The sequence below is a fragment of the Papaver somniferum genome, chromosome 9 (genome assembly GCF_003573695.1).
Source record: "Papaver somniferum cultivar HN1 chromosome 9, ASM357369v1, whole genome shotgun sequence".
In the NCBI taxonomy this organism is placed as follows: Eukaryota; Viridiplantae; Streptophyta; class Magnoliopsida; order Ranunculales; family Papaveraceae; genus Papaver; species Papaver somniferum.
In genome coordinates this window covers 9,636,641-9,780,819 of record NC_039366.1, presented here as the reverse complement: position 1 = coordinate 9,780,819, position 144,179 = coordinate 9,636,641, and the positions used below count along the sequence as shown (strand labels likewise).

Genomic DNA, 144,179 nt, shown 5'->3' with positions numbered 1-144,179 from the left:
TTGATGAATTCCATTTCATTAATACTATACTGTTTCCACCGTGGAGCTTCCGGTGAAGTCATGGCTTCTCTATAAGTCTGAAGATCAGACTCTGCTAGTGTTACGAAGTCAGGTCCAAAGGAGGTTTTGGTTCTAGCCCTTTTACTTCTCCTAGGATCAGTTTCTACTTCATCTTCCTCTAAAGGTAAAGTCTGACTGGTTGAAGGGACGTATAGGGGATCAAAACCTCTCTTACGAGAGTCGGATTTTAATGGGAAAATTTTTTCAAAAAACAGTGCATCTCTAGACTCCATAATAGTATTCACACCAATTTCAGAAATATCAGAACTCACAACCATAAATCTATATGCAGGAGTACTCTCAGGATACCATATGAAGACACAGTCAACAGTTTTGGGTCCTATCTTGGTTGCTTTAGGTTTAGGGATCTGAACCTTAGCCAAACACCCCCACACTTTGAAGTATGCAAAAGAAGGTTGTCTACCTTTCCACAATTCATATGGAGTTTTATCTGATCCTTTAAAGGGTACTCTATTCAGGATATAGCAGGATGAGAGGACAGCTTTCCCCCACAAGTTCGAAGGTAATCCTGAACTAATTAACATGGCATTCATCATCTCCTTAAGGGTACGGTTTTTACGTTCAGCTACACCATTCGATTGAGGTGAATAAGGAGGGGTAACCTCGTGTATTATGCCATGTTCTACATAGAAATTTCCTATCGGAACTATGTACTCACCACCACGGTCAGACCTAATGGTTTTAATGGTATTATTCATTTGGTTTTCAACTTCTTGTTTAAATCTCTTAAAGGCTTCTAAGTTATCATCCTTACCTCTAAGCAAATATATATGACAATACCTCGTACAGTCGTCTATAAAAGTAATAAACCATTTCTTACCACCTCTAGTTTGAACCGACTTCATGTCAACTAGGTCTGAGTGAATTATTCTAAGGGTTTAGAATTTCTATGAACATTTTTGCTAAAAGGTTTTCTAGCATACTTTGATTCTACGCATATTTCACATTTGTGTTCCTTTTCCAAACTGAATTTGGGTATGCAGCCTACATCGGCTAATTTATGCATTAACTTATAATTAACATGTCCAAGTATACCATACGAACCATCCAAAGACTCACAAACATAAGCAGAAGAATCATTTTTATTCATAACAGCAGAGTTTACATTAAGCTTATACAGACCCTCAGTCTTATAACCCTGCCCCACATAATCCTTACCCTTAGTTACAACACATTTCCCAAATTCTATTACAATTTTAAAAGCCTTATCATCTAAAACAGTACAAGAAACAAGATTTTTGCAGATGTCTTGAACATGAAGAACTTCATTCAATGTGAGAGTCTTGCCAGAAAAGATTTTGAGCCCAACTTTGCCTTTTCCTACAACCGCAGCTGCAGATGAGTAACCCATATAGAGTTTTTCTCCTTCCCCTACCTTATTATAGGAGGTGAACATATCTCTATTTCCACAGACATGTTTGGTAGAACCAGAGTCTACCCACCAGTCTCTCACATTTGTTACCAGATTGACTTCAGATAACGTGCCAGAAAATTCATCTTTGTTGTTTTCAACCAAATTAGCATTATTTTTCTTTTTAAGGTCCTTCCGTTTTCTACAGTGAACCGCCATATGGCAGGGATCTTCGCAAGCATAACAATCACCCTTAATTTTATTAATGCTAGATTTAGGTTTCTGAAACATACCTTTCTTTCCTGGAGGTTTCTTGGAGTTGTTTCGGTTCTTTTTAGCATTTGAACCTTTGTGTTCAGTCACATGAGCTTTGTTAGACATGTCCCTTGCAGAAGATACGTTTTTTTCTTTGGAGCACAGTAATTCTTCAACTTGAATCTTCTTACCGAAATCAACCATAACAAATTCAGCAGTTTCATGTCTCAGTTTCTTCTTGTACTCGGACCAGGAAGTAGGCAATTTCTCGATAACATTAGACACTTGAAAAGTTTCATCAATCACCATACCTTCCGCAAGAATTTCATTCATAATTTGCTGGAGTTCAAGGAATTGATCAACCACAGATTTGTCATTCACCATTTTATACTTCCGGAAGTTTCAGCTTGGTATTTTGCCTCCAAAGCAGCCCATAAATCAAAAGCATTAAAGTTCTCTTTTGCAATGTAAAAGTCATACAGAGCATCTTCTAAACAGTTCAGAATATGATTTTTGGCCATATAGTTCTGCCTAACCCAATCTTCCAATTCAAGTTCACGTCCCATATCCTTAAAACCCTCATCAAAAGGAACCAAAACATAATCATCTAACTCATGATAACTCAGAAAAAATAACATCTTCGACTGCCATCTTTTGAAATCTTTCCCAGAAAATTTTGCTGGCTTTTCAACATCGTTCTTACCCATTGTTACAGACAGAAATAAACATTATGTTAAGATTGTTGCAACTGTAACAATAAAACTCAAAGAAAATGTTAGAACTGATTTTCTGAAAAGATTAAATAAACACTCAAAATGTCGACAGCAAACAGAGGACAGAGTAACGTGTTCAACACGCTGTCCTTAACACAGTAGTTGACCGGTACGCCTCAATAATGAGTGATGCCTATACCCTGTGGTCAAGTTGTATCCAGGATAAAACTGCCCGATGCAAGCACTGTTAGCACTACAGTACTTGCCCACTCCTACGAACTCAACAACAACGGCACAAAGAAAGAAAAAACCACACAGAGGGAGAGAGACGAAAAGAAGAGGATAATAGCTCTTCTGGACACAAATTGAAATGAAGAACTCGAGTGTTTTATATAGGGGAGAAGAGAGAGGTCGAATTGATTGTGCATTAAGAGCGAATGAATGAGAGAATAAATCAGAATTAAAGATAAAAATAAAATCGAAATAATTCAAGATTTTTTCAAAATGGTAATAAAACAGCCATACACATAAATGAAAATATTCTCGCCATAACTTCCATGCACATAATGCCGACATAAGGAAAAAACGAAAAGAAAATAATGTCGACATTAAAAAAATATTCTCGCCATAACTTCCATGCACATAATTAATGGCAAAATTTAATTTAATTTAGATTCTTTTAGGAAATAATTCAAAGGAAATTTTTTTTCAAAAAAGGAATGTCTTGGTTGACCTGGCCACGGCGGTGGCACGAGCCCGAGACTTGAGCCCAAGCCTTAGTGGAAATAAAAATATTTCGCCCCACCCGTTCCAACCACATTGTTTTACTACCTATCCATAAAGGATTAGCTATATAGTGGATCTCCTCTCTAATTATACCAATGTGGGACTAAAGGACCTGTTTCATTCACTCGTAAAAAACGAGTAAGAGCTCTTAGAGACCCAAGGGTTCCAATTTCCATTCCCACCAAGACTATAAAATCAAAACATTAAAAGCTCATTTTCTCCAAAAGTTTTACATTTAAGTTTTGAAAAGGATAAAGATTTTGGAAGTTTCGAAAGGGATAAAATTTTTGGATTTAAGAACTGGAATTTGGTTTGTTGTTTATTCTCAGTCTTAGAACATATGGTTTCAATTTCTAATTTAATTGCACTTGTGATGATTAATCTTATTAAGTTCATATTTGCTACGATCCAACTTCACCGATATAATTTTACATGGCCTACAGCGTTTCCAATTTCTGGAAGCCTGGTGGTAGTGAAAATTTTTGTCCGTGATTCAGTCATATTGTAATGCTTCTTCACCCAAACTTGAATATTAAAATCACGGCACCGTTGTGTAGGGCTTATTTAGCGATAGAAACAAAGATCCCAAGAAATTCCTGGCACGAGAGATTCCCAATGATGAGATATACTAATAGGATTAACATGATCTTTAGCAGGCATCTATATCCTCTCAATACTCCTGATCAACATTTAATACCCTATTATCTAACTTGCATACAAATTTGAAAAAGTTTTTTTCTACAGTGGTTAAAAAAGAAGCATTAGACAAAAGCTGAAAGTATTTCTGATATGGAGTATTATTTTCCAATTCTTGATCAAGGTTTATCGTTAGGCACTATTAAGTATTGCACGATGGCTCGACTACATCCGTTGCCTTCGATATTCTTTATTAGTCGACGATGGCTCGACTACATCATCTGCAAAACGGACTTTCTTCTTTTGTTGAACTTTCGAACACCCGTATTTCTTAAGAATGCTATGTGTCGATTGGATTTCAGAGTGTGAACAAGCGTAAGTGATCCTTCCAACTCCTGTTAAAAGTATTAAGAACTTCAACATCTAATTTCACATTCTAAAGGAAACACAAAATTTATTGGACAGAAACTTACCAGCAGTTGCAGTTCCTAACTGTAATTCAATTTTTTTAATGAAATCAGAGAGAAGACACTTATGAGCTTGTATAGCAACATGAACCATGCTTTCAGCAAAAACGGTCATCAATCCTACAGAATTTTCCATTGTGTTTATATCTCCCTGGAAGACTCGGAATCGTGAGGAAGAAAAAAATCAATAGCGGAAATCAAAGAAGAGGTAGTATTAATTGTTATGATGATGGGTTGGTGCTGTTGCTCTTTTATAGGAAGGATAGATGAAACCCATATCGGTCTAGATCTCAAGGATACAGAGGCACAGATCCTGTTCAAGTAAGGTCGTATTGTCCATATCAGTCTAGAACAATGAAAAAAGAAAAGAAAAGGGTAAGGAACTATAATGCTAGTGGGATTACTAGTATTGCTTACGTTCCTAATAGAAACCTATTAGGAATGGTGGCATCAGTTACATAGTAATTCTAATTGTTATCTAACTCGGATCATGTTTTATCACTATAAATACACCCCCAAACCCATCCTCTGACCATATCATCTTTAGTCGTTTTGATTTTTCTTGTCTTTTCTCTAGCAATTCTCTTATTATTCAGTAATCTTAGAATAAACATGTCGAAGTCATCATCAGAGATTGTGTGTTTTGGTGAGATGTTAATTGATTTCGTGCCAAACGAATCGGGTGTATCACTAGCTGAATCAGCTGGCTTTCTCAAGGCTCCCGGTGGTGCTCCTGCTAATGTAGCTTGCGCCATTACTAAGCTTGGCGGTTCTTCTGCATTCATCGGAAAGTTTGGAGAAGATGAATTTGGACATATGTTGGTTGATGTGTTGAAAGAGAATGGAGTGAACAGCGAAGGTGTTTGCTTTGATAAGGACGCAAGAACAGCACTTGCTTTTGTAACGTTGAAGAAAGATGGTGAAAGGGAGTTTATGTTTTACAGAAACCCGAGTGCTGACATGATGTTGGAAGAATCCGATCTTAACATGGGTTTGATCAAACAGGCTAAAATTTTTCATTATGGCTCTATTAGCTTGATCACCGAACCTTGTCGTTCGGCTCACATGGCTGCCATGAAAGCTGCTAGGGAGGCTGGCGCTTTACTTTCTTATGATCCTAACGTAAGGGAACCACTCTGGCCTTCTGCTGAAGCTTGCCGTGAAGGTATCAAGAGCATATGGAATAGCGCTGATATTATCAAGGTAAGCGACGACGAGGTAAAAATTTTAACCCAAGGAGATGCGGAAGATGAGAAGAACGTTTTGTCACTCTGGTATGACGGTTTAAAGTTGCTGTTAGTAACTGATGGGGAGAAAGGGTGCAGATACTTCACCAAGAACTTCAGAGGAGCTGTGGGAGGATTCTCGGTGAACACAGTGGATACTACAGGAGCTGGTGATGCTTTTGTTGGTTCAGTACTTTGCTCTGCTGCCAAAGATTCATCAATTCTGGAAGACGAAAGCAGACTGAGAGAAGCTCTTAAGATGGCTAATGCTTGCGGCGCAATTTGTACAACTAGGAAAGGAGCTATTCCAGCACTCCCAGACAATGCTGCTGCACAGAAGCTCATCTCGGATTCCCACTAGATGATGAATTCGCTTTAGCTTTACTTTTAATAGCCCAGCTCTTTCTTTATACTTATGTTGTTTTTAACATTCAGTTATACCATACAATTAATTTTTATAGTTCGTTTAATTCGGAGAATGTCTATAAATTTGGTTTTATGAGCCATAATTATTATATGCACTATTTTAAGTTTCCATTCTTCTTCCAGGTAAAAATCTAGACGCCATAGTATTTGGGTTTTCTTTTCCTGTTGGCTTAGCCACAAGTCTCTACTATTATAGCCAAAAAAAAAAAAAAAACACTTAAAGTGCCTGCTCTTAGACATAACATTACTAAAGATAAAAGATCACTGCAATCTGTTTCAAATGTCCCTATTACGATTATAGTTTAGCCGCATAGATAACGAAAAAGCAAACCAAACTGTTCTGACAAAATTCACAACCAGATAAAACCCATAAACATTTGGGCTCAAATCAGAAACGACCCGGACGGATTAAAATATTGTTAGCCCTCTCCTAAGCCCGTATAAGAAGAGTTATTTATAAACTAAGCTTTAATAAATGTGTACCCTAATAAATGTCGTCTTCTAGGTAACCCTAAGTCCCTAATAGTTGTATATTAAGAAAAACAAAATAAAAAATAAATGTCGTCTTCTAGGTAACCCTAAGTCCCTAATAGTTGTATATTAAGAAAAAAAAGAATCTTAGATCGGTCTATCCCATCTTTTATAAAATATGGTAGAAAATATTGCAGAGCTTTCTTCATCTATAAGATTCAATTGGAGGATTGAAAACTTTTCGAAGTTGAGCGCTCAAGATGTAATTCGCTCTGATGTTTTCTCTGTTGGTTGTTTCAAATGGTACGTACAATGTTCTATACGAGTTACAGTACTTATTTAATTTATTTTCATATGTTTTTTAATAAAACCTAATCAAATTTTAACAAATAGGAAAGCAATGATCTATCCAAAGGGATCACATGACCACATATCATTGTTCCTAGCCCCTCTCGACTTCACAAAATCAGTGGATACGGAGTTTAGTTATGCAGTTATCAGTCAAACTGATCCCAACAACACAGTGAAAAGGGGTAAATTCTGGACTATCTTAAACTATCAGGACTATCTTGGACTATTAATTAATCACACTTTGTTAATTTTATCTTATTGTTAATCGTTGGTTGCTGCAGAAGCAACAAAAGAATTCACTGGTAAAGATTTTAATAGCTGGGGTTGGGGAAAGTTTATGAGTCTTACTGAACTTCATGACCCTGGCAAAGGATATATAGTGGATGATACATGTATAATATCAGTTGAGGTTACTTGTATGACAAACAAGAATGATCAGGGATGCCAAAACAAGAATTCAAAGACGGAAAAAACTGAGAAAAAAACAAATCAAGGTTACAATGACATGATGCTGTTCGATTTTTCGTTGTCTAGTAAATACAATTTGACGATTGAAAACTTTTCAAAGCCAACAATGCCGCATGTGCCAATGGCATGTCGTGCCAGCCACACCACCGCGTCCAGGCATGCTAACCATGCCGCGTTTGCCAATGGAATGTCGTGCCAGCCACACCACCATGCCCAGGAATGCCAACCATGCCGCATGTGCCAATGGCATGTCGTGCCAGCCGCATCTGCGCGCCAAGGCATGCCATGCCAGCCGCATCTGCGCGCCAAGGCATGCCATGCCACATGTTCCAATGGCATGCCGTGCCAGCCACATCACCGCGCCAAGGCATGCCAACCATGCCGCATGTGCCAATGGCATGCAGTGCCAACCACATCTCTCCGCCAAAGCATGTCAACCATGCCAGCATTTCCATCACGCCGTTGGCTGCCAAAACGAGGGGTTGCAACAATCAACGGCCGCCCTGCCATCTAAGATGCAGATCTTAGCCGTCTAAAGTCACCAGCTAACGCGTGCAAACCTTTGGCCCAACTCCAAGCCCTAATTTTGGCTGCGCTCAAACTATGCCAAAATCCTAGCTTGACCACGCCTAAACTATGCCAAAATCCTAGCTTGACCACGCCTAACCATGTCAAAGCCATGCCGACCATGCTTTCATGCCGCTGGCTACCAAACAAAAGGTTGCAATAATCAACGGCTACCCTTCTTCTCAAGATGCAAAATCTTGACCGTCGAGGGTCACCACTGAGCTGGAAAGTCTCCCAAGCTCAACTTTCCAAACAACAACAACATGCTACATGTTTTCCACAAAAACACTCGAGACATCAACACATGTCACAAACTGGGGTATGCTCATTAGGGTATTGGTTTGGCGGTTTACAGCGTGCTCGTACACTACGCCCGTTACAAGAAGGTGTCATAAGAGTGAGGCGGTTAGTAAATACAAGGAGTAATGGTGAAACACTTTCCTTCATTATGGAAGATCAATTCCAGGCGTTACCGGTTACCACCTCCTCCCATTTACTCATATGTTTCTATTTCTTTCGAGACCAGATTATGTTTCACGTCGACTTATATAAATAAGTCTTACCTATTTCCACCAAACAACAAGTTTTGGGTCAGGAGCATACAACACTCAGAAATCACTTGTTAGCTTTTCCATCTGTTAGATTTCACTTTCTGATACAAGTCAAACAACTACTCTTCCAGAATCAACTATTCTGGTCTCAACATTCTCTTTGCTTTCCTCCCTAAAACCAACCCTTCTCCTTCACTTTGTGAACGAAGCAAGTCCGGAACGGCCATTTCTTGGTTTAGGCCGGATTTGTACAGATTGATCTCTCGAATCTAAAGTACTCCCTTGCAGTACATTGTTTAGGGTTTAGACTCATTTCTCACCAACAACACACGAAATGACTGAAACCAGCAGAAACTGTTTTCACCATGAAACACCTATCTAAGGGTTAAAACGTGCGTGAAAACAGTTATAACGGGTCTAGTAACGTTGTTATAACGTTTTCTATATATTCTTATTTTATTCTTTTATTTTTTAAATATTAGTTATAATTTTTTAATCTTTAATTTAAAATATTTAATCTTTAATTTTTTAATTTTTTTAATATTTAATTTGTCTTCGGCTCTTGGTGTTCAACAAGGAGATCCTCTGGTCCACTATTATTTCTCTTGACGCTTCATTCCCTTGTGAAATCCATTGCTGCTCGGTGTAACCTGGATCTGCATGCTTGGTACCTTGATGATGGTACAATCACTGGTTACACGCTTGAGGTGGCTAAAGCTTTGAGCATAATAGAATCTGAAGGGACGGCCATGGGATGACACCTCAATATAAAGAAATCAGAGATATTTTGGCCCTCTGTTGATCCTAGAAGTACTGCAGAAGGTGTTTTCCCTCGAGATATTAATAGACCCACTTTAGGTGTTAAATTCTTTGGGGGACCAGTGTGTCAGGATCTGGATTTTATTAGTGACATGATGCTGAGTAGAGTTAATAAGACTATTTAGTTAATTTTCGCCATCAAGAAACTCAAGGATCCCCAGAGCGAGATGCTACTACTTCGCAACTGCACCGGTGTATCAAGATTATATTTTGCGATGCGAACTACCAACCCCGCAGCTCTGCAGCAAGCCGTTGAACTGTTTGATGGCCATTTGTTTTAATATTTGAGACTTTTGGTCACAGGAGATCGTGCTGGTTTTGGACCTCTACAACGGCCAACCCCGCAGCTCTGCAGCAAGCCATCTCTTACTGTTATCTTGCTTTCAAAAGACGATTCTTGGTGGCTTATTCCCGTCGAATAAAGGATCTTCCTATCAGTTGGATCTTCAGAACTTTAGTGATAGGTACTCGACTTCCAAATTGAATTTGGATTTCCATGAAGTGTCGTCCCGTGGAAATGCATTTTTGATTCGAATCCTATTGAATTTGGACTTAAATGGTTTTTCTTGTTCTTTTTTCCCTTTTATATTGGCACAAAAATGTGAAGGAAGTATAAAAATCGCTCATATTTAACCAATTATTGATTTAAGCAATATTAAGGGTGGGTAGTGTTCACGTTGAATGCTCGGGAGGGTTTTCCCATTCAATGTGAGGGCAATATTGAGTTAGTTTAGATTCTGGTTGTGCTACGCGCTGGGCTTTTTATTCATTTCGTTACCGGTGTGTTTGGATGCACAATTTTTAAAGCTGTAGTCACAGCACCATGGTGGTTTTCCAAAAGTTGTTGTAGTTGTGGTAAATACTGGGTTCTTTTCAGACTTGTGAAGGAAATAATTTTTAGACTTAATAAAAATAACGATAAAACAAATTAAATTCAAAGGTGATGTAAATATTATGGAAACACCAGGGTTCAGGATTTCACCATACACCAAAATTCATGTGATTCAATGATAATTCTTATCATGCAATTCTAGACATTATAATTCCAATCAAAAGTTATTGTGATTCTAATCATTGCCTAAATCAGATTTTCAAAACATCCATTGTTAATCGCAAGCATGAAATATCAAAAGCAATAAACCAAGCATATTTCATCAATAGAAAACACAATTAATTAATAAAAATCATTTATTCAATTTTCATTCGGTGCAATTAATCATAAAAGGATCGCATAAATAAATTTAAATGAATTTTTCCACATAACTTTTGGAAGAATGACTTCCTCCATCACCCCTGGGATTGGGTTTAGCTCCCCATCCCATAAACACACTCACAAGATAAATTCATGGCTAAAATAGGTGTTTTTATTGATGTATATAAGATGAAACAGGAATTAACAACGCTGTAGAAGTGTTACAGCGTCACTGTTACAAAGGGGAAAGTGCTATTGAAGACTGTTGTAAACGATAAGCCTTTACTGTTGTAAAAGAACGACACTGGTATTGTTATTTAAGACTGCTGAAGAAGGACTGACTATGTGAGTCTGTTCTTCGTGTTCTTGAAGCTCTTCAATGGCAGCAGCAGCAGCACTGTCTTCTCTGTAATCGCTTCTCCTCGGCTCTCCTGGACTCTAAACTCTCTCCTAAGGTTTTCTAACCCTTCTATGATGAAAACACAGCTATTTATAGCTATCCAACTCCCTAGAAACTCGATCAAATCCGAGAATAATCTTATTATTCTTGTCGGGCAGTTTGGAGAAAAATCACTTTCCTGTTGATTCACGTGGTTCTGTTGGCTATTCTCTCGTATCCAAACTATTCTCTGACTTGGAATGAACTGAATTGGTATATATCCACGCAAGAATATCCCATAAATCTCTTTGACCAATCCCAAACCCTAAACAGGGAATCTGTATCCTGTTGGGACTTTGATCAATTATTCCGACTTATCCAGCCCAATTGGATGGGTCTAGACGATTGCATTAGGCCTGTTATGTCTTCTAGAGTCCGTAGGTACCAAATACACCCGTTTAATCTCCTCAGAACTCGCTAAGAATTCAACTCCAAAACTGTTGTCGCTGCAGCCAATTTTCCCGCCAATTTTTGTTTTGAATTTTGAAGATGACCTCCCCCTATCCAGTTCTGGTGTCCCTTTAATACATGCCCTGAAATGGGGTTCCCCTTATCCTAATTAGGGGTGCCTTTAGCAATTCATCTGGGATGTTTTCCGCACTTTTTCAGGGTTCCTCTGGGGTATTTCCGGTACACTTCTGGGGCATTTCCGGTACACTATCAACGGCAATCCAAGGGCCACATTTTTAGCCAATTTTGCCACAAAGCCTTATTTATCCAAAAACACCTACAAAAGCATAAAAGACCATAATAAGTACAAAATCGAGCACTAATAATATATACAAATGAGATATATTAGACACATAAAGTTTTCACACTAAACGGTGATGAAATCCTCGCTTTCTATTGGCCTAGAAAGGCCTTTTCTAATGCTGAAGTTATGGTGAGGACACTTGACATAACTCTATTGGTTGTAATAATTAAAATTTGATTACAATTTGATACATCAAATACTTAACTGTCCGTTAGTAACGGCGTTGGAAAAAAAATAGGTGGACAATACTTATGTTAGAATTTAAACTTGAATTATTTAGTTACACCGTGTTTACAGCTATACTTAACTGTACTATAATAAGGGTGAATAAAACTTATGTCCAAACCGTTAAATAATAAATAAATAAATAACCTCAAGGCTGAAACTCTAAAAGGAATCGGTGTAAAAAAGGAAATCCTTCACACAAAAATATAAAGTGTATGAAAGCTGCAACAAAGACGAAATATAGGCTACTTGAAACAGTCGAGCTTCAAATCGTAAGTAATGACTTATGCAGAAATTAAGAAATTCTTTTGATTTTAAGATTTTTGTTTTATTTTTATTTTGAATTTTATTGTGAGCACCGGGTAGGAAGAGGGAGCTTAAGAGAAGTCTCGCACTACAGAAAACCTAATTAACCAGGTGTGTTGGTTGCGCTACGTCCAAACTCAGAATACATGACTTAGGGTAAATAATTCCTATTGGTGTTTGATTTCTTTGGTACATATCTGTTTTTCTACCAATATTGGTCTTCACTGAATACTTGAGTTTTCGCTCATGTTATGTACCGAAAAGCTAATGAAGAAGGTTGGCATGCTCCAAACGCTTTTCTTCAGATTGATGAAGAGTCCAACCTATTTGAATTTTTTTTCCCCTCTTAGTTTGTAATGGTACTTGATATTATTGTTTGGTTGTAGGCATCAAAAGTGTTGTAGTTATGTATTTTAGTATCAACCTTTGTTATTGACTTGGTTAGACAAAGACAGATTTGTATAATCGGATGATATTGTTTTTTGATAGGATTAATTGGTCTGGGTCTCTGGGGTGTTCTCTACAAGTCTACACATCAACCTAGCTATTTGGATTTCTTCAAGGGAAATAAAAACAAACTGGAATCGACAAATTATGTTAATCATGCTGAATTTGGCTGGGGTAATAAGGAAGCTGGCACCAACATACTCACTGCTATTATAAGTATATGATCATCTCAAGATATCTTATTAAGGTTTGAATCGTTTGATTTCATCTCAAAAATTGATCACTCCTCGGCAAAGGTTTACAATATTTCAAATCGTTCGTAGTTGAGTTAATGAACTCACTTAGATCCTAACTCAAGCGCCACAACCTAAGTGCTACTCAAATTATAATTTTTATGTACAGGGAATCAGAGACAAAGCTGAAACTGAAACTATAATTTTTATAGCATTGACGGCTTGACCATCTTTGGTAGGTGATGCAGAATGGGGTTTTTATAGCTGAACTGTAATTATAATTTTAATGCATGGGGTGATGATGTCGCGTTGTTACCGGATGAGTAGTAATGCCAGCCTTTAAATCTAAGTAAGTTTTTCTGTCAGAGTTAATTGGTTGGAAATTATCGCGGCTACAATCTTTTCTCTGTTCTTTTAGGATGTTTTTAAGCAAATACCAATTAAATGTCATACCAATGATGTGTTCGTTCAGAATGGGATTAATTTTACGTAATATCTCATCATTAGCACTTATAGAGTAGTTAAGCGAAGTGTATATGACTTATGTTCATTAATATCTAAGCGCAGAAAAGCTCCAGTGTCTGCTCTAGGAACTTGGAGAGCCTACATAGTTCCAAAACTCTGCAAGACTTTATGAAGCCCTTGATTCTCGGTAAGTTACCCATGTATTTTTTTGAAACACATGCGCTTTTATCCAGGGCTTACAACTGCTTTTAATGACAGGTTGTTCTTGGCTAAATGACCTATTCTACTAAAATAAATTTATGACACAACAAGTTGAAGCAGATAAAAGTTCCGACAACTCGACATACTTGAGACACAATTTAAATATTTGGAAAATTTAGACATGAAGAAAAGTTCTCTTGATTATTCAGTTTTGGCATATGTTGGGTTATTTAAGTGCACAATGACTAGGGTACCGGTAGAAAATTGAACCTAAAAAGTGGAAGTGCAGGAAAAAAGACTACTGCAACTGAGACCTCAGACACTGAGCTTAATCTGATATGTGGTGTAGAATTATACTTCATTGATATACCGTGGAAAGAAGGCGTTCCTTTTTACATCAGTGGATTACTAATTACGCTTTGCACCATATGTGATACTCTTAGATTCTAATGTTTAATGGGCTTAATGGTTCACATATATCCACTCGATATCAGGCACATCCTAAAATAATAATAAAATTAGGTGCAGTAGATAGGTAAGTTCAAGATATATGGCTCAGGGTTTTATTCTTTATGGTAGCAGAGAAAGTGGGGGATCTCATTATCTACACTACCCACTTTGATACTCTGACTGCACCGTTTGTGGTTCAACGCTCTCTGAAGTGGAAAGCAACACACTAGGGTGAATTAGGATCTTACTCTTTGGTTCCAGCAATTAACTCAAATATCTCAGCACAATATATATTATTTGTTAAGAGTTATTATTCCCATAGGGATTGAACTGGATAGAGCAACCAAGAACTCCATGGATAAAAGGGGGCATCTTGAGTACTAGACTTGCAGTTAAATTTTTTTGAATTCCTTGAAAACTATGTCTACATTTCCGCTATCTTAGGAGTTCGAAGCAGATGAAGCAGAAGGAATATTGCTGAGAAAATCACATGAGAAAGCAAAGTTGAAGACTACTATGAGCGTGTGTTGGAGAAGAAACAATATAGAAGGCACCCTAGGATGAAGAAAATGAACCAAAGGAGCCTAAGAAGGGAGAATAAGTTTGTTATTCCTGGTGCGTAGCACGGGCACAAATTTAGTGTATGTTTGGAAAAGTTTTGTAGGATGACATGGCATGGCATGGATTTGATGATGACGTGTGAAACAGGTTATGACGTGGATCACAGTGCATTTGTTTGCGACAAATCAGCCTAACTATGCTCCTTTATATAAAGAAATTATTGATAGAATCTCCAAGTCGATGCTAATTTACTAAGTAGCTTCTTCGAGATACATCACACTAATAATACATATTCATCAAGACACACACATATTAAGTTAGATCTCTAAGGCTTGAGATTATCGGTCGTAGTGGTAGTTTCAGCAGCAAAGGCTTTGGCTTGAGCAGCAGAAAAGCAACAATTGTAGCAATCGCCTTTATAGTACCCACCACGGTAACAACAACCATGTCGGCATCTGTAAGCACCTCCTCTACCTCCACCACCACGCCCACCACCAATACAGTACCCACCTCCATTACGTCCACCACCGCCTTGGTATCCACCTCCATTACGGTACCCTCCTCCATTACCTGGGTATCCACCACCACCTTGATACCCTCCATTACCTGGATATCCACCGCCACCTTGATACCCTCCATTTCCTGGATATCCGCCGCCACCTTGATACCCTCCGTTACCTGGGTATCCACCACCATTAAATCCTCCGAACTTGGCATCCTGCAGACCATTTTTCTTAGTTGTCTTTTCTTTTGCTGCTATACACGACAACAATATAGAGTTAGTATTGGAAATGGATTAACAAAATATTATCCTAATAAGATTTCGTAATTGATGATACTCACTGGTTTTCTCCGGTAAATCCGTAGCAGATAAACCGAATCAAAATAAAGTGCCTTACTCTTAGACATAACATTATTAAAGATGAAAGATCACTGCAATCTGTTTTCAATGTCCCTATTACGATTATTGTTTAACCTATTACGATTATAGTTTAACCACATAGATAATGAAAAAGCAAACCAAATTGTTCTGAAAAAATTCACAACCATATAAAACCCAAAAACATTTTGGGCTTAAATCAGAAACGACCGACAGCGACGGATTAAAGTATTGTTAGTCCTCTCCTAAACCCGCATAAGAAGTGTTATTTATAAACTAAGCTTCAAATAAATGTGTACCTGTTGCAGGGCCTAAAGGCCCATGGATGTGCGGTCCATCTAGATTTTTGGGTGGGATATAAAGGAAACTATGTAATGGTTCTATTCTAATTTCTCTCTCTAGTATGATATCTTTATTCTTGCCTCTCCATATTCTTGTTCATCTCTAACTCTCCTCAAACACGTTATCGGCACGAGCTCTTCCGTGAGCGAAGATTATTTATTATTATATTTTTTTTTATTATTTTTTTTTGATTGGGAAGGGATAAACAAGAAAGGTTTCGTGCCATGCGTACTAAATAAGTGCATATCATATAAACGGTCAACTTAATCTATGACTGTTTATCTTGATCATTAAAAGTTTTGGTTTTAGTGTTCTTTCATTCTCTTGAATATGATATATTGGCTATAGTTGAATGGTGTCTTTTGTTTAATTGGTTGTACCAACTCAATTTCAATGTATTTATTTGGGATTTAGAAGGACTTGAGCACCATTGTTGTGTACTTGATATTCTCTTCCCAAATTTGAAATGCTCTGTGGGATGCAATCCACTGGCTCGACTATTAAGAGTCGGTATTTTTTTAAAATGATACATTGCAATTAAAATCATATGTATTCCATTTATGGAAGAACTCACAAAAGGTGATATGAGTCAGAAAATTTCCATTTCTCTACTTCATCGATGATATTAACGAAACTGTTTATGTTGAAGTATGACAACAAGAGAACTACCTTTTCTACTCGACCTAAAGTAATTGGTTGACATGTGTAGTGAGATTCTCTTGGCCTATTGAGATAAAAAAAATTCTCGCTAAATGTAGCAAAATTGAAAATGGAAAAAACCCCGAAGTAATAAGGGTTACACGTAATGACTCATATAAAGCATGAGAAAAGGAACATATATATCATGGGATGAAGCTAAAATGTAATTCTAACTTCCATCGTAAATGAAAGAGTTGGAAATGCACCTGGTCATAGGTATTGGTATATACAATGTAATGTGTGTATCATAGTAGCAACCAATGTTCACATCAACTTTAATGGCAACAAGAACTTTGTCGGGCCAATCGACTATCTTATTGAGTTGAACGAGCTCCAATGTCTGCACTAATGGAATGAAAACACGAGACATAAATTCTCTAAAGCACTTGAGATATATTTGGTGACACGTAATATATATTCACTCTAAAGTACTTGAGTTTGAATCCCACTTTTATTATGTAATAAGGCCACACCACTTATTAAAACTCTCAAGACCCAAGTGTCTAACTCATAGTTCTTTTTTCTTCCACTAGCTTAAGGAATTTAAACTAGTTGTTGAACTATTTCCTTATAATGTGACTACGAGGATTGGATCATCGACCGCAACATTGCTCAAAATTTGTTTTCAAGATAGAATAAAGACGTCACAAAATCTCTACATGTACCGAGAGATAATCACCTTGTTAAATTCTAAAGAGACCCATGCAAGTGGATATTATATGGAAACTCACAATGATAAGAATGTAATTGATTGAATTTTTTATAGTCTCTAATATATTTGGAAGGAAATATATATTAGAGAAACTAATGAGTCAATCTAGTGAAACGTAAATCACTATAATATTTGGATTATTGAATCCATATTGATTCCGACGATGAAATATTGAGAATTGACTCATACCGGATTTGACATAACCATAAAGGCATTTTGGTTGTGACATGATGTTTCGTTTTGAAAGGAATCATACGTACATCATTGTGTTTGATTGGAAAAAGATTGACAGAATGTGAAGTAGCGACATATCTCTCGATAAGTGCTTTCTAAAGTACTAGATACACAACTCCCCTCCCTCCCATTATGCTTTTAAGTAAGAAAGCATATCATTCATTTCACAAAGTCTTCAGTAAAACAGGATTGAGACCATCCTAAGATGAAAATGGTAAATAGTCCATATTACAATGAAAACAAGGTGAAATTTAGAAAAATATTCATGCAGAATGCGGACCATTAAAATGACTTATGGGATCTGGTGAATGTTTTGACATTTTGGACTAGTTATAGTTCCCAAGAAATTTGCGTTTGAAAACTCCTAGCACATATTACAGAATACAAAATGCAAAGGCTCACCACCCTTATTAATGCTAGAGAATTTACATCAAAAGGACTTGATGGATATTGCATGTTTAATAGGATCAATATAGAGCATCTTATACCCAATGGTCTCGCAGAGGCTACCATCAAAGGTTACAAATGGTGCCTAAGGAATAGGTTATGCGTACCAACCTATCTTTTATTTCTTTTGGGATGTGCAATATTACACGCATCTAACTTAATTCGTTTTTAGAACCTGACATTCGTGTTGTTACGCATTTTTTGTTGCACTATGCATGTCCCATTACGACTCCACATCGTACTATGATGGGTCTTCAAAACTGTTGAGTAGTTATGTTGGAAATGAGTTCCCAACAATTATCCGCATTTTAAAACTTTTTGCAGGAGATCTCATACCGCTAGATTTGCGGGTTATCACTTTAATAAGACAGTCTTCCCGTCGTTAGGGGGAGATAAGAAAAAAGTATTTTCTAAGGGAACGACAGGAATTGTCGTAGTGTGTTCCCACTGTGTATCATATTGGTTCTTGTACTCCACAAATGTAAATGTGAAGTGATAAAGAATATTCCATTTTCAGAATGTACACTGATGTTGCTAAAGTGATGAGATCACACATACCAGCTGCAAACCTACCTGCAAAGTTACAAATCCTCAATACGGGATATACATCATTGTTGCAACTATACTCGGTGGAAGTGTGGTTGAGGTCGTGGCTCCACAAAGCAAGTTAGAGAGACCACTTGGTTCGATCAATCCTCACCTAGAAAGGAAGTAGGTGAGTAAAGCACAACTTATTTATATCATCAAAAATCATCTCATAAGATTGTCTCTGAATATGTCCATGAATCAAACTGGAGGACGCTCCAAAGTTTTAAATGATTCTAGAGAACAATGAAATCCCGACGGATTATGAGAATGCACATGAGTCAATTAAAGAATCATGCGTGCACAATGATGATATAATCCATAAATAGTTTCTCTAGAAGTAGAGCACAATGAGATCGAACGATGCTTTATTTTGATTAATTTCAAATAAATAACATATTTGACCTACACAATCCAGGTAGAACTTAGTTCTTTGGCAAATATACGGGTATTTGGTGTGGTAGTGCTAACCAACCAAGTGTAAAGCCTATTGGACATATATAATTAATTTGTCATAAAGCATATGAAAAGAAAGTAGTCTTAAAGTACAAAGACTCGCCTTGTGGCGCGAGGTTTCTCACAAAGCCCTGGAACTGTTCTCTTGTAATGAACGTTATAGAGTTCCGCTACTTAGTTGGCTTGGTAATTTCAAAAGGACTTGAAATGCAGCATATGTATGTGGTTGTTACGTATCTCTGAAATAATCAAGAGATAGAAGATATTTAAAAAAGTACTTGATAGACTTTTGTTTCCCAAATCAAATGACTCTAAACCACAAAGTGCGTTTACATTTAGATAGTACGCTCACTTATAGATTCAAGCAATCAAGAGGATGTGGTATACCCGTCTAAGTGGCTATTTGATTTGGAGGGGATAGACAAGTAAGTTATTTTTCCTTGCGTATTCATAAGAAAGTTCCTGATTTGGAATTGTAGCTATTTATGTTGATGGTACATACATGATGTGTACCCTTGATGTAATAAGAGACCTTAAATTCTATTTAAAATCCGAATTTGAGATGAAAAATCTAGGGAAAGCTCGATTAAATACTGAGATTGTGGTATATTATTCCACCAGTTTGCATATGTCTAAAGTTGTCAGGCAATTTAACAAAGACATGCATCCTGATAGCACTCCCATGATTTTTCGAGGTTCAAATGTAAGTAAGTAACCATTACGTCCAAAGAAATATGACGAAGATGTGTTGGGAGATGAAATTACCATATCTAAGTACAATAGATGCATTTTTGTACTTAGTATAATAATGTACTCGATTAAATTTTACATCCTCGGGGAACTTGTTAGTTAGATATAGCTCCGCGCCAACACAACGTCATTGGAAAGGTATAGTGAATGTAATCATGTACTTAAAAATAATCATTCACATAAATTTGATTTATCCCTACAAAGACATAAAAAGGAATTCCAATGAAAGTACAATCCAAAAGTTGTTGATTATGAAGGTACAATAATCTCTTCTCCAACAAAAGTAATCAGGGGAGATATGGTAGACTATTTTCTAAGTCATTACCAATATTCAATTTAGAAAAATACATGACTAACAGAACTATCTAGAACAACTGTGAAAGTAATCAAGGGGAGATGCCGACATCAGGGGGAGGATCCAAGGATATGATGTCGACATATTTTACTTCGAAATTGAAGCTGTGTTGTACTCTTTTTCCCTTCGATCGAGAATAGTTTTTCCCAAAGGGTTTTGTTACTCGACAAGGTTTTTAGCGAGACAACACTAAAAAAAACATCAAGTATGCTGAACGCTGAAGACATAAAGATCGCGTTGATATTACTGAAAATATCTGAATCAAAGAAATGAAACACGATAGTCTGTTAAGCAACGTAACTTCCAGAATCAACAACATGGTCTTATGAGAAGAGGCAAGATGTAGGATCAGAACCTCGCAACAATTATGCCTCAGCGAAATTATCAATGGTACAGCACAGTAGCGTCGCAGAATAGTTTCAGAAATGGTAGAATAAATGACGTCATCTAAAGTCATGAGAAAGATGTGACAGTCTTGCGAAAATTAGAGAGATTGCGAAATTAATATTTGTAAGGTTGCGAGAATGTCGCAAACCATATCCGAAAATAAAGGACAGATTAGTTGTCATCCACTATGTATTTCCTTATAAATAGTCATTCGAGTTGTAAAGGAGAGAGATCTTTTTTGAGTAAGAGATAAGTAAATAGGAGAGAGAAATTTCAGAGCCGAGATCATTCTTGATTTCTTTATTTTCCTTGTAAGAACATTCAGAAATTAATCAATAAAGTTAAGAGTGTAAACGTAAAAATGAGCTGATCAACAATGAAATCATATGAGGGGTGTGTTGTAGGATTTCCTGCAACTACAAACTAGATGACTCGAGCATAGAAGAGGTAAACATGATAGGAACATTATTCGAGGAGTCATTACCAAACACTTTGTTAGAAGATCCGTTAGAGAAATGCCTAGCTCACTTTGGGATTGATTTCGATGATGATAATGTGATTAATGAGGTGAATGTTTTTTTATATTCAACCCCTTTGTTAGACACTAGTAACGGATGGAAACCTAAGTTCGAACCACTACCAGTTTCTAAGTCTACCCTCATTCCTTCGTTAGAAGAGCCTCCTAAGTTGGACCTAAAACCATTGCCAGATACCCTGAAGTATGTGTTTTAGGCCCGTCTTAGACTTTACCTGTGATTGTTGCTTCCGACTTGGATAGTGATCAGGAAAGTAGGCTAGTGACCGTCCTTCAAAACAACAAGGAAGCTTTAGGGTGGACCATAGCAGACATTAAGGGTATAAGTCCTACTGTTTGTATGCATCATATATATTTTGAGGAAGATACCAAACCTTCTAGGGAGATGCAACGAAGACTAAACCCTAATATGAAAGAAGTAGTTCGAACCGAGGTTCTTAAGCTGTTAGATGCAGACATTATCTACCCCATTTCAGACAGTAAGTGGGTCAGCCCCATTCAGGTTGTTCCCAAGAAATCCGGTATTACTGTAGTCCAGAATGATAACAATAAGTTAATCCCGACCCGAGTGACCACGGGTTGGCGTGTTTGTATTGACTATAGGAAATTGAACAAGGTCACTAGGAAGGACCACTTTCCCCTTCCCTTTATCGACCAAATGCTAGAGAGATTAGCTAGACATAGTCATTACTGTTTTCTAGATGGCTACTCAGGCTACAATCAGATCGTTATTGCCCCAGAAGACCAAGAAAAAACTACTTTTACATGTCCCTTTGGTACCTTTGCGTATAGACGCATGCCTTTCGGGCTATGTAACGCCTCTGCGACTTTTCAGCGTTGCATGATGAGCATATTTTCCGATATGGTGGAAAAGTTTTTAGAGGTCTTTATGGATGATTTTTCAGTGTTTGGTTTGTCTTTCGATGAGTGCTTGCATCATTTGTCATTAGTGTTGACTAGGTGTAAGGAAAAGAATCTAGTGCTTAATTGGGAGAAATGTCACTTCATGGTTCGTTCAAGAATTGTTCTACGGCATATCGTATCTTCGAAGCGTATAGAGGTAGATAGATCCAAAGTTGACCTTATTAAAACTTGACCTTATTAAAACTTTTCTTGCAAAAGATGTTAAGTTTGTCTTTGATGATGCTTGTTTAGAGGCTTTTGAGAAGCTTAAGACTTTACTCACTACCACCCCCATAGTCCAGGCACCCAACTGGAACTTACCCTTTGAGATCATGTGTGATGCTTTAGATTATGATATTGATGTTGTGCTAGGTCAGCGATAAAACAAATTACTTCATGTGATTTACTATGCTAGCAAAACTCTGAATGATGCCCAGTTGAACTATACCACTACCGAGAAGGAACTGTTAGCCATTGTGTTTGCCTTAGACAAGTTTAGACCCTATCTCTTAGGTTCTAAGATCGTCATATATACTGATCATGCTTCTTTGAAATATCTTCTGTCTAAGAAGGATACGAAACCTAGATTGGTTTGGTGGATCCTTTTGTTGCAAGAGTTTTATCCAGACATTAGAATCAAAAAGGGTGCCGAAAATGTTGTAGCAGACCATTTGTCTAGGCTATTTGTTAGTTCTCCTGATGATTCCCTTCCTATAAGAGATAGCTTTCCTGATGAACAATTGTTCTTTGTTACCCAACTACCTTGGTATACGAATATAGTGAACTATCTTGTTACTGGTCGAATGCCCCAACATTGGGGTAAACAAGATCGTTCTAGGTTTTTAGCCGAGGTTAAACACTTCTTTTGGGATGATCCTTATTTGTTTAAGTATTGTCCAGACCAGATTATTAGGAGATGTATACCTGAGAGTGACCAGTCCAGTATTATTTCCTTTTGTCATGATCATGCTTGTGGGGGTCACTTTAGTGCTAAGAAGACTGCTACTAAGATATTGCAGTGTGGATTCTATTGGCCTTCGTTGTTTAAGGACTCCCATAGTTACTGTGTTACTTGTGAAGGTTGCCAGAAATTAGGAACCATTTCCCGTAGGAACATGATTCCCTTGAACCCGATTCTAATTGTTGAGGTCTTTGATGTGTGGGGTATTGACTTTATGGGTCTGTTTCCTAATTCTTTTGGTAACCTATACATCCTTGTCGTTGTAGACTATGTCTTTAAGTGGATTGAGGCGGTGGCGTGTAAAACCAACGACCATAGGGTTGTGATTGAGTTCTTGAAAAATAATATACTTACACGTTTTGGTACACCGCGAGCTATAATTAGTGATGGAGGGTCGCACTTTTTTAATGGGCCTTTTAGGCTTCTGATGAAGAAATATGGTATTACACATAAGGTAGCTACCCCGTATCATCCTCAGACTAGTGGTCAGGTTGAGGTTTCCAATAGGGAGATAAAACGCATATTAGAGAAAACAGTTAATCCTAATCGGAAAGACTGGTCGTCTAGGCTTACTTATGCCTTATGGGCTTACCGTACTGCGTTTAAGACCCCCATTGGAATGTCGCCTTATCGGCTTGTGTATGGCAAGGCATGTCATTTACCTGTTGAGTTAGAACATAGAGCTTATTGGGTTGTTATTTTTCACTTGACAAGGCAGGAGCCCATAGGAAACTCTAGCTCAATGAGTTGGACGAGATTCGTATAGATGCTTACGATAGTGCGAAGGAGTATAAGAAAAAAAATGAAACTTGTGCATGATAGAAATATTTTACGGAAGTCATTTTCTCCAGGTCAAAAAGTTCTTCTGTATGATACCCGCTTGCATCTTTTCCCTGGGAAATTACGTTCTCGGTGGACGGGTCCTTTTATTGTTCGCACTGTCTTTCCTCATGGATCTGTTGAAATTGAGACACCGGATGGTAGTAGTTCTTCGAAGGTTAACGGTCAGAGATTGAAACCCTTTTTAGAGCCCTTTCCTACAGGTGATGTTGAGGAGGTCCCTCTGGAGGACCCTGTTTACCCTTGATTGACCATCGAGGCGATTGTATGTTGTATATTAGATTTTGATTTCTCTCTTCACCCAGGTATTATCTTTCCGACTTCTATCTTTACTGATTCCTCGTGTTACTTTAATTTTTGGTATTTCTCTTTCATTAGAAACATTGAGGACAATTTTAGATTCAAGACCAGACCATCAGACCAACTGGAATAAATTCAATAAAGTCGACCACTGGTGCCCTTGTATATGCCAGTTGTGTTGACCTAGAGTTAGGTTTATCGACCACTGGTCCCCTTGTAGATGCCAGTTGTGTTGATATTAGTCAGACCGGTATCTCAGTCCATTAAGATATGTTCATCTTGGCAGAGGCCTTCAGACAGATATGGGAAACACCGTTCACTTTAAACCATCGATTTTTTCTCTTTATCCATCTTCTTAATCTTTCCATGTGATTGGTTGACTCCGGTTTATGATGTCCAGAAACTACCTGAGTAGAGCTCTGTTACTTTATATGAATTTTGGTATGCTTGGGTGCAAACTCGTGTACAGCAATTGGAATTTCGCATCAGGATACTTCCTCCTGTAGTTAGTGATTGTATGCCAACCAAGGAGATTCTTTAGTGCCTTCCAAGGTTCTGCGTAGATAGCTAGGGTCTGGAGTAATGGTTTTATGGGTACACCTCTAGTAAACCCTCCCGAGATTAACTCGGTTTTATTTTTTATTAGTTTTGCTCGAGGACTAGCAAATAATAAGTTTGGGGTATTTGATAGACGCATTTTTGTGTCTACTTTGTCCTTAATGTTTCGTATTGTTAGTACTCGTTTTTGTCCTTATTATGGTATTTTGTGTGTTTGTAGGTATTTTTTAGAAATAAATATTGTTGGAAAATTCGGCTCGAAAAGTTACTCGAAGCACCCCGGAGGACATTTGCTATACAGACCCCCACTTTTGCTATGTGTCACCCACGGCTATGTGTAGCCCATTTGTCCACAACACCCATTTGTTACTCGGCACCCAGGACGTTGGATAAGGGCACCTCACCTTCTTCATTTGAAAAATAAAAATTGGCGGGAAAATGGAGCATTGAACTAGTATAATTAGGGTTCACCATTTGGACGTGATTTCTTGAGATTCAATGGCTGAAATTTGTTGATATAACGTGACTTGTCCTAACAGGCTTGGTATGGGATTTGGAATCAATTAAAAGTGGCTAGATAATCCGTTGGGAGCAAGACAGAGGAGTGTATATTCACGGGATTTTTGGTCGGATTCTGCATGATAATCTGGCCGGATTTGTTGTTTGGTTTGGTTATATACCAGCCTGTTATATCAAAGCAGGATTGGTAAAGTGTTTTCAATTCGATAAAAAAGGAAGAAATCGTGTCAACATGCAAATCAGAGGAGGGAGATATTCACGAGTGAGTGGGAGATATTCTTGGGATTTCCTGTGCATATTTAAGGATAGCGTGTGTCCTAACAGAGTTTTACTCTAGCTGGGATGTGAGATATTGTGTTGATTGTGTAGATATCGAAAAAATCATCGTGACAGAGAAACAATCCAGTGTAAAAGGAAAGAAAATATTCTCCTTATGGCAGCGTGTGAAGGAGGGCGATTAATGAAGATTTCTTGGAGATTTCGGAACCTGTCGAGTATAAATAGGTTGCTGGGTTTATATAGAAGGTGGATGGAGAGTTTGGGGAGAGGAATAGAGCACCACAGAGTCGAAAAATCAAGCTGCAGAAACTCCATTTTTTCTGTTGCAAAGCTGAAGAACACGAAGAACAGACTTACCAGGACAGTCGTTTTCCAACAGTGACAACGACTCTTAGCCGTGGGTCGTATAGATACAGTGACAGCGACACAAGGACGACAAACTTATTTGCTACAGCGTTTGCGACACAGAGCCGTGGGTCCTGGAGCAACAGTAACAGTCACATCCTCTGTATCGTTTTTGGTTTGTAACAAATATAATTGTTACAAACCCGATTTTTATAATAATTCTCCCATTTTCATCATTTGTAAACACCCTTTGAGAAATAATATTCCCACATGATGATTTTTGAGCGTGTTTCCAACATGATGAGAGGCTAATTTTCCCACAACCAAGGCAATGAGGAAGCTATTTATGCATGAATAATTGGTAACTATTTTATTTTCTCTAATATTTAATTATAATTCACTCAATCACTGCTTTTGCAGAGCTTTAAATTGTTTGCGTAATTTTCCTAATCAGTTGTGATTCAATTTGATAGGTTATGCTTTGTTTAGATAATCTATGCTTAAGGGATACAATTGATGTTTGAGAATTTGTTTGATTATTAGTGAGTTAAGATATAAAGGACTTAAAAGATAATTAGAGCTTTGGATTATTTACCATCATTAATTCATGTGTAATAGTGGAATCGGTGTCTTGGTTATTTTCTCATATCTTGAAGTCAATTTTGTAATAAGTTTTCTTTATTTTTAAGTTTTATAAGTCTAAAAATCCATTGCTTTCACAAGCCTCAACGAACCTTATTACTACAACTCAATTGAAAAACAAACCACCTGTAAAGGTAAACCACGTATATCTTATATTGTGGTTGTGTGTTTATTTATCTTCTGTCTCTATCTCTTATTATTTCTCTCACGTTTGGCTTCAAATCACCAATTACCCTTTGTGATCTTGTGTTCCGCTGCGCTCGGGGTACCAAGTTTCCCAAAAAATACTACTAATGATTTCTCAAGACAGGAGACGTTGGTGTCACCAACTCACCGGTGCCAGGTTTGATTGATGATGATAATTAAACCCGCAGTCAGATACCCTTTCTCTCTCCATTATCATGTCACGTGTAACATCAGAACAACATAAACTAGCTACATCACTTGCCACATTGGAGTGCGAGTAAGTGGCTAGTAACTCGAGCGAGTTTTCTAGCATTTTCATATTCTTATAGTAGTTTTGACTCGGTATCTTTTGTACTCAGGCATTTGGCCTTCCTTTTATTTTAATATAACCCTTTTCTTTCGGAAAAAAAAAGATCTTTGGATATTTAAAATGCGGCCCAATTTTGGTTATATTATCTGATTAGTATCTTACTTAAAAAGAATTCAATTGTGATGAAAATGTGTTACAAGACTTTAAAATCTAATTGTACCGGAAACATGCCACCGAACTTTACACCGACTGTCCGTCCGGAAAAATGGTCCACATTTGCAGACTACACCTTAGATACATGTACTTTCTGAAATTTCCATCGAGGATAAAATGAAACACTCCTCATTGGAAGACAAAATAGAATACTCCTTCATCTACCTCAAGTCTTTGTAAATAAATGAGATAATGACTCTAAACAAACTATATCATGATTATTAGGATTCCCATTCCAGTCTAGCAAATAAAAGAGGTGTGCGCACCTCTACAAAGAAGCTCCTTTTCTAGGCAATACTGCAGAATTTACACTGGTTATTAATGTTGAAGTCTAGTAAAATGTAACAACCCTATTTTTCCCCACATAATCCTGGTCGGTAATTTCCTTAAAAGTATATTGTTAGATAAAACGTAACCTCTAAAAATCTTGAAGCGCATCACTGGTATACAATAGTATAAGAAAATGATCCAACCTTATTATAAATTTTGACAACACAACACGAATAAGTTCGACTAATTAATTTGTTGTATCTTGAGGTTTACAATTCACATTTAAATATTTGTTAGAACCAACCAAAGTAAATTGCTCTCCACTTCCTCACAACTATAGTCCGGAAGAAATAAAAAAAAAAAGATCCACTCCAAATATTCATCCAAAAATGAACTCAATCGAGGGCCTTCTCGATTTCCTATTAATGCCTGAAAAATAATCAACGGTAATTAAACTCCGAGTAAGTCCTCCCAGTCACCGAGTTAAGGAAAAACATAAAGAAAAACGCATAAATCATAATTTAAAAATATTATGCAAAAGTTTTCATTAAACAGTAGTTAGAGTTGAAGTAAATGGACTAACTCTACGGCTCTTCATGGTGTAAGAATCACCCTCTAATAGCTTAATGCAACTACTCAAAACTATTTTTTCAAAATTAAAAGAAGAAAACACTACAAAGAAAATAATAGGTGTCGTCATTCCAACAACTCCGTGAGAGTGGAAACACAGACGTAAAATGAACGTGTTTCCCACCAAGAATTGGAACCATTCTAGTTCAGTGTCATACTGACCTCTATTAGACACAAATGGTGGAAAATGCATAAAAAATTGCGACTATACTATACTACCACACTAGGCATCACCGCGAAATCAACTATTTCACGATAAATAAGTTATGCCAACAAAAGATCTACCCAAGATACTTTTATACTTAACCTACCAAGTCACTCGATGTTCTTAATAACGAACACATCCATTAATTTAATAATTGCATGTTCGCTAAACCTCTTGGAAACTCGTCCCGAATTAAATGATACCTCTAGAGGACACTTTCATATCAAAGTGTACACAACTAGAGATCACATCCAAGTATCCCGTTATTCTATTTATGATGGATTACATAATGCTTACATTCAGATGCGGAACTAGGTCCCGAAATCAACTTACATAGTAGAAGTATCACTGCATGAAAAAGAACATATAACCCAAAAGCCCACACTAACAAGTGATGCAAGAAAGATTAACTCCAGGAGCCAGAACATTTTATCTCAACAATTAAGGGGCCTAGACTACCCAGACCATCCTGAAACTCAAACTGTCGACATAGAAATGTAGAACATTTCGTTGACTTATCCCATGACGACTTCTATTCACGTGCCAAAAAAAATAATCGACATGTTCCATGCTATGCCGTGGAACCCCAACGTAACGGAGTCTAACTTGTTTAATGTTCATATTTTCTACCAAATGAACCATCACCAAAACAACACATTCACACAGCAATGACTTGTAATATGGAGTCTAACTTGTTTTTTTTCTTGAATTCGAGAAAAGGCCTCAAGCGGGATCAACTATTTAGGTACAACTGTAATATAACATATAATTCTTCAACCTACTTCAAATGATTCTAACCAACCAAAAAGTAGTGACCTATGAAATTCCAGTATACGATCAAATTGTTAATCACTTGCACAAGGTTCACCACGATTCACACCATAATGAACAAACATTTAAAGAATACACAATCAAACAAGCCAAACAAATGTACAACAATCATTAAAAATATTTCAAGTTAGGTTTGGTTTCATAGGGTTTGATAATGATTATGTCTTACTAGTTTAAATCCTTTATATTCACCCTAAACTAAGAGTCCGTAGAGAAACTTGCCTTAATCTGCCGATAAGCCAGCCAATCGAAAACCTCTTAAGCAGAAACCACTTCATGTATCAAACCCTATTTGCCTAGTTTTTCCTCCGTCGCTGCTAATTCTGCTATCGCCGATTTTCTTTTCCTCTCATTTTTTTTTCATAGAAATGAAATTCTCAGATATTCTAGAGTTGCACAGTTATAGTGCATAAGGGAATTTTGGTAGGCTATTGCTTACAAATTAAAATCATATCTTAGTATGTCCTTGCACTTTCAAATGGATATGGTCACTGGAGGGAGAAGATTAGGTATTGCAATATATTGTTCGTGCATATGTGATGCACCTCCAAGGTAATTAAAATAAATGCCTAATACTTATGATTTTTCTTGTACTGATAACATACTAGTCATAGGATTGGTATGGTTGGTATGGATCAACGTGTACATTAATGTTATTCCACGACCCAACTGCTCTCTCTCTCTATATAATGCTGACCATCGAGTAACAATAAATCCTCCAAGAGTATTCTATCTACGGAAGGTGTATAGACAAAGCTTTTATAGAATGGATTATAAGCAGATATAGGTCTAGTTTTATACCCGATAGACAATCATAGGTCCGTTTTTTTCCACTTTGCAAATCTAAGTCTCCATCCATTTTTCCATCCAAATCCGTTACTTTTGTCAATTTCTCGGTCCATTCAGTCAATTTCTCCTCAGATGAGATGAGATAATGATGCGCAGATTACCCATTCACCCTCCATACACATGTACTCATTTTGGTGTTTGATCTAATACTTGTGTGAATCTCGGAAATAATCAACGGGTTAGATTGGATAGCATAGAAAGTTTCCATATGTCAGAAACACAATTAATCAAATTATTTGTCGATGCTCATCTCGAAAATAATCAACGGGCACCAATAAACCGATCTTCAAGTTCACTATCTTCTTCTTCACAAAGCCTTTCACTGAGTCTTGTATGCATATCTAATCAGAGGATTCCGATTTATTGAGTTTGATAGAGAAATCCAGGTTTTTTATCTTCTTCTACTTCTTTTCCATGTTATCAACTTTAATAATTTCTTCAGGTACCCTCAATTTAGTCCATCAGCGAAGGTCAATTCACATAAGTTAACCTAAACTCGATTCAATCTTCATCCAAACCTAAATTTGGATACCAGTTAGCACTTGCAGCAAGATTGAACATGGAAACCTAAAATCGACATCAACTACATCTGTTCTTGAAGAAGATTTAATAAGGTTCAATATCAGCAAATCAATTCATTCGAAAGATAAGTTTATTCTTCTATTGTACATTCAATCCATTCGAAAACCTTGATTAATCGAGTTTGAATTGGTTTGCAACTTATGATCATGGTTTCTTAAGGTTCTGGATAACATAAAAACCCATTCATTTGATTTGATTTGGGTACCACTTAAATTCAATTAGTGAGAAGAAATGGAAGAAAGTAGATGCTCCAATTATTCGGTGAGTTGGGCACGAATTGATTTCAGTATGAAGATGGAGTTAGTTGTGGAATTGAAGCTAAAGTGGTGTAGATGCCTTCCTTGTTGAATTAGTTAATCAAAAACATTTCAGAGCTGAAGGCTCATGCACTTTCCTCTGATGATTTCTCTGTTGGAAGTTCCAAATGGTGCCCCATATATATGTTTATTGTACTTGTACATACTTTATACTTCAATAATTTTGTTTCATATGTTTTTGATTAACTAATCCTCGAGGTTTTACAATAGGAAAGCAATGATCTATCCAACGGGAGACTGCAAAGCGTATGATCTTTACTTATCACTGTTCCTACACCCGGTCGACTGGACAGAATCGCTGGATACGGGGTATAGTTTTACAGTTACTAGTCAGACTGATCCCAGTATGAGATTGAAACGAGGTATAATTAGGATTATCTTATCGGTATATTTTTGGTTTTTTAATCACATTTTTTTACCTTTTCAATTCTTTGCAGAGCTGAAATACAACAACTTTCCAGGAAAATGGCCGGGAGACGGTTGGTCAAGGTTCATGCTTCTTAGTGAACTTCATGACCCTGACAAAGGATATATCGTGAATCACACTTGTGTCATAACAGTTGAGGTTACTTGTATGATGAACAAGGAGACAAAAGATGACGATGACTTGAATGAGGGCAGCCCAAACAAGGTTGAAAAGACAGAAAATGAGACGCAAGCCAAAGGAAAGGAAGAGAAGAGTAGTTCAGAAGCAGAGGAGTATTTAGGCGCCGGACAACCCTTTGCTGAGGGTAACAACAAAGTTGGTTTTGGCGAGGAGAAGGAATTTGAAGATGTTGGAGGCTTCAGTATTCTTAAAACGCAAGCGCCTCTATATAGGCAGATCTGGTTGAAATATGGTCATATTCCTTCTACCAAGGTTATGCCAATCTCGTTGTATCCTGTCCTAGTTATGGTGGTCAAAGACTTGATGAATTGTATCATAGATATGCAGCAGTGCCGTTATGTAGAATTGACTTCTGATATGATCAAGGATTGAGAAGAGACGATAAGTATGGCTGAAACAAATAAATTTAACCTTAGCTGGCTTCGTGAAAGATTAGAGAACGCAAGAAAGGTATCAGTGGGATGCAGAAAGTTAAAACTGGATTGTTGGATCTTGGCCATCCTTTACGTGCTGCAAAATTAAAGATGAAGGCAGCAGGGGATGAGTTGAAAAAGGCTGAAGTTCAGATGATGGCAGCAAAGGATTACTTGAGAGATAGTATATCTGGTTTGCTCTCAGAATCAGATTTGGAATTGTATCTAGATAACAGTCACATATTCATTTCCTTAAGAGATCTTCTATTGGAATATCCTTGTGCAATATTTGCCAGTTGACCTCATCCAGTACCCAAATACTCATGTTCATTTCCCTTCCTGTCCATTTAGTTTTAGTGTAACAAACCCTGCCTTCTGATTTCCCAACACGATTATTGGGGTGTCGTATACCACCATCATCAAACTCCTCATCCGGCAAATCAATCAAACTACATTGATGCCCATCACTTCCATTGTTCTGATTGAGATTGTAAACTAACATTTTCTTCCCCTCTTGAATCCAAAACAAAACGCCATTAAGGATAACAAAATTATCATAATTAATCCAGTCGAACACAACATTTTCATCACAAGAAACTTGAAAACTTCCCCATACCCCCAAATCAGAAGAAAAAATATGAACATTAAATTTCTTCAAAGGCGTCTGAAATTTAGGGATAAGTAGAGCCTTATAACAACTGGTACATGGATACTCAAAAAATATACCATTAATGTCAAGTGAACTAACCTGCGGTGGTGAAGGAAGTGAAACCCATTTCTGAGTAAGTGGATTACAGACATGATACCTCCTCTGATTATCTGAATGTAATGTATAACAGAGTACCAAACCACTACTAGAACCTAATAGGAATAACTTAGTTCCAAATGGTTGTGCATTCATAAGGAACCTAAAAGAGAATAGATGTTCATTTCTAGACATAAACTGTGAATATAAATTAGGATATGCCATCTTAGGGTTTTCATCAGAATCGTGATCAGTATTTGGATGATATTGTATCCATGGGAGAGATTTGCAATTGATTTGAAACCATTTCGTAATGAAATTAGGGTGTGAGAGGTTAGATAACCATACCTTGGATAGACATTTGAATTTATAGATTGAGTTTAGAGGAAGATAAGTAAAGATCTCAATCAAGATATCATCCGTTAACCCAGTTGAAGAAATCATCGCCAAACCGCTGAGACCAGCAAAAACCCTAGAAAATGAAAAATCCCCAAATTTCTTTGTGACTGTTTATAACAGGGACAGAGGTGTTGGTAGCCCAATATCTTTCACTGTGGCCCAACAACTTTAGTAGCGAAGATGTTACAGGCCCCCAAAAGTTTTCTCCGGTTTACATGTCTCTTCCCCCACTGGTTCACGAGTCATTCAGCCGGGATCCACTTCTTTCCAAAACATTCCTAGAGCTAGAGCCTACATGGGTGCCACATAGGGGGGAAAAGGTAGGGTAGAGAAGCGGGTGCGTCGCAAAGTCGATTTAGAGCATCTCCAATGATAAGGAAGTAAAGAAGAATTCAAAAAATCTTGGGAAAGATGGATTTAGATATATGAATGGGTCTACAGGTGATCTCCTTCATAATAATCCAAAAGTAAAACACAAGAATTAATTGGTAGAAGAAGAAACGAAATAAGCCAAAAACTATAGATGGTGAAAAATCCATAGATGCGGAAAAGTTTGTTTCAATCACTTGTGGTGAGCAAGACATTGTTCACCACAATACAACTTGATTTTTTTGAAAGTGCATCCTCACCAAGAAATACCATGTTATGAATACGGTGAGGGAAGCAACAGAATTGGGACACACATATTACGTTAGGTAAGATATTGAATTTTTGGTAAAGCCATAGGATTCATGAGCGGATTCATCTAAAAGGTATGTCTATAAACTTGAGAAAGTTTTATGATTTCGTTATTATATGCTTGATGTTATGATCTATTGATATCAAAAATATTTTTGTTTTTGTACTCTTTTTTTTCCCCATTAGCTAAGAGTTAATAATTCGTAGGTGAAATATTAGTTATAGACAAACCAATGCGGCTAATGATTCATGTACCTTGTGTACCGTTCATGTTTACGTAACTTGATTCGTGTTTAAGATTCTTAAATGATCGGATTTGAAGAAACAAACAATGTTGATGACTTGATGTTTTTGGTGATTGCGAAGAAGAAATTCTGAGTTCAAGCTTATCTTGTTTAAACTCCCGAAATATAAGCAATTATTGTTCATATTCTAGACAAATATGGTGAAGAACAATTTATTGTTTATAAACTAGGTTTTGAGTCAAGATTAATCATTTGAAAATAGCGCGAGCAATGATATTCATCATGGATGCCATTTGGGAATGTTTCAAATCGATTAAATTAAGAGGGTCTATGAACTATTACTGAAATACTGGAACAGGGACAGTATACGTACCAGTATGCATACCATCCCTGCCGAAAAACACTATGTTTCATAGTGTTTGGCATTAGATAAACACTCTCAAACATTTTTAAGACAACTTTGATCATTAAATCACTTGTGGCTATGTTTCATAGTTCAAGTCTTGAGTGTTATTGAACACGGTTATTGCTTGAATGATGCACGATTCTTTATGGGTTATATATTTTTATATATATGTGCATCTTCTTTTTTGTCATTAAAATCTTTTTATACACTTTTGGTAGCCAATCTTGGTGTAAATCCTAGCGAAAAGATTGGTTCTTACTTCTAAGAGTGAATCAAATCTTGTATGTTTTACAAGTATGTATCTTAGATAAGATGATTACAACACTTGATCTTCATGGATATTGTGTATTGCTTGACTCCTTATAGCTGATGTTTTTAGCAATGAAGGAAATCCAATATATTTTCTAAAAATCGAGTGGGCTATTAAAAATCTACCCCTTATTGATTGAGCAAATAGAATAGTATCCCATCTTTTCGCTCGCCGGTCATTTTGCTCCTCATTCTTCTTCCTTTTTGGTACTTTTCTTTTGTCGTTTCCTCAAAAATGGAATTTTAAATTCCATACTTTTTATCATCCAATTCTTAAAAAGAAGATTCCAAATTTGGAAGGTGTCAGGAGCAAAAAAAAACCTTTTAGTAGATTATGTCCAAAAAAAGTGGGGCAGAAAATAGAACAAACTGAAATCTCATAAAAAACTATATATATGTTCTTTACTTTATGTAAATTGAACTAATATCGCATACATGATCTAAAGTTAAATCGATTATGTTTTCTATAAACTAAAAATAGAGCAAACTTTTTGAGAAACTATCTCGCAGTATGGATCTACCTTGTGATCACACTTTCGCGTTATTACTGCACTATATACTCAGTAAGATTTTTTTATGTTGAGTCAATTCGATTAAAATTGTCTCCTTATTCGTAACTAGCGCTGAGATTAACTTATGTTGATCTTTAGGATACAAATTCATGTGATTTGTTAATGTCCGACAAAATCCTTTTTCATTAAAGTAAGGTCACTCTATGTTGTTCTCCTAAGAATGACATGTACATCCAATGGGCGAGAGTTCTTAAATGAACTTGCGCTTAATCATATATCTCTGTGGGGAGCGTGGATGTGGAATTTACAGGGGATGCTTGTATCTTAAATCTCCTAGATGAAACGCTAAGTATTTTATACTCCGTGTTTTCGTCTAAATTAAAGTTAATATGTATTCATTTTCCTCTTTTGGTTGTATTCATTACGATCCCACGATTTTCGTACCTTTTCCAATTTTTATTGAAAAAAATAGGGAGAACTAATTAGTATCGTATTAACACTACACCAAATTTAACGTTTAGCAACAGCTTAAACCTGTGGCTGACTGGTCTTGCAACAGATTTTCGCCGTCGCTAAACACCCTGTCGCAGTTTTTCGTAACAGCTCTATCTCTGTTGCTAGAAATGAGCTGTTGCGAAACAAAAGTTTAGCAACACGGGAAAGTTGTTGCTACTCTGTTGCTAGTTTAGAGTTATTCCGGGATAATTTTATTCGAATGGGATATAGTTGTTCTGTTTCAGATTTAACAACATGTTATAGCCGTTGCTAAATGTTTGCAACAAGAAGAAAAAATGTCAAGTCTTCTTTGACCTAGTCAAAATCGATCTCCCTCCCAATTTATCCTGCAATTACCCTGATTCTTCCCTATTCTGATGATTCAATTCCTCTCATTCACCATTCAACGATAAATGATTCATCATTTGTAATGATGCAATTTAATAACCCACAGATTCATCAAAAGGATTTCATCAAAAAAAAAAAAGATTCATCAATGTGAACTTGAAGTATATCACAGTTAGAAATATTAATGTGTGTATCACAAGTAACTACTGAGATGATGAAGAAGAATAAATTTTGTAATTGACATATAAAGTTCTATGTTGAGATTCATACATGGAAGGGTGACCTAATTTATCATAACCAAAAGTATAATCATACAAAAGTTAACCTGAATCTGTTTTAGAAGACGAAGTTCATCAAAGGCCGGAACTTAATAGACTACTTCTCATCACTGGTAGGACAAGCATCATCTTATGTTGTTCATCGACAAACTACAAATTACACAAACATGAAAAATTTATAAACCCACATAAAGTTGAAGCTTGTTCTGGGTGCCATTTTCCTTAGCAATAATGGAGAACTATATATAAATGGAGTGATGTAGTCTAAACTATAGAAGACAAGGAACTGTTGTGATTGTTGATTGTAGCCATTGACGATCTAAAATGAAATGCCAGACTAGGTTACCTGGTTCAATATCCAACTTCCCTTCTTGAATTTGGCAGTCTGAAAGAAAAAAAATGTATTTTGCATGGGTAAGAACCATTTCAAGATATATCAAATGCCTAAGCTCAACTTTGTAAGACAATTATTTGAAGTGAAAACAGAAGAAAGTGCCAACTGTATAAGCTTAGATTCTTAAGTATTATAGAAAGCAACACAACTTCAAAAGTTTAAAAGTAACCGAAGTATCACCACATGGTGAACAGTCCTGTTGACATATAATGCAATGCTACTGAGTTGGACAGCTCCAACTAGCCATTAAACTTCAATGTCTGTACAAGTTAGATATAGCTGATTGTGATCATGTGATCATATTGTATCTACAAATGATGCCATATGCTTGCATAAATCCTTGCTATGTTCTATAATTGCTAATGTCACTAACATTATAAGAGAAACTGCAACCTGTGAATCCTAGTCCCAGTCTACAACTACCATATTTCTACTTTTGGTGTTGATGTTAACGAGTCTTTTGTAAAATTACTCAAATGCAAAACTATCTTAATATCTAGTTTCAGCATTCAAATTCATGCAAAAGAAAGGTAACTAAAGCAGGACAGGAGAGGTTTTCTATGTATCTTACCTTTATAGTGAGAAACATGAGATTATTGTCATAGCCTTGAAGGTACCTAAAACAACACAATAACAAGAAGGGAAATACTATCGTGATTACATGGCATGGCAATAATTCACAAAAGTTTTTATAATGGATACATGGAGTATTTACTAAAGAAATATATATAAATTGTAAGCACATTGTTACAGAACGGCAGATGTAACTTACCCAGCAACTCGATTATTGAAATACCTGAAAGTTATCATTACGTACAGATTAAAGAAAACTAAACCTGATGTTGTTGCTTCTGTTGTGGGTTCCCAGCTCTCCTTGCACTCATTCTTTATCCAGGATGCCATTGTCGCTGGAGCGGGTATGGCATCATAAAGTTTGGGGAAACGCTTGGCCTCATCCCAGGCAATAGTTAGGGTTGCAAACGATAAGCTGCAGGTTGTCAAACAAATCCAAGACCACCTTAATTAAAATACACCTGTTGAGGATGAGGAGGTCAAGGTCCTCCAAGATGATATGCATCAATACCTGGGGTAGAGGTGTCACCCCAACAGGTGTTCGAACTGGAGAAAATTGAGTCTGCAACACCATTTTTTCCCTTAAACACATAAGAAACAAAAAAAAATAGAAGTCAGTTTGTGAAACATGAGCAGGAAAGAAAATGTTTCAAGAGAAGTGTGGGCTCAAACAATGGAAGTGGCTAGTTTTCATATTAATATTAGGGAACAAACAATTTCTACACAAATTAAGGGGATATAATCTTAAAATGATATACACTTGAAGCACCCTCAGCAAAGCATGAATTAGGTACTCCTAAAGGGATACAAATTGTGAACTGAGGCCATGCAATAAAGGGATTTCCTATACCTACGTTTAGCTTGTACAAACATGAGGCCGTGAAAGTATGATTTGTAAATCAGACACAACAAGACTCGGGGTAAAGACCAAACACATGAACGCTGACAAATAAAAAAATAACAACAAAATACGCAAGAATAACTTACCCAACATGAAGCAGTTCTCATTGATGATTGGCAAGGCCTTGTGCAAACTTAGAATTTCCTTGTTGTTGTTGTATCTGAAGAAGAAGAACTGCAGTAAATTGTGGTGTTGATTGATATCTTTGCATCTTAGTGTATTCCAATTGTTAAAAGATCCGTAATGTAGGCCTGGAGTTTAAGTATAAGAAAATAACTTCTGCAATCTATGTTTTTATTAAAAAAAAACTTTTAGCCTTAAATCGAAATGTCATTTTTCTGAATTATTACAAGCTAAACTAGGAAAACTCAGGGCAGATGACGCTTAAGAAAAATGGGCTCTTCAGTCAGATTTCATTTTGCAACATGAGTTATCTGCAGAACATCGTTGCACGCAACAACAGACCCATCTGCAAAGTATCACGGGTTGCAATTATTTCATGATTCTATTCTGAAAAAAGCAAAAGATAGACAAAAGAAGAAGATAGTCATAATTTACGAAACTAATTCTTACCTTTATCTACAACAGGAAGATGTAAAAACTTGCCATCATGCATTATATGCAATACTAAGTACTACGAGCATTAGTACCTTTTCCACTAGAGTCAATTTAGCGGAAAGATTCTGAGCCATGAATTGCATAAGCACATCCTTCGAACTGCATCAGTGCAACAAACGAACCATCAAAATTGAGATTTGCAAGGAATACAAATTAATAAAAGAAAAACTGCTTTAGTTACAGGATTTAAAATGAAAATAATAAAAAAATAGTGGATTGAGACAAGGACAATACTTGAGTATTCCCTGTGGCTTGTTTCCTGTTGTGATTATCACTGGAAGGACTCTAAGATCTCGCATCTTTTTGAACTAGTATTCAGAATTACACTGGTAAATACAACCTCTACTTCATATTTGAACTAATAATCAAATTAATAACCATTTCCCTTGATCTATAAGCAATTAAGCATACAACACCAGTACTAAGACATCCTGATATTTATTTGAGTTATTATGTTCGGGGTTTAGCCTTTTCTCACCTTCCTTCACTTGTTTCCTGATCTCATTTATTAGTCAATTTTATTGATTAAGTTTAAGTGAGTTCCATGCAATTCATATCATCTGACTCAACTTCACTTTTTTGAAATTTTTATTACCTAATTCACCTGACCCGTATTGCATATCATCTGACTCACAGGAAGCAGATTCACCATCATCACCACCATAACTTTCATAAATATGATTAAAATTAAATATACCCACGCTTTAAAATTAAAATCACAAATGTACTAAAAATGTAACAATTCAACTAAGCAAACACAGAAATCGCAAAAATAAAACTCAAATCAAGATTTAAAACCAAAAACAAAAAATAGAGTTATGGCTTATGAGATGACTTTGTTTTTAGACTTCATCACTTAAGAATGTCATAGGAAATATATCCACCAGTCATAGAGAAAAATCATCAAACAACTTGAGTAAAGCTAAAAAATTAAAAAAATCAACAAAATCACTTCATAAATTTGAAATCAGGCACATACTGCATGAATCAACTAACCAAACACAGCTTGCAAAAACAAAAAATAGAAATTATTTTCGATCTTCTTCTTTTGCGATTTCTAGAAAAATCAGAAAACAATTTCTAGGGTTTATGAAATCGAAGTATAAAAAATTTGTAAAATGGGTTATCTTACCTGAGATTAGGTTGCCCAAACTCAGTATATGGTTACAGATTTCTTGTCATAGGTTAGTTTTGATTTCTGGTTTTGATTTATGGTATATTAGGGTTCATACATGAACTCTGTGAAGGAAAAAGGTGAATGAACGAGTTCAAGAGATAGAAATCATAGATGAGATTCATGAGATGAAGAGAGGGATTCTTCATGATACCGATTTGCTGTGAGAGAGATTTTTAATGATGCGGATTTCTTATGAGATTGAAAAGGTTTCTGAGATATGGGTCTTGCGATAAGGAAAGAGGCGCGATACTGGGAGATCTGAGAAAACAAATGAAGTAAAACTAAGTGAAGAAATATCTCTATTTTAGTGAGTACGTGTAATCAGGTCAAAAGGTCAAGGGGTGGACTTAATCCCAATACACTTTTAAGCAGGTCAAAATATGGGCGGGATAAGAGCCACAAGTGTTACCAGGCTCACATGTGCCTCGCATGCCTAAACTACCCGTTGTTCCTAGTAGCAACAGTACCATAGCAGTTGCGAGTTTAGCGACAGAAAATAGTTGTGGCTATACTTTAGCAACATACGTTTTTTGTTGTTAATTAGTAACAGTTCTAGCTCTGTTGCTAATCTGGGTTGCTAAATCCTGAATTTTGTGTACTGTAAATGCATATGGTTTATAGATCATTTTGTAAGGGGGAGTGAATCGATAATCTATAGGTTTCACCTATTATGCAAAATATGTAAGTATTGATTAAGGGGGAGAAACATATCATTGTAGTATTACTTCAAAGTTGTGATACAATTCAACTATGGAGAAGATAATAATACTATGTTTCTGTATACCGACAATTGAGAATGTTTGCTTTCAAAAGTTGTTATCGCTATGGATACGGTTCTTGAACAACAACGATGCTGAGTTGAACACGTTCATAATCATTGCAACTTGAAGTAAAGAAGAATTCAAGGAGTTGAAAAAACCAAGGAAATCAAGCATGATAGATTCGAGGAGTTTTTTTTTTTTATTTTCTTTTATCCATATGTATTGATAGTTTCGTCAATCATAGTAGATACATCCAACTTTTCTTGTTGGATACGACTTGATTGATTCTTGGACATTGATATTTCGTACCATCCAAGTAATCCCACAATAATTAGGTTCACGAACTTGGTTCCGTAAAGGTTCTAACTGTGTGAGTTAAAGAGATAAATCCTTATATAATTCATTGATTGAGATTCATCAAGTTTAACTCTCGGAATTATATTGAGTGTTGTCCATACAAGTTTCTAAGAAAAAGTTGGTGGTGTATTTTGGTACTCCAAGTATTTTCAGTATTCTAGATGATTAGTATGTTAAGGTTAATTACAAAAGCATATATCAATGCACATACATATGGTTTATTTGAAAATAGTATAACATATCTTGAGTAATCAATAGTTTAGATGTTAAATGCATAAGAGAAAAGAAAAGGCACTCACAAAAATAAAATAATATTAACACTAGTTTCAAAGTATTTTAGATTGTAACTCGTCACGGGTATACCAACCTCCATATTCTCTTTCTCAAAGCTCAATATTCGTAGTCGAAATTGGAGTTGACCATTAACCACTGAACTGGAGTCAAAAAATCATTAACCTCACAAATTAGACAACATTGTGCGGTTAACATTGTTTAATTTTACCTGCACTTTTTTTTAGCTTTTTTTTTTTTTGACGAATTAATATGACACCCCACTTACGTATGTGTCTCTGAGGTTGCTTTTTTCTTGTGAAATCTTTTTGTTTAAGTATATGACTTAACAAGAACAATCATCCCGAATCCCACTTTATATGAAAAGAAGACTTAAGAGTATTATAGGAGCGAATAACATATATCAAATATAATAAGAGGAGGGAAGATAAGAGGTGAAAGAGTGGTCTAGAAGTGAAGAACATATATTTAAAACAGAGACTGAAGAACATATATCAAATAAAAGAAGAGAAGAAGATGGAATTTAAAACTTGAGAATTGTTCGAGATTTGAGATTATACTTGTGTGAAGATTACGATCTAAGACTGAGATATTCTGAGAATATATTTAAGAACTTGGTTGCACCTATAACCAAATAAGCACTCAATAATCCATCATCGAAAAATATTAAACAAAAATCAAAGAATAAACGAAATCGATTACCTGTGAATCGAATGTAGAATTTTGAAAAGTATCGATGTTGTTAACTGGGATCGTTACCAATTCAGCAGTGCCTACGAATTTAAAGTTCCCGTTAAATCGGACCTTAGAAAGATAACAATCATTAAACCCTAAATACTGAAAGAAGAAACTACCTCTTTTCTTCTTTAAAGATCTCTAGAAACCGGCAATTCTAATTTTGTTTGCTTCTATTTATAAGCATAATTGGAAACCGGATAACATACACCGGATATAAAAAGGAAAAAAAATTGAAAAAGCAGGGTCTAACAACACCACCCAATATTTTGCTTAGCAATCTGTATGGACTAACTCCGAAAAACTTTGCTAGAGAATCAACTAGACAGTCAGACTCAATCTAGATAAAAGTATCTAAAGGAGTTAATATCTCTCTCTTCATTTGATTTTTACTCAAGCTAAAAACAATAGCGAGTCTTTATCAAATACAAGGAATAATTTGGACGGCACCAAAGACCAATGTCCAATGATCAATCAATATCAATCAACAACCAAAGGTTGGATTTCCAATTGATGATCACGAACGCACAACCTGTATTATTTCAATTATATAAAATATAATGCGGAAAAGAAATAACACAGACACCAGAAGTTTTGATAACGAGAAAACCGCAAATGCAGAAAAACCTCGAGACTTAGTCCAGATTGAATACACGTTGTATTAAGACTCTACAGACACTATCCTACTCCAAGCTAACTTCGGACTGGACTATAGTTGAACCCCAATCAGTCTCACACCGATCCAAGGTACAGTTCTACTCCTACGCCTCTGATCCCAGCAGGATACTGCGCACTTGATTCCCTTAGCTGATCTCACCCACAACCAAGAGTTGTTGCAACCCAAAATCGCAGACTTGATAATAAACAAAACTGTCTCGCACAGAAAAGTCTATCAAAGGATAAATTTGTCTCCTACAGACAAACCTTAGGTTTTTTTCCCTCTTAAGATATGAAATCAAGGTGAACAAGAACCAATTGATAATCCCGTCTTATATTCCCGAAGAACAGCCTAGATTAATCAATCACCTCTCTACAATCCTTCCTGACTACACGGGAGGTTTGTCGAGGAATCACAAACAGTGAGACGAAGATGTTTGTGACTTCTTTATCTTGCCTATCGGAGAACTCTCACGATCTCAAGTAAATCAAAGATTGTACTCGTACGATAGAAGATGCAAAATCAGATCACACAACTACGATAATAGTAGTATCGGTCTGGCTTCACAATCCCAATGAAGTATTTAAGTCGTTAACCTGGTTTTAGAGAAGAAAACCAAAGGTTAAAGGAGAATCGACTCTAACGAGCGCACTAGTATCACAAAGACGTGTGGGGATTAGTTTTGCACAATGCTAGATGTCTCCTTTATATAGGCTTCAAATCAGGGTTTTTCCTTAGTTACAAAGCAATCCATATTCACCGTTAGATGAAAACCTGATTTAGATTCAAGCTAATATTTCTCAAACGTTAGATCAAAAACTTAGCTTGTCACACAAACTTGGGTAGACGTTACTGGGTTTGTGAAAACCATGCCCAAACGTGTACGTGTATGTTGGTTCAACATAGTAACCCAAAAGGTTAACCATATGAGCATTTCATATTAACCTTGTTCTTCTTCACCATAACTAGTTCAATTGACTCAAATGAACTAGTTAAAGAGTTATTCAATTTCTATGATATCTTATGTAACTACACAAGACACAATTGAAACAAAGATGATTCGATTCGATTGAATCGGCTCATGAACCTTATAGCCACGGTTTGCATAAAGCATTCCTTATTAATTTAAGTTTCATGTTCAGGGCACATCTTTAGATCATAACCACTTAAGCTCACAAACGAGTTCGCGGACTTAAGACACCCGGTGGAGTTTCCCAAACTCAGCAGAAAATCTCGGAAAGGAGACTTTCGCCAGTTCGCGGACTTACACGCAAACGAGTTGTTGGAAAATCCCAGCAGAAATTCTCGGTCGAGAACTTCCGTCAGTTCGCAAACTGAGTTCGCGGACTGGGTTGGCGGACTTCGCAAAGCCAATTCCTCCGGTTTCTCTCAATCAACAAAGTTCGAAAACTTCGGATTAAGGAATACATGGTTATATGTTTATGATCCAGAGGACGTTATATACCCTTATTCACAGACCGTTTCACGTCAGAGCAATTCTCAAAGTAATTGAAACTTTTCATGACTTTCGTCACTAGGTGAAGATAAACTTGATCAAAGCGAAACGCTTTACCAACACATGATTTCAAGATATAGATAGGCGAGATATACTCGGCTCGAAATATCAAATGTGTATGATCCAGTCTATATAGCATACGACTTTTGTCTCATAAAAAGTAGGAGATAAAAGAGATAGACTTTTGAGTGATAGATAAGTTCAAGTCTCCACATACCTTTTTGTTGATGAAGTTCCACGCTTCCTTGAGTAGATCTTCGTCGTTGTATGATGAATCGCCATGAAGTCCTTGAGCTCAACTACACTTTTCTATCCTAGTCCGAGACTTAGCTATGTAGGCTAGAAATCAAGACTCATAGTTTTGATCACTACCATTGACAAACATGCTTGAGATAGCAACGCATGCGAGGTCGACCGAGCTATGCTCTAACAAAATGCAGAACCGGGACTAACATTAACCAAACCGAATGCTGAGAGGACCGAATATGGAACTGAGCGGAAACGGATCTAACTCAAATAAGCACTCAAATAAAAGAAGAGGTGAATGATTGGTCTCTAAGTGAAATAACATATATCAAAAACAGAGAACCCTTAATTTCAAGTGCTCATGTCAAGAAATTTCAATGAACAACAATAACAGTACTATGAGATTAAGGTACGAAGTCTTATCGATCTATTCAGGGACGCTCCCGAGAATCCCTTGACTCGAAGCGAAAAATAAAATAGTTGCCCCATAGTTTGTTTAGTTTTGCACAAACTTTAACAATTATAATTTGAGGGAGCATGTGTTTATCCATATTACATATTGTTATCCCTTTTTACAAGTTAAACTTGTTTTTAAATAGATATCAGAATACTTTAATAAACATTGGAACTTGAATAAACATCAGAATATTTTGAATAAGTTAACACAATATGTCTGAAATATTGCAACAATCCGGAGTACTTTACTAAGGGGAGAACAAGGGATAAAACACAAATAAAACGGATGGTGTCATCTTCAAAAAAAAAATGTATGCCATATTATCTGGACAAGACCCATCACACCTCCAAGGCATGCAACAAAGACAAACATAATGATCAACATTTAGTTTTAAAATAACCATTTAACAAACAGAAAAGGTAACTACATGCAGGAGTTTAGAAAGACTAAGCGGTTGAATATGCCAGAGTTAAAAGCCTGATTATACAACGCAATTTATGAAACTTACATGTTTTTCTATGTAAGATCCTTTTGCCTTAATTTAATATTCAGAAACGTATTAATATTCCAGAAACATATACCAATTTTTAATTTAGGATTCACAAAACCTAATATTCCACATTTACATAAACATATATCAATTTTGAATTTAGGATTCACAAAACCCCGAATTTGTTTATATATTTAGAGACTTTTTCACTTTTAAACTTTTGAAGGATACACTTAAATTTTAGCTTGTATACGCAAAATATGATGTACGATCTTTTTAATCTTTTCACATATTAATATTTCCAAATAATATATATCTGCTGGTTTATTTGGAAATACTATGCAGCCCACAATTTGTCTAGTAAGTTATAATTTATCCCGTCGGAAAAAAATGTGTTATGTTATTAAAACTCTTCATGTAAACCAAAATTTGTTCGAATGTTTATTTTTTCTCCATAGCCAAAATCCATGTTAAGCAATCCACAGCAAGTCATCCTGAAGACTAGCTAACTGAGTTAGTCAGATGAAGACCACAACACGTTGGTGGTGCTCTAATTCAGCTTCGAACTTCCCTTTACCAGTTTTGGATTTGGGATTACTAACAACACGTTAATTGTGAACTTGTGTATAGCAGGTGTAATAAAAAGAAAAAATAAAAAGATGTATGGCTTCGCCCAGGTTTGAACTGGAGACCTTCAGTGTGTTAGACTGACGTGATAACCAACTACACCACGAAACCGTTGTTGGCAAATTCTCAAAAACAACGAATATAAATAAAGCTTGAGATACGTTTTTCCTTGTCTATATAAACTCAACAGATCTGTCGTCCCCCTCTGGTTTTTGTTTTTCTCCTTAAACCCTAACAAAAAATTTACAGCGACAATGTCGACTTCACTAGATATGTCTTTAGATGATCTAATCAAGAACAACAAGACATCTGAAGGTGGAGGAAGAGGCGGTTCTTCTTCTTTCAGAGGTAGAGGTAGAGCCAGAGGTGGTGGTGGTTTTGGTTACGGTGGTGGCAGAACCACCAGAGGCGGTGGTAGTTTCGGTTTAGGTCCTACTCGTCGTTTTCAAAACCGTGGAATCCGTCGTGCTATGCCTTACGCTATTTCAAATGTATGATTTCTGTTTTAATCAGGGTTTTAGGTTTTTGATTTTGAATTTTTGTTCGAGGGAATTAGGGTTTTGATTGATGAGTTTTGGTTTGCAGGTGGTAGGGATGTATGATATGTATGCTGCTGCTGCTGTGGATACTGGGAGTAACAAGCTTTATATCTCTAATCTGGATTATGGTGTTTCAAATGAAGATATCAAGGTAATTTTTGAGATTTCTAGGTCAATTGGTTTTCTTAATGGTGATTGGTTGTGTGAATGTTTCGTTGTTGGGGTTTTTGTTTTTGTAGGTAACAACAGATTTAGAGTATAATGGATTTTATAATAGATCTTGATTAGGTTTCGTCAATGGAGGAAGTGGTAGATTTTGGAAATACTTGTAGAATTGTAGTTGTCGTGGATGGTGTTTCGGAATAAGATCAAATTACTTGAGGGATCTTTGAAATTAACATGTTTCTCTTAAGATTTATCAGTTTCATCATCGACATATACATTGCACGGCATGTTTGTTAGGGGATGAAGTGAAGTTTAGTAGCTTATAACAGGAAGAAATACTTGCATCATTGTAGTCGTGAATCCGTGGATTGTTTCATTGTTAAGATCAACTTACTTGAGAGATCTTTTGAAATTAACATGGTGCGGTTAGACGATATCATTTTATCATAATATACATTATATTCCATGTTTGTAACTTAGAAAATTACGATATGAAAAGTCTGTTGAAACAGGATGAAATATTTGGATACCCATTTTACCTCATATCCCAAATTCATGGAAAATTTTGAAGTGCGAATAAATTAATCATCTGTAAGATAGGGATCAAGAATCAGACAGGAATACCAATTGTCCCCCTTGGCTAATTAGTGAGCCTTGAATTCGTACGTTGCAGTCCTATTATCATACTATACATTACACGAGATGTTTTCTGGGAAAAGAAAACATTTGGAATCGAGAATGATGAGTTGCTTTAAAAGGAATGATACTCTGTGCCGAATTCAGATGGCATGTTCGGTGTTAGGGATCAAGAATCAGGATGGAACGGTAAAATCTTCTTTAGCCGTTTATTGAGAGAGACTTGAAATAATATGTTGCTGTTCAACATTGCGGTTTTATCATCCTTTGCATTACATGGCATGTTCTTTACTTTTCTTGGACGAGAAAACATCACGCTACAACTCATAAACATTTGGAGGAGTTGAGAGTGAGGGTTGATCTGAAAGGAATGAATATCTGTGCAGGAACTCTTCTCAGAGGTTGGTGAAATTCAGCGGTATTCAGTCAATTACGATAGGAGCGGAAGATCAAAGGTAGATATTCAGTCAAGTTTGGACTTCTGAGGAATTCTTTGTGTACTTCTGTCTTCAGACATAGTTAAGAAACAATGATTCTTTCTCTTAGGGCACGGCAGAAGTGGTCTTTGCTCAGCGTTCAGATGCTGCAGCAGCTGTCAAGCGGTACAACAATGTTCAACTTGATGGAAAGCCAATGAAGATAGAGATTGTGGGAGCAAGTATCGCGCCTCCCGTATTCCCCGCAGTAAACACTGCTATATTTGCAAATCCAGTTAGCTTTCCTCAACGGTAAACATTTTTCCCATTGCAACTTTTCTTAGTCTTCATAGATTCTTGTTTAATTTTAGTTTTCAGTCTACTCGAGAAGTTCACAGAGTAACACTTGCAACTTTTCGTCGTTTTTATACATGTTTGTTGAGAGATTGAAAATCTATTTGCCATTTTGCGACTTGTTCATACAGTGGAATACGAAGGGGTGGAGCTATGGGACGACTCAGAGGTGGCAGGGGTAGTGGAGGTCGCATTTCCCAGAGGGGGGGAGGTCGTGGCAGGGGAAGAGGCCGTGGTGAAAAGGTGTCTGCAACTGATCTGGATGCCGATTTGGATAAGTACCACACAGAAGCCATGCAAATAAACTAAGAAGATCTCTTACTTTCTGATCTCTCTTCAGTTGTCTGCGCTTTCTTGTGTATGCCATATATTTCGATTTAGCATGCTGCGGTTCGTAGGAAAATTAGCTAGTTCTGGCTTTTACTTTTGATTTGATTTGGAGTTATTTCGTATCAAATCATTCGAGTTGTTCACCTAAAATTGAGAAGTAGAACAGTGTAGTAGTGTTAATATTACTAAGAAGGTTGCTTACTCCATTTCATTAAGTTTACCTTTCTTATAACAAGGATGTTTGAAACACTTGAAGTCATCCATCTATAAGTGTGTTATTTCTCTATTTGGGGGAACAAAATTCTTGTCAGAACTAAAATATCTGGGAATTACTTTTGCTGTCTTAGTTTTGTAAGAGTCCTGCAATCCTGCTTGTTAGGCAAATTCGGCTACAGCTGTTGCAGCTAGACTCTGATAAACCATCTCTGGCATGGTACCACAATCTGTGTATTGACCCAGCACTGAGATTGTACAGCAAGTGTCGATTACAAGCTCGCTGAAGTAAATCATCGTAGAATGCTTCCAGAATGGAAGAATCGGATCCTCTTCGAGAGAATTTTGATTCAAGAGGAAATTTAAATAAGCATGGGCAAAAATTTGTAAGAGTCCTGCAGTCCTGCTTGTTAGGCAAATTCGGCTACAGCTGTTGCAGCTAGACTCTGATAAACCATCTCTGGCATGGTACCACAATCTGTGTATTGACCCAGCACTGAGATTGTACAGCAAGTGTCGATTACAAGCTCGCTGAAGTAAATCATCGTAGAATGCTTCCAGAATGGAAGAATCGGATCCTCTTCGAGAGAATTTTGATTCAAGAGGAAATTTAAATAAGCATGGGCAAAAATTTATATTATTTTTACATGTTGAAAGAAAGAATCATCTGCATCTTTCATTTAAGAGAAAGATCTACATACTGAGGTATAAGCTTCACAAAAAAGCCCCCTGGATCATTTTTTTCATTTTTTCCAAGGAGGATCTTAAAAGCTTAGTATACAAATTAGTGAATTACATAAAAAATATATATATATATATATATATATATAATGATAAAAAGAAATATAAACTCAGGCCCCCAAAGCAAGACTTATGTCTTGGTTCAGGGCTCGCTCTGATGTGAAGTTAGTTCTTGCTTGACGGGACCAACCCCCCAAATTGCCGTACAGACAAGTTCTCTGCAACGCATACAAAATAAATGTTTCTCCATTAGAGAACAAGAGAATGAAAGATGATTGAGAAGATAATTCGAACTGAAGAAAGAAATTAGCACTGGTTTTCATACCTGAAGATCGAAGATAAAAAGAACTCGATCTTCGAACAGAACCAGCTTACTGGCAGATGAAAAATTAAATTAATCAAAAGATTACAAGTTACTCCACTCTCCTGTACATGCCATGTCCCAGCTATCGTTCTACTGCTTGCTACCCTGTATTCAAATCTTCATAAATATCACAAAGATGCTGTCATCCCCCACAGTGAAATATCAACACCATATGCTCTGAATGTATGGGAGGCACAAGCCTGGAATAAGAGATGCTTCTAGAAATTTCCCAAGAATCTTGATGCAGACTTGTGGAAGTTGTTATATACTTGGTTGTATTCATTAGAGAACTTATAAACGCTAAAGCGGGGCACAAACTCTTTATCCGGTATTTCAAGCGAGGATATCAGAAGCTATACTTCAATAAGGCTGAGACTGTTGAATATGAAGGTTACATTAAATGCCAACTCAGAAGCAGTACCCACTGTTAGACAACCAAGAAGGTCAGATTATAACCTTGTTCCAAGATCACTCGAAAGTTGAATAATGCCGCGGATCTGGAGGTATGGATTTTCCAACAGCTTTTCATTGTTGCTCTGGTTTACAGAAACAGATACCACCAGTTAGCCTTGCAACATTCATTCAACAGTTCAACTAGGAATATAACTAAAGGTAGTTCCTATATTTCGTAGTAAGGATTGACTGCATTGAGTACAAGCGGCAATGGATGATCTAGGTCTCACCTGTTGTGCTCTAAAAATCAGACTCTGTAGTATACGCTGGTACTTTTCAGGTTCTTCCGTCATCATCCTCTGTCATAGTCAGATTGATATCAAAAAAAAAATTAGCCCAAAGTACGATAAATAAAATTCGCAAACAAATTCCAAGCCACCAATATGAGAGAAAAGATAGTTGTGCGCATGCCTTCAAAAGGAAAGCTGAAGAGTAATATGCAACTCTGGAGTCTGTATCATCCAATAGTTCCCTGTCGAAGGCCAAACCACAAAGATATCAGCCTTTTCCCTCAAAGAAATTATTGATGGGATGCAGGTAGTGGGACATATTATATTTATACCTGAAGAACTCTTCTCCTCCGACCTCTTGAAAAGCAGCAGCATCATTAGTGCATTTACCAATAAGAAGTAAAAGAAGAGCAGCTCGGATATCTGATGTGGCGCCAGGTAGGTTTCCCCTTCCTTTGCTACCCACGGCAACTCCCAGTGCGATATCGTCCGTTGCTGCACTCGCAAGTTGAATCAATGGCCAGTAAAGTAGAGGAGTAGGAACACGTGAAACAAGTTGCATTGGAACAATAGCCTGTGCTCTAAGAAGCAATGCCGCCAAAGATGCCGTCTTCCAGAAAATTGAAGGATTCTGATCGGAGCTCGTTTTGCTAATGGTTTCTTCTGGAAACTCATCCACAAGTTGTTTCTTCTCTTGCAGAGTAGGGGAAAATGCATCTGTGGCATGTTTTAGACTCTCTGCGCTACCAAATACTTTACCGAGTGATGTCAGATCCTCAAGAGGCATTACGGGAGCAGAAAGAACTCTTAGGCATAATTGAGAGAATAACATGTCACACATCTGTTTCGGAGAGTCATTGGACGCATCAGAGATAGATCAAACGTAAGTGCTATATAAACAATGTTTATCTTATCAAGAAACTAAAACAAATCATGCATTATTATTTTTGGATACATCTTAAGTTTTAGAATCTCGGTAACCAAGGGATCAGCAGAAGCATAAGTAACCATTAATTGAAAACCGTAAGGACTAGAGTTGAAAACGAATGAAAAGTCCGGATTCTTGATGAGCAGATCAGACACTCTCAGCCTAAAATGCGCAAGTAATCTACCCAAATCAGATATTCTTAACTGCAACTAATCTACCAAAATTAGTTGGATCCTTTTCTATATAAAAACAACCCCAATAGTTAAGCTGTGCTACTGGCTCAATTAGCCACTGATGGAGAAGGGTAGGGGCAAGTTAAGCAGAGTTAGGGTCCATTGTGACAGATCTCCTAAAAGCATATGTATCTCTATGTTCTCAAAATATAATTAGTGCAAGGCTCAAACAGTTACTTAGGCTGGAAAAAAGAAAATACCTTCAAAATATTAATTCGATCGGTTTCATTTATCTGAACTACCAGGGATAAAGCACTGCTCATTATATCAATCACTGCATTGGCTTTCTCTAAACGGATATCACCATCATGAGAACCGTCACCAATTTCACTGCTGCTTGATTTTTGCAGCTCGTTTTCGTCCAGCAACAATTTCAATCGCAGAAGGAGCTTCTCTATGACAAAAAGAAAACCTCGTCTAATGAAATTGTGCTTTGACTTCAGAAGACCACGCAGGGTCCAAATGGTTAAAGTAACTTCTGAATCACCAACTGATGCTTCTCGACTACCAGCGAGTCCAATTTGCTGCAGAAAATTCCTAATATTTGACCATATACTTTGATCTCGTTCCTCACTAATCTCTGCGAGCAGTAACTCAACTAACCAAATATACCCATTTTGACGATACGCAGATCTTTCAGAATGAAGAAGAGAATGCAAAGTGGTCCATGACAGTTTCCCTTTCATACTTAGCCCATATTCAAGGGTTACGTCCTCGATACTTTCCAAAGACTTGTAAGATTTTGTGACGCGTATCATGTCCGAGAATTCCCCATCTAAACGACCAAATGAGCTCATAACAATATCAAGTTTTCTTGTTATTTTCTCCAAGAGCTAGAAGGTAAAACATAAAAAATAAAAAAGGCAATTTAGAGGCAGCAGAAGTCAAAACTAAAATGTGAAAACTCATAAACAATTGGTGATATTCAAAGAAGAACAAAAAACTTACCACATTTAACCGTTCAGCGTTGGGATATCTAGACAAGGCTAAGGAAATCGATCCTCGCAATACCTCTCCTATGCCCTCCACTCCGTGCTTAACAGCAATGTAAAAGGCTTCAGCAGCATCTGCAAGAGTAAGCATTGAAGCGAGCGGTTGAATCTCCTCAAAGCTGTATTCAGAGTCTCCAATAGCGACACATGTTTCATTTATTTGATGTAAAACATAGTCTAAAAGCACAAGGAAGAGATTTCTCTTTTCTTCTCTTGAGTTTGCCTGTGAATACTGCAAAAAATAGTTGATTACAATTAAAATATGTCACCTGCTTTAAATACTCTACGAGTTTCTAAGAGATCCTTGATAATTGTGCTGGATAAGGTATACGTAGATCGACATATATCCGGAACGGAGTCATATACATAGATTATAGGAAGTCCTAATATCTGCTGGAATAAATTTACATCTCCAGGGATATGAATATAATGCAATACTATATGAGGATTCAGAAAAAGGAAAACAAACCATTAACACATCTTGAACTGATTAGGAAAATTGAAATACCATATGGTCCATATCACACTAGCTGATTCGATATCACGCTACATACCTCAAGGCAAATGAATTCAATTCCACCAAGTAGATCAACCTGTTCAGCCATAAAAGTAGGAGCAATTGGAACAGCATTTGTAGCTCCATCGGAAACTTGATAAAACATATTCGTCAACATGCAAATCAGTTTTCCATGAACTAACTCTGCCCATGAATGTTCCCTGCTGATCTCCAGAAGCCCCTTAATCACCTGCAAACATTGGATTGATTAAAGATCCCGAAGGAAGGGTATTTATGTAAAGCATGTAAGTTAAGCAGGAAATGAAAGGAAGCTTTGACAGCCTTGTGCTGGTACATAACGAAGTAGGGAGGACGAGTTGATTAGACCCCATAGCCTACTCTCTCAAGAAGAAAAATAAAAGCTTCAGGCCCAGAAATGATTAAATGATAAACTTCTCTTCAGCTCAAAGACATTTTACATGATCCAACATCCAAGACAAACAATCGTAGCTGCTACAAGTGAAATGCTTGGAGAAGAATCAGAAGTACTAACCCTTATGTCAAGGCCTTCCAATTTGTTCCTCCAAATCTTGCCCCTGTCGCATATAAAGTACAGTAAACAACTCAAAGCAGATGCCCACACCGATTCTTCCTTTTCTTCCAGCTGTAGAATAATACATTGCTATCTACTGAGATGCCAAAAGTAACAAGATAACATTCAAAAATATTTAACATCATACACGTGATATAAATCAGGGTGCGTTTGAACATTAACTATTTAGATGGTCAAAATTGTCAAGCACGAGCCCCATAAATATCAACCTGTACCTGAACAAGAAGAAGGAGAATCTCATGCAGAATGCTCAATATCCAAGACTCAAACTTGTCAACAGCTGAGACAGTTCCATTTTTCTTACTTGAATCAGTCTTTCCTTCGACTTCAGCACCAAGGGTTCCTTCATTATTAGGGTACGATTCTTGAGCGGGCTCTTCTTCGATGGTGGGAGGATCATCAGGTAACATAGGTTCCAACAAATGAGCATGAACCCCAAGGTTTAGAATTAAGTCAAATGCACGCACCCTGGATGCTAGTCTTGGAGAACGGAGCATCTCCTGAAATATGAAGACGTTAGAATGAGCTGGGGAAATCACAGGTTAATCGAGGTGATTTGTATGCGCAATTGATAAGCACCTCTAGCATCGAAAGAGTGAGAGGAGCAGCAGTCCGAGAATCCATCACATACCTAAAAAATAAAAAAGGTTTGTCATATTTCCATCTCCAATCTAAGCAAGACATACAATGGAAGCATTTCAATTTCACTGGTCATTGCTTAAGGAGGACATACATGTCAATGACAAGTTTAATGAGGACACTGACTGCCACATCCATTGAAGGCTTTCCACTGTTATTACTCAATTTCGATGAAACTGTCATAAGATTTGTTTTTGGGGAAGATGCCTCGGAGGAAGCTGCATTTATAACCTCGAACACTTCAGCAGGATTTAAACGCAATGGTTGTTGCTCACTGATCCAGTTAAAAGAAATATATAGTAAGAGATAGACATTTAAACCATGGCACTGAACATAACAAACACACAATATGATCAGCAGACTCAAAGCAGGGGAAATCTCTCACCTGTAGTGACGATACTGGAAAAGGGGCCGAGAGCGTGGGCGGAATGTATTAACTTGTGAATCCTCCCTGGAATGAATTAATAGTTATTACGTGATAAAGGAGGGCGTCACACAATCGAGTGAACCAGTAAAAAAACTGGATAAAAATGCAAAAACGAAACAAGCCAACAAAAGAAATTCCGTATGAGAATGAGAATTAAGAGAAAAAGAACATGCCAAATTTGGTTGGGTCCTGGCTTTGTACGTTTAGCAGCAGTTATTGCTCTCAAGTGGGATCGAGCAGAGGCAAAATTAGTGGCAGTTGTGACTGTAGAAGGCTGCAACAGTTGATCAGGATCAGGTATATCTTGATTTCCAGAGTGTCTCCAAGGCTGCCCTTCCATCTCCCCTACGAGAAGAGCAGCAGCTCCAACTTCCAGGAAGCTATGTGTGCTAACTTCTTGGGGCCTAATAACACCATTACTGTAATCGAGCCGACGATGTTAGGACACGCTTTATAGTATTAGCAATCGAACTTCAACTTTGCAACAGTCATACCAAACTCTAGCAATCCAAAAAAGTAGCCATCAGTTACCTGTCAGCAGTTAGCGAGGATGACTGTTTATCTCCTAGCCACCGCCATTTAAGAACATCGATGGATATGTAGTCAGCACCTTCTTTCCCTTCAACGACTTCAACAATTGCTGAGTTAGGAACAGATACTATTGAAGCCTCTTTCCTCTCAGGTGAATCTCTAACTGAAACAGCTGCAGGGCTTAACTGGGTATTAAAAGATTTACTCAGGAATGATGACAATGATGGGAGGGACTGTTTCGAGGCTGTAGAGGCCAATGAAAAGGCTGCTGGTTGGAATGATCTTTTCGGAATATGCCGAGCTAATAAAGAACGAATATAATTTAACGACTTAATAAGAGCTCCAGATGCAAAACTGGAAGCTGGCAAAGATGAAGGAAAAGCATTGGTAGATGCATTGGGTGCTCCAGACTGTTGTTGGCCTAATGATTTTGACCAAGGTGATACTCTCCTAGTTGTGCTAGAATCACACTCTAAAATTGAATTAACACAAAACTGATCAATTAGCTGTAATGTCTGTTCACTGGGTACATATCTGCAGAAAGAAAAAGAAGAAAATAAACACAAGGGTCTTATACTATCAGTGTTTTTAATCTACAAAATGCAATGGTCTAACATGAACTTGATAGAATACTGGTGGGTATTTATATCTTAAAGTAATTAGATTGTACTTACAAATTGGGTTTGGTTTTATATGGTGCAAGCCGGAGAGCACTATCTGACCCATACGATAAGCCAATAAGACTAACAAAGGTTAGAGCCAAACTGTTGGCTCAACATTGATTCATGACTTATTCAATCAAAAGCCATGTCCAACCCTCTAAAGGCACATACAATTCCGCTCAGGGAAATCATTCTGTTTTCTACATCAAGATGGTCACTAACTCCGTTATTTATATCTAAGCATTCAGACATCTCCTATTCTATGTGAGTACGTGTATCAAGTTCCTAAACATATACAACTAGCAAAAACTTGTAAGTTACAAACATACCGCAATAGATATCTCTTCAAAAGCGCCACACACCTTGCAACAACTGCAGGACTGGTACAAGTAAGTGTCAGCACTAAGAGAAAATGACAGTATCACTATAGTAATTGCATTTCTGAATCTAAATCTACTCATACGAAGTACCTGCGTTCACGCTCTGCTAGTGCATGCTCTATGATCACACTATATGCTAAGTCAATCGTTGAAGTGGCTGCAATATAATCCTGCCACAAAAATCCAAATTTTACCAAAATTAGATTCCTAAACTCAGAGTAAAACCCCCAAATTTGAAATCTACAACTCACTAAATTACTGTTTAAATAACCTAATTCTCCAAATTCCAATCAGATCAAAACAAATCCCAAATTGTAACACAATCATAAACCCAAAACACATCAAATTAGGCAAAATTTAACAAAAACCCAGACACAAAAAAACCCTAAATTTTAGTAAATTGAACAAACCCTTAAAGTTCGAGTAGCTTCAGAAGCAACAGTAGAAGAGTTTCCATGATGAGACGAAGAAGAAGATGATGAAAACGATGAAGAAGATGAAGATAAACAATCAGCAACAGCTCTTCTTAATGGTTCAGGTGGTTTCTTAAATGATGAAGATCTTAATCTCTGAGACACTCCTCCACCACCACCACCACCAAACTGCAATCTTGCACTTCCTGGACTACTTCTCGATGGACTGAAACTTTTCTCCATCACTCTGCAAAATTCGAAACCCTAATTTTTCAAAATTCTCTCAACATTTTTTTTGAAAATTTGAAGACCCCCAAATTTGAGAGACAAAGATTTTTAAGTGTTTGAGATTTGGAAATAAATTTGGGTTTTTTCTTTTTATTTCTGTTGGTTTATAATTTTATTTATTAATCTGAGCTGTTAATTTAAAAGTATATACTAGCCTAGTTAGTAATTCGGGATTCGGCAAACGTACGGAACGGCAAACGTACGAGTATTATACGGTTTTGTAAAATCCAGATTCGGTCCAAAATTCGGTCAACGGGACGTGATTCGTCAGTAATTCGGAACGGCATACGTATGTGTATAATTCGATTTATAAATGTGAGTTCGGCTCTGAAAATTCGGTATCTATATATAACAAATAGTTTGTATTTATAAGGTCATAGACCAATTTTTATGCATATGTGTGAGTTATTTAAAGAAAAAATAAACTTAATATGATGATATTAATAATATATACAACATTAGTTATCCAAGAGGACGTCGTATGGTGGTTTAGATGCTTGGTTAGTGAGTTTGAGATCTCTCTCACCTTCACCTTCAAATCTCTTCAGTCGTTTTTGTTTCATAAAAATTACAACACTTTTAATATTCGGTCGTGTATGTTCGGGAGGCAGTAAAGCCCAAAAAGTGGAGTCTTTGAAAAGAAAAAGCTAAAGAATTTATGGCGAATTAAGCGGACGTATCATTCGGGATACGTAAAATTCGTGAACGGTTCGCGAATAATCCGGGAATGCCACATAATACGCGACTTGGGTTCGGAGTTGCAAACGTACGCGAATAAGACGGTAAAATTCGTGATACGGAAAAATTCGCTAATGATTCGCGAATCATTCGCGAACTTACTAACTAGGTATACTAGTGAGTCAAGCTGGCATTGGGGTGGAAAAATTTCTTTCATTTCTTAAATGTTTGGAGGGTATTGTGGTCTTTCGATGTTTTATATTACTTTTTTAGGTGGTTTTTTTTGCGAAATTGATATACAGCAAAGTAACAGCTCTATGAGTCCAAATCTGTTCACACTCCTCTAACGAGTGTATATTTCACATATTCTTTTGATTGGTTGATTATTTAACTGATGGTCTCATTATTCTCCATGTTTAGAATCACGACCCTCATTACATAACTCCCTAAATTTAATCAAGAATAGAGATTGAAATGTGAAATACACACTCGTTAAGGAGTGTGCACGAATTCACACTCCTCTTTGACAACTGATCATACGTGGCATCCATGTGGCCGGAAGACGTGTCTTTTCCCTTCAACCACGTCATACGTAACTGGTTCTACTCTACCATTTTATCTCTCTAGTTCAAAACACAACACCGCGAAAAACTCTACGAATCGCATGTCCGCAAAATCCTTTTTTCCTCAAATAGTATAAGTCTCTTCACTTTCTTCTTCTGGGTTTTTTCAGACCCTAAATATAGATAGTTCCTTGATCAATTTGAAGTGGAAATGTTTGACAATATATCATTCTCCTTAACCTTAAGGGTGTTTAATCCATGAAATCAGATAAGGCACTGTAAAGATTATCTTCCCTTTCCAAACCTTCTATTGTATGTTGGTCAATTGTTTTCTGTACATGGATATCTATTATTCTTTCGTGAATTAAAATGGAATTGAGAGATTATATTAACAATTAAACCTAGGTCAATTAATTGGCAGTTATAATTTTTAGTTTAAAGATCGTAAAAAAAACGTAAAGAGAGGATCTGGGTTGAATAAATTCAGAGAAATTTAGAGATCCATTCTTTATAATCATCACAATTAATAATCTAAACTACACCTGTAATTTAGAAGATTTTTCCACATTATGGCTTTATTAATTTAGAAGATTTGAAGATCTTCTGATTGTCAATCAGAAATATATATAGGATTCAAAATTCGGTAGGGAAGATGATTTTCTTCAGAGGCGTAACATTTTGTTGCAGGAGAAGAAGCGGAGACACACAAAGTAATTTCAAACTTAGCAGTAAGATAACATCTTTTCTTTAATGGCGTGGAATTAGAGAACAAACACTTCATCCCAACTGTACCATCCACGTAGGATCAGCTGTCAAAGAGCTGTTAACTAGCTGGTCAAGTAGCAAGATTGTTTTTTTTTATAAGTAATTGATTTTTACTTGAATTTTTAGTCGGGTAAAACCATTGGCAAGAGATGCTTAGTGCTTACCATGAAATTACACAACGTCGTAAAATGAAAAATTTCAGAAACCAAATTCATTGAATGACAAATGACTTGAGTTTGAAACTGTTCAGTATCAAGATACAAGGATGGAAATTCTTGAAAATGTGATTAGGATGGAGGTTAATAGTGTTCTTCGCATCCAAGTTAAATATTGTTATTGCGATTCAAAAATAATCAAAAGTATAAGTTTGATTTAAATTCTGTTGTTGCGATTTATATGTTGTTTACACATTTGGTTCTTTTAATTGAAAATTAATTTCAATATTTGTATGTCCTTTCTTTGCAGATTATTATGTTGTCATGCCTCAAAATTTCCCTAATGAATTTTGGAATGATAGTTGATAAGATTTATTGCCTGGAAAATCTCTATTATTGCACTAGTGAATAATGGTTATAGTGATAAACACAAGAACTACTCCATCCTTTGTATCATTTACAAACTTAAAGATAATTCCTTGGAAATGAAAACTTAAACAAAATCTGTACATCTCAATCTCCTCCACTATTTCAACTCTTAATATGAGCATACACAAATATTACAGGAATGATTGTATGTATACATATATTATAAAAACATCGTAAGTAATTTCATATACATATATATAGCTAGGTATTCAACAAGACATGTAACACTCTGCAAGTTTGTGTCAAATGTATGTCATTCTCGACATGTAATTCTATCACAATTAAATACAAACTAGTCTCTACTCTATGATCGATAGTGCATTTGATTGTTTTGATAGTGTTCCATCTCATTCCCATCATTACCACCTCGTTAAATTAACAAGAAAGTAATACTCCATCCTGTGAACCATCAAATTTTCCAATCTTCCGAACTTTCAAAACTGTTATTGCAAGGTTTTGTTGATTATTTTGGCTTTTTTGTAACCACAAAAAGGCATTCGACACATAAAATAGACACTAGTCGTCTATGTCGTAACCTATAAATTGCATGAGGTAGGAGGGGTCGGAGGAGAAACCCCATTATTCACCTTTTTGGCGACAAAAAATATGTTTTTGTTGCTCAACAATCCATCTCGTTACATAAAAAGTCACTTCATTAACTGAAGTAGGTCTTATAAACCAAAAAACACTTACAAATTCAAAAGTTGTGCACGCTTATAAATTCAAAAGTTGTGCATTGTAATTCAAAATGTGCATGATCCACAATCTGCCTCTTGAAACCAGGTTTTAATTCCTCGTGACCCAATTTGCGTCGTGACCAAAAATATGTCAATGTAATACAAATGTCAATGGACTTAAATCTACACTGTAACCAAAACCTATATCAACTAAGATTACACATACTATCAAGACAATCCACGTTTCTAGATTACATTTCGAACAAAATCATTTTTTCCCGAAAGAAATCACTGTATAGAAAATTTCACCATTCGATTAAAGTGAAGAGAAAGAAAATTGTATTTCTAAGAAATTATGTCAAAAATGATAATATCACTCTTTTTGGGAAAAAAGTGATACTTCACTGTAACATTCTTGTAGATATCACATGGAGTAAAGTAATAACGGAATTTGTAAACACGGACAGCTCATGTTTTATGCTTCATAAAAAAAAAACTCATGTTCTTAAAGAATGGAAAAATATAAGTGGAATAACATTTTAAATTCAATTTCAACTATTATTGAAAACGTATTAAGTTGGTGATTCACTAATCATCTTATCTTAATTAATCAATTTACTCTTTTCTTTGTTCAAGTTAAACTTAGGGAATAAATTAAATCATTAATTTTAATAATATTTTATGGGAATCAACTATATTGTATATGTCTTTCTGATTAGATCTCAATAAATTATATTAATCATACGTAATGGTTTGTAGGCATTGCCTCCGGATTTAAAAAGAAAGCTGGCTAGCTAATATTAGGAATTGGCAAAATCTGCCTGTTGAAGGCGACTGTCAGGTGGTTAAAATTTTAAGTGACACGGAAACTTCAACACTATAGATAATCTCATCTTATCGATGAAATTCACAGCAGGATTGCCTCCTTAAACTCCACTGCATTTAGTTTTGTTCCGAAAAGCCTAAACGAAACATCACATCATAATCTCGCAAGTTTCGCGAAGTCCCAACATATCTAACAATTGTGGACCTATTCCTCACCCCCAATATATATTCAAGAGCTCTTTTCTTCTTCTTAATTTTTGTTTTTTATTTCTCTCTGCGCACCTACAAAATACGAAAAATAATAATAATAAAAGAAACTCTCATGTTGGATCTTTAAATAAATATTTGATTACACCTAGTGAATCTATAATTGAAGATTTAAATGACAATTGTGATATAATAATATAATCAATTGTTTAGTTCATTTAAGATGTTAAGATGGCAGTCTAACAAAAGAAATTTATACATATGGCCTTATATAGGGAACTATTTCTGAGATTAACTTAGGGGCTACAATTTCTCAGGGGCTGCCCTGGTATAATCTCCTGCTAAATTGTATAATTCTACCAATATATAAAGAGGTTCGTCTTTTCATGTTGCTATAGAATTTGACGGGCTAATTTCAATGTTCTCTTTCATCTCAACTATTAAAATAATCAATCAGTCTTAAATAGTTATCATTGACTCATTTCATTTTTTTGAGTGTATACAATAAAATCTTGTGAAAAATATATATACCACAAACAAATAAGAAGGATCAGATTATTTATATATGTAAATAACAAGACATGTGCCGATTAAATAAAAAGACATGTAAGATTTACAAATATAGTATATCACGTATGTTTCATTATTTAACATGCAGGTTAATAATGACAGACCACACATAAAAAACTAGCTAGTGTACTCCATCGTGGTCCATTTTACTATCTAGTATTATAAGTGAAGGATAATAAGATGTTACACAGGAACAATAGATATTTTCCCCATATAACCATCTATTTCCGTAGGTGTGGGATTTTTATCTAAAAACCCTTTGTACAACTATAGGGAGATTCAACAAATTATTAGCCTCTACCTAGAACCCCGTTACTTTATCCTACGTGGGACTAACCTTATTGATTTTGGTCTCGCCAAATCCCTTATAATAAGTTTATGCTAGCTGATTATTCAATTATCTATGTAGAACCAACTAAATGTCCAAAAACGGAAAACCAAAAAGATCTTTATCTAAAGATCTTTATCTGTCACTGGGAAATTGAGATTATAAACGTCTAGTTGGCAGCGTTTCAGAAACTTTATCATTCTTTGAAATGTTTGGAGAGTAATTTTGTATTTATAATTAACATTTATCGTGTTAGATACACCTCGAGTACCCGTTTCTTTAAATTTATCTCGTGATCACTCAAGACCTCAAAGTTTATCACAATAACGCACAATCAATTTTGTAACTCAATAACTGCACCAAATCTAGAATATGCTTAATTTGATTTCTTTATCACATGCTTCTACTCTAGTTTAGCAGGTATATATGTTTGTAACTATTAAATTCTTTATTCTTAACATATCCTATATTCTTATCGGAAAAAGAAAACAAAATGACATCCCAACTTTTTTTTATCTTTTCTTTGATTTTTGATTTGTTTTCAAGGGAGATTAGAAAAAGCACAAATGAATTAGTAACTAAATCTATTTATGAGTTTGATTTCTCGATCTTAAGGAATCTATAGTCCTTGAGGACGTAGATCAATCATTTTTCAAATAACCGACTTCATAACATTTAATGTATAAGAATGGAGACGCTATATATGAAACCAATGTAACACTTTTGTAGATATCACATGGGATAAAGTAATCATCATTTTGAATTCATCAATTTCCTGATACATGTCTAAACAGTAAGAATACATTGGGTTACAATTAGTTGTTATAGGTTATTGTTAAAGGTTTCCTAAATTGCATGAGATCAGAGGTTATAGGTTTTTGTTAAAAGTTTAATTTCCAAAATTGCATGAGGCTAGGTTTCCGTTAACAAGTTATCGTATGATTAATGATATTAGCATTTATTTTATGCATTCATCTCAACTTTTACTCTCACTTCAGATTTTTTGGAGGTGCATCCAGTTTCCTCTACCATCTCAATTCATAAAGTATATCGAGAATATAAAAACTAGATATTAACTTCTAGAATGAAAATAAGAAATTTTGTGCATGTTATCGGTACCATCAAAATAATCAAACTATTTATATAGGTAAATATCAAGGCATGTAGTACTCATTAATTACAGCGTCACACATATTTCATTTATTCGACATGCAAATTAATGATAGAGTTACAAACTATTTTTTAGCAGCATCTCCCTAGAAATGGCCAATTAGTGTCATGCAAAACATATATAATGGATAAACCAAGGTTTATGATTTTTCGAAACTTACAAAGCTTAGCGCATGCATAATAATTAAAGATTTCATCACAAACAAAGGTTTTCTGAAGCCCTATCGAAAGCTAAACTCTCGTGCATAGTTAAGGAATCAAATAATAATTACCAAACTAGGAAAAAAAGGTTTAAAGATGTGAATAAAAAATTAACTATTTAGTTATTTAATTTTAAAGTTAAACGCTCGACAACCAATAAATTGTAAATGTAAATTTTCCATCCCGTATAGGCTTTAGATTTAGCTCCAAATACATCACTGGTGAAACATGTAGAACCTGATGTAACATATGGTGGTGAAGAAGAACCTCATGGAGAACCAAAAGGAAATATAATCAAACATGCACCATCTGATTTTAAAATACTAACGATATAAAAGTAGTTAAAGTGTAAGTTAATTTTTATTATTACCACTCCAAAGTAATTAACAATATAAATTAAATTTAAATGTAGTTTCTGCGTTCATTCTTTCGACCAAATATTAATTTCCCAAATCTACATGTTATTTCTTTCAGATGCCATGCCGTGAAGTTTCCCTGACGAATTTCAGAATAGTACTTGATATGAGGTTTCATGCCAAGCAAATCTCTATCGCTCCAATAGCCAACAATGATTATAGTGATAGACACAAAAATTGATCCATCGTTCATATTAGTTAAAACCATAAGATCGATAATGCGTTAGAAATCCAAATTTAAACTATATATATATATATATTAATCTCCTCTACCATCTCAACTCTTAAAATAGCCAGTCAGTTAAATATATCATACAAAATTACAAAACAACTAGTGTATTAGCACATATTCATCATACGTATCGAGTTATTTCATATGTATGTAGCAAAACATGTGACATTCACAATTTTGTATTATACATATATATTTCATTCATTGATATACAAATTCTAAGATAAATGTAAATGCACATACCAACCAGTCTCTACTATGTGCATTTCACTATTTGGTTAGTGCTTGATGAGTGCCAAACATTGTATATATTTATCCTTTTTTGTTGGCATTTAACTCATCTTTTGTGCATTAATTCTACATTTTATCCCATATTCTGTATTTTCATTGTTTTCAAGAATAAATATTTTTCTCACTTAATTTTTCATTTTTAGGTAATAAATAAAGTTGAGATGAATAGCAGAGCGGAAAAGAGCAGAAAAGTAGTGAAAAGCCGGGAGGAATTACACAAGGAAGCCGCGAAGAATGGTGTGCACAAGACCAAAAGGCTAGAAGTGGGCTCGAAGAAGAAGAATTGTCCTTAAAGAAGATATGGGCTTGGCATACCCAAAGCCCAAAACCCTTACTCAAACACATTTCCATTATCCAAGCCCGTCTCGGATTTCAGTCGTCAGATCGAAGCATCTGAGCATCACACGGTCGCTCCATCATCGCACATCAAACTCCGAAGGCCCCGCTTTACATCGCAACGCCCATCTCCATCTTGGGTCGTCCGTTTTGCTACATCCCTTCATCCGACGGTCGCTCCATGCTTACCTCCGTATCGCCGTTGGATCCACCTACCATCTTCCCATCCATCGCTCCTTGTCGCAGATCATCAAACCGCGCTATCCCCGCTTCACACCGTAGAACCCGATACCCTATACCCAAACAAACACTCCCTTTCTCCCAAAACAGTCGAGCTCCTTCCCCTTCTCCCAAAATCAGTTGCAGAACCACCACCACCTCCATGCCCTGTCTCTGCACACTGTCTCCACCTCGCCTTCTCCACCACCATCACTTCTTCCCCGACCGTAGCAGATACCACCATCACGTCCCCTTCTTCTCTAGCCATCTATTACATCAACTTCTCAACCCGACAACCCTAGTTTAGAAGTTGATGGAATAGGTGAGGTTAGAAACAGAAATTGAAGCATGAGAGAGGAGCAGGAAGGTCAGAAAAAGCATGGGTCGAGCACAGGGGAGACAAATTCAGAAATCAGTGAGTTTAATTTGTAATTTAAAAATTAGGGTTTTCAAATTTGGGAATTTTCAATTTAGGGTTTGTAGAAATTTAGGGTGTTGTAACAAACTATAAATTGATGTTATGGGTGTGGTAGAAAAGCTCTCTGGGCTAGCCAGTGTACAATATTTTGAATCAATTCTCATTTTTCCAATTTCTGTTTTAGCAACAGTTGATAGTGTGTATCCTGTATGTATGTTGCATTTGAATTTAGTTTGTTGGATGAATGCTGTTGTTATACTCATGTCTAGCATGAGCTAATTCACTGCAACTAAGGCTCTGATGAAGCCTAGTGCACTGTTAGATGATGCATGGTTAGGGTAGTTTTCTTAATGCCTGTTTGCTTGAGCAATGAGAAGTACTCAGTGCTCTGGCATGCCTGTGATTGATTGTGCTGTCAAAAGACAATCAATGCTAGGGGCATATCAGTGAGCAAGCTGATTTTCATCTCATTCTAGATGTATGCATAGGAACTCCAACTAAACCTAGATTGCATTGCTTGATTAGGGCACAAGGTGGATTCAATTGCCTTAGTAACTTCACACAATTCTGCATCTTTCTCTTTGTCAGTCACTATTGCTCAATACCCTTGCCTCAGGCTGCTGCCTTTGTTTCACTTCTACTCTAGAAACTTGTCACTGTCACCATAGTCACTGCCCTTAGCTCACTGTAAACTTTAGCTAGGAAGACTTCTTGTATGCTCCCACTCCCTGTGGACAAAGCCCTACTCATCCCTATATTATAAGTCTTGGCCTTGTATACTTGCAAGTGTTTTGTGTGCTCCCCATTTTCACACCAAGTTTTTGGCGCCGCTGCCGGGGAGCTGGCTGCCATATTTTTGAAGTTTTCATAGCTGTTGTGGCCTTGCTGTGTTTGCAGAGTTGTGTGTGCTAATTGCTATCTTGTTCACTCACCTGTTGCTGCTGCCAAGCTGCTGCCAAAGCTGCTGTTGCTGTTGTTGCTGCTGCTGGTGTTGTTGCTGCCAAGCCAAAGCCTGCTGCTGCCAACTGGGCTGCCAACTGAAGCTGTCAACTGGGCTCGCCTATTTCTTTGTTGCCGGGCTTGTGCAACCTTTGCTGCTGGGCTCTGTTCCAACCTTTGTTGCTGGGCTTGAACCAACTGAGCTGGGCTTAGTAACCTCATTTTCTGCTGGGCTTGAGCGTGAGCTTAGGACGATCCTAAAGCCCAACTGGGTTGTGCAACTAAAAGGGAACAAAAGCCTAACTGGGCTTCCCTCCTTAACCAAGTAAGCCTAAAACCATGAGTAACCCACTTGGGCCTCATTAAATATTCAATTTGGGTATGTAATAATTAATTTATTTTTAATTTGGGCTTGTAATAATTATTTTTATTTTCATTTTTCTTTTTCTTTTATTTTTCTTTTATGGGCTTGTAATTATTATTATTGTTTTTATTTTCTTTTATGGGTTGTGCTAATTTATGCTAGGTTTAGTTCAAAAACTTTTCCAAAGCCCAATTTTAAACCAAAAACAAAATCCCCTATTAAAACCAAATTCCACTTAACCCTTTCAAAACCAAATCCTTATGGGCCCTGTTTTCTCCCTTATCTGTGGGCTTGTTATTTCATGAGTGGGATATGATTGTAACCTTTAGATACCAATCAAATAGACTAGTTAGAGTAAATCAAATAGACCCAATTGACATACCCACAACTTCTGAGGAAAACACACCGGACCAATCTGAAACAATGGGAGAACCCCGTACCCTCAAGGATTATATGTACCCAACTAGAGCCAGTCAACCTTCTTGTATTGTGCTACCCGAGGCTAATGGCCATTATGAGCTGAAATCAAGCACAATACAGATGCTCCCTATTTTTAGAGGTGTTGAGAATGAAAACCCTTACCACCACGTGAGAGAATTCGAGGAAATTTGTGGAACTCTGCGTTTCACTCAAATGTCCGACGAAACCCTAAAGTTAAGGCTCTTTCCTTTCTCCCTGAAAGATAAGGCAAAGGCCTGGCTGTATGCTTTACAGCCTCAATCCATCATGACATGGGATGACCTCATAAAGGAGTTTTTCAAAAAGTTTTTCCCGAATCACAAGACTGCGACAATTCGTCAAAGTCTGAATAGCTTTGTGCAATTAGAGGGTGAGACCTTAGCTAGATACCTGGAGAGATTCAATGAATTATTGCTCCAATGTCCCCATCATCGTTTTGAAAAATGGAGACTTGTGCAAATTTTGTATGAGGGTCTAGATGTGTCCACCCGAACAACGGTTGAGTCAATGTGTAATGGTCTATTCGTAGACAAAACTGTTGATGCGTCTTGGGACTTCTTGATTGAAGTAGCTGAAAAGACGCAACAGTGGGAATCCATCCGTGAACCCAGAAAGACTACATCCGAAGCTAAGGCTTTTAGGATTGAAGCAGATTTCGAGGGAAGAGCAAACATGGCATCAATAGTTAGGAGATTAGAAGAGTTAGAACTACATAAAAATTCAAAACCTTCCACCACTACTCTCCGAGAACATGTCGCTTCGTCTGTATGTGCCACTTGTAACGATCCCAACCATCAATTCCAAAATTGCCCCGATTTGCTTGCAGTCCAGGAATCTAGGCTTGAACAGGCACATGCCATGTTTCAAAAACAAGAGCATAACCCCTATTCACAGACCTACAATCCAGGATGGAGAAACCACCCTAACTTTTCATGGTCCAAAGGACCCACTCAGGGAGGACCATCTCAACCCAATCAGAGCTATCAAAACAATCAGGGATCTCAGAACAATCAAGGTTATCAATATCCTAGGAACCCTCAACAACAATCGAACTCTCAACAATCATATCCTCAACACAATACCGACAAGAGATTATCCGCCCTAGAGGAGATGTTCCAGAGTCTGTGCAAAGTCAGAAAATCTGATCAAAAGATGGTCAAATCTGTGATTCCATAAGTGAGAGAGAAAAGGGTAACTTCCTAGCCAACCCCAACAAAATCCAAAGAGGATATTTCAAACAGGCACAACATCCTGCACTGAAACCTCACCCGATCAAGTCCATGCCATTACCACCCTCCGAAGTGGTAAATCATCGAGAACAACGTGGGCGAACCTAATGAATCTGATACAAATTCCACGCTGTCTCCACAACCCCAGAAAACCAAAGAATCTGAGCAAGTTGGAAAGCCTGACAATTCTACTGCTGTGAATGTCCCTTTGCCAACTCATTCTCCTGTTGCCCCATTTCCTCAAAGATTGATCTATCAACAGAAAAGTACCCATTATAATGAGATGTTAGATCTGTTCAAGAGAGTCAACATCAACATTCCTTTTCTTGAAGCAATTAGGCAAATCCCTGCTTATGCTAAATTCCTCAAAGACTTGTGTACTCAAAAGCGCAAGCTAATGTGCAAACGTGCTTTCTTAGCTGAACAGGTGAGTTCCATCATTCTGAACAAAACTCCACCCAAGTTTAGGGATCCAGGATGTCCAACAATTTCTTGCACTATAGGAGAACACACGGTCAATAAAGCGTTATTAGACCTAGGTGCAAGTGTTAACCTACTGCCATATTCTGTTTATGAGCAGTTAGGTCTTGGGGAGTTGAAGCCAACATCTATCACTCTACAACTGGCAGACCGATCTGTCAAGATTCCTCGTGGAGTGGTCGAAGACGTTTTGATCAAGGTTGACAAATTCTATTTTCCCGTAGACTTCATTGTCTTAGACACTCAACCTGTACAAAACCCAGACTGTCACATTCCTGTCATCTTAGGACGTCCTTTCTTGGCTACGTCCAACGCAATCATTAATTGTCGTAATGGAGTGTTGAAACTGTCTTTTGGCAACATGACGGTAGAATTGAATGTGTTCGATATTAGTCAACAACCTGTGAATCTTGATGATGATGATGTGCATGAAGTTAATATGATTGAAGGATTAATACAAGATTCGTTGACTAACATTCTATCCGTCGACCCCTTTCAAGCATGTATGGAGAACTTTAACTCAGATTCCTATGATGATGCATACTGTAGTGACGTCCTATCTCTGCTCGAATCTGTACCTCAAATGGACGTCACTGAAGGAAGATATGAAGTGGAACCACCCTTACTCTCTGATTCCAAGCTCATTCCATCCATTGTTGAGCCACCCAAGCTTGAATTGAAAACATTGCCTAGTACGTTGAAGTACGCATTCCTAGGTTCTTCTGATACTTTACCTGTCATTATTTCATCATGTTTAGACACGGAACAGGAAAGTAAGCTTTTAGAAGTACTTAAGGAACACAAAGAGGCCTTAGGATGGACCATCTCAGATCTCAAAGGAATTAGTCCCACCATTTGCATGCACCACATTAACCTTGAAGAGAATGCCAAACCATCTAGGGAAATGCAAAGGAGACTTAATCCTAACATGAGAGATGTAGTCAAAGGAGAGATCCTGAAACTACTTGATGCGGGTATCATATACCCAATACCAGATAGTAAATGGGTTAGTCCCATTCAAGTTGTGCCTAAGAAGTCAGGCATTACTGTAGTTCAGAACGACAAGAATGATTAGTCCCTCACGTACAACCACAGGATGGCGAGTATGTATCGACTACAGAAAGTTGAACACAGTAACAGGAAGGATCACTTCCCGCTCCCTTTCATAGACCAAATGCTAGAACGTGTGTCTGGACACAGTCACTACTGTTTTCTAGATGGCTTTTCCGGTTATAACCAAATTCACATTGCACCAGAAGATCAGGAAAAAACTACGTTCACGTGTCCTTTGGGACATTTGCTTATAGACGCATGCCCTTGGGTTGTGTAATGCACCTGCTACTTTTCAGCGATGCATGATGAGCATTTTTTCTGACATGATAGATAGTTTTCTCGAGATCTTATGGATGATTTCTCCGTGTTCGGTTCTTCGTTTGATAAATGTTTAAGACATCTTACCCTGTGCTGTCCAGATGTAAGAAAAGGAACCTTGTTCTAAATTGGGAAAAGTGCCATTTTATGGTGAATTCAGGAATAGTTCTAGGACACATCATCTCGGAAAAGGCATTGAAGTAGATAAAGCTAAAGTAGACCTCATCCGACATTACCAAAACCCGCTCTGTGAGGGAAATTCGATCATTTTAGGTCATGCTGGTTTTTACCGGCGATTCATCAAAGACTTTAGCAAAATCTCAAGACCTCTGTGTAGTCTACTCGCCAAAGATGTTACCTTCAATTTCGATGATGCTTGTGTGAAAGCTTGGGAGGAATTAAAAACTCTTCTCACCGCCGCTCCTATAGTCCGACCACCCAACTGGGAACTACCGTTGAACTCATGTGTGATGCCTCTGATTATGCTGTTGGTGCTGTTTTAGGACAGCGTGTTGATAGACTACCATACGTGATATACTACGCTAGCAAAACCCTTAATGATACTCAACTCAATTACACAACTACCGAGAAGGAATTGCTTGCGTCGTTTTCGCATTAGACAAGTTTAGATCTTATCTCATAGGATCTAAGATCATCATATACACTGACCATGCGGCTTTGAAGTATCTTCTTTCCAAGAAGGATGCTAAAGCTCGCCTTATTCGATGGATACTCTTATTACAGGAATTCGATCTCGAAATCCGTGATAAGAAAGGTTGTGAGAATGTGGTTGCTGATCATTTGTCTAGATTAACATTGAGTCTATTGATGAGTCCATGCTAATAGAGAATCATTCCTGATGAGCAATTGATGTCTGTGTCAACCTTCCTTGGTTTGCGACATCGTTAACTACCTTGCTGCAGGTAGGATGCCCTCACATTGGTCGAGACAAGACCGCTAAGTTTTGGCTGAAGTTAAACATTTCCTTTGGGATGACCCATATTTGTTTAAGTACTGCCGGGACCAAATCATTAGGAGATGTGTCCCCAACACGAACAGAAAGATGTGATATCTTTTGTCATGACCAAGCATGTGGAGGCCATTTCAGTGCCAAGAAAACCGCTGCAAAGATCTTGCAGTGTGGATTCTATTGGCCATCATTGTTCAAGGATTGCCATGATTATTGTGTTGCTTGTGAACGCTGTCAAAAGCTAGGAAGCATTTCGAGGAGAAACATGATGCCATTGAACCCCATTTTGATTGTGGAGATTTTTGATGTTTGGGGGATCGACTTCATGGGTCCATTCCCTATTTCTGACGGTAGATTGTACATCCTAGTCGCAGTTGATTACGTTTCTAAGTGGGTAGAAGCCATAGCAACCAGAACAAATGACCACAAGGTGGTACTTTCATTTCTAAAGGAAAACATATTTGCACGTTTTGGTACCCCTAGAGCTATCATCAGTGACGGCGGTTCACATTTTCGTAACAAGTACTTTGAGTCTTTAGTACGCAAGTATGGCATAACTCACAAGGTTGCTACTCCGTACCACCCTCAGACTAGTGGACAAGTAGAAGTTTCTAATAGGGAAATTAAGCACATTCTGGAGAAGACGGTCAACCCGTCTAGGAAAGATTGGTCATTAAGATTGAATGATGCTTTGTGGGCCTATAGAACAGCTTATAAGACACCAATTGGCATGTCCCCCTATCGTCTAGTGTATGGAAAGCCGTGCCATCTACCTGTGGAATTAGAACATCGTGCCTACTGGGCAATCAAAGAGCTGAACTTCTCTCTGGACGAAGCTGGAATTCAAAGGAAACTTCAACTCAACGAGTTGGAAGAATTGAGAAATGAGGCTTATGATAGTGCCAAGTTATATAAGCAGAAGATGAAGATGTTTCATGATAAGCGTATTCTGCGCAAATCCTTCACTCCTGGTCAGAAAGTTTGCTGTATGACTCCCGATTACATCTTTTTCCGGGAAAACTGCGTTCCAGATGGAAGGGTCCGTACCTAGTACGCACAGTTTTTCCTCATGGAGCTGTAGAGCTGGAGGATGTTCCAACAAGAACGTTTTCAAAGTCAACGGGCAGAGATTAAAACCATTCCTTGAACCATTCCCACCCGACATTGAAACAACCAACCTGGAGGACCCGGTCTATGTGGACTAAACTGGTCCACTCTTTCCCTAAATAACCAAAAAGTTTTCCAAATGTTTCCCATAAAAACCAAAATTTTTCTTTTTCCCATCAAAACCAAATGTCTCCCGACAAAACCAAATTTTTTCCCAAAAAGTTCAATCCCATTAAAAACCAAATTTTCTTGTAGATAATGTGTTAGTTGAATTTCCTTTTGTATATATTTTGTGCTCATCCATTGTGACTCCGAATATGATGGATTTTTGCCTTGAATAACGGAGTTTTAATCGAGCTTTCGCCGTACAATCGGGTATTCTCTCTCCTTTTACTCTACTCAGCATGTTCCTCTTCATATATTGTTTTATAATTCTTTCCAATTCACATAGTGATAAGAAATTTGCACGCGCACGATCTACCAATACATGTATGGCCTCGATCTTCAAGGTGTTTGATAGGAAGTTACGATTTCCAATCACTTTAGAATACTGAACGAAACTTGACTAGCTTGTTCTTTGGTTGGTTGGGATAGATGGTGGAGGTTACATTAAGAAAGACAACCATCGAATTTAACTGGGTGCATCAAAAAGGGCTACCTCTTGCAAAGTGTCATGTAATCTTTTGTTTTTTGTTATGTATCAAAAGTGTTTCCTTGTTCCAAAAAAAAAAAAAAAAAACGATGTATATATTCAGAAAAAAAAAAAAATAAATAAAAAATAAAATAAAAATAAATATCAGAAAAATACAAAAAAATCAAGTATTTGTCAATTCCATCATCTCTTGTTCCAAAAATAAAAAGAGAGTAGTCAATGTAAATAAGAGTCATGTAAATAGTCATTTTGTTGTTTCATTGTAATAAGCAAGGAGGGTGTATGACATTGATGTACAACGCGAGTAATTGTGAAATACCTCCAACTCATTCACAATTCTCGTAAAGTCCGGACAGCTAGCTAGATTTCGACCTCAGTTCTTAGCCTGAGAAACTATCTCTTGGTGATTAGTAGTCATAACTTCAGATCTTTCTTTACACATGTGTAGATACACTTTACACTCTTATCACATGTCTTTTTTTGTTATCAGTGCTAGGATTGTGCCTTCGATAGCTAGATTGACATCTCCATTTTGCTGTGAGCTTAAATTGTTTTGCACATATCACATTTGATGGAATCTGAGCTTATATTTTGACCTAGAACTTTGTAGGTACGTTCTAAGCAAACCTTCACGAGACTTCAACTCGTCCACTAGGGACACTTAGTGGTTTAAAAGGCTTAGTGCATACGCTAAATGCATTCGAGAGACCAGCGACAGTGGTACAGTTAGTATTTCCTTAGTTTTGTTTTACTTGAGGACAAGTAAAATTCAGGTTTGGGGGTATTTGATGAGTGCCAAACATTGTATATATTTATCCCTTTTTGTTGGCATTTAACTCATCTTTTGTGCATTAATTCTACATTTTATCCCATATTCTGTATTTTCATTGTTTTCAAGAATAAATATTTTTCTCACTTAATTTTTCATTTTTAGGTAATAAATAAAGTTGGGATGAATAGCAGAGCGGAAAAGAGCAGAAAAGTAGTGAAAAGCCGGGAGGAATTACACAAGGAAGCCGCGAAGAATGGTGTGCACAAGACCAAAAGGCTAGAAGTGGGCTCGAAGAAGAAGAATTGTCCTTAAAGAAGATATGGGCTTGGCATACCCAAAGCCCAAAACCCTTACTCAAACACATTTCCACTATCCAAGCCCGTCTCGGATTTCAGCCGTCAGATCGAAGCATCTCAGCATCACACGGTCGCTCCATCATCGCACATCAAACTCCGAAGCCCCCGCTTTACATCGCAACGCCCATCTCCATCTTGGGTCGTCCGTTTTGCTACATCCCTTCATCCGACGGTCGCTCCACGCTTACCTCCGTATCGCCGTTGGATCCACCTACCATCTTCCCATCCATCGCTCCTTGTCGCAGATCATCAAACCGCGCTATCCCCGCTTCACACCGTAGAACCCGATACCCTATACCCAAACAAACACTCCCTTTCTCCCAAAACAGTCGAGCTCCTTCCCCTTCTCCCAAAATCAGTTGCAGAACCACCACCACCTCCATGCCCTGTCTCTGCACACTGTCTCCACCTCGCCTTCTCCACCACCATCACTTCTTCCCCGACCGTAGCAGATACCACCATCACGTCCCCTTCTTCTCTAGCCATCTATTACATCAACTTCTCAACCCGACAACCCTAGTTTAGAAGTTGATGGAATAGGTGAGGTTAGAAACAGAAATTGAAGCATGAGAGAGGAGCAGGAAGGTCAGAAAAAGCATGGGTCGAGCACAGGGGAGACAAATTCAGAAATCAGTGAGTTTAATTTGTAATTTAAAAATTAGGGTTTTCAAATTTGGGAATTTTCAATTTAGGGTTTGTAGAAATTTAGGGTGTTGTAACAAACTATAAATTGATGTTATGGGTGTGGTAGAAAAGCTCTCTGGGCTAGCCAGTGTACAATATTTTGAATCAATTCTCATTTTTCCAATTTCTGTTTTAGCAACAGTTGATAGTGTGTATCCTGTATGTATGTTGCATTTGAATTTAGTTTGTTGGATGAATGCTGTTGTTATACTCATGTCTAGCATGAGCTAATTCACTGCAACTAAGGCTCTGATGAAGCCTAGTGCACTGTTAGATGATGCATGGTTAGGGTAGTTTTCTTAATGCCTGTTTGCTTGAGCAATGAGAAGTACTCAGTGCTCTGGCATGCCTGTGATTGATTGTGCTGTCAAAAGACAATCAATGCTAGGGGCATATCAGTGAGCAAGCTGATTTTCATCTCATTCTAGATGTATGCATAGGAACTCCAACTAAACCTAGATTGCATTGCTTGATTAGGGCACAAGGTGGATTCAATTGCCTTAGTAACTTCACACAATTCTGCATCTTTCTCTTTGTCAGTCACTATTGCTCAATACCCTTGCCTTAGGCTGCTGCCTTTGTTTCACTTCTACTCTAGAAACTTGTCACTGTCACCATAGTCACTGCCCTTAGCTCACTGTAAACTTTAGCTAGGAAGACTTCTTGTATGCTCCCACTCCCTGTGGACAAACCCCTACTCATCCCTATATTATAAGTCTTGGCCTTGTATACTTGCAAGTGTTTTGTGTGCTCCCCATTTTCACACCAGTGCTCCACCTAATTCTCATCATTTAGTAATTTACAGACTTTCTTAAATTAAAAGAAAGAAATCTCTCATTCTTCGAATCCTTAAATCTTCCATCATTTCCAACTCTCAGAACTGTTCTTACAAGTTTGCGTTAATTATTTTGGCTTTTATGCACTACACGAGATATTTGAACACACAAAATGAAGAATGTAGTGCCTATGCGTCTAGGCAGTATCATATAAATTTCATGAAATGGGAGGGGTCGGAGGAAATATCCCATTATTCACCATGTTTGAAAAACCATGTTTTTTGCTAAAAAATCCATCTTGTGACATAAAAAGTCGCTTCATGACCTGAAATCGATCTCCACTCTCCTAAGAAAAAACACGCTTATAAACACAAAAGTTGTGCGTCGTATTTTATAATGTACATCATGAACTGAGATCCCTAATGTGATCAACCATCTGCAACTTGACCTAAATATTGCCTCGTTCTTGATACCAGATCTACTTTTTGACCCAAATTTGTGTTATAATAAAAACTTTGTACGTCATTATAATGTAAATTTCAACATGATTTGAACTCTAAATGTAACCAAAACCTATCACTTAAGTTTACGCGGATTATCAAGATAAGCAATCCTTCATTTGTAGGTTGCATTTCAAACAAAATCACTTTTCCGAAAGAAATCACCATATGGAAAATTTTACAATGAGAGAAAAGTGAAAAAAATCATCTTTCTTAAATATTGTGTTAAAAATGGAACTATTACTCTTTGGGAAAGATGGTATATTTCGTTTTTGTATCATAAACGTACCATGATAACATTTTTATAGATATCACACGGATAAGGTATTGTTGTTAGAGCATAGCTCGGTCAACCTCGCATGCGTTGCTATATCAAGCATGTTAGTGATCAAAACTATAAAGTCTTGATTTCTAGCCTATTATCTAAGTCTCGGACTAGGATAGGAAAAGTGTAGTTGAGCTCAAGGACTTCATGGTGATTCAAAGACAACGACGAAGATCTACACCAAGGAACCGTGGAACTTCATCAACAAAAAGGTATGTGAAGACTTGAACTTATCTATCACTCAAAAGTCTATCTATTCTTCTCCTACTTCTTATGAGACAAAAGTCATATGCTATATAGACTAGATCATATACACTTGATATTTCGAGCTGAGTATTCATTGCTTATCTTTTACTCGAAATCATGTGTTGGTAAAGCGTTTCGCTTTGATCAGGTTTATCTTCACGTAGTGACGAAAGTCATGAAAGTTTCAATCACTTTGGGAATTGCTCTGACGAGAAAGGTCTGTTGTTCTTCACGACTGAATATCGCCCTCTGAGAATGTTTCAATGATTTAAATGAGAGTTTAGATTACATAACCATGTATTCCTTGAATCGAAGTTTTCGAACTTTGTTGATCAAGAGAAATCGGTAGGATTGTGGAATTGGCTTGCCAAGTCCGCGAACTGACGGAAGTTCTCGACCGAGAATTTCTGCTGGGATTTACAAAACTCGTTTGTATGCTAAGTCCACAAACCCAATCCGCGAACTGGCGGAAGTTCTCGACCCAAGAATTTCTGCTGAGTTTGGAAAACTCAACCAATTAACTTAAGTCCGCGAACTTGTTGGTGAGCTCAAGAGGTTATGATCTAAAGATGTGTTCTGAATATGAAACACGAATTATTAAGGAATGCTTTATGCAAACCGTGGCTATAATGTTCATGAGCCAATTCTAATCGAATCGAATCATCTTTGTTTCAATTGTGTCTTGTGTAGTTACATAAGATCTCATAGCAATTGAACAACTCTTAACTAGTTCATTTGAGTCAATTGAACTAGTTATGGTGAAGAAGAACATGATTAATATGAGATGCTCATATGGTTGACCTTTTGGGTTATCATGTTGAACCAACATACGTGTACTCGTTTGGGAATGGTTTTTCTCAAACCTAGTAAACGTTCAAGTGTGTGTGACAAGCTATGTCTTTCGATCTAACGGTTGAGAGATATTGGCTTGAATCTAAATCAGGTTTTCATCTAACGATGAATAGAGTTTGCTTTGTACCTAAGGCAAAACTCTGATTTGAAGGCTATATAAAGGAGACTTCTTGCATTGAGCAAACCTAATCCCCACACGCCTGTGTGCTACTAGTGCTCTCGCTAGAGTCGATCTCCATTAACTCTTGAGTTTCTTCTCTAAACTCGAGTTAACGACTTAAAGACTTCATTGGGATTGTGAAGCCAGACCGATACTACTTTTATCGTAGTTGTGTGATCTGATCTTGCATCTTCTATCGGACGAGTACAATCGATTGATTGGCTTGAGATAGTGAGAGTTCTCCGATAGGCAAGATAAAGAAGTCACAAACATCTTCGTCTCACTGTTTGTGATTCCTCGACAATCCGCTTGTGTAGTCAGGAAGGATTGTAGAGAGGTGGTTGATTAATCTAAGCTGTTCTTCGGGAATATAAGTCCGGATTATCAATTGGTTCATGTTACCTTGATTTTATATCTAAAGACGTAACAAACCTAGGGTTTATCTATGGAAGATAGATTTATCCTTTCGATAGACTTTTCTGTGTGAGACAGATTCGTTTATTATCAAGTCTGTGATTTTGGGTTTCAGCAACTCTTTGTTGTGGGTGAGATCAACAAAGGGAATCAAATACGCAGTATCCTGCTGGGATCAGAGGCGTAGGAGTACAACTGTACCTTGTATTAGTGGGAGATTGGTAGGGGTTCAACTATAGATCAGTCTGAAGTTAGCTTGGAGTAGGCTAGTTTCTGTAGCGGCTTAATACAATGTGTATTCAATCTGGACTAGGTCCCGGGGTTTTTCTGCATTTGCGGTTTCCTCGTTAACAAAATTTCTGGTGTCTGTGTTATTTCTTTTCCGTATTATATTTTATATAATAGAAATAATACAGGTTGTGCGTTCGTGAGCATCAACTTCTCGAATCCAACTCTTGGTTGTTGATTGTAGTTGATTTATCCTTGGACATTGGTCTTTGGTACCGTCCAAGTCATCTCTCTTTAATAAAGACTCGCTGTTGATTTTAACTTGAGTAGAAATAAAATCGAGAGATTGAGATAATAACTCTTTGAGATACTTTTTATCTAGATTGAGTCTGACTGTCTAGTTGATTCTTTAGCAAAGTATTTCGGAGTTATTCCATACAGATTGCTAAGCGAAATATTGTGTGGTGTTGTTAGACTCCCGCTTTATCAATTGCCATAGATTTTAACGTTAAATATGTTCTAACACACGCATTTTGTTTGCCACTATTTTTCGGAACAATCTGGAAACATAATTTAAACTTGATTTGAATTAGAATAATAATAGTCAACATTAATTGATATCTATTGAAGGTGTCTAAGGGTGATGAACATGCATCTCGAGGAGACGCAAACCCCTTATAAAATAGTGGTTATTGTATCTCTTTCAAACACATCAAAGTAGATATTTTATGTTTTTTATATCACCATTAGTAACTTATAATCATTGTGTTCTAGGTAAGATCAAGCAAATAATATCATTGAATTCGATAACGGTGTTAGGGATTCATTAAATCATGGAACCATAATTTGTTGACTTGTTGTTCTCTCGAATTTATTCAAGAGGGTCGAATCATTATCAAAAATAATTCAAAATTTTGTGGAAAATCCTTAGTGATACACAATCGTTTATTTTTTTTCATCCTACGATTCACCAAATTTAATTTCCAGCATTCAATAAACTAGATCATGTTCAATGCTTCAAAGAATTTATTTATTTCTAATATTAGTAATATGCTTGCTAAAAATAAAGTCTATCAACTTAACGATCGTCCATCATAGATGTGGATATTCGATAACATTAAGTAAAAAATTAGGCACTGCAGTCACTCATGAGATTTAGACCACATCGTGATCAATATCATTATTTAACAGTCTAGGAGACTAGTATGCAAAATGAAACCTTACGTTTACCGAATTAAAAATCATAATGTTTCAAATGGAGAGATAAATATTTTAAGTGTTTAACATTTTCAGTATGTTTTGTGTAATACTTTAATCTTGGTGGGAAAGTTAGGGATATGCCCCAAAATTAAGTGTTATCTTGGGAATATGTCTCAGGATTCTAGTTTTCGATAATATGTCATAGTCTTCTGAGATTCCAACCAACGACGTAAGGTAGTCAATATAAGCATACACGTGAGTTAAAAAGACATATTCCCCCTTATATCATATGTGTAAACTATACAGAATCATCATCTTCCACATGATTAATTCCTTTAGGAATTGCTGCAACACAAGCTCACAACATTAGCAAGATAACGTTTAATTGATGAAGGAAGCCTGAATATATCCATGAATCAATTCAAAATCACCCAAGTAAAATTCAATAAAATACCTATACCAAAACCACAGATATCAATTCGTAATCCCCAATTTCATATACGAACCCTAGTTGCATCTGAAAACCCTAAAGGTTCAAAATCATAAAATCAAATTAATAAAACTAAAATTTGACATTATCAACAAGTATCATGAAAAGAATCAGCAAAAAAAATAAGCAAATTTAGGGTTCTCACCTAAGTGTTGCGAATCTGATGAAGAAACCACTACGAAAGCAGCAGTAGAAGCATTGCAAAATCCAAGAAACGGTAACAAATATATTTGTTGCAGAAAGCGCTACGAAAGATCCTTTTTCATCTAGCCAATATCAACCGTCATATCCATGATCCGGTTCATACAGCCTCAGCTAATCAAAAATAAACATGTGTCTCAGGTCCAAAAACGGTTCAACCCGGTTCAGACTAAAGGTTCGGTTCGACTCCAACCGATCTGCAGCTGGTCCGACTCGGTTCAAATTTTCTCGACACGTCATCTACCAACTCAACAACCAGTCCAATCATTGGTCGACACGTCGATCAATAATTTTCTCCACGTCATCATCCATGCTAAAATATCAGAAATTGGTTCTATGACACATTACCACGTCAGCACGTTTAGTGCCACATTAGCATTTTTTGTCCGGTCAGCAACGCCATATCATCTCTTATCTGCCATGTCAGCATACTATGCACAATCAGCACTGCCATGTCTGCGACCGCACGAGCGCTTCGTGAAAATCTTATTTCGTCAGTAACTTCTTCGTTTTAAGTCCGAATTGATTAATTTTTGGCTTGTTGAAATCGCCTTTCAATTCCTTACAGCATCGAAGAAAAAATTCTCGTGTTCGAGAAATTTTGAATTGCACTTGGAGCAGAAACATGATCGAGTTCGAGGTTCGTGGATAGCGACATGATGGAGTTTGAGATGAGGATTGCTTAGACCCTTCAGCATCTAGCCTTGCATTACATCGCGAGCACCAAAAGCCCCACCTTGCACGTGAGCACTTAAATATTGTTTTCGCAAGCATACACTAGTAGAAAAGTGACATTTAGTAACAGTTCAAGATTTTATAAGGTAACAGTTCGTAAATCACCTGTCCCTAAATGTTAGGTTGATAAGTAATGGTAATAGTTTTTGTAAGAACTGTTACATAGTGCCATCTAGGTTGTATACCGAAACAGTTTTTATAATAAGTGTTGCTATATACCCGTGTTATTGTAACAGATTTAATATGTTACCATAGTTTACATTAACGTGACATTTATTTAGACCAACTGTTACTATATACCCTTGCTACTATAACACATCTTATATGTCACCATAGTTGATATTTCGTGACACTTTTATACCAACCGTTACCATATACGCATGTTACTGTAACAGATTTAATATGTCATCATAGTTGACCTTATCGTGACATTTCTATAAAACAACTGTTATTATTTATCTACATAACTAGTTATCATTAAATCCATTTCAAAAAGATTACGTAGCTCTTAGACCGACATGTCACAATTTACTTATTGATTTAATTTCATGCAGATCTAGCCATGACTCAAATAGATGGTTATATACAGTTTAATAGAAATTCAAATCTAATAAAAAAGTAATAAACAAGTGGTACGTCATGTAGAAATACTACAATATTAATGTGTTGTAGTTGGGCGGTGACAATGAAGGTGGTGGTAATAAAGGTTGTGGTGGAGGTCGATAGTTTATTGTTTAATGAGAATAAGTATTTTATATGGATAACATTAACCAAAAACAAAGTGTGGAATAGTGGTTTAACAGTTATAGTTAGGTGTAATAGGTCTCAAGGTCGAATCCTGTGAAGAGTAATTTTATAAAATTTATATTTCAAGCTCAAGAAGTCTAACTTGTGGTTGTGGAACGGTGTCGGGCATGGTGGAGATGGTTGCGGCGGTGCTGGTGGTGGTGGTGGTGGTGGCGCTAGTGGTGGAGGTGGTGGTGGTAGTTTCACTATAAATTGTACTATTTTTATGACAGTTTTCATAAAAACTGTTACGGTTACTCAAACAATAGCAACAGTTTTATGAAAAACAGTTACCGTAGGAATTATTCGGCAACATATATTTAATATATTGTTACCGAAAACTACTAAAAGTGACAGTTTTAGAATTTATGAGTCATTTTTCAATAGTCATTCCGTAACAGGTTTTATAAACTTTCCGTAACAGGGGCTTTAGTAACACCGCAGAAAAAACTAAAACTGTTACAAAAATCATACAATAACAATTATTAACTGTCGCCGAACATCATTTTTTTTACTAGTGATAAAATCTCGTCTTGCACGCGAGTATACAGACTTGCACCTTGGCAAACATAAAGTCTCGTCTCAACCACGAGCCTAATGACCGATGTTCGTCCGCACAAAGTCTCGTCTTGACATGAACCCAACGCCCGATGTTGGTCCAAAAACTCGTACTCAACACAAGCAACAACCAGCCTTCCCGAGCAGCGACCGCCAAAGCCTTATTACGTTGCGAGCAAAAATCCTTACCCCAGCCGCAAGCACGCACACAACGTTCCTTTCAGGACTCGACTAGCTCTCGAGCATCAAGTCCACCACGTGGGGAAAAGTCTCTCCAAGCACGTGGGCAAATTTCATTGCAGGTTATCACAATTGGGGGCGTCATAGTAATATCTCTACAAACGCTTGGGGGCGACTGGCGAGTTATGACATCAATGGTCGACGCATAAGGAAAAATAGACTTCTTAACCACCAAGAGTTGGAGGTTAAGAAGGGGCGATGTTTGTACCATCAACAAAATTAACGGAAAGCCCGCTAATCAAGCCCGTGAAAAAAGATTCCAAAAATCTTGTTCCCCAAACTGCTTGCATATGAAGTTTACCTAATTAGGGTATAAATAAACTATATAAATATATGTAACCCAAACCCTAAAAGGATATGGAATCATAGGTTTGCCAACCCAAAGATATTCAATTGTATCATGATTATCAATAAAATCACTCCCTACGGGATTCCTCCATGGATGTAGGCACAAGCTTGCCGAACCACATTAAATTCTTTGTCTCATGTATTTATCTTTAATTCGCTTTCTTACGCTAATTTCACTTCAAATCAGCGATTCAATCGTGTTTAGTGCCTAACAGTAATTTTGGGGTACAAACAATAATTTTTTAGATGTGTAATATTCTAGTTTGCTTATCAATTATACTCCGAAAAGATAGGATGCATTAAAGTTATGCATATAATTTCATAATTTCAAATAATAATGGGTTTAATGGAAAATGGAAAATATTTTGGACTTGACATAAGTACAATAGTTTCTCAAAAAATGGTTTTAGACTTGGTACAACCCAAAAGCACCATTCCCTTTGGTTTGCACAACCAAAAAGTTATTCTGAGGGTCTACAGGAAGATCAAAAATACGGGATTGTATCAAAAATTGTGTACAAAAAAAATATGAGAATACCGATCTAAGAGTCTGATATTTGCATGATGTCTGAAAAACGTTGTCTCAACTGGGTCTCTAAAGTGCCTAGTTTTCTGAGGCTTTTAGCTTTGAATCAAGCATCAAAATATACGAAGACAGGGGAGATGCTAGAGATACCGCGGTTTTCGCCCATAATATCTCCCGAGGGGCAATCCAACGATTTCAGGTACGTTCTAAACATCGAGATGAGTGCAGTGTCATGTGGGGTCCCTGTTTTCCCTGTCTTGCCGGATGTTTTGCGGGAATTGCTGTCGGTCAAGCTATCATCTCAGTTCCTTTTTGTACCAACTCCACGTGTCAGAATTGGCAAATACGTGACGAAATGTATGAATCCATCCGTTGAGCCAAGGGAACCATCGGAATCATATTGCAGGATGTGAAACCAACTGAAAATTTGGTCACACATTCCTCGCTTCGAAAATATGTCGCGTATATGTTTCAGCATTCATGCAGAAGTTCTCTTTTAGTGCATGACTCATAATTAGCAATTCCTTTCTCCTTACTAACTCATTCATTCTAGGTGTAGTTTTTCTTCTTATGTCTCTTACAGTAATGTCTTCATCCAAGATGTCAATGACAATTCCAAGACTGTCTTTAAGTTTGATGTGGTTTTCGCTGTTTATAGTAGTTATAATACTAATACCATTTTGTTTTCCTACGTTCGTCTACCTCCTAGAGATGACATTTTTATTCGTAAGGTACTCGGTGATATTTCTTCAACATCTCCTCAACAGGTATACATGCTTACTGACACATGATAGGAAGAATATAATTCAAAACTTGATAACTCAAAACTTGCGTTGTGACCAAATTACATAACCAATATAACTCTTTTTTTCCATGTTAAATATCTGCAGGTTCATATATCTTTAGTAGGTCAGGATAAGATGCGAATAACTTGGATTACAAATGATCATGGAACTCCGTCAAAGGTAAAATATGGTATTCTGGAGGAAACATATAATTTATCTGTGATAGGGAGAGCTTATTCGTATAACTATCTTATTTACCAGTCAGGAGAAATTCACGATGTTGTCATCGGTCCACTGATACCGGACACTGTATACTACTATCGATGTGGGTCAAATTACGATCGTGTATTCAGTCTCAAAACTCCACCAGCTCAATTCCCTATCAAGTTCGTCGTTGTAGGTAAATATGTATACAACTTTTCTAATAAACTAAAACAATTATGCCTCAAACCCATGGGAACAGATGTTTATTGAGATAGGCACGTCTATGTAAGTGGATTGTGGTTAAAATTTGATTCAATGGAGCTCTAAGGGTGCCAATATACGTAGGTGATCTTGGCCAAACGGGATGGACAACCACAACCCTTAATCACATTGAAGCATTGAGTTACGACGTAATGCTCTTACCAGGGGACTTGGCTTACGCGGATTATTACCAACCACGATGGGATTCATTTGGACAAATAGTAGAACCACTAGCAAGCCAACGTCCGTGGATGGTAACACAAGGAAATCATGAAATTGAGTATATACCAATACTTTATCCTAAATCCTTTGCAGCATATAACGCAAGATGGCATATGCCTTTCGAAGAAAGTGGTTCTACTTCCAACCTGTACTACTCCTTTGAAGTTGCAGGGGTTCATGTCATCATGTTAGGGTCTTATACGAAATTTGGGTCTGATTCGGATCAATATAAATGGCTCCAAGACGATTTGGCTAAGGTCGATAGGAACACCGTGGTTAATTGTAATCGTCCATGCACCGTGGTACGCGACGAATATAGATCATCTATTAGAGTTCGCGTCAGTTGGAATGAAATATGCAATGGAAGATTTGATTTATAAGGCTCGAGTTGATGTTCTTTTCGCTGGTCATATTCATTCCTATGAGAGATTCGTAAGATTTTTATGTATTCTTAATTTGTTCGTTCTGGTGAACCATGAGAGTGCTGATACTATCTACATGGAACAGCCTAATTTCATTTTCATGGTTGCAGAATCATGTTTATGGTGAGAAATCCAATAGATGCGGTCCAGTGCATATTACAATCGGTGATGGTGGAAACCGTGAGGGGCTTTCTGGCAAGTACGTCGATAACTGATATTGCTAACCCAATGCTCTAAACTTTTTTCCATATGGTAGAATTAAGGATAAAATTCTCATAATCAGTTGTTTTTTGTAGCTACATATACCCCCAGAGAGATATTTCTCTATTTAGAGAGGCAAGTTTTGGACATGGGAGGTTTGAGATGGTGAATGAAACTCATGCATCATGGAGTTGGCATAGAAATCAGGATGATGAGTTTGTCGTTGCTGATACTGTTTGGTTAAAAAGTTTGTCTTCAGATCTTGCATGTGCTGTAGAAACTCGAAAGAAAGATTTATGATAGCTGTGAAGAAATGTTCCATTTATGCTAAAACAAGTCATGTATATATACAATTATTCCAAAAGCTTTGGGTGTAGAGAAATATGTGGAAACTGATATTAAAAACCTCAACAAATTGATTCTCCATCTAACACCTTGAGTAGAACTCATTTTGGTTTTCTCCGATGTCTCCATAGCTTTGCCGATTTAAGAATCTGCATATAATCTCAGTCCACATCACTGTATTTGCAGTATTCATTCACTTTTACGCCATATGATCACTAGTTTGAAGGGAAAAAAAACTAATTGTGGCATGATATGCTTAACACAAATAGTTATATATTAGGTTTTCACTACAAAACTAAGCAGAATATGAATGACACCAATAGGCTACCTTGGAGAATAATAGATGAATGAATAGGAATTTAATTTTGTGGGCGATATGTCTTTGGTAAGTATACCATTTTGCGTGTAATGTGTTTTCAATGATCTCGGATCTCGGCAAGGTCGTTTGACACTTTTGTTGGGTGCAATAATCAAAAACAAAGAAAAATCAAATAAGCAAAAGTTATTGATACTTAGCTCCTTTATAATGGAAGTGATTGCTTTGACGAAACGAACAAGCTCCCCGTATCTCCGCAACAGCAACAAGGCAAAACTTTGGAAAATAGAGTGAGTCACGTGTTCAACACGCTGTCCTTAAGACATTAGCGCCCGGCTACACTCAAGAGTGATGCTATAGCCCTCACAGGACGGATATCTCCAGGATAAAACACCCTAATACACCTACTACTAGCATATGTAGTAGATGCTCAACTTGAGCTTGGCAACTCCGAAAAAACCGTTAAGGAAAATCGCGAATGCTTAAAAACCGCTATAAAATATTTTCCCTTAGGGGTCCCTCTAAAATATAGAGCAACCCCTTTCCCATAGATTTTACAAAAGTAGTGAATTTCTTTATATAATTGACAAATACAACTTAAGAAGAAAAACTCCCCGATGTGGGACTAAAAGCTTTATATAGTTTCTTAAAACTACTAAAAATTGGAAACTCCACGATGTGGGACTAAAAAGTTTCATTCACAAAATAAAACAATAAATTATAATTTTTTATTAAAACTTTAAAAAATTATTTTTTTATTAATCGTTTTCCAACAATCCCCCACATGAATGAAAACTCAATAAAACATGAAAACACAGATAGATCTTGGTAAATAAACATCCCAACCTCACGATCCAAACAGACTGATCGTGCAAGTGTTGAAATCATACTAGTCATTTCTACGTCCTCTCCCTCACACAAAAGTGTGTTGACCCCAGGGTCATACTATGGATTGCATAAATCATAATAGTATTGAGAGCTTTCATCTTTAATTCTCACATGGTGAGACTATAGGTATCTTTCACCAAAGTGAAAAAGCATGAACTAGTGAACCCTTAGTGACCTTTAGGTCCTAAGTTCCAGTAATACCAAAACCATCAAAATGAAAATCACATAAAAAACGCAGGAAATACCATTTTAGGCAGAGGTGTCCATGAGGTCTTGAACCTTTGCTTAGTGAGATATTACCAGAATTACTTGCTAGAGACAGTGAACTATGTCTTGAACTGCTAGCATTTGATGTAATTCGTGATAACAACCACGGGTGATATCTCCAAGATTGCTGCCAAGCTCGTGCCGTTTTGTCCGTTTTGGCCCTGGACGTATCCTGTTTCTCAGAATGCTCTAGAGAATCAGCTCATATTCTCACAGGAAGCGACCCACTTCCTCATTCAGATAGGTGAGTTTCCATAAAGAGTGTTACTGCTACACACCCCCTTCAATCTTAAATTGAAACTATAGAACTCATTAAGACTTATTAAAAAGTCATCCTCCACATGCAGTCACACTATCACGTCTACACCATAGGGAAGGGACAGAGAATGAAAATCTCTGATAGTGTTTACCTTTACCCACCACAAATTAGTTGTCTCATTCGAAACCTTGATCATGGGATCTCCAGTCAGCAAGGTTGAGTATCCTTCATGGCAAGTTTAATATATGAGCTTAAGCCCCAACCCCCTCGATGCATTTTTAACTATCTCTTTGTACAAACCTTTCGTCAAAGATTGCGCGATATTCTCCTTGGACTTTATCCAATCAATGGAAATAACGCCGATTGAGATTAGTTATTTCTTAGCTTTAACTATTATAGCTTGGCTAACACAATGTATAGATATAGCTGGCACAGGCCTATGCCAAAGAGGAATGTCTTCTAAAAATCATCTTAGGCACTCGGCCCCCTCTCATGCTTTATCTAACGCAATACTCTCAGATTCCATAATGAATTGAGCGATATGTTTGTTTGGAAATCTTCCAACAACAAACCCACATGTTAGAGTGAAACCATATCCACTCGTAGACTTAGACTCCTCTGAGTCAACTATCCAGTTTGCATCATAAAGTCCCAAGGACAACAAGATACCTTTCATAAATCAAAAGAGTATTTTAGGTACCATAATACTCTACTCAGTGCATCTGAATTCTCTTGCTCTGGACTACAATTATATCCACTTAACTTACTCACAATATAGGCAATGTCTGGACTCTTACAGTTCATTAAATTCATCAGACATCCTATAACTTTTGAGTATTCAAGTTAAGATACTCCACTACCCTTATTTTTCTTGAGACTACAAGAATAATCGTACGAAGTACAAGCAGGTTTACAATCAGACTGATTGTATCTCTTAAGCACAACTCAACATAATGAGAACGACTAAGACTTATAAATGTTTGATTATCTTCTAATCCTCATCCCTAAGATTACATCAAAAGGGCCCAAGTCTTTCAAGTCAATGTTCTCATTCAGTGCATGTTTTTAGTGGAATTGATCACATCTATGTTTGTATCAAGCATATCATCAACATACAAGCATACAATTACACAGACATCCTTAACAAGTTACTTGTAGACATACTTGTCAGATTCATTAATTTAAATCCACTATCCATTATCACATGATTAAATTTTCCATGTCACTGTTTACGTGCTTATTTGAAAACCATACAAAGATTTTTCAAATTACAAACTTTGTATTCACAACCTTTCACTACAAAGTCTTCAGGTTGATCTATGTAAATTTCTTTACCTAATTCACGGTTTTAGAAAAAGCTGTCTTAACATCCATCTGATGTATCTCTACGTTCTTTATGGCAGCAATAACAATTAGTATCTCAACGGAAGTAATTTCCGTCACAATTGAATTAGAATCAAGGAAATCTACACCTTCTTTTAGTTTATAGCCTTTAGCTACCAACTTAGCTTAATATTTTTCCACAGTTTCATCTACCTATCGTTTCCTCTTAAAGACTCATTTACATCCCATGGTCTTACAACCTGGAGGTAAACTAGCAAGCTCCCAAGTCTGGTTCCAACGGACTGAGTCCATTTCACTAAATGAAGCTTCTTACCAGAATGGGGTTTCAGTAGATATTAAGGCTTCTTTACAAGTCTGTGGCTCAGACTAAGCTAGGCATGTTATGAAGTCGGTTTCATAAGAAGTCTCAAGTCTAATTATTTTACTTCTCTTAGGCTCAACATCAACTTCATCTTCCTTTAAAATAAGTTCTGACTATTTGAAGATAAATCTAGGGGATCAACAACACATCTCTAATGAGGTACAGGTTTAGAATAAACATGTTCAAAGAACTCAGCATCCCTAGATTCCGTAATAATATTCACACCAATGTCAGAAAAAATCAGAACACACAACCAAAAATCTATTTGTAGAAGTATACTCAATATACCCTATACGAAAACACAATCAACATTTTTGGTTTCAATCTAGTTCTTTTAGGAAGAGGAATTACAATCTTAGTCAAACGCCCCCACACTTTGACACATTCATAAGAAGGTCATCTACCGTTCCATAAACCATATGGAGTTTCATCTGATTCTTAAAAGGGTACTTTATTCAGGATATACTAGTTAAGAGGACTGCCTCCCCCCACAAGGCCGCAGGTAATCCTGAACTAATCAACATGGAAATTATCATCTCCTTAAGGATACGGTTGTTATGTTCAAGGCTTCTAATTGGTTTCCAACTTCAAGTTTATACATCTTAAGGATTCTAAGGCGTCATCCTTATCCTAAGCAAGTATACAAGATAGTACCTCGTACAATCATCTACGGAAGTTATAACCATCTTTTACCACAGTGGTTTTGGGTTGAACTCATGTCAACTAGGCCTAACTGAATTAATTCTAAAGGCTTAGAATTACTCTGAACATTTGTGCTAAAAGATTTTATAGCATATTTTGATTCTTCACAGATTTCACTTTTGTGTTCAAAATCCAAACTAAATTTGGGTACGAAGCCTATGCTAGCCAGTTAAGCATTGACTTATAAGTTTACGGTTCCAAGTCTACCACGTAAATCAATCAATCACACAAAGATATCACAAGAATCAACTACGTTCACATCATCAGTTTTTCGTTAAGCTTATATAGACCCAAAATCCTATAACTCTTGCTTAAAAAATCACTGCCTAGTTACAACAAGTTTTCCAGATTCAATTAAGATCTTAAATATTTTTCCATCTACAACAGAACAAGATACAAGATTTTCGCATATGCTCGGAACATGAAACCTTCATTCAATGTGAGAATATTAAAGATATGAGCTTCTGCTCGACCTTTTCCTTTTATGCAACCTCTATTGCATATGAGTTACTCAATAAGAGTTTCTCGACATCCCCTATCCTATGATAGGAGGTGAACAGGTCTCTGTTTCAACAAACATTCTTGGTGGCTCCAGAGTCCACCTACTGGTCTCTCACATTGGTTATTAAAATAACTTCCGACATCATGCCACCAAACTCGTTCTAGTTTGTTTCAACTAAATTAGCATTAACTTTCTACTTATTAAGGTTTTTATGTTGTCTACAATTTACTGCCGCGTGGCCAGAAATTTTACAAACATAACACTCACCCTTAACTAAAGTAATTCCGGATTCAGGTTTACGAAATATACATTTATCATGAAGACCATGCTTAGAGTTGCGTTCGATGTTCTCACCTTTGCCATCTTTGGAAGATTTGTTTCCAACCACATGCGGCTATTAGCCATGTCCCTCGGAGATGACACCTTTATTCACAAATCACAATTCCAAATCAGAAAGTAAAATATGAGTTTTGAAGATAACATTTATATATACAAACTTCGTTTGAATCAGCGTTTCAAAAACTCATGGTTACCCCACAAAAATTAATTTAGTTAACAACAATTTTCTGCTCGTCAGAATTTTTCAGAAACGTTTTTCTGTTTTGTAAAATATCAAAAAAATACTTTTACAACTCCCAAAATTCTGAAATTTTACTCGAGTAACTATCAGGATGTCTACTACGTTGTGTCAAAAGGGTTCATCTAAATTCCTTCTAGATTAAAAGATAAATTTGAAACTCTACAGATGACAAGAAATTCGTTTTTGTTTTTTCACTCCACAATTAACATCCATGATTCACAAACCAATCAATCGTTTTCGATTATTACAAATGCTAATGTCTTAAGATTGTTGGGTGCAATAATCAAAAACAAAGAAAAATCAAATAAGCAAAAGTTATTGATACTTAGCTCCTTTATAATGGAAGTGATTGCTTTAACGAAACGAACAAGCTCCCCGTATCTCCGCAACAGCAACAAGGCAAAACTTTGGAAAATAGAGTGAGACACGCCTCCTTGGCAGCTTCTTCAGTTGCAAACTCAACATAGCCAATTTTCCTGAAAGTTCCATTCTCGTCATATAAGAGACGCACATCAGCAATATGCCCAGCCATTTTAAATAAGCTGATCACATCAAATCTATCAATGGAAAATGGCAGGTTCTTAACACATATTGTTTTTGATGCTCCAGGAGTGCCTTCCGCTTGAAGGCGATGTTCAAGCTGACAGCCCAACAAGTCTTGGCCACTCAGGTTTACGGCCTTCTTTGCAGCTTCTTCAGTTGAAAACTCAATAAGGCCAGATCGGGTGAGCTTTCCATCCTTATCATAAGAGAAACGCACATCAACAATTTCCCCTGCCTCTTTAAAGAACTTGATCACATCAGATTTATCAGTGAAAGACTGTTTTTGATGCTCCCACGCCTTCCTGATGAAGATGAAGACTAATACGTCGGCCCAAAAAGAATTGCTTACAAAACATTACTGCCTTGTTCGCATCTTCTTCAGTTGCAAACTCAATATGTCCAGAGTGCATGGAGTTTCCATTCTCAAAGTAAGAGAGACGCACATCAACAATATCCCCAGCTTGTTTAAATAAGTCAATCACGTGAGATGTATCAACGGAAAATGGCAGATTGTTGGCAATAAGTGTTTTTGTTGCTCCGGTGGTTTTCACTGGAGGGGTGGAAGTCCTTCGCTCATCTTCATCCTTTTGGATGGAGGACGCGGGTTTAGAGGCCAATCTCGGTTTTCAGCCTCAAACTTTTCCTTCTTAAGATTCAACTTTGTCTCGATTTCTTCCTCAGCATCCCTCTTGTTACCTCCTCTTTTGTATCCCGATTTGATAACAGGTGAAGCAGGAACAACGTCCGATATATTGCTGGTATTACCCATTCCGGCGTAACAATGATGATCAACAGAGAAGCAGAGCTAAGCTGTGCCTGTGAACTTATGTACGCGAAACAAAGGAAACCCTAAAACTCACGTGCAGTTCGTGGGCTGTGTGATGTGAACTTATTCATTAGTTCCCAACCGCTCCGATTATGATGTGGTGGGGCCACATATATTTTGTACGTGGCCCTCTTCATATTGAAACCTGTTTTGAGGCATACTGATTTTTTTTCGAGGCATACTTATTCATTATCCCAACTAGAATAGGTTTATAAGGGGTGTCTAAATGGTAGTGTAATTACCTATATATCCTTGGACATTTAAACTATTAAAGTGACCTTACCCTTAAAAATCTAAAATCAAAAAACAAAATCACATTTGAACTTAAACTTATTCTCTTCTTCTCTAGATTTAAAATCTAAAATTGAAATTAACATTTTTTTTCATTGCCATAATTAATTACCGATTCATGAAAATTTGATCGTCTATTAAACATAGATATAAGATAACTCGCAGAAAGAAAAAATCACTAGGTAGGCGTTCAAATTCTTCTGCTAATCCGTTAATTGAAGAAAAAAAAGAAATTGAGGTGTTGAAACTGAAATTCAACCAAGTGAAGAACAGTTCGGCTTATAATTGAGATGAACTAGCAGCCGAACTTCACTCTGTTCGTCACCCTGAAGGTGATTAAGAACAGTTCGGCTGGTATGTTTATTTCAATTTTAGCCGAACCTAGTTTAATGCGTTTAGGGAACTACAGGTTCGTCTGATTCGATAATATGAAATGGAGCCGAACCATACAATAAGGTAAACGATTATTCTTCTCAGGTTCGGCTGATTCGAAAATCTATTTGTATTAGCCGAACCTTATGACTACAAAGAATAAACTTAAGGTTCGGCTATCTATTCGACGAGTTCGAATGAGCCGAACCATAAACAAAAATTCAAATACTTGGGTTCGGCTTTAAATTTATGAGCCGAATGGTTCTTCGCGCGTAAAGTTCGGCCTTTAGTTTTCAGCCGAACTCGAAACAGATCTCCGAACAAATCAAAAATTTTGATGAATTCAACCTAAAGAAAGGAGACCAAACATCTTGGACAATTATACATGTGTATTATTAGCATAAAGTTCCTCATCATCCATTTTGAATCACACAATTCTCAAATTTCTCATAAATCTGTAAAACGTAGGTTTTTTTCACTTCTTCTTCCTCTCTAAGCCCCAAACTCTTTCACAAGAAATCAAATTTTTTCTATTAATTATTGAACTTTAATCAATCTCTAACAACACTAGTTAATAATAATCATTAACATCTAATCATAATCATTAACACTAACTAAATAAGACTATACTTGACATTATTAAAAATGGGTGGATAAGGGGTGATGGATTTTTTATCTAGTGACCCTATTTTGTCATCATTCAGTATGCCTCAAAAAAAAATCAGTATGCCTCAAAACAGGTTTCTTCATATTTTGACACGTACTTATATTAAAAACCTGCCCCCTCTAAATTACCATAATTGCTTTACATTTTTGAGAAAAAATAGGAAGTTAAGACAAAAAGTTAGGTTATAAACTGTTTTGGAGAACAAAAAAACCATGTGTCACTATTTAAAGATGGGCCACATACTTGAATGATGTGGCCCGACCACATCGTAGCCGCACCAGTTCTCAACCTAGGGTGGTCCAAAGAAGTAGTTAGATAGCATGGTCATAGGATTTCTCTACTTTCCAAATGTAGCACCTCGGGGATGTAGCTCAGATGGTAGAGCGCTCGAGAGGTACGGGGATTGATACCCCGCATCTCCATAATTAATTTTTTGTCCCCATTTTAGCGGCATTTTAGTTAACATCTAGGGAGGGGGTTGGTAAGAATAATGCACACTTGTTTTCCAACCCGCATCTCCAATTTTTTTTGACAGTCTAGTTATGTTCAAGACTTTAACTACAGTAAAAGATACTCCCTGAAAACAATCTCTGAGAGAAGTTCTCCCTAGGCCTTCTCAAAGAACACAAGTTATATTCAAGCCAAACCTTTTCAAAGATTAGCTTAGAAGAAATAGCTACACTAATCTTCATTTTTAATAGGAAAGTAAGAAAAATTATACTTTCAAAAAAAAAAAATTCGAGAGAAAAAAAGGTTGTATTAAAAAAAAAGAAAAAGACAATCCAGAGTCAAGCTTACAAGAATAGCAAGAGCAATACAGAACTGCAAGCCCAAAGACAGCACAACTAATCCCAAAAGAAGGGAAAAAACAAGCACTGACTCAACAACAGAACCGACTTGAACCAAACTGCAGGCAATTCCGAAGAAAGAAGAATAACGTGGTCAGTCACCGGGTTGACGCTCATCCTCGACTATCATATTATGTAAGATAATGCAGGTTTTCATGATATACGCAAGAACATATGGATTCCACATTCTTGAAGGTTATTTGTAACAATAATAGGGTCGACTTTTGTAACAATATTCTGACAGTGATTAGTAATACAACTAACAATTTCAACTATGTTGTTTGTCCATACCCCATATTCCTTCCTTAATGTTTCTATCATGTTTCACATAAATATTTGCTTAACTCTGCTATGAAATACCTAGTATTTATATCTGAAAAAGTGGGGGTCTAACAACCACACCCAATACTTATCTTAGCAATCCGTATGAACTAACTGCAATATACTTTCAAGAGAATCAACTAGACAGTGAGACTTAATCTTAATAAAAGTATATCCAAGAGTTATATCTCTATTTTTCAATCTAATCTGCATTCAAACAAATATGAATTTGTGAGCCCGGTTAAATATGAGAAATAACTTGGACGGCATCAAAAACCAATATCCAAGTGTCAATCAATATAATCAACAACCAAAGGTTGGATTCACAATTGATTGAACTTACGCACAACCTGTGATATTTCAATTATATAAACAAATATAATGCGGAGAAGAAATAACACATACACTAGAAATTTTGTTAACGAGGAAACCGCAAATGCGGAAAAACCCCGGGACCTAGTCCAGATTTGAATACCACACTGTATTAAGCCGCTACAGACACTAGCCTAATCCAATTTAACTTTGGACTGAAATGTAGTTGATCCCTAACCAATCTCACACTGATCAAGGTACAGTTGCGTTCCTTACGCCTCTGAATCCTAGCAGAAATTTGTGCACTTGATTCCCTTAGATGATCTCACCCACAACTAAGAGTTACTAAGACCCAAATTCGAAGACTTGATAAACCAATCTGTCTCACACAAAAAAGTCTATTGAATAGATAAATTTGTGTCCCACAATCTTAATCGTATGGTAGCAAAACAAGATATTGTGGAATCACAAACAATGAGACAAAGATGTTTATAACTACTTTTTATCTTTCCCATCATAGATTAAATCTCGAGCAAATCTTAGAGAAGATAGTACTCAATCACAATAGAAAATAGCAAGACCAAAACATGCAACTAAAGAGGAAATAATTGGGTATGGCTTTACAATCCCAATGAAGTCTTCAAGTCGTTAATCTACAGGGTTTTGGAAAAACCTAAGGTTAAAGGAGAATCGACTCTAGTCGCAACTAGTATCACACAGGAAGTGTGGGGATTATGTTTCCCAGTTGCTAGAATTCTCGCTTATATAGTCTTCAAATCACGGTTTGCAATCAATGCTACCTTGTTAACAAAGCATTCAATATTCACATTAGATGAAAACCTGATTAAACTCAAGTTAATATCTTTCAACCGTAACATCGAACTTAGATTTTTACAAACAAATGAAAAGTGACTTCATTTAGATATAAGTAATCGTACCTAAACGTGGGCACCTTTCTTGGCTCAATAACAGTTAACCGAAGTTAGCCATATGATCACATTCATATCAACCATATTCATCTTCAGCATAACTAGTTCAAATGACTCAAATGAAACTAGTTCAGAGTTTTTCAATTGTTTATATTCTCATAAAAGTATACAAGACATAATTGAAGCAAAATTAATTTTGATTCACTCGAATCAATTCGTGAACAAAGCGATTTTAAAACATAACCTACTCAAGTATGCAAACGGGTACGCTTATCTAAGTGGACGGACTAAGTTTGGGTTGGCCAGTATGCGAACTGGTACGCATACCTACAAACTCAGTTGAATTTCTAGGACTTGAACCTCACGCCAGTACACGTACCGGTATGCATACTGTAGTTGTATCTTTTCTGATGACTACATCCAAGTGAAATGAAAGACTAAAAACTAATAAAACATACAAGATTCAACTATGAACAAGATGTAAAGAGCATTAAATGTAAAGATTGACACAATCATATAACGTGGTTCGGCCATGAAGACATACATCTACGGGAAAGAAGATGTTTTCTTATTGATTATAAGGTCTTACCCTTGAAAAAGTTATAAATCTCTTCTAGATTCCTCACTTTTTCTCTGTCAGGAATTCTATGTAGAAAGACCATCTAAGATTACATAAGTTTCCATCTCCTTCTACATGGACCTGTATTTATAGGAAAAATAAACTCGTGGTGGCCTGATCGTCTGAGCTTGGTGAGCTGTCCTCCATCATCATGGCTGCCTCGGACGGGATCTACACTATCCCTCGTGATGGCTCGTCTGGTTCTCTTTGAGTGGTCTCGTTCTTCCTCGCCTCGTACTGCTCTTATATGGAGAACCTCGTGCTCTATCATCTCTGGGTCGTAGTGTAGATCGTCCGAGTCTTCTGTCACGATGCTGATCTCCCCACGTCTTGTTCTTATCCTTCATTAAATGCGCTCCTGCTTTTTAGACTTGACCGTCTGAGCAGATTAGACCTTTCCTTACACGCATCGTTCATGCGATGCTTGTGCAGTTTCCTCGATTTAGACAAACCCTCCTTTTTAGAGGATGATTCGATGCTCTCATCATATTATCATGTAATCGTCCCTTGAAATGTTGACACGTGGTCATCGGGTATTTTGCCCACACATTTTGCTCAGTTTCTTTGCAACTTTCTGAGGGCATGTTGGGGAGAAAACTATGTAACCGTCCCACCTTTTGCGCCACGTCCGCCGTCTCTGCCACATCTGCACTTTTAGTGCGCTTTTACCCGTTGGACTTGAGGCGCCGGTTGGTGGTCCTTTGGTTTCTTATAAGATCTTTTGGGAGGAGAGAATGTCGCCTTTAATATCTCTTTTCAGAGTTCAGAACTTTTTCATTCTTTCTCTTCTTTGTCTCTTACTATTCCTTCTTAACTTCATGTCTCATATAAAGAAGTTTATAATGTCTGGGAGGAACTCCCCATCTCGCACCTCAAGACGGTATGGTCCTCTTCTTTTTACTTCTCCTTTTTGTTTTCTCCGATGATTATCACCGTTATTTTTGGATTCTATAAATGTTACTTTCCTGGGTATCAGTGATTCTTGCCACTGCTCCACTTTTTCACTTGGGTTTTGCAATCGTCTTGGTTATTTTGACCGACTGTTTCTCCATCTTTCTTCGACTGTGGAGTTTATCCTCCATTGTTGCCGGGTTTTTCTCACTAGTGCATGTTTATTTTGGTTTTCTTTTTCGGCTTTTCTCTTTTCCATTGTTCTAACTTCTTGCTCTTGTTTGCATTCTAGCAGTACCGGGAAAGCTCCGATGAGAAATCCGAGTTCCGACCGTTCCTATGGTACGCCAGATGAAGCGTTCTTGGAATCGGTGAGGGTTAGGCATTATATCCAGCGATTTCAGATTTCCTTTTCCACTCCCGAGGGTCAGTTTGGTGTTCTTTCCAAGGATCTTTTGGAGAAGAACCCGTGTGGTCCTAACGAGATTTTCGTTGCGTTGGGTCAACTTGACCACGGTCTTCGTCTTCCCTTGTACTGTCCATTAAATCTTTTCAGTATGAGATATTATGCAAGCTTGAACCTCAGCGAGCCATATTTCAGCCTAACGGTAACTTTTACCGGATCGCCCGAGAATGCAATCGCCGAAGCCAAGGTAAGGTTACCGAGCACGAGTTGAATCAGTTTGTTCCTGCTCAAAAGGGTTATTATACCCCTGATTCCTTCGTGGAGATCTATTGGTGTCATCAGTCCGATACTTATGATAGTTTTGGAGTTGGAATTTCTAAAACTCGGAAGAGCATCTAAGGTCCTTTTCTTATGATCGACTTGGATCCCCCTGTAGCCACCCAACGTACACTTCATAAGACTCACGATCCCAAGTGGATTGTTGCTCCTATCCGAGTTGTGGGGCCTTATATTTATGGTTGGGATAAGATTGGTAATGTTCTTCCTTGTATTCCTGAGATGAATGCTCATCTGCCTTCCTATAGGCCTTGGGAGCTTAAATGGATCGTTCCTAGTAGGCGTTTGTATCAGTCTGCCCTGGATGCTAAGGTAAAAAATATTGTCTTGTTATTTTGACGTATATATATATATATACCTTGCCACTGTTTTTTGCCTTAGCAGTGGTTGATGTTGTATTTTTGGCAAAGGAGGAGGCTAACTGATGGTTCTGGGCCATCGAATGCTCCTGTCATTGTGGACGAGCATGCCATGGAAGTGGACAATAATGCTCTGTTTGGGGAGAACGAGGTATTGGATCTTACCGAGTCATTCTTCGATGATATCGATCAAGCTTTGTTAGACGAATCTGTTGATCCTAATATCGCCCTTGGGTCTGGAGCGAGTCTGCCCCAGGCGAGAGATGGTGCTGATAAGGGTGCTTCTTCTGATGCTAGTGCTTGGGGTGGTGGTGGAAATGTGAGCATTAGTCTTGCTGTGATTTCGGGTGGTGGTAGTCCGAGCGTACCAAGTAACTTTGATAGTGGTTTCCTTCTGCCCCGGCGAATCCTTCTGGGGGTTCCTTTGAGACTCTTTGGTTCAGTGGTGGGTCCTATGCTATGAAGATGTTATGCTCGGATAAGTATGCTCAGCTGAGCGAGGACGAGCAAGATCGTATCTTAACTTCTTTGCCTAAGTCAGCCCAGTAGCAACTTGTGCTATCGGTATGTGGTGAAAAGTTGTTGTCTTTTAGCTTTCTGTTATTTTTATTTTGGCTTTCTTCAGCCTTAACTGGTTTGTTGTCTGGATGTGCTAGAGCAAAAATTTGAGGACTGGGATGCTATCCGAGACTCGCGTAGCTAGGAGGAAGGCCAAGGCTGCTGAACATGAGATCTAGCTTCTTCGCTCTGCTGTGGAAATAGTTAAGCATGAAGCCTTAGCTTTTCGTCAGGATAAGAAGGAATTGCAAGGTATTCATCTGCTCCGTTTTTTTAATTTAACGTCTCCATGGTAGGGATTAAATTTCTGAATTAGTCCCTGTATTGGTAGCTACAGTCAAACGATTGGAGGAGAAGTTAGATAATGCGGGTCATAGACATGCTAGAGAGCGCAGTGGCCTTAGACTCGATGTGAGTGCTCGTCAGTGTAATATTGACTCCTTAGAGCAAGATAATGCATTATTGCAGGAAGATGTAGAGGTTAATCGGAACCGTACTTTGGAGTTCATGGGTTACTGGATAAGGCTAAGAAAGTATCCTTAGATCGTGCGGACGATATCAAGATACTTCGTGCGCAGAAGGATGAGCTTATTAACTAGCAGTGCGATCATATGCCTCAATTAACACAGGCAGAGGATGATAGGGAAACGATGAGGAGCCTCAAGCGTGATTATATTGCTCTTTAGAGGGAGCGTGATAGGCATACGTTATCCTGACCTCATGGCGATGCGGCCATAACTCCTGCATATGCGACAATTAGTGCTCTAAACACCGAAAATATTCAATTAGAACAAAACTTAGCCGCTGTTTTATTTGAGAATGAAGGTCATTTGTTAACCAATTTTGTGTGGAGGTTTTTTCTGATGATTTCCTTAAACTAATCATTTTTTTTGTGCTGGCATAGGCTTGCAATCAGAAGGATGAGTTGGAGAAGCAGCTAGAGGAAAAAAGGGCTGCTAAGAGAAGCCTTGATGAGGAGCTTAACGAGTTGGTGAGCCAACATGAAGAGGAATTGGAGGCTGCTCATATGGAGGGAGAAAATAATTTGAGCAAGCTTCATGCGGAGTACAAAGTTTTGATGACCAAAGCTTGTAAGGATGCCGTTCTCCGGGAGCGTCAGCAAGCTGCCGCAGCTGCTGCTGCGAACATCGTGGTCCCTCCATCTGTTGTCGAGCCCGAGCCTGTGCAGAATGTGACTGACGTCGAGGATGAGCAAGAGGCTCCTGATGGAGGACGAACTTGAGTTGGTCTGTGTCTTTATTTATCCAGCTTTCTTCTTTTGGCCTCCTATGTTTAACATGGTTTGCTAGGGTCATATGCTCCTTTATGGAAACATTTTCGCATTTTTTGGGAAGTCCTCAGTTGTAGGATGCGCTATTTAGTTATTTATACTCTGATAAGTCCTCAAGTGTGGGAGGCACTTCGACATTTTACTTCTTATTCCTTGGATGGTACAGTTAGTGACCTTTTTCTTTCTAATCATATGATTGGTTGTTGTTATTTAGCATTGAAAGAGTTTTGAGTGTATATTTGTCGGTCCAACCTTGGATAACATTTACAATGAGTGATCATTTCCTTAATTGGACATGCTACCTCTTATGGTGTTGGACTTTGGTTGCAACAACTTTTGTTTAGCCGTTGTAGGCGTTGTTTAGTGCTTGTTTGTACGTTCCCCTTGAATTTACTGCCGAAGCGTGTTTTGAAGGGTGACACCTTGGTTGAGTGATTTGTATCTTGTCTTAAGGCATCTCAAATTTGAGTATCTCCTGTTATAGAAGGACATCGTCTGATATCATGATCGTGGCGGCATTACCTTAGGTCCGTCATCCGTGTAAGGTAGCTTAGGTTATTTACCCGCATCATTCATTGTAGAATGGCAGGTGTGGCCAGCACCGTGCCATAATTGTTGATGGACTTGTTTGTGTGTTTGTTTTCTTTTCTTTTATTTTTTTTTGTTTGGAATGCAAGTATGATGTGATTAATCTAGATGCACATATAAAACAAAAAAGAAAAGTAAACACATGCGATAATAAAGATTTTAATCCAAGGAGTAGAACCATAATGTAAATAAGCAATACACAAAAGGAGTAGTTTTATTAATTTTCAAAAGAGGGTGGGAACCCTTAGTTCATTCTGAGGGAGGTTTCATTACCTGCTTACAAGTAGGGGCTCGAAGCCCTAGTCCCAAATGCAGACTTTCTAGACATCAACCTTCATGGGATGTGCGTTACTCTTAGTAAGGAGTATACTATAGGTGCGTTAATGCTTCCCCATTAGTTTTGAGCAACTTTTGGGCTTGTTTCCAGCCTATTTTGTAAAGTAAGCTTGCTTAGCGATCTGCTGTCTTGCAGTAGCCTAATTGGGCTTGGTAATGTTTTCTGCCTTCTTGGTTAATGGCCAAGGGTTCAATGTAGCGTCGGGGATTTTGGAAAGGGTATGCTCTCGTCTGTCCATATTGTGTCCTTCTAGGGTGGGCATCTTTGTTTGTTCAAGGTATGTTCTAGGCCGATGATAGTTTTGCGTTCTGGCCTTGCTAGTACAACGGTTGTAACCCGAGTAGTTATCCATCAGGGATAGTAGTGCATCTATGGGTGCGGCATCTGTAAGCTAGTCAACAACAAATTTTTGTAAGCTGTTATGGAAAGGGTCCTTCACAAGTTTGTGGGTGCCGACATTGTCTTTTTTTGTTCTGATATTTTCTTGACGTCTTAGTTGCACTAAACATTGTTGACTGTGGTATGACGCGCCATGGGCTTACGTGGATTGGATCCTTAGAGTTCGCCTGTTGGTTTTTTAGTAACATCCTTCATTTTGGGTTGTGTCCTGAGTGATTATCTTCATTGCTCTCCTCAATAGTATATATCTTCATAGGATGAACGACTTTGCTCTCGGTATGAGGAAGAGGTTTGATTTCTTCCTCATCGGGGAGGTCCTGTGATTGTTATAAGGGCAGTATGGTTGGTCCCGAGGTTATGGTGTTGCACGAGGCTGGGGCATCAGCCGAGTGTGCTGGTGCGTCACTAATAACCATGTAGTCATGGGACTCAACCAGGTTATTGGTATCTCTGACCCTCCTCGCATGTGCTTTTGGGGAGTTTACTTTGTTCTCGCCGTTCTGGACGTCCATTTTATAACAGTATTTCGCCTCGCCCGAGTCCCCTATGATTTCTGCTACTCCATCTGGCGTAGGGAATCTTAACCTTTGGTGGAAAGTTGAGGCTACTCCTTTGATCCCATGGACCCAGGATCGCCCGACAATGGTTGTGTATGGTGATAGTACATCTACCACATAAAAAGTGGTTAGGGTGAGGATTTTTCCCACGCGGATTTCTAACGTTACCTCGCCCCTTGGGCGGGTTGATGACCCGTTGAAGCCAAATATGTTATAAGTGGAGGGTATGAGACACTCGTCCCTAAGACCCATTTGTTTGAATGTTTCATAGAATAAAATCTCAACTGAACTGCCTCCATCAATTAAGATTTTGGGCATTGCCCATGGTAGCACTTTAGGTTTTCCTTCCTCGCCTTCGTGCTCAGGGAGTGCAATGACCATCGTGACCACCAGTAGATCATCATGGTTTCGTCCTTCATCAGGGGCCTCCGAGGCTGAAAAGCTACTGGGTAATTTCATCCATCCCTCAATCGGGGGTTCTCTGGCAATACTGAAAACTTCGTCACCCTGGAAGTTTCGTTTGTGAATTCGTCCGGTAATGTTTCCTTCTCGTATAGGTGTGGTAATCTCCGAGTGTGATATAGTATTACACCCTAAGTATTGTGCCTTGCGGGGGATCTCTACACGATGTATGGGTGCCCCAGTGGTAGGTGGAATTGTTGGTTGCACGATGTATTCTTGGAGCTTCCCCTCACTGATCATTTCTTGCACCATTTTCTTCAGGTCTCTGCAAGAGTCTGTCGTGTGGCTGTGGAATTGATGGAACTCGCAGAAGTCAGTTCTATTTTTAGTTCGCTCTGGTTGCTGACCTTTGTTCCACGGGTAAGTGATTTTATGTTGTCCATCAATATTTTTGGGGATCTCGGATATGGGGGTGTTTAGCTTCGTGTAGACTGGGTCAACGAACTTTCCTTTCTTTGTTGGGCCTGGTCTCGCCCTTTCCATCCTCCAGTCCGATGCTTGTCGAACTGGGTAGATCCGTTGTTGGATCGCCCCGCTCCTTGGGTTGTCACCTGTAGGTTCTGTGGCTCTACCGCATTTTCTCCTCTACTAGTTCCTTTTTCCATCTTGTCATAAGTTTCGTCTTGGAGTTCCTCCATGGACACATAATCCTCTTGGATTTCTCTTAGTTTTCCCAAGTTCTTTGGCATAGTTTCATACATGTGAGAGGGTCTGTCTTTCAGAGACTATTTTTAAAGCCTTAGATCGCATACTCCTCAGGGACCTTTCCGATCTCAGCATATAACTTCCTCCACCGTGTCACGAGGGAGCAGAGTGACTCGTTTGGCCCTCGGGACATTTGGAACAACGCGTCGACCTCTGGTCGGACCTTGCTATTGTGAATGTACGTTTCTAAAAATAGATCGGATAGGTTCTCGAACGATTCAACCGAGCCCTTTGGAAGGTTATTGAACCACATTAGGGCTTCATCCCTCAAACTAGAAGGGAAAAATTTACACAATACCATGTCATAATGGTCCCATTGGGTTAACGTCATACGATAAGTTCTAAGATGCTCAATTGTGTCTCATGTTCCGGTGAACGGGGATGTGAACATTGGTAGAGAACATATCTTTGGAAATGGTAATCTTAACAGATTCTTAGAGAAGTGGGATTGTCCTGCTTCTTGCATGACTACCGCCAACTTCTTGCTCTCCTGCTTTCATGTAGCTTCTCTGTACATTTCTTCAAGCAGGTTGAGCCGGGCCTGAAGTAGATCATCGTTTCTCCTTGTTTCGGCCTTATTTTTTCTTCCCAGAGCTCTCTCGGGTGAGAAAGATGGTTCATGATAGCGATGCCCTGATCGCCCAGAGTCATCGCCTGATTGTTCGACGTATGATACAATCTTAGAACGAGTTGACCTTGAGGTCTCCCCTCGTTTGGGGTTTGGGACTGCGAGGTTCTCGGCCTAGTTGGTTTTAACTGCTTGGATCTAGTTTTTGTCTCGCCGATGTTTGGGATCAATATCTGATGATCCCTCGGATGAGCTATTCTCGCGGTCGAGTATACCTCTGCTTCCCTTGGGGAAGCGATCCGTTGTTTCCTCGTTGGAGGTGTCAGGGTTAATTCGTTCGTCATCTTGCAAATGTTCAAAAGAATTTTCCTCCTCTAGGACCTCCTCGACAAAAGCGAGTGGCGCCTTCTTTTTGGTTTTCGCTTAAGCTTGCGGTTTCTCCGCTCAAGCCTTCTGTTTCGCCTTTCTAGTTTCTCCATTCTCTCATCCTGAGCTTCTTGGGATTTCAAGATGGCTGCGATGGTAGCGTTGTCATCTCCGAGGTCTGAAGGGTTCCCCTTCTTGACCTCATTGTTCGTTGTTTTCCTTTCCAAACGATTCAACCCTCCTGGTTGAGTCAGATGGACGTCATCATGCATCTCGAAGGGGTTTCCCTCGCCTTCGGGTATAGAATTGTCAGTTAGTCCTTACCGATACTAGTCATCGGGTTGTCTCTATCCTGGGACTTCGCCATTCATCAGGGCCTCGCCTGGCTCCTTATCGCCGAGTCCTTCTGATTGGGCTCCACTGTTTTCACCTTGGATCCTACGAGTAGATCGTCGCGTCACCATTACCTTCCCTGCGATATATGCAATAACACTTAATTTTTCTTTTCTTTAGAAAAGTGGGACCCTAGATTTGCAGGTCACGTGCAATTACTAAGTCATAGTTCAGACTGGATAGTTTAATACAGGAATACTTTGCAGTAAATTTTGGAGACATGTGAAAACGTCAAAACATTCCCTCTTTGCACGAGATCTTAATGATGAAGAAAAGGTGGTTTATCAGTTCTCTCTTTTCGAGAGAAATACCTCTTTCAACACGTTATACCTCTTTAGGGAAAAAAAATCAAATTATGACGATTGAGCATATTTTCCCATTCTAGGAACTACTTCTCATCATCTTTTAGCTTTTGATTTTAAACAAACTTTGAGTTTGATGAATGATTATATACTCGTTAATCCTTCCATTTGACTTAGATTTAGGTTCTTAAGAAGGAGATCTTGGACCTTGTTGATTTTTATGAAAAACATCATGAAGTTTGTCTTTTCAACTCTCATAGGGTGATATCTTCCTTATGTAGTTTACTGACTAGTATTTTTTCCCGGCTCTCTCATGGAGGAGATCGTTTGAGCACCAAAGTCTTTGCAACTTCATTTTTGCTCCGATCTACAACTCTCCTGAGCTCATTGAGGAAGGTATAAAAAAATCTTTGAAATAACAAGAAATCTTAAAGAAAATCAGTGAAAACGCAGATCTGTTAATCTTGAGGTTCTTCTGGACTTCTCAGATCGTGAAGATCATGTTTGAGTCCGAGCTCTACTCATTCATATCAACAGAAATCTACTTTGTAGTGTGAAAAACACTTCTCTCATGGAGATTATGAAAACAATATAGAGTTGTTATTAGGGAGGTATATTAGATCTTCATACCTCCCTGTTTCTAGCGCCAAAATGTAGTTGCATCTTTTCTGATGACTACATCCAAGTGAAATGAAAGACTAAAAACTACTAAAACATACAAGATTCAACTATGAACAAGATGTAAAGAACATGAAATGTAAAGATTAACATAAGCATATAACGTGGTTCGGCCATGAAGACCTACGTCCACGGGAAAGAAGATGTTTTCTTATTGATTATAAGCTCTTACCCTTGAAAGAGTTACAAATCTCTTCTATATTCCTCACTTTCTCTCTATCTAGATCTCTCTCAGGAATTCTCTGTAGAAATACCATCTAAGATTACATAAGTTTTCCATCTCCTTCTACATGGACCGGTATTTATAGGCAAAATAAACTCGTGGTGGCCTGATTGTCCGAGCTTGGTGAGCTGTCCTCCATCATTCTAGCTACCTCGGATGGGCTCTACACTATCCCTCATGATGGCTCGTCTGGTTTTCCCTCCGAGTGGTCTCGTTCTTCCTCGCCTCGTACTGCTCTTATATGGAGAACCTCGTGCTCTATCACCTATGGGTCGTAATGTAGATCGTCCGAGTCTTCTGTCACGATGCTGATCTCCCCAAGTCTTGTTCTTATCCTTCATTAAATGTGGTCCTGCTTTTTAGACTTGACCGTATGAGCAGATTATACCTTTCCTTACACACGTCGTTCATGCGACGCTTGTGCAGTTGCCTCGATTCAGACAAACCTTCCTTTTTAGAGGATGATTCGATGCTCTCATCTCATCATATTATCATGTAATCATCCCTTGAGATGTTGACACGTGGCCGTCGGGTATTTTACCCACACACATACTAAGTTCCCGGACTTTCACTAAACCAAACAGTACGCATACGGGTATGCATACTATGGTTCCTGGACTTGGACTACGTATATGAAAGTACGCATACTATGCCATATCCAATCATGGTTATTTGTTCTAAACTCCTATTTCAATCATTCAAACATTCTTAGAAGACGACAATAGCTGTCTATCAAAAACTATTAGCTTCAAAGCAATTTTCAAGTGATCGAATGACCAATACGAAACATTCCTAGGTTACATCAAATGACTGTCTCACACAAATCATGTAATATGTAAGAAGGAGATTTTCACATGATCATCTTTTGACTTTCGTCAAGAATATAAGATGAACTTGGTTAAAGCAAAAGCTTACCAACACATATTTCGAGAAATATGTAAGCGATTTAAACTCAGCTCGAAATATCAAATGTGTATAATTGAAGTCTATATAGCTATACGACTTTTGTGTCAAATAGGAGACAGAGTAGATAGACTTTTGAGTGATAGATAAGTTCAAGTCTCCACATAGATTTTGTTGATGAAGTTCCACAAGCTCTCCTTAGTAGTTCTTCGTCTTCAATCGATGAACGTCGTGAAGTGTAATGCTCAACTACACTTACTATCATAATCCGAGACTTAGATATAAGTAGATTAGAAATCAAGACTTATAGTTTTGACAACTAAACTTGACAAACAAGCTTGAGATAGCAACGCTTGCTAGTTCGACCGAGCAGTGCTCTAACACTATCTCCTATAGCTAAATTTTGGTCTCTACTTTTATCTTTTCAAAATTTCTCCCATATTGTATACCACTTTTTTAGTTCCAAGGTTGGCCTAGTCAAATCGGTAGATTTTTCACTATAATTAGCACTTTTATTGACTTGATCAAGTTTGTTCTTAGTATTTTCTATGTTAGTTCTGATATTACCAAAGGTATTCTTATTCCAAGGTTTAAGAGTATGCTTAACATTTCTTAGCTTTGAAACTAGGATATAAGCATGTGACCTTGGATCGAACTTCTCTGACATTCTGAAATAAGAGGTTTACATTCGGCATGTTTTATCCGATCTCCAAATTATTTAAAAGGTTTTGGTTTATCGTTCCATAAGTTGTGAGTGTTGAGACATATGGGGACATGAATAGGTTTTAAAAGCGCTTTTAAAAACATAAAAGCATCACTGAACCCAGCCTAAATATGGCTAGCCAGCAGTATTGAAAAATTTTACAACCAAAAGATAGCAAAATTTCCAAGTTAAGAAACAAGAAAAATGAAACCACTGGTCTTCCTAGGTAAGAGTAAACAAAAACTTCTTCCAATCAAAAAGTATATAACCTTCTTAGATGAACCATGATTCTAACATATCTTGAAACTACACTTGGAAATGTGAAATAATAAAGAAGATAAAGATAGATGTACATGTACCATATGTGACACCACCATAATCATGCATATTCCAGTTAGCATCCAATTGCAAATTTATCCAATAGTTTCCGATATCAGTAATATATTTGGCAAAAGGATAGCTAGGCACGTACTCTTAGTACAATAATTTGCTTTTACATTTTCGAACACTCAAAAATGCAAATTGACGTCTTGTGAATATTGTTAGAAATAGTCCAGCATTGCCCAGATCCCCCATAATGTAAAGTTAAGTCTTAGACAACACTATCCTTGCAAGCCGGTTTTCGAGGGTAGTTAAGTCCATGGGTTTCTAAGATGGTATCAGAGCCAGACTCGGATGGTGTGTGGACTACGTGTTGTTTCAGTGTTTCGGCATGGGCAGCAATCCGTAGGCCACAATCCGCGTGCAGTCACAGTTGACGGGCCGCAATCCGTGTGCTACAATCCGCCTGCCATGCTTCAGGTCCAGCGTGTATTCAAATTCGACCCTCTCGAATTTGAGGGGGTGTTAGAAATAGTCTCACGTCGCCCATATCTTACATGATTGTTTCGAGTTGTCCTCTAGAAAGTGTGTTCGAGGAAACAAGCGCCTGAGCTGTGACATCCATGTACTCAAAGATCTTCGAATTTTTGTTGACAATCCTGGATCTCTTCCACCTTGCAACGACGACAACGAAACAACGGTGTTTGCGTGAGGAGTTATGTTTATCATATGGTTGTAACCCTTAACAAGAGGATGTTTTTTCATTGTCGAAGTTTTGAGGTTAAGAAAGAGTCTCCTCTATTGAGTCAAGGTTAATAACTTAATTAATATGGTCATTTACCAAGTAAAACCAAAAAATAATTAAAACTTACATAAAGAAAGATTTTATCTCTGTGTGGATCAAAAAAGATCTTCTAAGATCACAAGGGGCACCTCCATTCTTGAGAGTTTAAATATCACACTCGCTGGATATCTTTACAAGGGTTTATTATTTGAGACAAAAAGGAAAGACTCAAACTTGTTAAACAAGAAGACAACGTCATTTCCATATATAGTTTTTATTCCTATCCAGACTCTGCTTATATATACGAAGCAGGGAGCTAGATCAAAAAGAAAAAGAAAATAAGGATTATCCAGCAAAGGGCCATTTTAGGGCCCTAACCGAATTCGAGCCCCAAAAGAATTTAGGGTCACAGAGGCATTGCCCGGCACGAAAAGTAAAGCCAGCACTGGCATTTGACATGTAATAATCCAACGGTGATCTTCCAATTTGTTACTTCAACTTACCTCGCATCCCGATACTTGGTACCGGAAACTGCTTCGAATTCCAGTGGGATTATATTTAAGCTTTCGTTTATATTTTAATTCCTGTTTTCAGAAGTCCCCTCTCCTTCCTTTTCCTTTTTGTACTAGGTCTAACGCGGACGGACTCTGTATAAATCCTCTCTCTATATATAATCTCAGTTTCATCTAACCAATTCACTTGTTGTTTCTTTTTCTTCTTTTACAGAAGAGAATAAGAAGGGAAGGGTTTGCCTTAACTAGAGAGAATCAAAGATGTTTACACGGATTTTTCGGAAGCCTAAGCAGGAACCAGATGCTGTATCAACGTTAGCTAAGTTGCATGAGACGCTCGCAGTGTTAGAGAAGAAAGAGAACGTTCTCTTAAGGAAGGTTTCTGCAGAGGTGGATAAAGCAAAAGAGTTTTCCAAAGCGAAGAACAAAAAAGGTGCTATAGCTTGTTTGAAGAGGAAAAAGATGTTAGAACAGCAGGTCGAGCAACTTGGAAATTTCCAATTGCGAATTCATGATCAGGTGACACTGATTGAAGGTGCAAGAGTTACAACAGAGACTGTTGATGCATTGAGGACTGGAGCAGCTGCTATGAAAGCTATGCAGAAAGCAACTAATATTGACGATGTCGACAAGACAATGGATGAAATCAATGAGCAAACACAAAACATGAAAGAAATTCAAACCGCACTGTCAACTCCTATTGGCTATGACTTTGATGAGGATGAATTGGAGGCTGAACTCGAGGAACTAGAAGAATTAGAGTTGGAGGAACAAATTCTTGATACAGAAACAAGTTACCCTGTACCTCCAGTTCATGTCCCACAAGTAAATCAACCAAATCGTGGTCCTCTTAACAAGAACTCAAAGGAAGAAGACGAGTTGGCTGCATTAGAGAAAGAGATGGCAATTTAAACAGTGTTTGCAGATTAATTGCATATACTGTTGATGAATTCCCGGTGCTTGGCCAGCTCTAATCCATTTAATTACAAGCTTATGTTTCTGCAGTGTGCAGCAAATATTTGCTGGTTAGAAAAAAATGGATTAGGTGGGATATAATTTCCAAAAAAAGAACACACTTTCTACAGTTTTAAACATGTAATCTAATTTCTCATCTTGCTTCTAAATTTTTTCTAGTTTTGTGGGGGGTCTTTTGTGTCTTGAAGCACTTGGACGCATTGGAAACCATTGTGAATGCTGATTAAATTTCATATTGTCAATTGAATAATGAAGTACATAATACTTATTTGCAAATATAAAAATTAAAAATAAATAAATAAATAAAATAATGTTGAGACTATTAGTCCCATATGATCTGGGTTACCTAAGATCTTGCGATTTATAATTCTTAAGGCCTCTCCACTCATTCACAATTGATTCTGAGTTGGATGTCTATATTCTAACATGGTATCAGAGCAGATCTTTATATCCTTAGGGCCTCTCTGAGTTGGATGTCTATATTCTAACATGGTATTAGAGCAGGCCTTTATATCTTTAGGGCCTCCCCGTATTCTCAAACACATAACATGGTATCAGAGTAGTATCAAAGTAGACTATTCACGACGAGTCATTTGACTGTGCCTTTACTCTGCGTCACCCGATTTATTGTACACGATAAGAGTAGACTATTTACGATGAGTCATTTGACGGCGTCTTATTCTGCGTCACCCGATTTACTGTACACGTGTTAGACCCAATAAGGCATCTTTTCTTTACATGGTATCAAAGTAGGCTATTTGCGACAAATCGTTTGACCGCGCCTTTACTCCGCATCACCCAATTTTTTGTACACGTGTTACACCCAACAAGGCGCCTTTATTCTGCGTCACCCGATTTATTATACACGTGTTAGACCCAACAAGGCTACACGTGAGGGGGCGTGTTGAGACTGTTAGTCCGAGCAGGCTATTTGTGCGAGTCATTTGACCGCGTCTTTACTCTACATTACCCAATTTATTGTACACGTGTTAGATGCAACAAGACTACATGTGAGGGGGTGTATTAGTCCCATTGGTTTGAATCGCTTAAAAGGGGTTTGAGGGCGTGTTAAGACTATTAGTTCCACTGATTTGAATCGCTTAAAAGGGGTTTGAATGAAAGGATGATTAACAATGGTTTTCAATGATCATCGCCGTCACGATGGTGGTTACTGGATAAAAGGTGGTGGATTTACAGGTGGCGGAAAAGTTACATTGGAAAGAGAAGAAACAGAAGAGAGAGCCTCAATTTACGACAACCCAATGGATTTTTCCAGTTTATACTAACATTTTGAAGATAAAATTTAGTAATGTTGTGGTTGACCGAAACCCAGTAAAAAGATATAATCTTACTTTTGCTTCAGTTATCATCTCCTCTGCATATCTCTTCTTTCCGTTGACGCATTGAGAGTTTCTCTCCATCCAAATGTTCCAACAAATACTTTCAGGAAATTATTCTCATATGTCTTTTCTTAAATTAGAACCATCATACTTTTTCCAGTTCTTAAATAAATCAAGCAAGTTGTCAAAAGACTGCAAAGGTAAATCAGCTTGGGTGCAGAAAAATATCCAAGAAAACCAAGTACAACTAACTCCCAAAACAAGAAACCCAAGTACGAAATATCTCATGATTACTTTGCATCATGGTGAGGAAATTTTGATTAGGTTTTCTCCGATGTCTCCAAAGTTTCATCTCCATATGATAACAATCCACATCTTTTTGCCTGCACTAGTTATTCGCTTTTATGTGATGGCATTATATACACAAATAGTCATTCTGTCCTCGCATTAATTAGGCTCAAGTGCTCGGTTATCCGCCTACAATAGCTAGGTAGAATATGAATGCACACCATTAGTTTCACCAAAAAATAGCAGATGTGAACATCTACTTTTCCTGTGTGCTTTTAGTCCATTCATTTTCCATGTAATAATTACGTATCTTCTCTTTAAGATAACGAATTGGGGATGTAGCTCAGATGGTAGAGCGCTCGCTTAGCATGCGAGAGGTACGGGGATCGATACCCCGCATCTCCATATTTTTCTCTTTTTAACCCCATTTTTTTTGATACCCCGCATCTCCATATTCTTCTCTTTTTAACCCCATTTTTTTTCTTGTTTCACACGTTTTCGGGCATTCATTTTTACAAACATTTTCGGTTTTTACAAACGCTGCATTTTTGACAGAACAAGATTAGATGGAAAATTTCGAACTTCATTCAAGAAACTATCAGTTTAATCTCAAGCTTTCCAATTGCCTGATCAGTCATCACATATTAATACTCATTTTCTTCGCGAAGAAAATAAAAGTTACGAAACTAACGTTTCGATCTCAAGTTATATTTATATGGTACTATTACACAAACAGAAAAATACGAGTTCCTTATTGAAGTCCTTGAATCTTCACCTTCTGGATATAAGCAAACCCAATAATACTTCTTAATACCTGCGGAAACCACGATCAACCATACGACCTGAGGGGCACTGGAAGGCATGATGACCCCGGCCACCACAGTTACTACAGATCCCAATGGATACACAGTCACGACTGATGTGCCCTGGATGGTTGCAGGTACGGCATATGATATCACGGAAAGGGCCTCCAACTCTTTCTCTTTCTAATGGCATATTTGACTTGGGGCACTGCCGAGCCAAGTGGCCTGACACGCTGCACACGTTGCAAACAGGGTCATTGGAGCAATCACGAGCAAGGTGACCGGGCTTGCGACAGTTGTTGCATGCCTTATCGTTGTTGCATTCAGCAGCAAAGTGACCTGGTTTGAAGCAGTTGTTGCAAAGCCTTTGATCGTGAAGAGCTGCCCCTGAAGCTGAACATTCCCGCGCTAGGTGCCCCACCTTGTTGCACAAATGGCAGATGGGATCATTGCTGCACTCGCTCGCAAGATGGCCATGTTCCTTGCAGTTCCAGCACATAGTTTTAGAGTTGCACTCTGCCGCAATATGCCTATCCGAAGTGATAAAACAGACCAACAACAATAGAGATCAGGTTTTTCTTGAAGATACAAAAAACTGAGATAAACAAAACATCACAGGTTACCTACAAAACTCCACAGCTCTTTCTTTTAGTTTGACATGTTCCAATGAACTACTTGGAACATATGCCTACAAAGCATGAATAGTGGTTTTTAACTCTCTTGAGTTTTCTAAACGTATAAAAAAATTTGGCCTATGCAAAGCTCACTTGGGACTAAAATGCTCTGTTTCCAATTTACAGAGCTTCTAAGCATTTTACGATAAAAGTTTACTGGCCCCTATGTTACGTGATATAGATCATGCGTATGATAACAGCAAGACATCAAGATGCATACGAATCTATTTGACACTTGTTCATGTCAAGTAATTTTAGCTATGAAGCTTGGCATATTACATCTTTATCACATCTTAGTAAGTTCTCCAGCAGGCATCCACAAGTGCAACCACGTCCCTGAAATATTCCTTAATCTTTATTAAACTGATGCAGTATCCAGACCAAATCCTAATTCAGTTTGTTACTAATTCTCACTTGCATCTTATACAGTTTCTATTAAACATATGTTATTGTTGATGCATGAGGATGATTCCATGGATGACCAAATGCTATATGTTATTAAACATATGTTATTCATGTATTGAACTGATGCCATATGCAGATAGCAGACCCAATCTCAATTCATTCTGTTGTTGGGTCTCACTTTCCTGAATGTGTGACTTGCAACTTAAACATTTATATATTATACAAATGCTATTGCTGATGCACAGGGATGATTCCATGCATGAATAAATCCTTATAAGTCTTCCAATTGGCATCCACAAATGCAACCAGTTCCCAAATGCTCCTTACTAATTTGTTAAACTAATGCAGCATGCAGAACAAATCCTAGCACAGTTTGTTGTTAGTTATCACTTGCCTGAACGTGCAACTTGCATCTTATACAGTTTCTACTATACAAATGCTATTGCTGATACTACTACCTCCGTTTCTAGAAAAGAGACAGTATCACTTTTTTATTTTGGCCTAAACAGAGGGAGCATAACAATGCCGAACGAGTAAAATGGGATTTCTCGTGCATGCAAAAACATAAAGAGTGGCAACATTAACTCTAAACTGCGAGACATGAAGCTCTGATGTCCCTCTAATTGCTTGTAATAATGTTTGAGGCTGTGACTGGTAAAGTTTTCTCTAGTCATACTTATTTGCTTAACAAATAAAAAGAAACAAGCATTGTCCTGAAAACCAAACTAATGCTAATTAGAGAATACGCTTACCCTGGAAGCCCACAATTGTTGCATACACCAATATTTGGGCATTCTCTGGCATAATGACCGGGCCGCTTGCAGTTCTTGCACAGTGAATCAGGCCTGCTAAAAGAAGGTAAAAAACAAAATCAAAACCGCTAAGACCCCAAGATTTTGTAAGTAAAACGCCATGGTAAAAGCAGATATCAGATAGAAGTAATTCTTCAAATTTGAGCATACATTAAAACCTCTTACTTCGGCCTTAAGGACACCAATACCGCAATACCTTCATGCTCAAAAGATTTCAACAGCATAACAGATTTGCGCAACGTAGGAAGAAATAAGAAATCCGTGTTTTTCGACAATACTGTTGAATTTAATTTTGTGTTTTTAAGTGCCTACTTTAGTGAGTAGGTATTGTGGTAGAAAATCATGTATATATGCAAGAAAAATAAAAGATGATGTGGTAAGTAGCAAAATTTTAACACCCTGGCACCTGAAACTACTTCGATGATCCCTTCGGTATGGTGCATCACGATAAGATGCACGCTCCCTGTCCCTGGAACGCATAACTGGCCTTGATCTGTGAGGAGGACTCCTGCTACCACCAGAACTCATATTTGAAATATTTCGAATAACGAAATCCCCCCAATATCAAAAACCACCACACCAACACCACCGTCAATCTGAATCGCCACACCAAAAACCACCAACAGCTCTCCTCCTTCCTGCCACATCAATGCAAAACCAAAACCACCTCCATAAGTCTTAAAATCCATCTCCAATCTCCAACATTCCCAATTCACATAAACCCTAACACACCACATAATCAATGTTCAAAAAAAAAACAAATTCATAATCTACCAAAACACCCACACACACACCATCAACACTTAACAACATCATCAAATTAACTTTCCATTCTTTAACTTAACCTTCATCATACATACTTCAAATTCCCCTTCCAAATTCATTAAACCCAAAGGTCCATACATTGAATCTACGAAAAAACAATCAGAACCCCTAATTTGAAACACACAACACGCATAGTAACTTAAGAAACACAAACCCAACATTCTGGAGGTTAATTTATGTGAATTTCAACACCAATTCACATATCAGAGAATAAAAATTTGACAGGAAAAAAAGGAAATTCACGGATAAGTTGATTATAGCTCGAGAGAGGAAAATAAAAGCTGAAAAAATAAAGATGGAAAGGGATAACAAATCACTCACCTTCTTAGGATTTGAAATTGAGAGCTTGACCACTTGTTAACACGATTATGAACCCTAAAGAAACTCGATGAAGTTTTCCAAGAGAAGAGATAGAAAATAAAACGGAACCCTAGATTGTAAAAACTGATTTTTGTCGATTAAATTTGGTTAAGGAGATAGTGAATGATTTGTATTGACCAAATTAACCCTATTAAAATACAGAAATAACTAAAAGGTTTCTTATTATTTTTATTTGTTTTTTCTTTTATTTTTGTTTGTTGGAAAAACACGGGCTATTGTTGGGACATATCTGGAATTGTGTTCTGATTTTAAAGGAAAAAAAATGGAGAATCAGAAGTTAACTCGGATACATAATACCAAAATAATATATAGAAAAAAAATATGTATAAAGAAAATAATTTGTGCTTCTAATTTTGCTCCTCATTATTTCTTCCTGGAAGAAGTAGGAGTACTTCTCGTATCCTAACTCGCCATAAAATTTCATTCTTTTGGATAGATTACATCAATACAAATACAAATATTGTTAGTGAGTTACATTCTTATTATATTAAAAAATAATAATTATAATTTTCTTCATTTTATTCTGATTTATATAACAAAAAAGTGTCACAAAGTGTACTACACTAATTCCACCGGTAATATTTTGGTTTGGTAACTTGCTCATATGATTATCAATGGTCTAGGTTTCGAGTATTTTGAAAACATATCAACACAGTTGATATATCTATTCAGAAAATGTTGGTTATTATCTCACCTTAAATCTCGTTTTCAAAGTTCAAATTTTCAGAGTGTATCAAACCCCTGTGTGCACGTACGTAAACGATTCTAGCCAAGGTTTTAAATGCAGAAATTTTGATAATACTTTTTGTATAAATTTAAATCACCTTATAATTCAAGTAGCTAGAAACACCAATTACTTGACTATTAATATCTTGGCTACAATAACTTGACTATAAGTTATTGTGGGGGTCTCACATATAATTCATGCTTCAAAGAAAATAAAGATATTCATTCATTAGCATGAAAGTCGTTATTGTTATAAATATATTAAAAAAAAAAGATCATAAGGTTAATATACATCATGTTCCCATGAATGCTTCGTGGTCAGTACATAGCCATCATGCAAAGATATTACATACGTATGTTTCACATTGAAGATATGCGCAATAAAATCGCTAAAATGAAAAATAGATAGTATGATGTTTTACTTTGATTTCAACTTCCGGTATGGTTGTGTTGTTTTCTTCTTTTGCATGAAAAGTATGTGATTATTCTATTTTCTTTATTAAACATAACCAGATGATTTATGTATTAACAAAGGTAAATTTTAACATTAAAATAAAATATATGAGTATCAATTATATATGATAAATCCAAGAACAAATCAGATAGTATCAAAATAGATTTGGGATCTTCTATTAAGGCCCTTGGGAGACATGTATGTTCACAAATGTGTACTAGCGTGTTCACAAAGAAGCTATTTTCTACTCCATCAACACATCTAAGAGTATATTTTTCAGATTTTTAAATAAAAATCGTAAAACCACATGACTTTGTGAAAAAGCGGGGTCTAACAACACCACCCAATATTTCGCTTAGCAATCTGTATGGACTAACTCCGAAATACTTTACTAGAGAATCAACTAGACAGTCAGACTCAATCCAGATGAAGTATCTCAAGGAGTTAATATCTCTCTCTTGATTTGATTTTTACTCAAGCTAAAAACAATATAGAGTCTTTATCAAATACAAGGAATAACTTGGACGGTACCAAAGACCAATGTCCAAGTGTTAATCAATGAAATCAACAACCACAAGGTCGGATCTCTAATCGATTAAACTTCAACGCACAACCTGAATTATTTCAATTATAAAGATAAACAATATAACGCGGAAAATGAAATAACACAGACGCCAGAAATTTTGTTGACGAGGAAACCACAAATGCAGAAAAACCCCGGGACCTAGTCCATATTGATTACACACTTTATTAAGCCGCTACAGATACTAGCCTACTCCAAGCTAACTTCGAACTGGACTATAGTTGAACCCCAAAAAGTCTCCCACTAATTCAAGGTACAGTTGTACTCCTACTCCTCTGATCCCAGCAGGATACTGCGCACTTGATTGCCTTAGCTGATCTCACCCACAACCAAGAGTTGCTGCAACCCAAAATCGCAGACTTGATAATAAACAAATCTGTCTCACACAGAAAAGTGTATCAAAGGATAAATTTGTCTCCCACAGAAAAACCCTAGGTTTTTGTTCCGTCTTAAAATATAAAATCAAGGTGAACAGGAACCAATTGATAATCCGGTCTTATATTCCCGAAGAACAACCTAGATTAATCAATCACCTCTCAACAGTCTTACTTGAATACACAAGAGGACGTCGAGGAATCACAAACAGTGAGACAAAGATGTTTGTGACTTCTTTATCTTGCATATCGGATAATTCTCACGATTGCAAGCCAATTAATAGATTGTACTCGTACGATAGAAGATGCAAGATCAGATCACACAACTACGATAAAAGTAATATCGGTCTGGCTTCACAATCCCAATGAAGTCTTTAAGTCGTTAACCTTGTTTTAGAGAAGAAAACCAAAGGTTAGAGGAGAATCGACTCTAGCGAGCGCAATAGTATCACACAGACGTGTGGGGATTAGTTTTTCCCTATGCTAGATGTCTCATATAAATAGTCTTCAAATCAGGGTTTTTCCTTAGTTACAAAGCAATCAATATTCACCATTAGATGAAATTCTGATTTAGATTCAAGATAATATTTCTCAACCGTTAGATCGCAAACTTAGTTTGTCACACACACACTTGAGATATATGTTTACTGGGTTTGTGAAAACCGTGCCCAAACGTGTACGTGTATGTTGGTTCAACATAGTAACCCAAAAGGTCAACCATATGAGCATTTCATATTAACCTTGTTCTTCTTCACCATAACTAGTTCAATTGACTCAAATGAACTAGTTAGAGAGATGTTCAATTGCTATGAGATCTTATGTAACTACACAAGACACAATTGAAACAAAGATGATTCGATTCGATTGAATCGGCTCACAAACTTTATAGCCACGGTTTGCATACTGCATTCCTTAGTAATTTAAGTTTCATGTTCAGAGCACATCTTTAGATCATAACCCACTCAAGTACGCAAACAAGTTCGCAGACTTAAGACAACCGGCAGAGTTTTCCAAACTCAGCAGAAAATCTCGGCAAGGAGACTTCCGCCAGTTCGCGGACTAGGTTCGCGGACTGAGTTCGTGGACTAAACACGCAAAAGAGTTTTTGGAACCAGCAGAAATTCTCTGCAAGAGAACTTCCGTCAGTTCGCGGACTGAATTCGCAAACTGAGTTCGCGGACTTGGCAAAGCCAATTCCTCCGATTTCTCTCAATCAACAAAGTTCGCAAACTTCGGATTAAGGAATAGGACTTATGCACATATGTGTTTCCACACAATGCTTATATCCATCATTGGTTATATAGACTTAAACTCTCATTCCAACCATTGAAACATTCTTAGAGGATGTTATATAGTTCCTACACTATTTCTCGTCAAAACGATTTTCAAAGTGATTGAAATAATATGACTTTCGTCATTAGCTGAAGATAAACCCAATCAAAGAGAAACGCTTTACTAACACATGATTTCGAGATATAGATAGGCGAGATATACTCTGCTCGAAATATCAAATGTGTATGATCTAGTCTATATAGCATACGACTTTTGTCTCATAAGAAGTAGGAGATAGAAGAGATAGACTTTTGAGTGATAGATAAGTTCAAGTCTCCACATACCTTTTTGTTGATGAAGTTCCACGGTTCCTTGAGTAGATCTTCATCGTTGTATGATGAATAGCCATGAAGTCCTTGAGCTCAACTACACTTTTTTATCCTAGTCCGAGACTTAGCTATGTATACTAGAAATCAAGACTCATAGTTTTGATCACTAACATTGACAAACATGCTTGAGATAGAAACGCATGCGAGGTCGACCGAGCTATGCTCTAATAATCTCCACCTTTGTCAATTTTAGTGAAAAAACTATTAATACATATGGAATACAAAAAAGATAAACTTTAGTGGCTTATATTCCATAGTCTAATCTTCAACGTTCCCTGAAATCTTCGTCCTTCCAAGTACTCCAATGATCCCAAAGGTTGTAATTTTAGCATATCACCGTTGTTGAAGATCCGTAGCTATAACAATGAGAGAAATCGAGATTCTCGATCATTATTATACAGTGACATAGTATTACTATGTAACATCAAAGTCCAATTGCATCACGACTTTAACAACCCTTAGTCAATACTTCATCTCACATGGAAACCACTCCCCCTTACACAATGATCTGAAAACCATATGTATATGTAGTAGAACTACACATTAATTCTCCCCCTTTTTGTCAATAAAATTGGCAAAGGTACCGAGAAGAGACGTTTCATAGACTAAAACAAAAAAAAACATACCAACTTAATTTAGATGCAATCATAAATCCGAAGCTAAATGCATTCATCAAGGAGTTTTAAGATACAAGATAACCCCTATAAAATTCCATAGCTGCACACCCCGCAAGATATTACCATTAAGCACAAGTTCAAAAGAACTCTCCCCCATTTGATGTCATTCCCGAGAGAACAACAAGATCGACCTTAATTTCGAAAGAAAAGAATGATTTTTAATTGGATACCAAAAAGCATAGGAAAATGATTTTCTATATCCAAAACTCAATCAAATTAATCACAAGTAAACCCCTGATTAATTTAATTGGAATACGCAAGTAAATCAAACCACAAAATTGACCAATTTAATTGATTGTGCTCAACATAAGTAAACTTACGGAGCTACGACTAAGGTAATCATACGGAGATGACTAACTTAATCATTCACATACTCAACATAAGGAAAACCTTACGGAATATACGACTACATCAACTAATAGAACATAGTTAGTATAGCCGTTCATATACTCAACACAAGAACTTGTGGAATATATGAAAACTCAACTAGACTAATTAAAAGAGAACATATAATTAATCTAATTGGAATACAAACAACCAAACTAATCACGAAGGTAATCAATTTAATTGTCAGGAGTTTTGCTCGACAAAAGAAGACTTTTGGAGCAAATAACTAAATAACCAACCAAGATGATTAAATTAGTTCATAATGCTCAACATATAGCATCTTATGGAACAACCAACAAAGCCCATAAGAATAATCGACTTAGTTGTATCGTGCTCAACATAAGACACACAATGGAACCATCACGGTAAAACACTAAGAACGGATCAATGAAGATCAATACCGCGGAATACATACAAGGATCTATTCTATCTTTTCATCGCTATATGCATAATGACATAATAGACTTTATCCTTGTCACACAAAAGATTTTATCATATTTTCCATCAAGTAAATGACTGGATAGGGATAAATTTTGTATTTGTCAAAAGTCCATTCGTCCTTTCATCAATACGAATACCAATTCATGAACGACTTTACTTTTGACAACATATGGGACCTTCAAGTTCACGGACGCAAACAATACATATCCCAAAATATTGCAATATCACAAAATCATAAAGATTAATACTGAAATAACATCATCCTCCAAATATTTTTAGAATTTAAAACCAATAAACCTAAAAAATAAACATAAGAAGATGAAAACAAAATAACTATGTGTCACAATCTTCGCTATTCAAAACTCTAGTTATTCTTCCAACTAATCCAAAAAGAATATTTACTAGGTATTTATACCTCTTAACAATCATTTCACTCACCTTGAATAATCTTCTCGTATTCCCTATATTCTTCAAGCTCATCTTCGATTAGGTCCATCCTGGATTCAAGACTATCCATTTTCTCCTCAAGTCTTTTGGAAGAAACTTCAAGTTCATTTTTCAGAGCACGAACTTGTTCCAAGACGAGATTCATGGTTAAAGAGAGCTTATCAAACTGAGAGACAGGGTCTCATCAGAAGAAGAGACATGCTTGTCATAGCACGGCTCATTGTCAGAAGAATCGAAACGAATCTTCTTTGAAGGAAATAGAACTGTCCATACATCACTTTCTTTACTTGAAAGACTAGAGGAGGAAATGATAGAGAAGATGAAATGAGAGTGCTGAAGAGGTAGATATTTTAAAAAGGAATACAGGTGTAGAATTCCCAGAAACACCCTTTTTACCAAACCCTAACAGAAGTTGGTTATCCAAAAAGCTGAAGCCGTTCACGAACAAGACCTGGTAAAAGCACAAACAGAAAATAACAAGACTATATTACAATTCTCTTGTATATCATGATTCTTGTATAAGAGGAAGAAAATACAAGAATCATTTTTCAACAAGATTACTGAGCATAAGGCCTCCAATCCAAGGTTGGACTGGGATAATCTTTGCAAAGAGAGAAACCACCCATTCCACTAGGTTTCTGCTTATCCATTTGAAAAGGAGAGTCACGAAGAACTTTCCTATCCATTGTAATCAAATTTTTAAAAAACTTGACTGCAGATCTTTGCAAATCCTGCACCGTTTTTGAAAACATTTTTTGATAAAAGGTAGAATTCCTTTTCTTTTTCTGCATACAATGGTTAGCAGGGCAGGACTGTTTTTTATTTATCGTGCTAAGATGATCCTGAGATGAACTCAAATGAACAGAGAGATTTGGTAGAGCCTTCTCCGAGAAACTTCTGGAGTTCAACACAAAATCAGGAGAGGTTTGCTGACCCCACTCATGAGACACATACGGACAAGTCATGAAGGAATTATGAGAATGATTTTCAGCAAAACGACTGTGAGAGAAATCATAGATTTTCTCATGACAATAATCAAGAGTATTCATCCATGCTTTAGTTATCTCTCTTACCTCTGTTTCTGGATCTTTCGAAGTGATCTGAACACTTTTATAGCACGTGAGACCAGTTTCATTAGTACGTATTTTCTGGATATTATTATCCTTTACATTGACTAACAGAGTTTCTTTTTGAGACTTTCTTTTACTACGTCTGAGTATTTTCTTATGTTTCTGTATAAACGGAGACAACGTAAAAATAAAGCAATTCTCACTTTTCTCGTTTGTCAATTTAGGACGACATGTATTACAATCAGGAGAAGTGACGTGATTGATAGACAATTGATGGTCATCTCTTGACATGTATTCGCGATCGAAAATTCTAAGTTTTCCGACAAGTGTGTTTCGCGAAAGAGTATTAAGGTTATTTCCCTCAACGATGGCATGTTTTTTGGACTTGTATCTGGATGGCAGCAATCGGAGGATTTTCATCACAATTTTCTTTTCAGGAATGGTCTTACCCAATGCACATGATGCATTAACAATTTCAGACAGTTTGTGATAAAAATTGTCAAACGATTCTTCTTCTGCCATATAGAGGTCTTCCCATTTGGAATTAAGGTTTTAAAGCCTAGCTTTCTTTTCACTGGGGTTACCTTCAAATACGCTTTCCAAAGTATCACAAGCTTCTTTAGATGTTGTGCACAAGGCCACATGATGTCGAAGATTTGGGGTAATAGCATGCAGGATGGCGTTCAGCCCGTCGGAGTTTTTCCTTGCAGCAATTAACTCGGAAGCATTATACATAAGAAAATCTTAAGGTACAAATGCATCTCTTTCCATAACAACGGGAGTTTCATAGCCATTCACAATATAGATCCATGATTGGAAGTCACGGGACTGAAGAAATGTGTTGTAGCGCCCCTAAAACTAGCAGTTGACTAATCCAAGAGATTAACTAAATAAAGAGGCACTAAAAATCTAAAACATTTACTTAACATTCAATTAAGAAATCTGCTACAAAGCTTAACCCAAAAACTAACCCGCTCAGAAATATATAAATAAGAATTCCTCTCAAATGATATATATATATAATAGTCATTTGGTTTACAAATAGAATACACAACATAATAAATATAGCAGAAGTTAACTAATTAACAGAGTCAACTACTCGAAGCTTTCACCGCGCAAATCTGATCTTTCTCTGAAACTGAAAGTGGGAATGGGTGAGCACATCATCCCTAAAAGGGGTGCCCCGCAGGAATAAAATTTAACTTTAAAGTAATCATGGCAAGATTTGGAAAATGATAATGTTTTCCGAAACATTAAAAAGTGACCAAGTGACTGGAGTGCACAAACATGTATATGGACAAACTCCTTCTTCAAACAATGTATAATATTGATGCCACTTCCACGCCGATTAGCAATATTGATATCAATTCCACACCGATTAGACTTATAATATATATAAACGCGAAGGAGCATATCTTATATACCACATGTGGAAATTCTCATTTCCCATAACAATTCTTATGACAACAAACATTCCAAGTCCTTTCCAAGTCGTGGAAAGATTCAATAGAACAATCATAATGCAAACTAAACAATGTATGAAATACACAAACGGACAATGCATGCGTTTGTAAACATAAACTTTTGCAAAAGAAACAACAATGGTTACAAAAGAGTTAAAAGTATTCCCACCTCTTTTGATGACAAGCCACGCCTACCTCGAGATCCACGATCCACTGGTTCATCCTTTGAATCGATCGTTGTTAATAGACTAACTGTTAATCATACAAGAACTCTAAGAGTTTCGCCAAAAGGCTCACACCAGGCTCATAACATAATCTCATACAATCTCTAGTTATAGGCTAAGTGAATTACTGGTTCTAAGCCCGTTTATGGTTCTACACAACTTCATTATCCATCTCTTGAATATCCAAAGGTTTACTAATTCAATTAGATTGATTCTACAATCCATTAGCTAAGTCTTATGAATATCTACAACTTTGTAGAATAAGCCAAAGGCTAATTCAGACCTCAAAGGTCTAATACATGTTCATTAGGGAAACTGGCTATAAGACAAGTTCACTAAACATGCCCATTAAGCTAAGGCCCGGTCCAATTGGATCAACTAACGGTCACTAACTGCCAATCTAAAAGTCAACAGGTCTCTACCAGTCCACGTGTAAGATCAGGTCAACAGTCAAGGTCAAAGTCAAATAGGAACCGGTCAACTGAGTCAATTCGGGTCAAGCTAGGATAAACTCAGTGAGTTAAAACGATTCAACTCAGTCAGATTAACTGAGACAGATAAACATAACCAAACCAGACTGAGTAAGTTCAGTCAGGCATGCCAAAGGTTCTTAAATAGATTAACACTAGTTTAAAATCAACCAATTCATTCTAACAGAATTCTATAATTTAATACAATTGCATATTAAGCCTACCTGCAAAAGCAGTTCCAAGCTTTACTAAGATCATCTCAACACATTCATCTAACTCTATTTCTAAAACTTCAATTCTATAACATCTCATACAACTTAAGTTCAGTTCGACACATTCACCACCAATATACATCTCCTCCCATGAAATATCAACAACGGCAGATTCCCTCATTAACTCAGATAACTACATCTACAACCCACGTCTACAACAACTCAGTTTCACCATTGCACATTCATTCATACGCAACTCTAACATATCTTCACTATACCAAACCCCTCAACTGAATAACAATCTCACCATGTTTGCAGTCCAACTTCTGTTAAGACTCAAACCACCATTATTTGATTCACCTTACACATCTGAGATTTAACATCTCATCTTGAACACAATACTACCAACATCTCTTGAACTGTAACCCCATACCAGTTCTACAACAATCATCACAACTACAATCTTATTATCTGCATCTCAATACAACATCACCAAATACTCGATTCCACTTCCACCAAATCTCAGACCCAAATAATCACCACTCTCAGTTTATCTCAATCAACTTCAATACCAACAGTTCACAACACCCATTCATAAGACTAGGATCAACTTTAACACTAGCTCCATATTGATCTTTTTGCACCTGTAACATAATGACTCCACCACTTCTATTTCAGTTCATAACAAAACCATTTACTTCATCTTTCACATCACACAACACCAACTTCTACATCTCAAGCATATACTCCTCAACTGTACTTCATTACAAACCTAATCTATATATGGAATTCTATAATTATCATACCATTTCAATTCCATTCACAGTTATATAAACTCAATCTAAGAAATTGAGTAACAACAATTACCTCTAAATTGATTCATCTATTTCAAGAACACTAGCAACCCCTTCAGTTCGTCTCAGCTGATATCCATTAGAACTTGAAACACATCTCGTTCTGCTAACCAGTTCAGCTTCAATCGATCAACAAACCCTAATTCTTAATTTGGGGAAGAACAAACACAAACCCTAATTCTCTAATTTATCAATTCATCACCTCAATTGTTAAATTAACACAATACCCATCTTCAATCATCCCTCTTGAACATCAATTCCATCTTCTGTGAGTTTAATCTCATGAAACCTTAAATTGAATTTCAATTCAATTTGCAGAAACCCTACCCTTTGATTCTCCAGTAAAACATATCAAAAACAACAACCCTCTTCTTATTCATCTATCATCAACTCGATATCATCATCAGTTCTTCATGAATCCTAACTTCAGAGAACCCTATCTTTACTTCTCCCTTTGTGAATCGGAATCCTAGTAACCCTTAATTATTCTCCACCGTAATTAATAGAAACACCATATCCTTAGTCTTCTAAACAACTTCCTTAGTACTTCCTATCAAATCGATTCTCACGATTTACTCTCAGAAGAAAAATAGAAGAGCAGAAGAAGAAAGAATGAGAAGAATAAAGAAGAAGAAGAAGAAGAAGAAGAAGAGAAAGATAATGAGTCGAGTTCTTCTCGACACGTTTCTGATGATAAGGCCAACGACCCATGATACATGCACCCGCCCAAACATTGAGGGTAGCCCAGGTCGGTCTTACTGTAAAAGACTATTTTGCCATTCAAACTCAAATGCTGATATCTTCTTCGTCCAATCTCCGATTGACACGTCCGAGTAGTCCATTCTGCATAACTTTTCGAGATCTATTCAACGGTAATAGTTTCGTATATAGATCGTTGTTAGATTAATTCCTATTAATTAACGTTCGTGTTAAACAAATCGTCTTATTATCGGCTAATTCGTCACCTGACCAGTCTAATAGCGTTGACGGGTTTGAGGGTGCTTACATGTGCGCATAACAACTTTCCACCATAGATAGTTTGAGCCATCGAAGACTGGTGGTACGTTTACAAAGATAGCACTTTCGTCCATAGAGTCAGATCGCTACAAACACAGACTGATGAGGTCTTTAACGTGTTTGCCTGCTCTGATACCAATTGAAAAAGCGGGGGTCTAACAACAACACCCAATATTTCGCTTAGAAATCTGTATGGAATAACTCCGAAATACTTTGCTAGAGAATAAACTTGACAGTCAGACTCAATCTAGATGAAAGTATCTCAAGGAGTTAATATCTCTCTCTTGATTTGATTTTTACTCATCAAAAACAAGGAATAACTTGGATGGTACCAAAGACCAATGTCCAAGTGTTAATCAATGAAATCAACAACCACAAGGTCGGATCTCTAATCGATTAAACTTCAACGCACAACCTGTATTATTTCAATTATAAAGATAAACAATATAATGTGGAAAATGAAATAACACAGACACCAGAAATTTTGTTAAGCCGCTACAGACAAATACCTAGTCCAGATTGAATACACACTGTATTAAGCCGCTACAGACACTAGCCTACTCCAATCTAACTTCGGACTGGACTATAGTTGAACCCCAATAAGTCTCCCACTAATTCAAGGTATATTTGTACTCCTACGCCTATGATCCCAGCAGGATACTGCGCAATTGATTCCCTTAGCTGATCTCACCCACAGGCAAGAGTTGCTGCAACCCAAAATCGCAGACTTGATAATAAACAAATCTGTCTCACACAGAACAGTCTAGCAAAGGATAAATTTGTCTCCCACAGAAAAACCCTAGGTTTTTGTTCCGTCTTAAGATATAAAATCAAGGTGAACGGGAACCAATTGATAACCCGGTCTTATATTCCCGAAGAACAGCCTAGATTAATCAATCACCTCTCAACAATCTTACTTGAATACACAAGAGGACGTCGAGGAATCACAAAAAGTGAGACGAAGATGTTTGTGACTTCTTTATCTTGCCTATCGTTGAACTCTCACGATCTCAAGCCAATTAATAGATTGTACTCGTACGATATAAGATGCAAGATCAGATCACACAACTACGATAAAAGTAGTATCGGTCTGGCTTCACAATCCCAATGAAGTTTTTAAGTCGTTAACCTGGTTTTAGAGAAGAAAACCAAAGGTTAGAGGAGAATCGACTCTAGCGAGCGCACTAGTATCACACAGACGTGTGGGGATTAGTTTTGCCCAATGCTAGATGTCTCCTATATATAGTCTTCAAATCAGGGTTTTTCCTTAGTTACAAAGCAATTAATATTCACCGTTAGATGAAATCCTAATTTAGATTCAAGCTATTATTTCTCAACCGTTAGATCGAAAACTTAGCTTGTCATACACACTTGAGATATACGTTTACGTACTGGGTTTGTGAAAACCGTGCCCAAACGTGTACGTGTATGTTAGTTCAACATAGTAACCCAAAAGGTCAACCATATGAGCATTTCATATTAACCTTGTTCTTCTTCACCATAACTAGTTCAATCGACTCAAATGAATGATGGTATTTTCAATGATGTTGTAGTAAGATGATTCGTTCACTCAGATTTGTTAAGAATTTGTTTTAAGACTTAATAAAGAAAATAAGGAAAATATATATACACAATTTGTCACAAGATGAAGAGACGCTGAGACGCGGGATTCCACTACTTTTCATATTGTTATGGTTCAGTCATTAACTCTAGACAATATATCTCAAACAAAAGAAGTTGTGACTCTAGTTTTTTTCCAAAAATATATTTCGTAAAATATTATTTGTAAGTTAAAAGCATGACGCATCTAAAGTATTTAGAACTAAGCATGCGGCATCTAACAAAACAACAAATAATTAATAGAAATCATAAAGCAATTAAATCTATGCAAAAAGTCAATAAAAGAATTAATTCATTTACCACAATCATGAAAAGTTGCTTCCTCCGTTTTCCCAGTGATGGGGTCTAGCTCTGCATGGTGAAAACACACTCAAAGGAATTTTTCATTGCTCAAAAAAGTGTTTACAAGGAGAAAATGGAGAAATAATTCAAAATCGGGTTTGTAACAATTATATTTGTTACAAACCAGAGAACAATCCAGAGGATGTGTCACTGTTACTGTTGTTCTAAGACTGTCTCCTGAACTACGACCCTCGGCTGTGGGTCGTTATCACTGTAGCATAAACGACTGTCCTTAGGCGTCCAATGAGTGTGGGTCGATGTTCTTCGTTTTCTTCACAGCAGCAGAAATGGTGGTTTCCTGCCACTTGATTATCTCGACTTTCTGATGCTCTGCAACTCTCCCAAACTCTTCATCCCCCTTTATATAGCCAGTAGCACCAAGAAATCTCGCTATAACTCAAGATAATTCTCTCTTAACTCGGCCTTGATGAAAAATATTTTGGGAATATTTTTTTCCCTGATTTAGCTTCTCACGCTGTTTCCCCACGCCAAATTACTCTCAACGCATCCAGTCATTGTCCAGAAGTGTTTCAACATGCAGCAGCCACGCGAAAATTTCTTGGTCACTCAATCAGGACTCAGAATGGAAAACCAACACGTGATGCTCTGATTTCATATCTTGGGTTATCTAGCCAAATTTGATCGAAAAAAAACAAATACCAACTTTGTTATGACAAATCACATCTACCCATGAAGTTTCAGGGACTGAATCTCACTAAATCACGTCCAAACATCCTATTGAAAATCTGCCAGTTCTCTTCACCATTTTCCCTCCAAATTTTTTTTTTGAATTTGTTAAAGAAGGTCACCCCTTATCCAGTGGTCGCCCCTTATCCGTTGCCGGAGTCCGAATAACATATGTCCTCCGGGGTGCCTTTAACAACTTTTTGAGCCGAATTTTCCATCAATATTTATTTCCAAAAAATACCTACAAACACAAAACATACCATAATAAGGACGAAAACAAGTACTAACAATACGAAACATTGAGGACAAATTAGACACATAAATGCGTCTATCAAATACCCCCAAACTTATTATTTGCTAGTCTTCGAGAAAAACTAATAATAAGAAAATAAAACCGAGTTAATCTCGGAAGGGTTTACCAGAGGTGTACCCACAAAACCATTACTCCAGACCCTAGATATCTATGCAGATGTTTCCCGATGGACTAGTCACTAACCCGGGTCGGGTTTAGTGGACTAAACAACAAATTTCTCTATAAATTTTCATGCGGTTCCAGACACATGGACAAACCTGAATCCCCTGGTCCACCGAATACCCTAATTAGGGTCAATGGGATTGATGATAGTATTGGTAAAGATCCATCACAAGAATCCGCCGCACAAATATTTTTTTTCCTTCTTGAATCATCTTCTTCCCATATAAACTTCATCACACCTTAAGTTCTTCAATAATGGTCCCTTTTATATATTTCTTTTGTATTATTCTATTTATTTTATTTTTCATATTCTTAGAATAACTCAAGGGGGTAAGGCAGCCGCAGACCCCTGCATCGAAAATTACCAATGAAATATGTGTAGCTGATGAAAAAAAGATAATGAATTTGGGGTTTGCATGGTATGTTATGAAGATCTTAAATCTCTGACTGAAATTCAAGTAATCACCACATGCGGTTGTAGTTGCAGGAAATCCTACAATACACCCTCATATGATTTCATTGTTGATCAGTTCATTTTTAGGTTTACACTCTTAATTTCATTGATTAAATTCTGAATGTTCTTACAAGTAAAATAAAGAAATCAAGAATGATCTCTGTTCTGAACTTTCTCTCTCCTATTTACTTGTCTCTTACTCAAAAAAGATCCCCCTCTCCTTTACAACTCGAATGACTATTTATAAGGAAATACATAGTGGATGACAGCTAATTTGTCCTTTATTTTCGGATATGGTTTGCGACATTCTCGCAACCTTACAAATGTTAATTTCGCAAGCTCTCTAATTTTCGCAAGACTGTCACATTTTTCTCATGACTTTTGATGACGTCATTTACTCTATCATTTCTGAAACTGTTCTTCGACGCTACTGTGTTGTACCATTGATAATTTCGCCGAGACATAATTGTTGCGAGATTCTGATCCTACATCTTGCCTCTTCTCATATCTTCTCTGCAAAGTAGAGACTGATGTGAGAAATGCCGCAACTGCTTATCTCTTCATATTCTGCATTTATCACACGTATTCTTTCTTCCATTTATTTCTCGACACGTCTTTTGTAACCGTTACTTTTAAACCGCTTATATATTTCCGTATTAACCGTGTTTATTTTCTCGAGGAAAAATTTCCTTTATATATATTCCTTTTCATTCTCTTCTTATTTCTTTTTATTCTCTCTGCAACTTCATCGTTCCATTATTGCAACTTTTCTTCTTTCCTCTTCAATCTTTTTAAGTTCTCCTTCATCTTCATATTAGATCTTCATAGTTCGTGATCTTCTTCGAGACAATATCCCTGCTATCATTTTTCATGGATTCATCAAGGTTAGTCTTCTCTTTTCTTCCTTATGAGTTTTGCTGAAATTGATATATTTGAATTTAATCTTATATATTGCCTTATTTGATGTTGTTTATGTGATTCCCATACTCTTGTTATTTCATCAAAAGCGTCTCCAACACTAAATTTACAGTTCAGAACCCTAACAATCCCAAATCACAGCATAAGGTTGTCGCACATAAAAGAAAGTCTGCGAATGAGAAGGTAGTAAGAAACACTATCTTTTTCTAAGAACAATATTATTGTCTCTGTTTCTTATCTAAATTGTAATTCGCAGGGTGATAAAGATCTTTATAAACCTCACAAGAAATCTCGCCACCTTAAAAATGTTCCAACCTCTGTCCCCTTCCACCTACTCATTTCTTCCAAATCTCCTACGACATCTTCGCAAGATAATCTTTTATCTCCAATTCGTGAAGATGCTGCTTCTGACTTCATTTATTCCAAATCTCCTACGACATCTTCGCAAGATAAACCTTTATCTCCAATTCGTGAAAATGATGCCTCTGATTTCATTTCTTCAATTGACTTTTCTATGATTGAAATTCCCCTGTGGATCCTTCAGCGAATGAAACTTCTTCTCTCACCATCGAGAATGTTTCTCAACCTTCTGTCTCTACCAGTTCTCTACCCAAGTCTCCCCCTCGTTGATCAGCTCATATGATTAAATTTATCTGATTAAATTTGTTTCCTTATGTAGTGAAATCATATGAGGGGTGTATTGTAGGATTTCCTGCAACTACAGCGGTCATGTCTTTCACCAGTATTGTCTTCTACAATGGCTAGAGTATTCTGTTGCGAACAATAAAACATGTCCAGTATGTAGACAGACATGTCGTCGAGAAAATATAAGGCGTCTTTATTTTCAATCAGATTATGATGGTGATACAATTGATCACTTGCAAAACCTACCAGATAAGAGGGAACATAAGAAGATGAAGTAAAGAAGTTACATGGTAAGCTTTTAGGACTTTTTTTTTTTTTGAGCATCAACAACAATAATCGAAAGATATGAGTGAAGAGCTTAACAACTTGAATGATATGAATAAATACCTTACCAAGTGCAATGAGGAAAAGAAAAAAGTTCTTAACAAATTGAAAGATATGAATAAAGAGCTTACTACATACAATGAGGAAATGAACAAAGACATAGTGTTTTAAAAGGCTGTATTCAAATTATTTTTCTTAGTAACATGTTGTAGCATGGTTTATTCAATAATGAAGTAGCAGCTAAATATTTTCGATTTTCTTTGTTTTTTTTTTTGTATTTTAGGTTACTTAATTTTCCATATTTTATGAAATTGTAATGTATTTTCATTCAGAATTCCTTAAGCGTTCATGATATTATTATGCAAGTGCAATAGTTCAAAAAAGATTATGAATGCGAATCCTGAAAGTAAGAGTAAGGAGCCATGTATTTAAGTGTTGACAGTGATGACAGTGATGTTCTTGTAGGCTTAAAAACATGGTTTACACCATGCTTTTATCAAAGGATACCCAAAAGATAAAAACTAGTTCCAAAATATCCAAGAAATGCAACCCAACATTGTTGACAGCGAGGTTCCTGAATGCACACATAGACTGTCGTTTTCTTAGATCTATAGGAGAAAAAAGGTATTCTAAAACACAAGGAAGCATTCATTTGATATAACTCAATACGATACTTAAGAAACTCCTTTGGGATGGTCCACGTATGGGAAAGAGGTATAATGCTATTAGTTGGTCAAATTTGGACCTGTTGTCACTCTTATGATAAAGGAGGCCTGGGGATTAAAAATTTGGAATGTACAAATGTGGCATCAAATTATAGCACAAATTGATTAGTGATTAAGTTTTTCTTCCTTGCAAACCATTGGTTTCCAAGTAATAGCCTCCTTGGATTAGGAAACCATCCCAACTAGGAAACCATGGTCAATTAGGAACATCTTAATATGGCAACCCAAACTTGAAATTTGTATTAAATTAGGAAACCCACGTTTCCTTAGTCTAGAATCACTGAGGATATATAGTTATAAATTTTTTAATGTAACAGTGATTAAATATGCCCCGAATACAATTATATCACTGAGAGTTCATCAAATTCTTCGATAAGGCCCCTTTGATATATTTATATTGTAGTATTTTATTTACCTTTTTTTGTATTCATTGAAAAACTCATGGGGGTTAGGCAGCCGCAGACCCCTGCCTCGGAAGTTGGCGTAGCTGATCAAAAAAAAGATAATGTGTGTGGGATTTGTATAGTATGTTATGAAGATCTAAAACCTGTGACCGAAAATCTTCAAGTAATCACCACATGCGATCATGTCTTTCACCAGCATTGTCTTCTTCTACAGTGGCTAGAATATTCTGTTGCAAATAATAAAACATGTCCAGTATGTAGACAAAGATGTTTTCATCAAAATATAAGGCGTCTTTATTTTTAATCAGATCATGATGGTAATGCAACTGATCATTCGCGAAACCTACTAGATAAGGAGGGAACAAAAGAAGATATAGTACACAAGTTGTTATTTGGTAAGCTTTTAGGTCTTACTTCTTCGTTTCAGCATCAACAACAAAAATTGAAAGATATGAGTGAAGAGCTTAATAAATTGAAAGATATAAATAAGGAGCTTACTAAGTGCAATGAGGAAAAGAATAAAGAGCTTAGCAAATTGAAAGATATGAATAAAGAGCTTACTAAATGCATTGAGGAAAAGAACAAAGACATAGTTTTTTGTAAGGGTTTACTCAAATTCTTTTTTCTTAGTCACATGTTGTAGTATGGTTTGTAGCATGGTTTATTCAATAATAAAGTAGTAGCTAAAAACATCAAATATTTCCAATTTTTTTTTTTTTTTTTTTTGTTGTTGATATCTTGAAAATGTTGATTTAGGTTTCTCAAGTTTCCAACCTTATGAATTAGTTAGTAATGGATTTTCATTCAGAATTCTTTAATATTTTGCATGTGAAACAGTTCAAAAAAGATTGTGATCAATGCAAATTCTGATTCTGATTTTTGGAATGTTAACTAAATTGAGTTTGTCCTTGATATATGAGTATGCTAGCTATTTATCCAAAGAGGAAAAACGAATGACCCCAAATTGGAACCATTTCGGGTCACGACATGAATCACTAATGAGGAGTATAAGCGGACCTTGAGTAAGGAGCCACATATTTATGTGTTGACAGCGAGGTTCCTGTCAGCTCAAAAACATGGTTTACACCATGCTTTTATCGGATGATACACAAGAGAATATCTATATCAAAAATTTTACATCCATTAATTGGTTGAATAAGTGGTGCTTGTCTCATTTAAGTTACTTTAGATTTTTCAATTTGGCCTAAAACTTTTTTTTAAGAAGGTAGTATTTGTTACTTTGGCATACATACGTCACCTCAAATAAAGTTTTTGTTTTTCTTTTCTTTGTTTGAGCCGGAGAGAATATAAATTTTTCCAGCGTTTCTTGACACACGGAAAACCCTGATTCCCTTATTCCTTCCAAAACTGTACGATGTAGAATTACGATCCTGGAATCTATTTTTTAGGTGTTTTTGTGATGTCCGTCTACAATTATTTCTAACATATTAGCAGCGTTTAAATATTCATGAATACCCTAATTATCCTGGCTAAATTGGGGCCTATGCCATTTAATTGGGGCCTATAACTACATGAAAAAATAGGGTCATTAAGAAATAATTCATAGAAACCCCTTATCCACTATTTATGTTAATGCCTAATATGCCCCTGTAAAATTAGTGCTAATTCGGATAGTTAAATAATGTTTAATCAAGTTAATTTCAGGATTAACTTTCATTAATGCATAATCAACACTTGTTATTTTTTATTTTTTATTTCAAAAGACTCGATCCAGAATCGGTTTATGTTAGTGTTTTTGTAAACCGATTCTGGGTTGAGTTTATGCCAAATGACGATGTAAACCCAAAATCGGAGTTTAATCAATACCCACATAAACCGATTATTGGAATCGGTGTTTATATATGTACATGTAATCCGATTATATCATACTTTCATAAACAAAATATCCATTACATGGTTTAGGAAATTAGCGCAGTACATACATATATAGGATTCAGTATGGCAATTCTAGAATTTGACACATCAAATGCTCGTCAATGAACCTCCGATCACGTCGGTACAACGTCGTATATTCTTTGTGGTGAATGAACTTAGTTTCCCCATTACGAATTCTCCATACCCCGTTGAAACGCTCCAGCTGAAATTCAATGAATTCTTAAATGTTAAAATGTGAACTTTTGAATTCACATATTTCTAACTTTTATGTACTCTTGCATTGCACCTTTAATGTATTGGAATCGAAATGCCAAGTATCTCCATTTGCGGTTATTGGGATTCCCGGTACGCCTGTAAAAGAACTCTTTAACTCTCTTCCAAAACATTGAATAAATTTCATTCGGACTTTCATGGAACGTATTAGAAAACGATTTAACGAGACACAGATCTTCATATGGTTCCCAGTCCATTTTCTAGGCTAAGTGTGTGAAATGAGAGTGGCTGAAAGAGGTTGTCCTTATAATAAGGACTCAACGACTATTTTTTTTTGAATTCCATTCACACAATCGGAATTTATATATGACCACATGGACCTATTGTGTCCTTGCAAAATCATATAAAATATGCCTCTCACAAATGGGGCTTTTGTAATGCACATGTAAACCGATTCATAAAGTTACAGAACTTTTCTTCGTAACAATCGGATTACATATATGTACATGTAATCTGGTTCTTAAAGTTACAGAAATTTCTTCATAGCAATCGGATTACATATATGTACATGTAATCTGATTCTGAAACTAAACCTCTGGGAAACTGTCAGAATCGGGTTACGTATAGGTACATGTAAACCGATTCTGACTGAAAAATGCCAGAATCTTACATTTTTTTCACACACATTTTAATTGGTTATTTTATCGCGTCTTGGACAAACACATACAATTTTCATAAGAAACCAAATTAAGTCATTCATAAACTAGGAGTATAACCAAACATAATTCGAAAATAAGTTTAAGAGAAGACATAAGTTTTGACTCCATAATTATCCATCCTTAAAGACATAAACATGAATATAACCATTCATTCATGAACTTCCCCACCACGACCACGTCCACCGCATCCTCGTTTACCAGGTTGGGCGCTGCTCGATGCACCTTCAGTCATCTTTTTTTGGGGGGATCTCTTCCTCTTCTTCTTTGGCTCCTCCTCTTCCTCCTCCTCCAGCTCCCCAAACATTGCACCAGCTTCTACATTTTCAAGACTGTTCAATTCATCAATCAGCTTTTCATTGGCCTTAATATTTGTCCCTTCCCCGATTTGTATCTTTGCTTGGGTTATCAAGTACGCGACTCGGCTTCTCTGTTTCCATTTTAAAGATAAACATTCAAAAAAAAATGATAATAACATTAAAAAAAACGTAATTGAGTACAATACTCACCAGGCATTCGAGAGTCGTATCTTTGTCCTCTATCTTGGGCCTCTCATCTACTCGTATCACTCGAGTATGCGAAACAATGAGGTACCACCACATGTAATCCGGAATTTCCTCGTCATCTGTTCGAGATGGACCATTCAAAGGATATCTGTGAAACGCTCTGTCTTACCAATAATCACATGATGGTAAAGGCTTGTGAACAATGTCAATATCTTTATTATATGATTTGGTTTTCGTCTCATTGATTTTGAATATCTTGTGCTCCTTTGGGATTTTTTGTATGTAACTGCATTGTCTTGCGACACTCGGAGGGTTGTACATTACATATCCTCTTGGGTGAAACAAAGGCCCAAAATAATCATTTTTCTCTCAGCACCCAACCTTGTTTCCTTTTCCTTTAGTCATATCCTCCTTGTAAGGATCAAAGACAACATCTTTCGTTGTCAAGTTGTCCAACTGGTGTCTCAAATTCAGATAATCCTTTTTTTGGTACTTAGGCTTACTTTTGTAGGTGTACTTGTCTCCATAATACTCGTGGTTCCATTCCTTGTTCTCAAAATCCCTTCGAGCAAATATTGGGAAGTGCAAATATATTCACACCTGCAGAAAAGCAATATTCCCTCCCATTTGGTTCCTTTTATCCCTATAAGCCTTTCTCAACTCGTTCAACGAGTGTGTAAGGATGGAAGTGCCCCAATAGTATTCGTGAATCTTGTTAAATGGTTACAACAACTGGATAAAGTTGGCGCTCACACGGGCACCGAAAACGTCGGGGAAGATAACAACTCCTAGGACGTAGAGGACATACGCATTGGTCGTGGTGATGATACGTTCCCGCGTCACCTCTTTTCCCCCAGCACGAATCTTTTTGTTCCCATGAAGTTGTCCCTCAGCTTCGAGAGATGGAATATCCTCTGCTTTAAATTTCCTACCAACATCTCTGACTTGGTCCTCTCCTCATCCCATTGGAACACATCCTTGGTGAACACGTAAATCTTGTCCCACTCAAGCTCTTGCGAGTACCCTTTGTGCTTCACGGCTTTACCTTCTATGCTTAGCCCGGTAATGAACTTCGCATCATGTGGAGTTATCGTCAGTTCTCCAAACGGAAGATGCAAAGTATCTGATTCCCCGTAATATCTCTCGGCAAAGGCGGAACAAAGAGGTCTGTCGTAACCAAGGTCCAAATTCTCGACTGCAGGTATCAACCCCGTAGAATTGACTAGATCGATTACTTCCGGAACTTCTCCAACGGTTGATTTTATTCCTTCCAGTGGCCATTGTCTCATCATACACACTGACGTTCTTGGCATCATAAGACGAACGACATCCTTGTGATCCTATAAAACAAAACAATCCCCATGGACAACAGTCAAACACTACACGGATAATAATGTTTACGTTACATAACATAAGGTTTAGGTACTTACCATTGTACGGCAAACGACGGCAGCGCAACTGTCTTTGTACCCCCATAACATCTGTCCTTCATCACCGGGTAACCCGTAAACGGGATCCGTAGGGCCGCGAAGAAACATCTTCTCCGGGTCAGGCATGTGGTCACCTTTCTTCTTCTTTGGGACATCTTTCTTCTTACCATCTTTCTTACCTTGTTCTTGAGCGTCCCCTCCTTGAACTTCTCCTATCTCTTCATCAACTTGCTTCTCACTTTCTTCTTCATCACTTTCATCCTCACCTTCTTCTTCATCACTTTCTCATCACTTTCTTCTTCACCGCCTTCATCCTCACCTTTTTCTTCATCACTTTCACTCTCATCACTTTCTTCTTCACTACCTTCTTTGCCACCAATTTCTTCTTCATCGATCTCCTTTCAACCACTTTCTTCCTCATTAACTTCCTCATCACTTTGTTCTTCGGAATCAAATTCTTCATGTGTTGGTTGCTCCGCTTGAGGTGGTGGGTCATTGATGCTGATCCCTTTGGCTTTACTCCCCGTGGCCCTTTGGTGGGAAGCATTCAAATTTTGACCTCCTTTTAGACGAGGTTCCAAGGCTTAGGAGTAGCAAGGTCATGTTTCTTCTTATATTTCTTTTCGTCTTGCTTTTGTTGCTTGTCCTTGTTTGGCCTGTAGAATACGGAGTTAGGCGACAAACAACAATGGAATAAAATGCATTTTTATTAAGTCAAGGTAAGTAATCGGTTTACTCGATATACATATAAACTCCGATTCATAACATAATAAAATTAACAATCGGATTTTTAAAGTGCTAAAGTCCGATTCTTTACTAAACAATCGGTTTTTGTGAACACATATGTAATCCGATTCTAACAAAAAAAAATTACATAAGGAACGACTACAAGAATCGGGGTATTTATACATTAACGTACCCCGATTCTTATTCACATGCAGCATAATCGGGGTATGTGACCAAGAACATCAACCGCTTCTAAATAGAATCGGGTTATTTCTAACACTAACATAATCCGATTCTCTAAAACCCAGATAATTTTGAATTCAAAAGTTTCGATTTCTAAGGGATTGCATGTTACTAAAACCTAGTTTAGAGGATTGGGTTGATAGAAAAGTACCTGATTCGACCCATTTCCTCCTCCTCTTGTGCGATACGAGAGGCTTCGGCTTCTTCGAGCACTTCCTTCGTTTTCTTTCGAATCATTTCAACAATTCCAGGATCGTTATCACTAGAATAATTCCTATTAGTAGCATATTTGATTCTTGATGGTTTGGACATTTTATAGAAGAAAGAAAACGATTAATCGTTTTTGGATCGTCGATAATCGACGATTTTTGGTTTCAAAAAATTGAAAAAAGAAGGAGTAGAGGAGATGAAGAATCGGTTTTTAGGTTAGAAATCAAAACTGATTTTAGTTAGGTTTATTATTAAGGATTGATGGGGGTGATTTAGTAATATTAATATTTTTTGAGAGCAATTTTAATAGTTTCAATAAATTTAGACACCCCTTATCATTGTGTATTAGGTAGATGAAGTAATCTATAAGTCCCAATTAAATGACATAGACCCCAATTTAGACAGGCTAATTATGCTCAATAGCCATCACAAGAAGCTGTCGCACAAATGATTATTTTTTTCTTCAATCATCAATCTTAATTCTTCAATAATGGCCATTTTTATATATTTATTTTGTTCTATTCTGTTTTTGTTTCTATTCCTATCCTTTTAAAAACTCATGGAGGTTAGGCAACCGCAGACGTATGCATTCGGTGTCTGTATTGTATGTTATGAAGATCTAAAACCTCTGACTGAAAATCTTCCAGTAATTTCCACATCTCCCATATGAGGTCATGTCTTTCACCAGCTTTGTCTTCAACAGTGGTCAAAGTATTGTGTTTCCAACAATACAAAATGTCCAGCATGTAGGCAAACATGTTGTCAAGAAAATATAAGGCGTCTTTATTTTCAATCAACTGGTGATAATGATGCAACTGATCTTTCGCAAAACCTACCGGCCAAGAACCAAAGACAAGAAGATGAAGTAAAGAAGTTACAAGGTAAGCTTATAGGACTTGCTTCTTCATTTGAGCATCAACAACAAAAATTGAAAGATACAAGTGAAGAGCTTGAGGAAAGGAACAGAGACATGGTGTTTTATAAGGCTTTACTCGTATTCTTTTTCTTACTTATATCTTGTGCCATGGCATATTCGATAATGAAGTACTAACTGAAGTCGTGAAATATTTAATTCTCCTACTTTTGAATTAGCTGGTAATGGATTTTCATTCAGAGATTCTTTATGTTCATGATATTATTTTGCATGTGAAGCAGTTCAAAAAAGATTACGATCAATGTGAATTATGATTCCGACTCTTGAAAGGTTAACTAAATTGATTCTCTCGTTGAGTAGGCTAGCTATTTTATCTGAAATTTTGCATCATTCTGCTGTAACGATTACTCATCAGAAAATATACATCCCAATCATGTCCGAAATAAGAGTAAGGAACCTTGTATTTATGTGTTGACAGTCAGGTTCCTGTCAGGTTTTTACACCATGCTTTTATCAGAGAATACACAAAAGATAAAAACTAGTTCCAAAATTCAAGAATGCAACCCAACATTTAGACATGGTAGCGGGTGAATGCACACATAGACTTCCCATTCGTCTATAGGAGAACAAATGTATTCTAAACACAAGGAAACATTCATTTGGGTGGCAGAAACGCACACCCCAACCATGAGGAAGTAACTAGAGCTAGAAATTCACCTTCACCAACCCATTAATGTTCTTCTCACCCTGTCTACAATCTGATTTTTAGCGCCACTGCTTGCCAATGGGAATTCACAACTGTCATCCAAAAGGAATCTGTATACCTCCCACTGACGGTCAGATGTCGAATGCCTCCAGATCTCAGCCTATATAACAGAACAACAATAAATTGGTTTGAGAATAAGTTTTCCTTTGTTAGCAAATGGCGTCGAAATCTGGATGTTTTGAATCCTTACCGAGAAGATGCAAATGCCAAGCAACTTCAAAGCAATTGTGACATCATAGAAAACACGAGGTCTTCCCTTTCCAGAGGTCTCTACAGGATTAGCAACCAATAGTTCCGTATCAGGCCCGCGGTTGGTAATTATAACTCTCAGCGGGTGAAGCATTTCCACCTTCAATCTAGCACAGAGAGCATTCTGTTTCTCAGGATCCTTAATTTTCCCCCCATCCTTATGAACTGTGAATAGGTCGATATCACGATACCCTTTGACACTTGAAGAATATCTACCATAAGATATCTATACGAAACAAAGCAAGAAAATACAAGTCAGAGAGAGATGACAAATTCACTCTGCAGGTATCCTGGAGGAGCCAAATTAAGCTGTGCTTGACCTTAAGCAACTGAGCTTGACCATTACAGTGTCTTACTTCTCTGCATATTATGACTAGATCTTAGCTATAAACAATGCCAATTAGTACTAAAAGTACACGACAACACGAGCCTTTAACTATATCAGATCAGTTGGACATATCATGTTTCTTGAATAACTCTAAAACTGACACGGTTATCTGGAATTATACTTAATAGGGGATTTATTAACTTTACCTGCACATCGCAGTCCTTTGATGTTCTCATTATGTCATAAAGGAGCCCTTTTTGATCAACACATCGTATTTGAAACAACGTATGACCTGGGCTCAAGGAATTGTCTATCTTAACAGTGGCCTGCTTGAGCTTTGTCAAATCTGGACTTACAGCGTGGGTTTCCATCTCTGATAACTCACAACTAAACAATTCCTCAGACTCTGCGGCTGTAAGAGCAGATGCCCCATTTTGAAGAGCTTCGTACTCTGGTCCTGCCAACTGAAGCTCACAACTAATGCACGAGTCTCCTAAAACAGCATCCAACCTTTCACATGTTTCATCCCGTCTCTTTTTTGTGTGTAACAGCTCCCTGCAGTGATGAATTCATAAGAAATGACATCCAACCAACCAATTAAACAAAACCTACAGACAAATTCAGAGGCAGTTCGACATATTTGCCTCGACCCTTTTGTGGAGCATACACACTATAAGAAATTGATTAACTTAAGCTGCAATTTTAACAAAACATACTGAATTACCCATAAATATTGTACTGGAGTTCGACAATGGAATCAATTGGTCAGTGGACGGTAAAGCACATAAACTAAAATCTGGCCATGGACCAATTCTGCACAAAATTAAGCAGACTATGAGAAATACTTACAATGTATCCGTGATAAAGAACAAGTCCATGACTTTGTCATCAGGAGTCGTCATCACTTTCACTCTCTGAATCGTGAGCTCGAGGTCAAACAACACATGCGTAACATCTGCAACAACAATTTCAATTCCATACCATCAACACCACAATTGAACCAAACAAATTGCAAACAAAGCTTTCAGTAATTCGTCTATTATACCATGTAACAACCCCTTGCGGTCAAGACAACAGAACTTCAAAAGGTAAACTGGTGTTGGTGTAGAACAACTCGATTGTTGAATGTAATAGAATGAAGCCAAACAAGACGGACACACGGATAGAAGTCGTTCTTCTAAACTTGCCCATCTTTCATCAGTCATAGTAGAATCAGGTATTACCCATAAAACTATGTAACACCATCTCCCATCTGTCGATACATCTACGACCACACAAAATCACACAATTCAATTACAATACTCCAATTCACCAAAAAATCTCAAACCCTCAGAATCAAAAACATACAAAATTATCGAGAAACAGAATCAAAATCGGAATTTTATCTCAAAAAAAAAAAAAATTGAGACGGAATTTGAAGAAATGATAAGAATTGGGATAGAAGGGTACCTCCTTTGGTGATGTAAAGACCGAATTCAAGTATAATTCGACAAAGATCACAACCCAAACCAGTTTTGTCTGGACAATTAATAGTAATGACACATGTTTCTCCTGGTTTTTTTCCTTTCTCTATTAAAACCACATCATCATTTGGTAAACCCATTTTTCTGTATAGAAATAGAATGATTTTCCCGTTCGGAAATGTTGAGATTCACCGTCTGCACAGACACATTTCCGGCGGAGAAAGCAAAAAAAATAAATCTGTTGGGGTTTTCTGTCAGTGTTTGTTTACCACTAGAAGAAGAAGAAGAGAGATGGGGGAGGAAAACATAAAGTAATGAAGGAGCACAGGTGGGTGACTGTCGTCTCCTTCGGCGGGTCCCACATGTCTTGTTGGGATCCTTCTCATCGGTCATCACTCTGTCAAGTGGGAAGAAGATTTTGTTTGTATTTTGTTTCGGAGCTGAGGCATTGAACCCGATCCGAGTATTTTGGGTGGAATAAACAAAACATTGACTTCCACTCTTTTATTTTTTTACATATAGGAAAATTCATTCATTCAAACAGTACTTTTACAAGGAGTAGCCTCATTACGGATATTTATTTCAACAAGAATGAAAAGTTCTTGTGAGCAACAAGAATAGAGGTGTAAAACGTGTCGGCCCGGCACAGTCCGGTGCATGAAGTCGCGTGCTTCACGTGCCATGTGTCGTGCTGTGTTTGCTTTACTGGTCAAAAACTAGGCACAACACAGCCCACGGGCACAACACACGAATAAACGTGATGTGTCGTGCCGTGCTGACACACGTGTTATAAACAATTTAAAATCACTTAATGTATACATTAAACCGGCATTATCACGAGAATTTATATAGACAACATATCATTTGAAATTATTTCAAGTAAAACTAACAAGTTTATTCAATAAAGAAATAGCCCATCAAATATAAAATTGGATCATTGTCATGTAAATTAATGTTCTAGTCAAATATAAGTAGCGACATTATAACAACGATATTGAAATATATTTTCCAAATATTAAGGTATTATATGTGTTGTTCTAAAAATAAGTCAGCATAAAATGTCAAAATTTAGCTAGAATAGTG

At 37.2% G+C, this 144,179-nt stretch overlaps 9 protein-coding genes, 2 non-coding genes and 1 pseudogene across 14 annotated transcripts; 7 read left to right on the top strand and 5 right to left on the bottom strand.

The window, feature by feature from the left end:
* The first annotated feature begins 4,901 nt into the window (after nucleotides 1-4,901).
* LOC113311332 (probable fructokinase-5) lies at nucleotides 4,902-5,328 on the top strand. The gene is made up of 2 exons (XM_026560169.1): nucleotides 4,902-5,280; nucleotides 5,324-5,328. Exons 1-2 carry the CDS (start codon nucleotides 4,902-4,904, stop codon nucleotides 5,326-5,328), a joined length of 384 nt encoding a protein of 127 aa, XP_026415954.1.
* A 26-nt stretch (nucleotides 5,329-5,354) lies between these two features.
* Nucleotides 5,355-5,876, top strand: LOC113311330 (fructokinase-2). The gene is made up of 2 exons (XM_026560168.1): nucleotides 5,355-5,492; nucleotides 5,580-5,876. Exons 1-2 carry the CDS (start codon nucleotides 5,355-5,357, stop codon nucleotides 5,874-5,876), a joined length of 435 nt encoding a protein of 144 aa, XP_026415953.1.
* Nucleotides 5,877-14,766: 8,890 nt separating this feature from the next.
* Nucleotides 14,767-15,350, bottom strand: LOC113311329 (glycine-rich cell wall structural protein-like). Its single transcript, XM_026560167.1, has 2 exons — nucleotides 15,341-15,350; nucleotides 14,767-15,194 (listed from the first exon to the last, which is right to left on the bottom strand). Exons 1-2 carry the CDS (start codon nucleotides 15,348-15,350, stop codon nucleotides 14,767-14,769), a joined length of 438 nt encoding a protein of 145 aa, XP_026415952.1.
* A 14,644-nt stretch (nucleotides 15,351-29,994) lies between these two features.
* On the top strand, nucleotides 29,995-32,135 carry LOC113308390. 3 transcript variants are annotated; one of them, XM_026556854.1, is made up of 3 exons: nucleotides 29,995-30,695; nucleotides 30,774-30,925; nucleotides 31,001-32,135. In XM_026556854.1, exons 1-3 carry the CDS (start codon nucleotides 30,631-30,633, stop codon nucleotides 31,540-31,542), a joined length of 759 nt encoding a protein of 252 aa, XP_026412639.1. In that variant the 5' UTR covers nucleotides 29,995-30,630; the 3' UTR covers nucleotides 31,543-32,135. The 3 variants fall into 3 exon arrangements, with proteins under 3 accessions (XP_026412639.1, XP_026412641.1, XP_026412640.1); XM_026556856.1 differs by having other exon boundaries at nucleotides 29,995-30,507; nucleotides 31,001-32,132; XM_026556855.1 differs by having other exon boundaries at nucleotides 29,995-30,673; nucleotides 31,001-32,131.
* A 13,701-nt stretch (nucleotides 32,136-45,836) lies between these two features.
* On the bottom strand, nucleotides 45,837-45,910 carry TRNAV-AAC. Its single transcript has one exon. It is a non-coding gene; the product is annotated as a tRNA-Val (tRNA).
* A 94-nt stretch (nucleotides 45,911-46,004) lies between these two features.
* LOC113307716 (THO complex subunit 4B-like) lies at nucleotides 46,005-48,540 on the top strand. The gene is made up of 5 exons (XM_026556164.1): nucleotides 46,005-46,290; nucleotides 46,385-46,489; nucleotides 47,526-47,594; nucleotides 47,686-47,867; nucleotides 48,041-48,540. Exons 1-5 carry the CDS (start codon nucleotides 46,054-46,056, stop codon nucleotides 48,216-48,218), a joined length of 771 nt encoding a protein of 256 aa, XP_026411949.1. The 5' UTR covers nucleotides 46,005-46,053; the 3' UTR covers nucleotides 48,219-48,540.
* Nucleotides 48,541-49,087: 547 nt separating this feature from the next.
* Nucleotides 49,088-56,929, bottom strand: LOC113309656. The gene is made up of 19 exons (XM_026558127.1): nucleotides 56,552-56,929; nucleotides 56,232-56,311; nucleotides 56,091-56,141; nucleotides 55,100-55,633; nucleotides 54,742-54,987; nucleotides 54,527-54,592; nucleotides 54,236-54,415; nucleotides 54,082-54,133; nucleotides 53,718-54,002; nucleotides 53,443-53,553; nucleotides 52,948-53,139; nucleotides 52,350-52,625; nucleotides 51,602-52,234; nucleotides 50,573-51,081; nucleotides 50,422-50,482; nucleotides 50,241-50,309; nucleotides 50,014-50,093; nucleotides 49,519-49,932; nucleotides 49,088-49,411 (listed from the first exon to the last, which is right to left on the bottom strand). The coding sequence occupies exons 1-18, from the start codon at nucleotides 56,795-56,797 to the stop codon at nucleotides 49,911-49,913; spliced, it is 3,693 nt and encodes a 1,230-aa protein (XP_026413912.1). The 5' UTR covers nucleotides 56,798-56,929; the 3' UTR covers nucleotides 49,088-49,411; nucleotides 49,519-49,910.
* Nucleotides 56,930-81,743: 24,814 nt separating this feature from the next.
* Nucleotides 81,744-85,685, top strand: LOC113311328 (annotated as a pseudogene).
* A 23,895-nt stretch (nucleotides 85,686-109,580) lies between these two features.
* LOC113308468 (vacuolar protein sorting-associated protein 32 homolog 1-like) lies at nucleotides 109,581-110,231 on the top strand. The gene has a single exon (XM_026556936.1). The coding sequence runs from the start codon at nucleotides 109,581-109,583 to the stop codon at nucleotides 110,229-110,231; it is 651 nt and encodes a 216-aa protein (XP_026412721.1).
* Nucleotides 110,232-112,254: 2,023 nt separating this feature from the next.
* Nucleotides 112,255-112,327, top strand: TRNAA-AGC. Its single transcript has one exon. It is a non-coding gene; the product is annotated as a tRNA-Ala (tRNA).
* A 157-nt stretch (nucleotides 112,328-112,484) lies between these two features.
* Nucleotides 112,485-115,904, bottom strand: LOC113310975 (zinc finger protein GIS2-like). Of its 2 annotated transcripts, none has more exons than XM_026559806.1 (4): nucleotides 115,763-115,904; nucleotides 115,023-115,254; nucleotides 114,557-114,652; nucleotides 112,485-113,255 (listed from the first exon to the last, which is right to left on the bottom strand). In XM_026559806.1, the coding sequence occupies exons 2-4, from the start codon at nucleotides 115,142-115,144 to the stop codon at nucleotides 112,730-112,732; spliced, it is 744 nt and encodes a 247-aa protein (XP_026415591.1). In that variant the 5' UTR covers nucleotides 115,145-115,254; nucleotides 115,763-115,904; the 3' UTR covers nucleotides 112,485-112,729. The 2 variants fall into 2 exon arrangements, with proteins under 2 accessions (XP_026415591.1, XP_026415592.1); XM_026559807.1 differs by having other exon boundaries at nucleotides 114,557-114,649.
* Nucleotides 115,905-140,724: 24,820 nt separating this feature from the next.
* Nucleotides 140,725-143,396, bottom strand: LOC113311125 (ACT domain-containing protein ACR9-like). The gene is made up of 6 exons (XM_026559974.1): nucleotides 143,083-143,396; nucleotides 142,679-142,897; nucleotides 142,483-142,588; nucleotides 141,840-142,188; nucleotides 141,247-141,531; nucleotides 140,725-141,156 (listed from the first exon to the last, which is right to left on the bottom strand). Exons 1-6 carry the CDS (start codon nucleotides 143,234-143,236, stop codon nucleotides 141,010-141,012), a joined length of 1,260 nt encoding a protein of 419 aa, XP_026415759.1. The 5' UTR covers nucleotides 143,237-143,396; the 3' UTR covers nucleotides 140,725-141,009.
* Nucleotides 143,397-144,179: the final 783 nt, after the last annotated feature.

What these genes read in the sequence shown, in the direction of transcription:
- LOC113311332 (XM_026560169.1), top strand. Translation starts at nt 4,902, where the DNA reads ATGTCGAAGTCATCATCAGAGATTGTGTGTTTTGGTGAGATGTTAATT.
- LOC113311330 (XM_026560168.1), top strand. Translation starts at nt 5,355, where the DNA reads ATGGCTGCCATGAAAGCTGCTAGGGAGGCTGGCGCTTTACTTTCTTAT. An exon ending in ATAGCGCTGATATTATCAAG is followed by an intron (nt 5,493 to 5,579) that starts GTAAGCGACGAC and finishes GACGGTTTAAAG; the next exon opens with TTGCTGTTAGTAACTGATGG.
- LOC113308390 (XM_026556854.1), top strand. Translation starts at nt 30,631, where the DNA reads ATGCACTTTCCTCTGATGATTTCTCTGTTGGAAGTTCCAAATGGTGCC. An exon ending in GCCCCATATATATGTTTATT is followed by an intron (nt 30,696 to 30,773) that starts GTACTTGTACAT and finishes GTTTTACAATAG; the next exon opens with GAAAGCAATGATCTATCCAA. An exon ending in CAGTATGAGATTGAAACGAG is followed by an intron (nt 30,926 to 31,000) that starts GTATAATTAGGA and finishes AATTCTTTGCAG; the next exon opens with AGCTGAAATACAACAACTTT.
- LOC113307716 (XM_026556164.1), top strand. Translation starts at nt 46,054, where the DNA reads ATGTCGACTTCACTAGATATGTCTTTAGATGATCTAATCAAGAACAAC. An exon ending in TGCCTTACGCTATTTCAAAT is followed by an intron (nt 46,291 to 46,384) that starts GTATGATTTCTG and finishes TTTGGTTTGCAG; the next exon opens with GTGGTAGGGATGTATGATAT. An exon ending in CCAGTTAGCTTTCCTCAACG is followed by an intron (nt 47,868 to 48,040) that starts GTAAACATTTTT and finishes TTGTTCATACAG; the next exon opens with TGGAATACGAAGGGGTGGAG.
- LOC113309656 (XM_026558127.1), bottom strand. Translation starts at nt 56,797, where the DNA reads ATGGAGAAAAGTTTCAGTCCATCGAGAAGTAGTCCAGGAAGTGCAAGA. An exon ending in TCCTCGCTAACTGCTGACAG is followed by an intron (nt 54,988 to 55,099) that starts GTAACTGATGGC and finishes GCTCGATTACAG; the next exon opens with TAATGGTGTTATTAGGCCCC. An exon ending in TTCTCCTTCTTCTTGTTCAG is followed by an intron (nt 53,554 to 53,717) that starts GTACAGGTTGAT and finishes ATTATTCTACAG; the next exon opens with CTGGAAGAAAAGGAAGAATC.
- LOC113308468 (XM_026556936.1), top strand. Translation starts at nt 109,581, where the DNA reads ATGTTTACACGGATTTTTCGGAAGCCTAAGCAGGAACCAGATGCTGTA.
- LOC113310975 (XM_026559806.1), bottom strand. Translation starts at nt 115,144, where the DNA reads ATGAGTTCTGGTGGTAGCAGGAGTCCTCCTCACAGATCAAGGCCAGTT. An exon ending in GATCATCGAAGTAGTTTCAG is followed by an intron (nt 114,653 to 115,022) that starts GTGCCAGGGTGT and finishes ACCTTCTTTTAG; the next exon opens with CAGGCCTGATTCACTGTGCA. An exon ending in AACAATTGTGGGCTTCCAGG is followed by an intron (nt 113,256 to 114,556) that starts GTAAGCGTATTC and finishes CACTTCGGATAG; the next exon opens with GCATATTGCGGCAGAGTGCA.
- LOC113311125 (XM_026559974.1), bottom strand. Translation starts at nt 143,236, where the DNA reads ATGGGTTTACCAAATGATGATGTGGTTTTAATAGAGAAAGGAAAAAAA. An exon ending in TTCTTTATCACGGATACATT is followed by an intron (nt 142,189 to 142,482) that starts GTAAGTATTTCT and finishes TCATCACTGCAG; the next exon opens with GGAGCTGTTACACACAAAAA. An exon ending in CAAAGGACTGCGATGTGCAG is followed by an intron (nt 141,532 to 141,839) that starts GTAAAGTTAATA and finishes TGTTTCGTATAG; the next exon opens with ATATCTTATGGTAGATATTC.